The following is a 112937-nucleotide window of genomic DNA, read 5'->3' on the forward strand; positions in this document are numbered from 1 at the left end:
AGCAACAAATTGGGAAAATCTTTACCAATCATTTTTCTTCTTTATTTACCTCTTCTAAACCTTATGATATAGAAAGGTGCCTAGAAGATATACCCCAAAGGTCACCCCCATGATGAATGAGGTCCTGTTGCAACAGTTCTCTAAAGATGATGTCAAAGCTACTATTTTTCAGATGAAAGGAATGGGATCTCTAGGTCCTGATGGCTTCCCAACCACATTCTATCAATCCCATTGGGAAATCCTCAGCAAGGAAGTAAGCAGGTTTGCACTCAATGTAGTGAATGATGGGGGCTCTTTGGAGGGGGTTAATGAAACCTTCATTACTCTCATTCCTATGATCAAAGATCCTAAGCGAGTTCCTGACTTTAGACCCATTAGCTTATGTAATGTTATTTACAAAATTGTGGCAAAAATGCTCTCTAACAGGCTAAAACTTGTACTTCTTGACATTATATCCTCCAATCAAAGTGCCTTTGTTCCAATTAGAGCCATCACTGACAACATTCTCGTGGCATATGAAACACTTTACTCCATGTCCACTAGAATGAAGGGGAAGTCAGGTTTCATGGCCTTAAAGCTAGATATGAGTAAGGCCTATGATTGTGTTGAGTGGTCCTTCCTATCTTCTATGATGAGCAGGCTGGGTTTTCCCCAAAGCTGGATATCTCTTGTGCTAAAGTGTATTTCATCAGTAACCTTCTCAATTCTCGTCAATGGTGAACCTCAAGCCTTTTTCAAACCAACTAGAGGCCTAAGGCAAGGGGATCCCCTTTCCCCTTACCTCTTTATACTCTGTGCAGAGGCCTTATCCTACATGTTACAGAAGGCTGAAGCAATTGGCAGCCTCTCTAGTGTTCCATTGGAAAAGGTCCCCAAAAGGTAAGCCACCTTTTCTTTGCTGATGACAATATGATTTTTTTGCAAGGCCAACTCACTTGAATGGAGTAGATTGATGGGAGATCCTTGAAACCTAAGAGAGGGCTCTGGTCAGATGCTAAACAAGGAGAAGTCTTCTATTTTCTTCAGCAAAAATACTCCAATAGAAAACCATAATACTCTCTTGAGCATTGCTGGTGTTAAGTCAAAAGGTTCATTTGAACATTATTTAGGACTACCTACTATGATTGGGAGAGCAAAAACAACAGCTTTTCATGGCCTCATTGATAGGACCTGGGCAAAGATAACAAATTGAAAGACCAAATGCCTTTCAACAGTAGTCAAAGAGGTTTTGATCAAATCTGTACTTCAGGCTATCCCTACTTACACAATGGGCATCTTTTTACTCACTCAATCCATAACAAAGAGATTGGACCAGCTAATGAGGAAGTTCTGGTGGGACTTTAATGAGGATCACTCTAAATTTCAGTGGGTTAAATGGAGTAAACTGAGCAGTGGAAAAGATCAAAGTGGGCTGGGATTTCAAAACTTTAGTAGCTTTAATCTTTCCCTTTTGGCTAAGCAAGGATGGAATATCCTCACCAACCCAAATTCACTCTCACCTCAAGTGATGAAACATAAGTATTTTCCCTTCGGTAATCTAGTGGAGGCAAAACTGGGCTATAAGCCATCACTGGCATGGAGGGGCATGGTGGCAGGCTTGAAGCTACTCAAGGAGGGTCTGCTATGGAAGATTGGCAATGGACATATAGTTAAGGTATGGGAGGATTGATGGCTTCCTTGATCAGTTTCTTTAGAAATAGAAAACATAATCAATGGTACTAGTGGGGTAAAATGGGTGGCTGACCTGATAGACCCTGTGTCAAAGAGTTGGGATTATTCCACACTCAACAAGTGCTTCTCAGAGCAGGAAGTGGATCTTATCAAAGCCATTCCCATTAGCTTGGGCAATAGAGAAGACAGATTTACATGGGGTGGAACTAATAATGGAATTTTTTTCTGTGAAAAGTGCTTACCACCTTCACAGGGAGATTCTCTCTTTCCAAGAATGTGAGACCTCGATGGATCGTGCTCACTATGAAACTTGGCAATCCATGTGGAAATTGAAGGTCCCCAATATGGTTAGAAGCTTCATCTGGAGAGCCTATAATGAGGCTCTTCCTACCATGGACAATCTACAGAGGAGGAAGTTGAGTGACCACAACTTATGTCCTATATGCCACTTGAAAGAGAAACCTTAGAGCATGCTCTATGGGGCTGCAGTGCTGCAAAAGATGTGTGAGGCCAAGCTAGCATCAAAACTATGAAGATGTCCATGCATTGTAATCAGTTTAGAGACATTTGGGCACTACTAACAACAAAGCTTCCACAAGCTGAACTTGAAATGGCAGGGGTACTTGCAAGACTCATTTGGAACAGAAGAAACGAGTTAGTGCATGGCAAGGGCTTTAGACATCCTAATTCAATTATCCAAAAGGCCAAAGATGACCAAAGAGCCTATCACCTAGCCAAGTCCCAGGCTGGCATCCCACTAGCAACAAGTTGTCCAAAGATAGTGCATAAATGGAGGAAGCCTCTATTTGGGAGGTATAAGCTCAATTGGGATGCAGTCTTAAATGCCTCTTTGGGAGTGATAGGAATTGGTGCACTAGTCAGAGACTAGAATGGCATGGTTCTTGGGTTTGTGAGGGCATTCAAAATGCTCAGACTCTCCCCTCTATCAGCTGAGGCTTATGCCTTGATGGTGGCTATTCAATTTTTCAAGGATCATGGGTTTACCAATATCGTCCTTGAAGGGGACTCGTTGCAGTTGGTTCTCAAGATTAAAAGCTCTGTGAAGGATTGGAGCCAAGAAGGCCTTATCATTGAAGATGCAAAAACTATACTGGATTCCTTCCCATATTGCAATATTGAACACACTAAGAGGGATGCTAATATGACAGCTCATTTGCTAGCAAGGATGCCCTTAACAATGTAGTAGACGTGTTTGATTTGGCTTTTATCCCCAACTGTATTAAACAAGTGGTCTCTTATGACTCTATATAATTAGTTTGATTGAGGAATGTAATGTTTGACCTTGTTTAAAAAAAAAAAAAAAAGGAGTTTAATACACCAAAGCCTAGTTTCCCTTTCCCACCGTGCCACCTTACTCCCTTGTTGTTTTAAGAGTCAAACAAAATTTTACTTTTTGTGTCAGCTTCTCTTGAACAATTCAGTAATATAAATAAAATTACATAATAGAATACCTTCTAAAAAATTTAAAGTTTCACAATATGAATTATGAAAATAGGAAATCAAATTTGGAATACCTAAGGGTATGGGGCTGTTTAGCCTTATATAGAATTTCAACTCAAAAAGAACAAAATTAGGTCCAAGGGAAATTAAAAGTATTATTGTAGAATATGCTGAGAATTCAATAGTATATAGACTTTTAGATTTGGATTCTAACGTTATAGTATAATCAAATGATGTGGGATTTATTGAAGACAAATTCTATAATGATTCTAAAGTAGTATCAGATCCTACTCAAACACTAGAAATAGACTTGAGTCAGAAAATGAATTGTATAATTCCTCACACATTGATTGAGCCCAGGAGAAGTCAAAGAGTCAGAAAAGAGAAATACTTGGATCCATATTTGTATCATCTCATGCTATTGTTTTCCTTTTGGAAGGAAATAGAGATGATATTTTAAATAAGATATACATTCTATTAAATATAGAAGAAGATCCAAAAACATTTAAAGAAGCTATGACTTCTAGGGATGTTGCATTTTGGAAAGAGGCAATAAATGATTAAATGGACTCAATATTTTCAAACAATACATGGATTTTAGTAGATTTGCCTCCTAGATGGAAACCTATTAGTTGTAAATAGGTATTTAGGAGAAAATACAATACAGATGGGTCTCTTCAAACTTTTAAGGTCAGATTAGCAGCCAAAGGTTTTACACAAAAAGAAGGCATAGACTATTTTGATACGTATGCCTCAGTGACTAGATTTACATCCATTAGAGCGCTTATGGCACTGGCTTAAAAAAATAACTTATTTGTACACCAAATGGATGTTAAAACTGTTTTCCTAAATGGTGAACTGGATGAAGAGGTGTATATGGAAGAACCAGAAGGATTTGTTATGTAAGGGCAAGAAAATAGAGTCTCCAAATTAATTAAGTCATTATATGGATTAAAGTAAACACCAAAACAATGGTATGAGAAATTTGATTTGATAATACTATCTCATGGATTTAGGCATAATAATATTGATAAATGTATTTATTCTAAATTTATGGATTGTTATGGTGTTATAAGATGTCTTTATGTGGATGACTTGCTTATATTTGGAACAAATATGGAAGGAATATCTCAAACAAAGAAGCATTTATCTTCAAAGTTTTAAATGAAGGATCTTAATGAAGTGATAGCATATGGTAAAGTTTATAATGGAAAATCTAGACATGTTAGTTTGAGACATGAATATGTCTAACAATTAATTAGTAATGGTATTATCACTATTGTATATGTGCGGTCAAGTAAAAACTTGGCAGATTCTTTCACAAAGGGACTCTTCAGAGATTTGGTGAATAGTACATATAGTGGAATAGGTTTGAAAACTTTCTTTTAAAAAGTCACCTGTAATATGAATTCAACCTTACACTATTAATAAATTGTCTAAGGTTTAATAGGTAATAACATGTTATAGTTATGTGGCTGGAATAGTACTGAAATTTAATTTAATGTGAGAAACTCTTCCAACATGGTCAGTGCTGCCTGTTACGCTAAATGTAAGATGAGTATTATACTTTTAATAAAGTTCAATAGTTATATAAGTGTCTGAAGTAACATAAACACAAAAGAAACTTTACCTATGTGAACATAAGAGGTGGGGACAACTTCTAGCAAAAGTTTAAGATTTACTTTGGTAAATGTTCATGAATGCTAGGATGGAGCACGTGGATTAGTGCAAATAATTGGTGAGTTATCTCGTTAAAATTGGATGGAATCATGTGTGTGACATTTCTGTTCTTGAGCAATGCTACCCAACCTCCCCAACTTCCACACTACATTTTTTAAAATTTTTTAATATTTTTTTGAATTTATTATTCTTAAATTAATTAAATTATTTTAGTTATTATCTATATATTAAATATTTGATAAAAGAAAAAAGTAATAAAAATTAAAAAAAAAAGTGTGGTGTGCAGATGTTGTGTGAATAGTAGGAGGTTATATATCTTTTTTCTTCCGTTCTTAATGTATAGAGTCTTAGTTTAAGCCTTGTTAGGAATTTGAAATACTTACACTAATTAAAGGTTTAAGTTGGGAGATACATTCTTGCATGTATGAGGATATCAATATTTGATTGAAAATTTAATATCACAATCTAAGTGGGGGACTGTTATAATTAATTCTATAGATTGTGATATTAAATATGTGAATTTATTGAATGTGGGTTATTATTTATTTTCTTGAAGCATCGTCTCAAAGAGGTGCATTGGTTCAATGGTAAATGTGCGTTGTTTCAAATAAAGGCATGGGTTCAAACCACATTGCTACATTTTAAAGTTTTAATTTTAATAAGGTTAGGAATAGCCCAAGGGTTATGTGGGCCAAGCCCAAAGAGGCACAAGGCTTGGGTTGAATAGACATGATACTTGGGCCGAATAGTTATGATATTTGGGCAGAAAAGGCACTGTGTGAAAACCCATTTAAATGAGTGCAATGTTTCAAAAATGAATTTAATTTGAAAAGGCATTTCTGGACCTCCCTTGGGGAAAGTAGACGCCTAACCACTAGGCTAGGCTGTTTGGTCTCTAAGTGAAATATTATGAGCTTTAAACCAATAATTGCTAGTTGAGAAGTCACAAGTTAAAAATAGTAATCTTTTACATGATGTCACTTCATTCTCTATAAATAAAAGATGAGACCTATGAATTTTACGTTCTATTTCTTCCATTTTTTTAGTTACTTACACAATTTTGTAGAGAAATTTTGAAGGTAAAACTTCATAATTGCTATCTGCAGTTGGTGACTTTGTTGTATCCTGAAGGTGAATTGCTTGTAATCTGGTAGCAAACTCTTTTCGAGTGGGAGCAATTATCACTTTAAATATAATGTTCTACATATCTCAAAGTCGTATTTATTTTTCAGATTTTTGTATCCGAACAACTTTCTTCAATAATTGAGATAAGATAAATTGAGAAGAAAATTAAAAGTTAAATAAAATATTGTTAAAATTTTATTTTTAATATTATTTTAAGATTTGAAAAAGTTGAATTACTCATTATATTTTATGTGTGAATTTAAAAAAATTATAATGATAATTTAAGATGAGATGAAATAAAATACTTTTAACTTTCCAAACAATGCGTTAGAATAAAGATAACTTTTTAATTGCAAATGACTAACCTTTTGACTATAAAATATAAAAGGCAAAACTGTTCTACCCCAAGCTAAGCAAATAAGCAACTGAATAATTGAATCAAAAAATTAGGAAAAGCAATGCCATCTCCGATTGAGGCCCACAAAAAAATTATATAATATTATTAAGTAGCACTTTCTTCGTCACAAAGTACAAATATAACAAATGGAGCAGGACCGGACAACGGATGGGATCCCTATCTTTTTTCACATTAAAAAAATAAATAATAATAATAATAATTAAAAGAAAAAAAAGAAAAAAAAAAAAAAAAAAAAAAAAAAAAGAGATTGATCTGGTCCCTTGGCCCTCAAGTAATTGAATTTTTTATTCGGGTCCTCAGGAAAAAGAAAAAAATCGATTCGAGTCCATCGCTGTGTCTATTTATCTCCCTTCGCTTACGCGCGTTATACTCTATCCTCCTCCTGCAGTGTTGTAGTTTTCAAAGCTGAAATGGAAGCTAATTTCTTCGACTCCGACGTCCCTAGTCCCTGGGGCGACAACGACTTCGTCGTTGTCTATAGGGGCGGCGACGACATGCCCTGGTGCGACAACGACTTCGTCATTGTAAGCTCTATCTTTTGGTGCATCGTATGATAGTATTAAGAACTGCTCAACATTTTGATGCATAATTCAGCCCTTCCTTTGGATTGTATCATGTGCAGTGTTCAACTTTTAGCAGTCATATTGACTCACTTACATGATTGTATTTTGGTTGGGCCCTTTCCTATGTTTGTCTTCTGAACTCGTGAATCTGCAGAGCTGTGAGAGAGCGGTTGCTGAGGCTAAAGAAGGTTCCTCCGATGATTTTTTGCAAGAATGTATCCTGCGTTTATTATGGGCTCTTGTTCACTCTAGACGACTTAAAGATCTACACCGTGGGATAGCAATTCTTGAAGGTGGACATATACATAGAACCATGCTCCTCTATATCTGTCTCTTTGTGTGTGGGTTGATGTGTCCCTCTCCTTCTTTTGAGCCTCTTAGCCAAGAAATACAACTTGCCTGAATGGCCTTGAATATTTGATGTTAGAGTTTCTGCTGTGTGCTGAACTTAGTTTGTTTGATAACTTCTGCAAAACTTGTCTTGGCAGCTTCTTTGGCCCGTACCAACAGCTCTCTGCCAAAAAGAGACCGGCTTTATCTTCTCGCTGTTGGGTATTTCAGAACTGTTGACTTCATGATGAGTCGGTACTTCGTGGATGAATGTTTAATGGTCTGATCACTGCTCTCCTGATATGATCTTCCAACTGGCAAACCTATGCTAATGGCCATTTGCTTCGTTTACCTTGAGTTATTTCATCTTCAATGCATGACAACTTCAAATCTAAGATTGTCAAAATGTCTCCTGATTTACCAATAGAATAACTCCTGAACTTGGTTGTTGCATGTTTCTTTTGGTAGATTGCACCCGATTGGAGACAGGCGCAGGCCCTTAAGAAAGAAGTTGAAGATCGGATCAAATGTAACAATCAATCTTACTTTCCTCTTTTCCATTACTATTTTGACTTGGAGCATAACAAAATGCTAACTTGCTTGCCCCCGTGTATGGTGTGAAATTAGATCTTCAAAGTTACACTGGCATAGGCACTGTTGCAGCTGGCATTGCTGCAGCTGCATGGCATTGTTGTAGCTGGTGTCGCTGTTGTCGCAGTGGTTGCTGGTTGGATTGCTGCAGCACTGACCAGGAAGAAGTGATCAATTTTATTTGAGTTCACCTCGTTGCTATAAGTTTATATGAACATGTTTAATCCTCCAATCCTGCTACCTGGCTATCATGTTTTATTTATAAGTTGAAAAATTGAAAAGGTCTTTATTAAAAAATTTTACCAGAGAGATGTAGAAACTGCACAAGTCTTTACCTTACTTGGTTTGTTATACAATATGTTGATGTACATGGAAGATGTAATGTTATGGGTAAGCCGGTTTAATTTGTTCATGAATGAATATTTTTGAAAGAGCTTTCAATTGTACTGTGGATTTCCTCCCCCTTCATGCTCTCCTCCTATTCATAATCAAAGAATTCCATAAAACGGTATCAAAGAAAGCCAAGCCTTCTCACTCCTAGGACTTGAATTTAGAATTGTTTATTTTCATTTTGATAAGAGAAACTCTATTTGCAGTCTCCAATTATGGCTCTTCATTAAATTAGAAAATGTATTATTTTATGATGGATATTTTTATAATTTTAAAAAATTTTAAAGATAAAATTGTCTAGACGTACATTACAGTCTCTAAATAAGGACTATACGTAACATTACTCACTAACTCTATAAACATTAGGAAGCTAGTCTTCTTGAACAACTAAAATACAAAATGTCAACTTTATTAAGCACAATCTCGCTAGATATTTAGGATAATACGCTAAGAATGATGCCACTAGAAGTATTTTCACTCTAAATTATTTCCCTTTTCGAATATTGTTAGATATAGTTTCAGAATAATGCTACTTTGTCCCTCTATTTTATCCTCTCATTTTGATCGCTTATGCATTTACTTTTTTTTTTTTAATTTTTTCTTTTACTTATTAATTAAAGAAGTGATTATTAGTGTATTGATATTTTTTAAATATTTTTTTAAAAATATTTAAAAATGTTAAAAACTAATGAATAAGAAAAATGAAAAAAAAAAAAAAAAATTGGCCTAGAGCGCACACCTAGCGGTCACTACTAGGTAGCATCCTAGTATCATATAGTTTTAAAATATGTAAGTCTTGTACAATTATCTTGAAAAAAGTAAATTCCAAAATAAAATAAAAAATTGATTTTTCATATAGGCTCTAGATTTCTCATACTTAAAAAACAAAAAAAAAAAAAAGAGGATACGAAACTTATATATAGTCTATAATTATATAATTAAATCATTTTTCTTCTCTATTTCCTTTCTAATATACATATGACGTGTAACACTCAATGCCGAAAAAGTGGGATGAATACATTGTGCATCCTCAATTTACAACCAATGTTACTATTTGTATCCCAAATTCTTTTAAAATCACATATTACGCTCTTCAATTATAAAAAAAAATATTATAGAATGCATCTTCTGATCATATTCCAACTATTAAAAATTTTAAGTGGTACAATTTATGAGTTTTTAATTGCCAAATATAGAATTGAAAAATGATATTTATAGTCATGGAGTGTGCAAACATTGCGCAATCCTTGTAAAAGAGTGAGTAAATATAGAATTCACATGAAAAAAATTAATTTTTCAATAGTAAACTCTACCTTTTTTCAAAATGATTGTGCGATACTTATGTACTCCACGATTGCATTTAACGTTACTCTATAAAATATATCAATTTTAAAAATTTTGAATGCAAGACACTAATGTCCTAAAAATCTTAAGGTGAACAAAGGCCGCTTCGGAGTTGGTCTAGAGATTCTAGGATCGATCCCCGTGAAATCAGCCCTAGTACATACTATTTTGTATTTTCCATCATGTTTGAGTGTTCAGCTGTACCCTGGTACGGGCAATTCCAATGTAAGAGACAAGGAGTTTTATCCACCAAAGCCAAGTTTCCCATTCCCACCTTACTCCCCTAGCGTTGAAGCGTGAAGCAAAATTGTACTTGAGGGATATTCCCCACCAGGCCCATGCTAGTTAAGCTTGGGCAAAACAATGAGCCCATGTCAATCTAGGCCTTAACCTCTTGTGGCCCCCAAAACGCCAAAATGGTTCGGCCCTCTAGTTGCATCAGGTGAAGAAGAGTGTATTGCACGGGAAACCAGACAAATGGGATGCATCGATTTTGACTACCCCTATAACACCAAGCATTAAAGGGCCTATGCTGACAAGTGAATGAACAGAGGTGTGAACTACCCTCCATTCTCTGAGCCAGGACGCCCTCTGGGAGCCACGCTGCATTAAAAGCCTTACCTCAGACACAACGTCGTATTAAATATCCAGATTAAGACAACTATGGATAGGACATTCAAGCCCTGACATAGGGTACATATATCCCCCTTGTAATCTCATATAAAAGCATATTAAATATAAAGAACTCTCTTTGAATTTAATTATTAATAAACTATGACTCCCTAAATAAGAAACTGACTTAAACATCAAATGTTCCTCGAACCACTTGAGCCCACCTTCGTCATCGTATTTGCAGGTGAAGTACTTGAAAAATTGAAAAGGTCTATAATAAAAAAAAACTTAGTAGCGAGATGTAGAAACTGCACAAGTCTTTGCCTGACTTGGTTTGTTGTACAAATATATTAATGTACATGGAAGATGTAATGTTATGGGTAAGTCGGTTTAACTTGTTCATGAATGAATATTTTTGAAAGAGCTCTCAATTGTACTGTGGATTTCCTCCTTGTTCATGCTCTCCTCCTATTCATAATCAAAGAGTCCCAAGAAACGGTTTCACAGAAAGCCAAGCCTTCTCACTCCTATGGTTTTAATTTGGAATTGTTTATTTTCATTTTGGTAAACCTAGTTTCCTTCCATTCAAATATATCATGAACTTTTAACTCTAAGCAACTTACAATTATCGAAACAAACTCTATAAATATTTGGAAGCTCGTCTTGAACAACTTAAATAAAAAATGTCACATTTATTAATTAGCACAATCTCGCTAGATAGGTCGCATAATCCTCTTAGAAATATGCCACTATAATTATTCCACTTTAAATTATTTCCCTTCTTGAATACTGTTAGATATAATTTTAGAGTGTATAAATTTGGTGTAATCATATTGAAAAAAGTGAATTCCACAATTAAAAAAAAAAAAAGATTTTTATATATATAGTTTCTAAATTTCTCTTACTTTAAAAAAAAAATTACACGAAACTTACATAATCTATAATTAGATAAGTTATTTTTCTTTTTTATTTCCTTTCTAATCTATTTAAATCAAAAAGTGACGTGAAACTGTCCATGCCAAAAAAGTGGGATGAACACTACATCCTGATCAATTTACAATCGATGTTACTATTTGTATCTCAAATTTTTTTAAAACTACATATTACACTCTTCAATTATTAAAAAAAAAATATATAACATACATCTTCTGTTCATATTCCAACTATTAAAAATTTAAGTGGTACAATTTAACAATTTTTTAATTTTCAAATATACAATAGAGAAATGATATCTGCAATCATAAAATGTGCAATTGCCGCATATTCTTTTTGAAAAAGAGTAAGTAGAAAACTCACATGAAAAAATTAAATTTATTAATAACAAGTCTTACTCTTTTTTCAAAATGATTTTATAGCATTTGCGCACTTACACAAGCACAAATGTCTTAAAAATCAATCGAGTAATGTTATATATAATCGTAGAATGCATAAGTGCCATGCAGTCATTTTGAAAAAGAGTAGGGTCTATTATTAAAAAATTAATTTCTTTTCATGTGAATCCTATATTTATTTACATTTTTTTAAAAATAATTATATGGTACTTGTATACTCACGATTACAATTATTATTTCTCAAATCTTAAGATGAAAGAAGGCCCCTTTGGAGCTGGTCCAGAGATTCTGGGATCGATCCCCATGAATTCAGCCCTAGTACCTAATATTTTGTATTTTCCATCATCAGCTCTTCTAGGTACAGGCAATTCTGTGTACTAATTGCGCACTGAAGATGACATGGCAGGGGCATATATGTAGTCGTCATAGAATGGAAAATACAAACCGAATAAGAAATAGAAAGAAAGAAAGCTGCAGTTTTCATTTTCCCTCCATCTCCCCTCTCCCAAATTTCACCCTATTTTCGCCATTTTCATCTCTGCTAAAGATTGACCGATCTACTCTGCGACCCACCTCCTACGGAAGCTTGACTCAAGATTTTTCCTTTATTCAGTCTCCGTCAATAGAGTTAACATAAGAAAGTAGAAAGAAGAATCAGAGGATGACAGAATCCCCATTTCAACCCAGATCCATCTTCTTGTTCGTCGCCTCCGAAGTTTCATCACCCATTTTTGCACTCCATTTTGTAGATCTCTCACTGCTCTCAACCTCTCTCGCATTTCTTCACCGTCTCTGATTGGTAAGTTCTTGTAAATCTTAAACATTTCTATCACAAATCTAGATTACACCTGAACTTTGCACCGCACTGAATTTTTGGTCTAGATTATAAAGTTTTTTATTTTTTATTTTCTTGGGTTCATTTGTTGACATTGTTGGTTCTACATTTTGTACATTGAAGTTGGTTATGGGATTTATACGTCGAATTTGGTTATGGTTGCATATGTGTCATTGTTGACATTGTGAATATCTGACAGATCTGTGATTGTGAATGAACTAATATGCTTGTCTTGAATGAATGTGCTTATATAATCTCTTGCTTTTTCACAGTTTTATTCAATATACTTGTCTTGAATGAATTTTTAAAAGTAGGTGAATGAACAGATTGTGCTTGTCTTGAATGAATGTGCTTGTCTAATCTATCAAATATTCACAGTTTCCATTCAACATGATTGTTCTGAATGAATGCTTAAAAGCACTGTCCATTCAGTAATATAAACATCAAATGTTCCTCGATCAACCTGAGCCCACCTTCATCATCGTGTTTGTAGGTGAAGTTGAAAAATTGAAAAGGTCTTTAATCAAAAAACTTACCAGCGAGATGTAGAAACCGCACAAGTCTTTGCTTGACTTGGTTTGTTGTACAAATATATTGTTGTACATGAAAGATGTAATGTTATGGGTAATTCGGTTTAACTTGTTCATGAATGAATATTTTTGAAAGAGCTCTCAATTGTACTGTGGATTTCCTCCCCCTTCATGCTCTCCTCCTATTCATAATCAAAGAATCCCATAAAACGGCTTCACAGAAAGCCAAGCCTTCTCACTCCTATGGCTTTAATTTGGAATTGTTTATTTTCATTTTGGTAAACCTAGTTTCCTTCTATTCAAATATATGATGAACTTATAACTCTAATCAACTTACAGTTACCGAAACAAACTCTATAAACATCTGGAAGCTCGTCTTGAACAACTTAAATACAAAATATCACCTTTATTAATCAGCACAATCTTGCTAGATAGGTCGCATAATCCTCTTGGAAATATGCCACTATAATTATTCCACTCTAAATTATTTCCCTTTTTGAATACTGTTAGATATAATTTTAGAGTTTATAAATTTGGTGCAATCATATTGAAAAAAGTGAATTCAACAATTAAAAAAAATGATTTTTTATATATATAGTTTCTAAATTTCTCTTATTTTTTTTAAAAAATACACAAAAATTACATAATCTATAATTATATAAGTTATTTTTCTTTTCGATTTCCTTTCTAATATTTAGACCAAAAAGTGAGGTGAAACTGTCCATGCCGAAAAAGTGGGATGAACATTGCATCCTGATCAATCTACAACCGATGTTACTATTTGTATCCCAAATTCTTTAAAACTACATATCACACTCTTCAATTATTTAAAAAAAAAAAAAATTTATGCATGCATCTTCTGTTCATAATCCAACTATTAAAAATTTTAGAAAGTCTGGGCTTAAACTGGTCTTTTTGCATACTCCACACACCGTGACATGGCCAACCCAGTCTGACCGCCATGTCACGGTTCCTCACTTAAGCCGAAAACCCATTCCCCTCCCCCCAACACGATTTCGTGCTTGAAACCCATTCTCATTTCCTCTCTTCCGAAACCAAATCCATTCTCCTCCTCCATTCCCGTTTCCTCTCTTCTGAAACCAGACCCATTCTCCTCCCCCTCCCCCCAACACGATTTCGTGCCTGAGACCCATTTCTGTTTCCTCTATTCCGAAACTAGACCTATTCTCCTCCTCCATTCCCATTTCCTATCTTCCGAAACCAGACCCATTCTCTTCCTTCATTCCTGTTTCCTCTCTTCCGAAACCAGACCCATTTCCGTTTCCTCTCTTTCGAAACCAGACCCATAGATTTAATGGACGAAGCTTCCATAATTTCCTTGTGGAACTGGGAAAAGAAAAAAGAATGGAATCTTCTTACAAATTTATACCGTTGTGCAAATGTTTTAAACTGTGAAGTTTATAGAGTGATTGTAAATGGAATAAGGAAGTTAGCTTTGCTGCTGAACTGCAATTTGGTTTTTTCATTCAACTATCACCACATCCATAAATACAAAGCCATAGTTGCAGAACCCAAAATGGGTTACCTCGCAGACGCCTTTAAACAAACACTAGGCAGAGAGCATATTTCGACATGAAGAAATACATTCAGCAAGTACCTTCTCCGGGAGCCCTTCTTTGCATAATACCTATTTGCAGAACCTTTCTCCGTGGGGGTTAACTTGGAGGGATGGAGGCGTGAAAACTGAAACTGAAAGTGAAACCCACTCTTGAGACGCGACACGGACGAGACAGGGGAAAGAGAAACTGAATCTAAAAGGAGAAAAAATAAATTTACTATACACGGAAAAAAAAAATTAAAAGCCCCGTGGTTGGTGTGTGGTGTGGGCGGAAGTCTAGGCTTAAGTGTAGAATTACTCTAAAAATTTAAGTGATACAATTTAGCAAAATTTTTAATTTTTAAATACATAATAGAGAAATGATATTTGCAATCATAAAATGTGCAATTGCCTTTTTGAAAAAGAGTAAGTACAAAACTCACATAAAAAAATTTAACTTATTAATAACAAGTCTTAGTGCATGTTTGGGATTGCGATAGGAAATATATCTTATAATTGTAGAACTTATAGCTTATAATTTAAATAATAAGTTCTATTATTAAAAATTTATTTACTGTTTGGTAACTATATGTTTAAAGCACTTTCAAACATATTACATTTATTTGGAAACAAATTAAAAAAATGCTTTTTGAGGTGGAAATGACGATTATTTGGATTTTTAAAACTTATGATCATATCTTTGAAAGTTTAAAAGTTATAATTATCTTAAAGTTGTATGAATATTTTCATCCATTGACAGTCTTTTCAAATTCGAATTACTTTTCGCATTATCTGGAAAAGCACGTTTGAGGAAAAGATCAAACATATTTTTTAGCTTATTTAAAATAAAAATTATTTTAATATGTAACACCCAAATGATATAATTTTGTCATTAAAGAGCTTTTAAGACTATTTAAGCACTATTTAAGACTCCTACTGCAACTCCAAACAGACCCTTACTTTTTTTTCAAAATAATTACATAACACTTGCGCACTTACACAAGCACAAATGTCTTAAAAATCAATCGAATAATGTTACATATAGTCGTAGAGTGCATAAGTGTTATGTAGTCATTTTTATAAAGAGTATGATCTATTATTAAAAAATTAATTTTTTTCATGTGAATCCTCTATTTATTTATATTTTTTTAAATAATTATACGGTATTTGTACACTCACGATTACAATTATTATTTTTCAAATCTTAAGGTGAACAAAGGCCTCTTTGGAGCTGGTCCAAAGATTTTGAGATCGATTCCCATGAATTCGGCCCTAGTACATAATATTTTGTATTTTCCATCATCAGCTATTCTAGGTATAGGCAATTCCATGTACCAATTGCCCACTGAAGATGACATGGCAAGGGCATATATGTAATCGTCATAGAACGGAAAATACAAACCGAATAAGGAGAAGAAAGAAAGAAAGCTGCAGTTTTCATCTTCCCTCTGTCTCACCTTCCCCAAATTCCACCGTATTTTCGCCATTTTCATCTCTGCTAAATATTGACCGATCTACTCCGCAGCCCATCTCTTAAGAAAGCATGACTCAAGAATTTTACTTTATCCTATCTCTGTCAATAGAGTTAACACAAGAAAGCAGAAGGAAGAGTCAGAGGATGATAGAATCCCCATTTCAACCCAGATCCATCTTCCCATTTGTCGCCTCCGAAGCTTCATCATCCATTTTTGCATTCCATTTTGTGGATCTCTCACTGCTCTCAGCCTCTCTCACGTTTCTTCACATCTCTCTCTCATTTTGTAGATTGAGTACTGTCCTCCACCACCCAACTCAGCCTATCTCAAATCCCGCTGCTCTCTTCGACAAACCATGTGAACTCTTTCGTTGTCGTCTCTGATTGGTAAGTTCTTGTAAATCTTAAACATTTCTATCACAAATCTAGATTACACCTGAACTTTGCACCGCACTGAATTTTTGATCTAGATTATAAAGTTTTTTTATTTTCTTGGGTTCATTTGTTGACATAGTTGGTTTTGCATTTTGTACATTGAAGTTGGTTATGGGTTTTGTACGTCGAATTTGGTTATGGTTGCATATGTGTCATTTGTTGACATTGTGAATATCTAACATATATGTGATTGTGAATAAACTAATATGCTTGTCTTGAATGAATGTGCTTATATAATCTCTTGCTTTTTGACAGTTTTATTCATTATGCTTGTCTTGAATGAATGCTTAAAAGTAGGTGAATGAATAGATTGTGCTTGTCTTGAATGAATGTGCTTGTCTAATCTATCAAATATTCACAGTTTCCATTCAACATGCTTGTCCTCAATGAATGCTTAGAAGTATGTTTCTCTACTAGGTTGTTGCATTCATACTTGATTTATTGTCCATATTGCAAAATGGATTTTTTTTGTAAGACTAGATTTATGGTAGAATGGGTTGTTGCATTCATTGGACTAGATTTTTTGCAACACTGGATTTTTTACAAGACTAGATTTTTTGTGTATGAATTGATGCAAAATGGGTCTTTGGAAATTCAATTGCATACTAATAGGTTTGACCATTTGAAGATAGAAGTTTACAAATGTTTTTTAATTAAATAATGCTAATTTCTTTATTTTCCAAATTTAATTGATATGAATAGGACATTCTCTCGCATGGTTCGGCATTAACTTGGCATAGGTGGGTGATTGTTGTGTTTGCAACAAGGTGAGATTGTTTACTATAGTTTTTTTCTTTAATTTTTTAATAAATCATTGTATTAGGACTTCTATGTTAACATGTTAGAAAATATTGCAGTAAAGTGAGCTTGTTTACTATAGATTTTTTTTTTTTTTAATAAATTATAAATCCTTGTATTAGTACTTCTATGTTAACATGTTGGAAAATATTGACCAGATTACAACTCGGTAAAGGAAAGGAAAGAGGTGTCTCTTGAGCGTGGAAATGCTTTGTGTAAGGCTTTTGAGATTTATATTAGATAACATAGTTTAACATGGTAGGGGACCATAGCTGTGTCTCTCATGCCCCAAGTATCCCATCAATATTGTCTCATTTTCAACTTTTTAGTATTGACTCTGTTTTACTTCGCATGATATTATTTAATGTTTTAACTCTTATTTTATGTTCTACCATGGTCATGGATGCAACTTGACTTGCATGGGACACAAATGGAACGCTTATTGTAGTTCCAGACTTGGTGTTACAGTCTCGTTGTTGAAGTACTTTGAGAAGCTTTGTTGTAATGCTTGAACTTTGTTAGTAAAGTGGTCCGGATTTGATATTGGGGACTTTGTTAAATTGTGTTTATTACTATTGGTGTTGTTTGGTTATTGAAGTTCTAGATTTGGTGTTATTAGGTATTTTTGTTGTTATTTTCTGTAAGATTTGGTGTATTTTTGTTATTATTGAAGTTCTAGATTTGTTATTATAGACTTTGTTATTGACGTTTGAGAGGTTGTGGTGACAAATATTTTGGTTATTGAAGTTACAGTGTTTGTGTTATTAGTGACTTTGGCACTAATGGATTTGGTCCTACTCAATTAGTTCCAAATTTGGTCTGCTCGATTACAATATATTTTCGTCAGTGACGTCTTTTAAGATTTATTTCAAAAGACTGAATCTAATGGTATGCATCTCATGTGTCCCTCCCATGTGTGTCCCCTTGTTGTGTTTTTAGTTGTAGCTCGTAGATCAGGTAATATGGGAACAAACAAAGTAATGAGAAATGCACAATATTTGCTTAGATAATGTCGAATAATTTCAATTGACCAAAATAAGGTTTATCCTTATCCCCGAACCCTTCATCTGACATCTATACATGAGAGTGAAACCAACATCAAATACCAACTAAAAAATAAAACACCAAAAACCATCAGTAAGAGGTATTGACATAGTGTACAAACACAATAGTTACCACACAATTTACAACACAAATTACATGACCCAAAAGTCCATTAGATTCCCAACAACATACTTACATAACCTAACAATTACTTTAGGTAATCTAGCCCGTTCATTACATAACATGTCAAGTTAAAAGAGTTTTTATTTTATTTTAGTTTTTATATTTTACAAAAGCAAACTAATAAATAGGGACCCACTTAGATTCTATCTAATAAGGTGAGATAACTATTTGTTGCTTCAGAAGCTTGACTTGATTATTTTGGAGGACCAACTGATCCCTCTTCTCAATCTCATCATTCTCTTGTGAACCACCGTCTCCCTATTCTTGATCACATCAATTCTCTTGTGGACCTAGCAATCAAATGACCAAAAGTAATAACTTGAAACAAAGCACAATGCTAGAATCCTGAAACATAATTTTTTAAAGAAATGAACGAATACATATATCAATAAAATTCAGAGAATAATTCTGGCAAATCTAACAATGATATCAAAATTGATATGGACTAGGAATTAAACCAAATTAAGTACAAAAAACAGCACTAAAAAAAAAACCCACCCGCGTCGCATTTCGGGCAAAGCTAGATCAATAGACAAGTAAGTTGCAAAGACTAAAGTATGTCTGATTATATCGAAAACGAAGCAAGTTAGGAGACTTTAATATGAATTGCCTAACATAAATAATGGGCACCTGCAAAATGGACAGTCGACGAATCAATAAAAGGATAAATTTCAAGAAGCCATGATATGCAGCTCATAGATTGAACCTTTATCCACCTCGCTAAACGCCAAATTAATATACTTTGAATATTTGTTTAAAAAAAATAGAGAGTGAAAGTAAATGTAAAGGTGTTCGAGAAAATTAGTTGAATAAAAAAAATGTAGCAAATTTTATTGAAACGCTCCTCCTATGATTGGGAGCCAGAAAAATAAGAGAAAACTTACCCAAGTTATAGTTTAGAATGGATATTTGATCATTGAAGGTAACATATTTGGGGAGAAATCATGAGAGAAAATTAGAGCTTTTGAAATGTAAAGCAGAGGCGACGAATCCAAGGGCAGGGTGAGAGAAAGAGAATTCAAGGGCGGGTTGAGAGGGAACCATTGTATCAATAAGGAAGGGGAACCTAGTGACGACAACGGGGAAGGGGAAGGGGAAGGCTTGTTGCTACAGGGGGAATGGAGCAGGCTAGTTTCAGCTAGGGTTAGGATTCAAAAGACTTAGAGAAGAGAAGACGGGACTTGGAGAAGACTTTGAGAAAGAGAAGCTGATTTTGCTATTTTTGCTTCTTTTCATTCCTCTCGCTCGGCTCAGTAGCCTTTCATTTTTATCTTCAATAAAACGTTTCATTTCATTTTCCACATCAGGATTCGGTGTGCGATTTGGTACATGAGTAGCTTGTAAGAAGAGTTTTCCAAATACTATTTCCACATAGAGTTTGTAAATAAAAGTTTTTATCGAATTGTAGTATTGTATTTTATTTTTAATTTTTTTTTAACTTAACGATGAAGGAATTGTTTTTAAATAAATTTGTGATTTTTGTATTTGAAAAAATATTTAAATACTTTGAAAAAATGCTAGAAAAAAAAGGTAAAATAAACGAGTCTCATCGGTGAGGATTCTCATCCTTTGTAGACATAGCATTGTCCATTCAGTAATATAAACAAAATTGCATAATAGAATATCTTTTATGAAATTTAAAGTTTCACCATATGAATTATGAAAATGCAAGAAATCAAACCTGGAATACCTAAGGGTGTGGACTGTTTAGCCTTTTATAGAATTCCAAACTCAAAAAGAACAAAATTAGGCCTAAGGACAATTACAAGTGTTTTTGTAGGATATGCTAAGGATTCAAAAGCATATGGACTTTTAGATTTGGATTCTAACATTATAGTAAAACCAAAAGATGTGGGATTTATTGAAGATAAATTCTATAATGATTCTAAAGTTGTATCAGATTCTACTCAAATACTAGAAACAGACATGAGTCCGAAAAGGAATTGTATAATTCATTAATTCCTAATACATTGCATGAGCCCAAGAGAAGTCAAAGAGTCAAAAAATAGAAAAACTTGGATCCAGATTTTGTATCATCTCAGGCTATTGTTTTCATTTTGGAAGGAAATAAAGATGATGTTTTAAATAAGATACTCATTCTATTAAATATAGAAGAAGATCCAAAAATAGTTAAAGCTATGACTTTTAGGAATGTTGCATTTTGGAAAGAGATAATAAATGATGAAATGGACTTAATATTTTCAAACAATACATGGATTTTAGTAGATTTGCCTCCTAGATGGAAACCTATTACTTGTAAATAGGTATATAGGAGAAAATACAATACAGATAGGTCTCTTCAAAATTTTAAGGCCAGATTAGCCGCCAAAGGTTTTAAAGAAAAAGAAAGCATAGACTATTTTGATACGTATGCCCTAGTGACTAAATTTACATCCATTAGAGTGCTTATGGTGCTGACTTAAAAAAATAACTTATTTGTACACCATATGGATGTTAAAACTGCTTTCCTAAATGGTGAACTGGATGAAGAGGTGTATATGGAACAACCAGAAGGATTTGTTATGTAAGGGCAAGAAAATAGAGTCTCCAAATTAATTAAGTCATTGTATGGATTAAAGTAAACACCAAAACAATGGTATGAGAAATTTGATTTGGTAATACTATCTCATGGATTTAGGCATAATAATGCTGATAAATATATTTATTTTAAATTTACGGATTGTTATGGTGTTATAATATTTGTTTATGTGAATGACTTGCTTATATTTGGAACAAATATGTAAAGGATATCTGAAACAAAAAAGTATTTATCTTCAAAGTTTTAAATGAAGGATCTTAATGAAGTTAACATTATTTTGGGTGTCAAAGTAGGGCTTATAGTAAAGTCTATAATGGAAAATCTAGACATATTAGCTAGAGACATGAATATGTCAAACAATTAATTAGTGATAGTATTATCACTATTGTATATGTGCGGTCAAGTAAAAACTTGGTGGATCCTTTCACAAAGGGACTCTCGAGAGATTTGGTGAATAGTACATAGTGGAATAAGTTTGAAAACTTTCTTTTAAAAAGTCACTTGTAATAGGAATTTAACCTTACTCTATTAATAAATAGTCAAAGGTTTAATGGGTAAGTTACAGTTATGTGGTTAGAATAATACTGAAATTTAATTTAATGTGAGAAACGCTTCCAGGATGGTCAGTGCTGGTTGTTATGCTAAATGTAGGATGAGTATTATACTCTTAGTAAAGTTTAATAGTTATATAAGTGTCTAAAATAACAGAGACACAAAATGAACTTTACCTATGTGAACATAAGAGGTGGAGACAACTTCTAGCAAAAGTTTAAGGTTTACTTTGGTAAATATTCACGAATGTCATGATGGAGCACGTGGATTAGTGTAAATAATTGGTGAGTTATCTCGTTAAAATTGGATGAAATCATGTGTGTGGCATTTTCATTCTTGGGCAATGCTACTCAATCTCCCCAATCTCGACACACCATATTTTTAAAAAATTTTAATATTTTTTTGAATTTATTCTTTTTAAATTAATTAAATTTCTATTCATTGTCCATATATTAAATTTTGATAAAAGATAAAAAGATAAAAACTAAAAACAAATGTGGTGTATGGATGTTGTGTAGCATTTGTCTTCCATTCTTAACGTATGCGTTTGGATATTGAGTTGAGATGAAAGTTAAAAGTTGAATAAAATATTATTAGAATATTAGTTTTTGATATTATTATTATTTTGAGATCTAAAAAAATTGAATTATTTATTATATTTTGTGTTGAAATTTGAAAAACTTGTAATGATCAGATGAGATGAGTTTGGGATCCAAACTGGCTAGGCCGCCATTGACTTTATTAGGAATTTGAAATACTTACACTAATTAAAGGTTTGAGTCAGGAGATAACATTCTTGCATGTATGAAGATATCAGTATTTGATTGAAAATTTAATATCACAATCTAAGTGGGGAATTGTTATATTTAATTCTATAGATTGTGATATTAAATATGTGAATTTATTAAATGTGGGTTATTATTTATTTTCCTGAAGCACCATCTCAAATAGGTGCATTGGTTCAATGGTAAACCGTAAATGTGTTCTTGTTTCAAACAAGGGCATGGGTTTAAATCACATGATTACACTTTAAAGCATTAATTTTAATAAGGCTTGGAGTAGCCCAAGGTATGTGTGGACCAAGCCCGAAGGGGCACAATGCTTGAGTTGAATAAACATGATGATTGTGCCAAATAGTCATGATGTTTGGGCCAAAGAGGCACAATGTGCAAATCACTTGAACGAGTACAATGCTTCAAAAATCAATTTAATTTGAAAAGGTATTTATGGGGAAAGGAGATGCCTAACCACAAGGCTAGGCATACCTTTTGGTCTCTAATTGAAAAATCATGAGCTTTCAATTAGAGAACCACAAGGAAATGAGTACTTGCCAGTTGAGAAGTTACAAGTTAAAAATAGTGATATTTCATATGATGTCACTTTATTCTCTATAAATAGAAGATGAGACCCACGAATTTTACATTCTATTTCTTCTATTTTTTTGAGTCACTTAAACAATTTTGTAGAGAAATTCTAAAAAAAAACAAAAAAACTTCAAAATTGCTATCTATGGTTGGGGACTTTGTTGTATCCTAGAAGTAAATTGTTTGTAATCCGATAGCAAACTCTTTTCGAGTGGGAGCAATTATCACTTTAAAGATAGGACTCTACACGTCTCAAAGTCAAATTTATTTTCCAGATTCTTGTATTCACACAATTGTTTTCAAAAATTGAGATGAGATAAGTTGAAATAAAAGTTAAAAGTTAAATAAAATATTATTAAAATATTATTTTTAATATTATTTTAGGATTTGAAAAAAGTTGAATTGCTTATTATATTCTGTATGAGAATTTGAAAAAGTTATAATGATTATATGAGATGAGATAAAAAGAGACACTCACTATCTAAACAGTGTATTAAAATAGTGATAAACTTTTTAATTGCAAATGACTCTCCTTTGACTATAAAATATAAAAGGCAAAAGCTGTTCTACCCCAAGCTAAGCATACAAGCAACTAAATAATTGAATCACAAAATCAGGAAAAGCAATGGTATCTCCCATTAGAGCTCCCCCAACCCTTTTATGCCATCTTTATCATCGCGATCGATGGGTATTGGATGGATCCTATTGACATGCATGCGGCACACTGGCATTGGGTTAATTATACTTCTCCGTTTGATTAATACAATTTTGTTAGTTGCATCCCTAAATTCTAATTGCTTTTTATTTTGCCACTTGGCTTCATCATGATTAATATTGATTTTAATTTCCTTTTATTGATGGAATTTTTTTCTATAATTTATACGATTTTTAATTTTCACGTTATAGAAAATATTATAAATATAAAAAAAAAACTTTTATTTTTAATTTGATGTATGGAGCATATTTAATACAGTATTTATATAATATAATATAATTTAAAAAGTAAATTTTAAAATTTTAATTTAATAAATTAAACAGTACTATTTAAATAATATAAATAATGTAATTTACCCACTGATTTGACTACAAAATAACTAGGCCCTTAAGTAAAGCGAAGTTATAAAGAAAAAAAAAATGTTTAGAATGTCTTTTATATTTTTTTTCTATTTATTTTACTTCAAAATTAAGGAATGGACAATGTTAGGGGTTTTGCTGGGAGAAAATTTTTCTTGTCATCCTCACAATTCACACACTATACTTATTTTAATTTTGTTTTCATTTTTTCTATAATAAATATATAGTGTGTAGATAATAAATAGAATAATTCAATTAGTTAAATAAGAATAAAATGAAATAAAAAATAAAAAAAATAAAAAATAATATTTTAATATATAAAGTATGCGGTGTGGGATGATGTGTAGCATTCCTCTTTATATATTTTTTAAAAAAATTATAATAGAACTTTGCTAGATGCAATCAGTAAATGCAAGCGGGATGCAAACGGCTGTACGGAATGAATTAAAAAAAATCATGGTTGTACGGAATGAAAAAAAAAAATGTTATAAAAATAATTTTTTTTTCCATATTAATTCATTTTTTTCAAAGTGACTGCATACCACTTGTATTTACCGACTGCAAAAATCATTTCTCTTTTTTAAAAATAAAAAATTGATCAGGGTCCCTTCGCCCTTAAGTAATTGATTCGAGTCATTTCTCTTTTTCAAAAATAAAAAATTGATCAGGGTCCCTTCGCCTTAAGTAATTGATTCGAGTCCATCGCTCTCTCTCTATTTATCTCCCTTCGCTTACGTTATACTCTATCCTCCTCCCTGCAGTGTTTTACTTTTCAAAGCTGAAAACTACAAAATGCCCGTCGGCGACGACTCCGTACCTAATGGCGACGACATACCCTGGTGCGACCACGACTTCGTCATTGTAAGCTCTATCTTTTGGTGCATCGTATGATAGAGTTAAGAACTGCTCAACATTTTGATGCATAATTCAGCCCTTCCTTTGGAATGTATCATGTACAGCGTTCAACTTTTAGCAGTCATATTGACTCACTTACATGATTGCATTTTGGTTGGGCCCTTTCCTATGTTTGTCTTCTGAACTCGTGAATCTGCAGAGCTGTGAGAGAGCGTTTGCTGAGGCTAAAGAAGGTTCCTCTGATGAGTTTTTGCAAGAATGTATCCTGCGTTTATTATCGGCTCTTGTTCACTCTAGACGACTTAAAGATGTCAAACGTGGGATAGCAATTCTTGAAGGTGGACATATATATAGAACCATGCTCCTCTATCTGTCTCTTTGTGTGTGGGTGCGTGTGTACCTCTCCTTCCTTTGAGCCTCTTAGCCAAGAAATACAACTTGCCTGAATGGCCTTGAATATTTGATGTTAGAGTTTCTGCTGCGTACTGAGCTTAGTTTGTTTGATAACTTCTGCAAAACTTGTCTTGGCAGCTTCTTTGGCCCGTACCAACAGCTCTCTGCCAAAAGGAGACAAGCTTTATCTTCTCGCTGTTGGGTGTTACAGAAGTGGTGACTACTCGAGAAGTAGGGAGCTTGTGGATGAATGTTTAGGGGTCTGATCACTGCTCTCCTGATATGATCTTCTAACTGGCAAACCTATGCTAATGCCCATTTGCTTCATTTACCTTGAGTTATTTCATCTTCAATGCATGACAACTTCAAATCTAAGATTGTCAAAACTTCTCCTGATTTACCAATTGAATAACTCCTGAACTTGGTTGTTGCATGTTTCTTTTGGTAGATTGCACCCGATTGGAGATCGGCGCAGATCCTTAAGAAAAAAGTTGAAGATCGGATCAAAAAAGGTAACAATCAATCTTACTTTCCTCTTCTCCATTACTATTTTGACTTGGAGCATAACAAAATGCTAACTTGCTTGCCCTCGTGTTGGGTGTGAATTTAGATCTTCAAGGTGACGACACTGTCATAGGCATTGTTGTAGCTGGCATTGCTGCAGCTGGTGTCGCACTGGTTGGTGGGATTGTTGCAGCACTGGCCAGGAGGAATTAATCCTCCAATCCTGCTACCAGCTTGCTATCATGTTTTATTTTAAGTTGAAAAATTGAAAAGGTCTTTATTCAAAAAACTTACCAGAGAGATGTAGAAACTGCACACAAGTCTTTACCTGACTTGGTTTGTTATACAATATGTTGATGTGCATGGAAGATGTAATGTTATGGATAAGTCGGTTTAATTTGTTCATGAATGAATATTTTTGAAAGAGCTATCAATTATATTGTGGATTTCCTCCCTCTTCATGCTCTCATCCTATTCATAATCAAAGAATCTCATAAAATGGTTTCAAAGAAAGACAAGCCTTCTCACTCCTAGGGCTCGAATTTGGAATTGTTTATTTTCATTTTGGTAAGAGAAATTCTATTTGCAGTCTCCAGTATTTGACCTTTTATTAAATGAAAAAAAATATCATTTTAAGAGAGATATTTTTAAAATTTTAAAAAATTTTAAAGATAAAATTACTTAAATTTACATTGCAATATTCATTTAGAGATTATACGTAGCATTGCTCACTAACTCTATAAACATTAGAAAGCTAGTTTCATGAACAACTAAAATACAAAATGTCAACTTTATTAAGCACAATCTCACTAGATAGGTTGGATAATACGCTAAGAATGATGCCACTAGAAGTATTTCCGCCCAAAATTATTTCCCTTTTCAAATATTGTTAAATATAATTTTAGAATAATGCTATTTTATCCCTCTATTTTATCCTTTCATTTTGACCGCTTATACATTTAATTTCTTTTTTAAAATTTTTTTTCTTTTACTTATTTATTAAGGAATTGATTATTAGTGTATTGGTGTTTTTTAATATTTTTTAAAAATATTTAAAAATGTTAAAATACTTTTAAAAAATATTAAAAAAAATGAAAAAGAAAAATTAAAAAATTAAAAAACGAAATTTGGTTTAGGGGCATGCCCAGCGATCACTATTAAGCGGCACCATAGCATCACATAATTTTAAAGTAAGCAAATCTTGCACAATTATCTTGAAAAAAGCAAATTCCAAAATAAAATAAAAAACATATAGGCTCTAGATTTCTCATAAAAGAGTATACAAAACTTATATAGTCTATAATTATATAAATCATTCTTCTTTTCTATTCCTTTCGAATCTACTTATGACGGGAAACTGTCAATACCAAAACGGTGGGATGAACACATTGTGCATCTTCAATTTACAACCGACTATTTGTATCCCAAATTCTTTTAAAACTAAATATTACACTCTTCAATTATAAACAAATATTATAAAATGCATCTTCTGTTCATATTCCAACTATTAAAAATTTAAGTAGTACAATTTATGAGCTTTTAATTGTCAGATATAAAATAGAAAAATGATATTCACAATCATGCAAGGGGAAAGTACCACAATTATTTTGAAAAAGAGTAAATACAAAACAAATATGAAAAAAATTAACTTTTTAATAGTAAACTCTACTATTTTTCAAAAATGATTACACGACTCTTACACACTCTATGATTATATCTAGCATAATACTATAAAATATATCAATTTTAAAAAATTTGAATGCAAGGAACAAATGTCCTAAAAATCTTGGGGTGAACAAAGGCTCCTTTGGAGCTGGTCCACAGATTTTGGGATCGATCCCCGTGAAATCGGCCCTAGTACATAATATTTTGTATGGGCAGTTCCTGCGTAATGAGACAGGGAATTTTATCTTCCGAAGCCTTGTTTCCCATTCCCACCTTACTCCCCTAGTGTTTTAAGCGTTGAACAAAATTGTACCTTTTGTGTCAGCTTCTCTTGAACAATTCAGTAATATAAAGCACATGAAAAACCGGTGGAATCAGTAGCATGTAATGTGAGATTGAGTACAACTATTTGATTGAAATAGAAATAACATTCAAACATCAATTTCTGGCTTCAGAGTGAATTCAACCACCTCGGAATTCCATGCAACAGGGGAGGGTGGTGGAGAGTCCCATTGGATTGGAGAACTTGGAGGAGAAGTCAAATCTGTTGAAGATGCTAACCGATCAGAAAATTCGGATATGGGTAACTCTACTGGCTCAGAGTAGCAGCGCTGACTATCAAGATCAGTCTATATAAAAAAAAAGAATAGACATTTATATAAGATGATAATAAAGTAAGGAGAAGCTAGTTTGCAGAACGCAAATGACAAAACGACATCGTGGGAAACCAAGCTTTCTTGGTGACACATCTTCATAAAAAGGATGATTGTCATTTCTATGCAAAATCAGAAATGATTGTCTTACTGATATGGATTATGCAAAATGAGATTTTCAAAATTATTGGTGTGTCAAAGTAGACATGCCCTTCCATTTTACATTATCTCAAAGTAGAGAGGTAGAAAAGTGAAAAAGAAGCAGCACCTTTTCTTGTTTAAACTCTTGGCATTCAGCGTTACATACAGAATCTGCACGGGAGGAAAAAGGGGAAAAGAAAAAAGATGAGCTTAAAGAGCTGTGCATGCAGAATACTTTGTGACTATAACAGATTGAGAGTTAGACGAGGAAAATGGCATCAGATTTAAATTACAGAAAGGGGAAGAAAACACTTTAGTCTGATGTAAAACCATCCCAGACTTTTCAAGACAAGTGTTCCAGACTCCATTATTTCCGGCTTATGTCATCACTAAGTCATATTCCATTCATTTCCTAATGCAATTCCTGAGGAGGAGCGCCTTACTCTTGGGTGACTGCAATAAATATCCTTTAAGACAGTGCTTGTTTGATGAAAACACGGGAAACTGAAGTAAACCAGAACCTATTTTCTATCCACTTGAATTATAAACATCTAATGAATCTTGAAAAATGAGGTCATCTATAGTAGCAAGATTACAAAAAATGCACTTCAGATTTATTCTGGAATATACATACCAATAAGACCATACGGAGACTCCAGGAGTCATTGATGTGTATTAAGATAATGTAGAAAATCAGACGTCTTAAAGTAGCAGTGTATTCACTACCAAGTAAAAACATATATGAGAAAACAGAGGATCAAATTGCTAATGAAATAATATTGAAATGAAAATCGACTATAATCACCTTGTCCTGGAAGAACCAAGTCCAGGTAAAATGTATTCAGTGCACTTTTTTGTGCCTTGATGCACTTTCTGTGATCATGCAAAAACATTTCTTCGGCTATATTAAGTTCCTCTTTTGCTATATTAATTTTCTTCGAGGATGCTTCATGACGAAGGGACGATTTGTTTGTTATGTCATTGAGAGCTTTACGACTTCCATGCCCTAATCCTCCTTTCTTTTTAGCTGTTTTTGTATTCTTCATTTTTCCATCTAAAACGTCCTCTACCAAAGAAATAAATTCAATTAGAGAAAAATTATATGAAATCGTTCAGAATGCCTAATTAAAATTGGTCATGAATTAAGACTATCAGCATAGGATTAACTTCAGGCTAGATCGCCTGCCAGCCAGCAAAACTCTAGTTTCAACAACATTCGAATCTTCCTCTTTGACTTGAGAAAATAAGAAAAACATAGAGCATTACTTTTGTGGTGAAAGTCCAGATTTTCATTCGGAATGATTAGCTGCCCCCGAGTGCCATGGCTTGCCATTGTTTCTTTTTGCTACCCTTCGTATAAAAAATCCCCAAATATACGAACGCAGAGGATGAGCGACTGGCCATGGAAAATTCAAATATCAGACAAAATACTCATACAAATCCACAAAGCAAAAGATTACGCCTCATTCACAGCATGAAATCGAGTAATATAATATAAACCCATACATCCAATGCCTAACAAAAAATTAAGTTTAAGAGGAAAAAAAAAAACTGAAATAGAAGAAAAATGTAAGCGTCGGAAGGAGATTGAGACAGAAATCGTTACCACTAGAGAGTAAGAAGAAAATGGAAGGGAAACGAAGAATGCAGAGCGACTCGCTGTTCAAAAATTACTGGCTAAAAGCCTAAATCGAAGAGCGGGTTTATAAACGGCGAAGCGAATTCAAAAAAATATTGGCTGTTTGGAAACATGATCAGTGTGGCTGGTGTCGGGGGCGGTGTTCGGTCTCGATCCCGTTTAAGATATCCAGTGTACGGGAAGAATTGCTTGTAATTTAACCGGTAGATATTATTGAAAGACTGGATTAGGTTTAAATTAAAAAAAAACAAATCTATAATATATTGATGATTTTATTTCAAAATGTGTCGTTTAAGAGGATAAAGTGTAGTTTTTCTTACTATTTTTCTAACATCGTCTAAACGACTAGATATTTTAGTTGACTTTCTCTTAATTTTAGGTATTTTTATTACATTTTTAAAATTTTAGTTTAATGTGATGAATCAGTGTCATATTAATATTGTGTCGTATAATTAAACCAAACATATATATATACTATATAAAAAAATATATCCTCATTTGAAATTGAGTAAAAGTTAAAAATTACTACAGATACAAATAGATTATACAAAATAAACTCACAAACTGATATGATTTAATGAAATCCATTAGATCTACTTTGTAATAAAAATAATTTTATAATCTGACATACCACATTCAGTCACATTAATTTGTGGGTTTACTTTGTATAATCCCTTTGTAGCTAAAGCATTTTATTTTGTGAAATTCTTTGTTTAAGATCTTTGTGTGTTTATTATTTACCTTCCATCTCTATCTTACTCTTTTAAGTATTCATGTAATGTGACAAGTATGGCATACTTCCATAAAACACTAGGACATATCTATCTTGGGATATGGACAAGGTAAATGTAAACCAAGACCAATTCAACAATTTGAATTTATATTTACTTCAGAATTAATTTAGAATGTAAGTGGACTCTGATTTAGACATAGTTATCCTAATTTAAGGGGCTACATCTTCTGCCAGAACACAACTCAATTTGCTGTTCCCGTCTTAAAAAATTAACACCCTTGTGTACAAATCTTCAAGCAGGCACTGCATGATCTAATGGAATTGTGTGGAAAGATGGAAGAACGAAGATTTTATCAGTTTGATGGGCAAAGATTACTGTACTTAACAGGAGGGTCCAAATATTTTCAGGTATAGGAGAAAGTCCAACACATTATCCTTCATTCCACTCTAAAAACGTACGGCAGGACATCAGTAAATATTAAAAGTCTACAACTGATTGCAAAAACACTCTGCAAGCATTTCCTTCTTATTTAAAAAAGATTCCCAAAAAAGAAAAAGAAAAAAATAACAGAAATCACTCATCTTACACAGGCGATCATAAAATGAGCAAAGAATACTTGCCTTCCTTGCTGGAATTCAGGTTCGAGTCTTCAGAGGGATTCAATCTTGCTTACCTAAAGCCATTTCCCTTATTTGACAAGCGAACAAACCACACATGAAAAACCAGCAACCTTGGAAAACTGTACAGGAATGCTACTCAGAGACTTACTGTCATTTGTTAATCATTCCTCCAAACTATACAGCAAAACAATGAAATCCACATGATGCTCAAGAGCAACTAAACAACCACCTGAACAAGCTCTGGAAGTCTTCCTCATTGTATGGGAGGTTATGTCCAGAACTGAAAGTGGAGAGTCAACTGATGGACATCCTTTTCAAAATTCTTCAAATTTCAGTTCTGCCTTGTCGTTAATTTGAAGTAATGGGATTGCATTATCTGAAGCAGACCTATCTAATACAGTTATCTCCTTAAGCAAATTTCCTCAGGAGATGTTTCATCTTCCTCTTCATACTTCAGTAAATCCCCATTTCCACTGCAAAGTCGACTAGACAATGAAGGGGATACAGGTGTGTAGCCACCTGTGGTTATTATAACAATAAAACATGAACGACAAAAAGATAAATCAAGGTTTCCACATCTAAATCTGATACAAAGTGAATGGATTGGAATAAATGGGTACAATTGAATCTATCACACACCTCTAAAAGATGAGCTTCTCTCAAAGTCTTTGGTTGCATGCAATAAAATGGTTCCAGAAAGCACAACAATAAAGCCACATATTTCTGTTACTATGGTTCCTCCACTTTGGTCGTCCCAGTCCTGAAACCACAAATTTCAAAATACAATCTGCTTATCTAAAGGATTTATGATTAAAAATATGCTTGGTCTGGCAACAGGAAAATTCAAGTACACATATGGGTTCATCACAGAGATAGCATGAATTTATTCAGCAGGTCTCTGACACCAGGAATGCTAGGTCCAGAATATCTTTTAACCAAAATGAGGCTGGGAGCAGATTCTAAGTCAGCGGGTCTCTGCAGGTGTCATTTCTAGCTTTTTCCAGCCCAAATAAGCCAAAAACCTAAAATTTCTCCACTTCATCTAACAAACAGGGTTTGGCAGATGCTCACAGCAAGCCCGTGTATTATTAAGTGGAAGCCAGGATTCATCTTCAGCACCTAATAAAGAGGTATGTTGCATTTAAGACTGTCTTTGATTGATTCTTCAATCCATTTTGTGCATACCCAAATCCATGCCTCAAGAGAGGGCAGTGTTACTCACTGCTTAATAAAGCCAACTTGAAAGTGAAGCTAGGGATAGAATATCCAATACAAAAAATAATTACAGGACAATACCTTAAACATAATGACACTGGCTAGGATCGTAAGTGTTGTGAACATCACGTAATAGATAGGGGACACAATGGCAGTGTTAAATGTGTCAAGTGCCTGAAACATCAGACTAAAGTTGTTAGAGAATAAATTATAGACTCAAACTTGTGGGTATCAAGAAACATCCCAAAACTCCTGAATATACTTAAATATTAAAGCATCCATTAGAGAAGATACGACAAGAGATAAAATAGCGATGACTTGCATAGCAGATGAAAATTATTTCTGCGAAGGATCAAACTGCGAATGGATCTCTACTTTAGAGATGCTAGTTCTTCATGAGAAAAGATGATTAGTTGAAAGATGGTTTTAGCAGCACGGAATTTTAATGTCCTTTTGGCATGTAAACTCAAAGCATTTACCCAACTCATTGAATATATATTTTTGGAGATAGGCTATTTCAATTCTAAAGAATAATTGAAAATCTGCACTGATGAAAGAGTAGAGGCAATTAGACCAAAAAATAAGAGTGAAGCACTAAGATCAATGTGTTTCCTTTCTCATCCAAGGTTTACAGGAGCTCTGAAAAGTAAATAACTTTAAGTGTATATTGTAAGGATCTGCATATGGTTAGAAATAAAACCGAAAACTAACTCTCATGGTACAATGATTATCTTTTTTCCCAGTGAGAAATATTAGAACATGAAAGGTTGGATTCACTTGCTCGTTGTAGCTATTGAAAACTATGGTATATTTAGCAAAAATGCCATGGTCATTGCTTCAGATTGTGCCTTCAAATCTGGTACAAACACAATGAAAAAGATTTGAGGCAGCCACAAAGTTTGACTTAGATACATTAAGGGATTAGTCTTCTAGGAGGTAAAAGTCTATATAACTGGACAAATTGGTGATTTTGATTTATTAGAAAAAGGAAAAAAATTCAGTTTCATGCTACATGATAATAGTATTGCAATCCTTCCACATAAGTCTCTCTAGTAAAGTGATGAAAAGTTGAAACTTGAAATTGGTTTTGTAACATATGAAAGATACCCAAGGGAGTATGAACAGGCACATTGCATGTTTTTATCCATGGAGAAACTTGCAATATCTGACCATGACAAGGGATGAACAGAAGATCTTTGCGATTTGAAATTGGCATTACTTGATTGCTATGGGACAATAACTGCGACTATCAAGTACCATGCCTTATATACTTCAACATAGATACTATTTTAAGAATGCCCAGATTCTGTAGACAAAGTTGTTATCTATAGGTATACCCTGCATACTACACCAATGAATAACATCATGGGAAGGGGAATATTAGTAATGTCAAAGATCAGACTCTCACATACTTTTTAGTTCTCTTAAAGAACCCTAGGTCAACTAGAGTAAGCTCAAGTCATTCAATCGCTTTGGTAGATCCATGGCAGTCAATTACACCTGATGAATGTAGGAAGAAAAGAAAATACTCTGGACCATAAATTGCTTGTAAAACTTTGACAAGACCGCATCTCAAGAAGCATTTTGAAATCACAATAGATAAGCATGCATAAGTCCTTGAAGGCATTTCATTAGTTGAAACAAAGTAGTAAACATTGAGGGGAAAAGAACAAGGGAATGGAAAATTTGAAAAAATAATCAAAATAAGAAAAAAGAAGGGGTAACCTTTACCTGATATTTGAAGTATCAGGGATTGTAGAAATACAACTCTTAACGTTATGCTAGGCTAAATTAAACACACTGACACTTCCATCCCATACTGACCTTGTTGAGATAATTCATCTGAGTGATGACACATGTAGCCACAACCAACATGAAAAACCATGTTTCTGGATAGAATAACTGATTCTTTCCCTCAAAAGTTAACTTTAGTGAAGTTCCAAGGGCTTTAACACTCATAACCTGTACAATAATTGGCAATTTACACATTTAAAAGAAACAGAAAAAAAGCATGTATAAGTTTTGCAATTGAATTGCAGAAGAAGAAAAACCACTGAAGAAGATAGGAGGGTTCAAATGCAGATGAACATCTCTGTATATGTATAAATCCTGTATCAGTGAAGGTCTTCTACAGAAATGGGGAGAGAGAGAGTGTGTGTTTGTGTGCAGGCATGCACGTGTAAAATTAGGGTACTCGGCCAGGAAAAGAACTGAAAACCATTAACAGTTGAAATGATACCGAGAGCGAACCCATCAAAGAACAGATTCCGGTGAAAATTAACACATTCGTGTGCCCACATCGTGGTGCAAAATGGAAGACCAGAATGAAAACCAACACAGTTACAGAGGCCATGTAAAGCAGAAAAGCTGAAACAGAGAGGTAATGTTTTAAAGTCAGTAATGAAGAGTAATATACATGCTTAAACAAGACACAAGAAATAGGGTAAACTCTAACCTGGTTGAGTTGCCATACTCCATATTTGCTGAACAGATGTAATGGGATGCTCCTGTGGTGCATGGATAACAACTACGACAGAACCCACAATACACATCATGCAGCCCAAAATTCCAAGCTGGTGTAACCTCTCCTTCAAGATAAAATGAGCCAAAATAGCACTAGCCAATACAATTAGAGTCAATATCAGAACAAAGCAACCGCATTATATGACGCCAGAAGAACAAATGATCGACTGAGAAAGAAATGGAAAGCAATACCACAAACGTACCTGACAATAATACTTAATGCACCAAGAGGAGTAACAAGAACTGCAGGGGCAAATGCATATGCAACAAAGTTTGCAACCTCTCCAACAATCACTGTGTGAGAAATCATATAACAAGAAGATCACAAATTCAATACCAAATCCCAAAAGAAGATCACAAGTTGTATGATATAATCGTAGATTAAGAACAACAATTTCTACCCATCAAAAAAAAAAGAACACCAATTCCTATGATTAAACCAAAAACGAAAAAAAAAGAGAGATTCAAAGCAGCTCATCGACTCCTCATGCCACCAAAAAGAGGAAAGAGAACTAAAATTCCAATATATAAACCAGAGCACAATACGAGACACTGTAATTGATGATCAATATTAAAGCTATTTCCTATGGCACATTACATGAGCACACAAATAGATCGTATAATTAAAAACATGAAGATGGCCGTTTGTGTGGTCCAAAAAATGATGATTAAGCAATGAACACAACAATCCAAACCCATTTTGATTTAAACGATTAGAACATATGAACAATGAAAGGGAACAGAACATAAAAGCTTACTTGTGATCATGCCCAGCCACCACAGAGGCTCCAAGAGATAGGAATATCCACCAACACCTGAACATTCAAGAAAATACCCATCAAAGAAAAAGCAAAAATTGAGACAAAAACATGAGAAAAAGAAATTCACCAGCTCTGACACCAGAAACAGCAGCTGCTCTTCTTAGACCTTTCTTCTTGATGATGAAGCTTGCCCCAATGAACCCACTTGATAGCAAAGCCAAAACAAAGCCTATTAGATTGTTTCCAGAGAAGCCCATGTCCAATTTCTCTCTCTCTTTATTCTTTCGGGACACTCTTCTTCTTTTCTTCATCGAAAGCTCCCGGCCACAATCTCGTTCAGATCATCCTCGTTCACTAGCGTGAACTTCTCTGTTTTTCTGGGTGTCACTGGGGGACAGCCATGATGTCATATATGAGCACTACTACAGTCCTAGTTTTCTTTCAATTCAAGAAATTCAAAATATTAAAATTCAAAATTAAAAAAATAGAATTGCTCATCAATTAGAGGTTTGTAGCACGTGCGTATTATTTGTGGTCGTTTAAAGCATTAGAGTTATATTTTATTTTTAAATTTATGTGTAGAACAAATCATTTATATTATTTAAACCGTAATACATATTTTATAATATGTAAAATTTAAAATTAATCTTTTAAATCAGATTATACGATTTAGAATTTATACACTAATTTAAGAATATAAGTTTTCATAACATTATTATATCTCTATCTCTAGTAGTAATAATAAGAAAAATGATAAAATCGTGTATTTTAATCTCTTAAAATACATATTCTCTTTATAAAAAGATGAAAAGGACAAAAATTATGGATACATTAGAATTTTTAAAAAGTACTTAAATAATCTTAAAAGCTTTTTAATTAAAAAAATTAAGTTGTTTGTGTATTATATATAAAACTATTTTTTAATATTTTCAAATAAGTTTAAAAATACGTTTGTGGAAATCCAGAACGTGTTTTTTTGGATAATATGAAATGTACTTTAAATTTTAGAAAAATTGTAAATAGACGAAAATATCCATATAATTTTAAAATAATTATAATTTTTAAAATTTTAAGAATATAATCATAATCTTTAAAAACTCATACTTGAAAATATTTTAAACAGATATTTATTAAATAGTAAATATTTTTTTAATAATAGAATTTATTACTTAAACTGTAAGATGTAAATTCTAAAATTATAAATTATATTTTTCACGATAATCTCATATATGCAATTAATTATCTCAAATAACGTTAAAAAAGTAATATGTATACAGTATTTTTTTTAATATACAAACACTACATTAATGTAATGTAAATGGCGTGACGTAAATTTGGAAAGAAAGTCATAAATGTGTGATATTTGTTGACACGTGATAGTTAAGACGATACGAACAAAAACCTTATTCTTATGACAACTGGCAAGCTGTGTGGTTCTTCAATTAATTAAATATGTTAAATAGTTTGACCAATAGGAGCAAGAGTAGCAGATTCCAGTGGGCCCCTACCAATTATACATATTTTAATAAAAATAATATTAAGTATAGTATTTTTAGGTATTTTTTATATATTTCACTGATATAATTAATTATTTTTAATATGTAATTAATTATATTATTAAAATATATAAAAAATATATATATAAAAATGACTATATTTAAAATTTTTAAATTTTTTTTATAAGAAGTTTGGCTGTGGTGTAATTTTTAATATTGCACTAGATAGCATAAGCCGTGGGAATATTGTCACAGCTAAGACACAGCGTATTGAGAAGGGTTAGGTATGGCTAAAGTTACATTTAGATAATGGGATGATTTTAAATATTTTATAAATAATAATAATAAAATATTAAATAATAATAAAATATTATATAAAAAATAATAATAAAATAATAAATAATAGTAAAATATTTTTAGAATACTCTAATATCCAAACTAATTTAAAATTTTAAGAAAGTATACTTACAAACTAATGTTATTTTAAGTGATATATTATATTTATCTTATATAATATGATATTTTATATTAAATTACGTTAATTTATAAATTTAATTTTATAAAATTTTTAAATTTTTATTTAAAATAAGCATTTCTATGACATAATACTCCCCACAAACTAGATTAGTCTTGTCACCATTTATAGATCTACTCATGAAAAGCCCACGGCCTAAAGGATGAGAGAGGAAGGAAGGAAAAATTTAAAGAAAAAAATAAAAAAAGGAGGAAAAAATCGAAAGATATATGGCTCTAAAGAAAATTTTTATTTGCAAGCTACCATGTAGGAAATACATTTCACACTATTAATATGATATGGGTTGATTTAAAAAAAGAAAAAAAAAAAAAAACCTAAATATTTAAATTGAGATTACAAGATTGACCTTAAATAACTCTAGAGGTGGTGAATAGGTGCATGCCACAATTTTTTTTTTGTCCAATTTCAATCTATGCCAAAATTAACTCAATATAAATTTCAAAACAACCCATATGCATTAAGCCAACTATTTGGTTACGTAATTTAGATGAGATGAGATGAGATGTTTTGAATAGTAATAAATAAAATATTATTATAATATAATTTTTTAATATTAGTTTTGTATTGAGATTTGAAAAAAATTATTTGTTTATTATATTTTATATAAGAATTTAAAAAAATTATAATGATGAGATAATATAAAATGAGATGAAAGAATTTTTTATAACAAAAGAAAATTATTTAAAGAACTCTTTAAAAGTAAAACCTCTCCGGAGTAATAGTCTATGAAAAATAAATCAATTCCACCGTTTGAAGAGAACTTACACTTACATTACAAAACATTTGCAACCATCCCTTTGAACAAAACTTTTGTGAAGCAAGAATCCCTACTTGCCAAAGTTTTGTTGCAAAACTTTTGTAATATAAATCCATTACTTGACACATGTCGATACCTTAGTAGTAGACAAAATCTCTGACAATTTTCAAATTTGGTTTCTTCTATTGGAACTTCCACTGGCTGAAGTTGTCTCACATCACATGGATCTTTCATTGTTGTGTTTTGTGTGATTTGCTGAAAACTCCAAGAGAAATTTTCCTTGTAAAAGCTCTAAAAGCCTTTTGGTCTCTTGGCACAATCTAAATCTGATTGGGTTAACTTTAGAAGAGAGTTAACTTACAAGACCATGTAAAAGCAGTAAGCTGGTGCGTGGCAATTGGCATGCCTCTTTGCCAAACTCCTTTCAACTGACCATGTTTGCCCATTGTATGTATGTTTTGCCGACTTGAAGATTCCATAACAAAAGAGATACCCACCATATCTCTTCCTTGTCATAATCCTTTCATTTTTCCTTGATTTGTAGACAGTTGTAGTTCCATTATACTCTTTTTATACACTCTTTTAGTTTTGATGTCATTTTGTATTCTGGTATTACTAAGTTTTCTTGATTTGTAGATATCTTTATTGTCATTTTGTTTGTTTGTTTTTTTTTTTTTTTCTCTAGCATTGTATTTACTACTTTTGGATGCTTGTGATCTTGCAGTCCCTTGTTACAATTTTTTTTTTTTTTTATTTATAAAATAAACGCAAACAATTAGAAATGATCAATAAATGTTACGTGACTTATCTCATGTATCTATCTCTCTTCCATTCAGCTGGGACTCACTGAATGCTACTGAAAAATGCGAAGGAAATTCATTTTCTTATTGGATTGGTTACGCAAAATTAAAAATCTCATCTCATCTCAACTCATAATTACAACCTTTTCAAATTTCTATATAAAATATAATAAATAATTTAATTTTTTCAAATCTTAACACAAAATTAATATTAAAAAATTATATTATAACAATATTTTATTTATTACTATTTAAAACATTTCATTTCATTTCATCTTATCTGTTTAACCAAAGGGCTTTTTGGGACAAGTAGTTGGTAGTAATTTTTGTTCCCTAAAACTTACATGCATTGGTCTTCACTCTAATCCCAACAATCAAAGCAAACAGTTAAAAACTTCTATTCACCATATCTACAAAAACAAAGAAATATGCAACTTGAATACTCAGAAGGAGCTCATTTCCATCACAAACGTTGGCTTCCTCTTCACCATCTCTCTCACAGCTTCTCCAAAAACTGCCTTCTCTTCATCCTCTCCATCCAAACCACCCACCAACAAATCCCCATCACTTTTTCCCTTTGTCACCTTACCAGAAGGCTTGATGAGCATAACTGTAACTCCTTTCATGGCAAACCCGGATGCCGGCAACTCCATTACCTGCTTGTACCACAGCTTCATGCGCAATTTTGGTATTGGAATTCTCTCCAAGGACGACTCTAGTAATGTTCCCTTCAGAGTATTCCTCAGCTCAACTATCTGGTCTTCCACCATGCAAAGCTTCCCTTGCTTTCTTGTATCTGTGATAACTACTCTTTGAAGTGCAGGACACTCTGCAACGATCTGTTTCAGGAAGCAATGCCTCACGGACGCAGATACTAAGCAAGATATCGTCCACATGATTCGGGATTTCAGCTCTTCTCCAGCTAAATATGGATGCAGAAATTCTTCTTCTCCTTCTTCTTCACGTTCTTTTCCATTGGTACTTGATGAAAAAGTTCCCTTTTGGAAGGAGGTTGCGCCTAGGATTATGCAACTCTTGAGCTCTTCACCAAATTCAGCTTTCCACTTGAGCAACGAATCACCACTGTTGAATCCCATCTCACAGTCAATATAAGGTAGCTTTAAATGCAGAGTTTTTACTCCATTGAAGTTTTTCAGAACTTCATTAGGGGAATAGTACAAGAAATGGTCAGACTTGAAGTTTGAGGCGTGCCCGGCAGAAATGATTTGATGAAGGAATTGAATGGGTTTTATGATCAACTTGTGTACAAAGATCTTGAGAACTTTTATGGGTAAGACTTGCCTTAGTTTTGGATTAGGCACATGGAGAGGGAGGGGAAGAAAAATGGCATCAACTTGAGGAATAAGATAAGCAAAACGCTTAGAGACTGAGAGGCATCTTATTAAAGTCTCAGCTTCAAGGAGTTTATTGAAGATGAGGAGGAGAATTGAATCTGGAAGACGATCAAAATGATCTTCTTGATTGGAACTCATTGAATTTTGGGTTATAGAAGAGAGGTGGAAGATAATTGGAAGGTTATAAAGGAGTGCGTATAGTTTTAAAACAGAGGGACTGCACGCGGTTTGTTAGACCAAAGTCCAGGTATTTGGGGACGGTTTTAGTAGGACACGAGTTTCTGACTAATATAGGATGTTCCGGCAAGCATAAAACCTTATCCAAACTATTTTTTTAAGGAAAAGAAACCAAAAATAAAAAATAAATAAAATGAGGCAACATGCTGCAAAAGCAAAAGTTAAATTAATCAATATTGGATATGTTTTGTGAATATTGATATGATAAGATTGAGATGATGCTCATCTTAGGATGCCAAACTAGAACGTGGGATATTAGAGACATGCCCAAAGATTCGGTGGTCGACTGATTATTAGACCAAAAAAATTTCCATCAGTGTTAACCAAAACACTTAAATGATTAAGAGGAATTTTTTCTTTCTTTCTTCTGCTGAAAATAATTGGAGTTTCCTTGAAATGAATGTGCAAGAATACAGCCATTTTGCCTTTCCGTTTTTCTTGTTGAATCCAGAGAAAGTTGTAATTTTAACGAAAAATTGAACTGGTCCTGCTTAAGAGCACAACCAGCACTGTTGTGTGTTTCTTTTTTTTCCCTTTTATTTTTATTTTTTTTGTCTTTTTTCTTCTCTCTTGTTAAATGTGCTATATATGAAAAGGTGGGTGATGATGAAATGGGTGGAGGAAATGAAATTGAATTTACAAAATATATGGTGACAGAAAAAATAGAGGTCCCAAGTGATAAGAACTAAATGACAGAAACAGCAATGTGATGTGAGATGCGAATGTAGCAGAAGGGATGAAAATATTGAGATATAGACACATGGAAAGATACAGACATGCTGAGTGATTCGAGGATGCTGGAGACGAAATATTAAAGCAGAAAAACTACCTAAAGATTAAAAAAAAAAAAAATACAAGTAAAAGAAACTGATGGTGATGTTAAAGGAAACAGAAGTGCTGAAAGATATGGGTCAAATTGAAGGATCAGGTGAAACAAGCATGCTAAAATATGCAAGGATGCTAGGTAGGAAACACAGGAAGAACAAGGTTGGTGAGAAAAAACAAAAACAGAGGTACTAATATAGGATTAAGATCCCCTAGAGTTCCTACCCAAACTCTAGTGCCCAGAATGGGAGAGAGAGAGAGAGAGAGAGTTCGGGTCTCTAGAGGATCCAAATCCACTAACACATGGTGATGATTAGATTTTCTGCATGGAGATCATAGTACTGGCATTGAGTGATTTCTTACTAACGATCATCCAACTTTTGAAGCCATATGAGTTAGTGAACAGAAGAGCTAGTTTAAGCACCCAAAAAAAAAAAATCTTAATATTATTCATACTTAATAGACTTGGCTTAAGGTATTTAGTTTGTCTTAATATCCTAGAAAGACATGTTTATTAATCTTTTAGCAGGTTTTATACAGGCATCATTCTTTTATCCAAGTGAGGTCAAACTGAACATAATGTTCTCAACATAGTAATAGTGCCAATAGAACAGGCAATTGGACTTAAAAGATGTGTCCAAATACAGAAACAATGCCAGAAGCATTGTATATTAAGTAGGGAATTTGGTGAGCCTCGAGAATGCAAGTAGAAGACATTATACATTTTTTTACGAGGAAGCCACGTAAGAAAACGTAATTACATAAAGGTGACTCAGATCCTGGAAGGGATGAGTGGGATGTTGTTCTGCAAGTATGCACAAGCAGCAGCAACTCCACTTCCTAGCTTAACCGGATAGCCCACATCCTTGAGTATCATCTCCACTCCAGCAAGACAACCCAATAATTGTAACTGAAAATAATGAAAAAAGATTACCAGATAAAGAAGGACCAGGGCCATTCATGAGCAGAAAATGTCTTACGAACTGTAATTTTTAACTATTTAGGATGGAATTTTACCAAGAAAGAAATATTTGAAGGCAGAAAGAAACTACGATTAGGGACATGCCAGACTAATATGCGATCCAGTTATAAAAGACATTAAGGATATTTGAAAATTAACACACCTCATTCAAATTTCCAAGGTGCCCTATTCTGAAAACCTTCCCAGCTACTTTATTCAGACCCAGACCTAAGCTTAAATTGTATCTTTTCCATGCCCTTCTAACGATTTCAGAACTATCAATATAGGGAGGAACTACAACTGCAGTTACTGTGTCACTGACCCACTCCTCCTTTTGGGTGCAGTTCTTCAAGCCCCAGGCCTCCACAGCAAGCCTGCAATTTAAGTTAAGAACCACCAATAAAACCAATAATTCATATTTAAAGAAAGAATATACGGAGCATGAACATCACAATGTTGTTCTCGGAATTCATCAATTCATCCTTTACATAGGCAGCTAGACTCTCAAAAGGATCAGTAGTGATAGACCTAATTAAAAAATGCAAAATATGCCTCACCTTGTTGCTTTGCCCAGACGGCTATGCCTTGCAATCACATTGTCAAGCCCTTCCTCAAATAAGAGATCCAGAGCTACTCTGAGACCATACAGCAGCTGGATGGAAGGGGTGTACGGCCAAAATGTTCCCAAATTATAGAACTTCAAGTAGTCCTTCCAGTCAAAGAAAACTCTGACTGATTTGGCAGTTTTAGATGCCTCCAGAGCTTTAGGGCTTGCACATACAATACCAATCCCAGTGGGAAGAGACAGAGCTTTCTGAGATCCAGTTAAAGCAACATCTATGCCCCATTCATCCATACGGAAATCAAGAGCGGCTATGGAAGACACTCCATCAACAAGGAAAAGAGCTGGATGCCTATATTCATCTGAGAGTTCAAGAGAAAACGTAAGAGCCAGAAGGAGAAAATTGAAATTTTTTTTTTTGGGGGGGGGGGGGGGGGGAGCAGAATTTTCAACTGAAAGGGAGAAGTATATACAGATTAATAAATCAAAGTTGTAAAAACTAAAACCAAGAATTTTATGAAATATCACAATACAAACATATAAAAGAAAACATGATGCATTCCAATTAAGTCTTCAAAACTGTATATATATTCTGGGAAGAGATCAAGATATACAAGCAATTTTATAGACAAGAATTTGGACAACATATAATGAACCAAATTAAAAACCAACCTAATTTTGTTTTATTGATAGGTTGAACAGAGAGAAGAACAATTTGAAGTATAAAGGCAGCTGCCTTCATGGTTAGATTATGATGAGGAAAGGGCTCTGGTTAATGTAATCCTATCATCCATGCAACATGTGGCCAGCCACATAGATGGAGAAACATGACACTATCAAAGAGAGGTTTGAGTATCAGCTGATTGAATGATCTTAAAAAGATTAATTCATCTAAGTACGTTCACTCTGTTCTCGAGCAGTGCCGCAAGTGCTATCCGCTAAAAGAGTTGCAGAAAACACTTAATCGTCACCAAATGTGTTCCAAGAAAATATAACTTACAAGTCAACCTTTTACTTGCGCTTTTTGGTTTTTCTATTAACAATGATGCCATACCAAGCTAAAATATCAGACTGACGTTTTTAGTTTTTACCAAAGCAAGATGTTTTTCATGGTTTGGCCATTGTAACAGGTTTAAGTGGTTCATAACTTCAAATGTGAAGGCATCATATCATTCCGAATAACCTCTACCATGAAAAACTCATTAGATAATACACTTACCAAGTATTTTCCTCACTTTAGCCAAGTTATTAGTAACTCCCGTTGCTGTCTCATTGTGAACAATGCAAATTGCCTTTATGGTGTGTGCAGTATCTGCCGCAAGTTTTGACGCCAGAATGTCAAGGTTGGCACCTTGGCCCCATTCACTTTCTACGACATCAACATTGAAGTTAAGGCGCTGCTGCTGATCAATCCAGAGAAGACTGAATTGACCAATGAGGAAAGATACAATGCGATCTCCTGGAGATAATGTGTTTGTAAGTGCACTCTCCCATGCACCAGTACCTGAACCAATGAAAAAAATTCATTATTTAAATTGTAGCATATAAATGAGACATACAGTGTAATCAAATAGATGAAATTGAATACTAATGCACCCATGGAATCAATCGTGTAAGGATGAAAGTACCACCAACACAATTTTACTACAAAATTACAAGTTTGCATTTGGCATTTTAGAAAAGCACCTAGAAACTGATTCCAGAAGTTCCATCCTAAAAACTGGAATTACTAGGATGCGAGGGAGCCAAACAAATTTATTATAAAAGTTAGGTATCACCTCTAGGAATGATAAAAATAATGATGACGACGACGATTTTTGTAATCTCAAACATGATATCACTCAAAATACCAACTACAATCAGTCGAAATGATACATGTTTTATTCTTTTGACATATGGACACGTCTCTATGCACTAAAAAAAAAAAAAAAAAGAGCCAATCTGAAAACAGAAACTCAGACCTTCCTGCTAATTAAGAACCAATGGAATTCAAACTTTGCATGAAAACCCTGTGCATCAAAAAATACATTCTATAACTACATTAATGAACACATCACCTGTGGTGGGGATCATAAATGGTGTTCCTGTAGTAGTCTTGAAAATCTTCTTCACATCCTCAAGCAGTGTTTTTGTCAATGCAGGGACAGCTGGAGAGCGGTAATCTTCATTGTTTCTGTTCATGGCCCTAATGACAGGTTCCGGGATATTGACTGGCCCTGGAACAAAAAGATGGTTCCTCCCTGGTCCATAAAAATGGTCCATCTTTTTCCCCTTGGAATTTCAATGAGGAATTGAGTACGAACAAATTCTCGAGGCTCCCAGCACTAAAACACTTCAAGTGCAAAAACCCATCAAATAAATTAATCTTAAGATTCTTATAAAGCATTCCATTATGTATTTTCATACAGTCCCAAAACATACAATTTATTACATGCATAGGACCTTTTTATGCCCAAATACCTCAGCTATGTAAAACCCAATTGAAATGAAACTTGTCTATTCCATCATTGAGTTAATTGTTATTAAGTAATGTTCAGAAATGCAATGGTCTATGTTATTCAAAGTTATGAAATTAGAATTGGTTTCAGGAAGTAATATATGGATTTAAGAAGAAGAAAAGGGACTATAAGAACCGTAAAAGGGAGGGATTAACCTCCCAACATCAGGATACAAGCAGGTTTATGAATGGGAAAATTAATACTAGATTTAGGACCAGAGTCTTCTTTGTAACTTGATGCAAAAAGAATTACTTTTCTGTTTGCAGAAAAGATTGTGGAAGTATTAAGTAGAAGCGAAGTTGCTTACTCTTCCATAAGCATCAGGAGAACTTACTTTTAGTGCCCCATATAGTCAAAGAAATGGACAGCTCCCTGCCATTTTGCTTATTGCTTTTTAATATAACATTGGGTAAAAGATTACAAATTTCAAAGTCTTGAAGTTTAGCTTTCTTTGTAAGAACTTTGGAGAACTAGACATCTGATTGTTGATAATCGATAAAACTCCAAAAATACAGTATTTCCATAAAAATATGTAGTTCTACGCTCTGGACTTAAAATATGATGAAAGATAATGAAAATTATTTTCTGGCTTCTTCTGTAGACCCTCTATTTCTTTTAAGTGAAACGAGACCATGAGTGGTACCAAAAAGAACACAAGTATACATATACAGACACAAAAGTTTTTGTAATATTACCTTATGGGAAATATTGTAGGTATTACAATTTTCTTTAAAAAATCCTTACAAAACTGATCTAGTAGAGCCTATTAGGTGGTGGCAAAAGGCAAAATTATTTAGTAAAATCCCTAGCACACATTGTGTTATATCAAAGCAACAAGAGGTTCAGTAATATTATCTGGGCCTCATAATTACCTGATCTTACTAATTAAAGTAGTTGAATTTAAACCCTTATTGGGAGAATTAAAAAGAGACTACTTCCAAATATTATAGAATTACTCAGGAGTCATCACCGGTATTTACAAGCCAAATTTCCTTCCCCCTTGAAAAAGTTTTTATCCAATTCAAGGGAAGAGGGGCCACTTTGTCATAATATTACAAATTTAATATAAGATTTACCTTAGATCAAGTAGAAGATCTCCTGGAATTTTTATCCAAACCTATGACCTAGAGTGAGAAAAAGATAGACACATGTAATGTGTCCTCTAATATGTTTTGAACATTTAATATTGCTCTCAGGCGACTCACGTACATGAATAACAATATTATATGACTCACTTCATATTTCTATCTCTTTTTCGTTGTGGGTCATAAAATTTAGGCAGTACATCTAAAAATATTAATCTGACTACCTCTACCTCCAACATCCAAATCTTAATGATGCAAGGGAAAAATAAAAAGTGGAAAATCAGAATTTTAATGAAAGATAAGTTTATAGATTTTGGATAAGACATGACCTTTGTTGTAAAATAATGCTATTATAAGAACAAGCAATTAAACAAAGGCATGTCCCATTGAAAGCTCTTTGTTTACTTCCACAGCCTTTGAACTGAAATCCACAATAAATTCCCCTTCAAGATTATCACTAATGATAAATAAATAGATAAAGCTGTAACTCCAGGATCAGTACAGTTTCGAAATTTCACAAGCCATTAGTCAGCTCTTACCTTCTCAAAATAGTAAAAACTGTTTTATTTTTCGAGCAAAATACTGATGAAATTACAAAAGTCCAATTTCCCCAAAAACTTTTTTTTTTTTTTGGCAATATATCATATGCATATTCCCCCCTTTTATCATCTTTGTTATCCTTCCATTTAGACATATACTTTCTTGTCAGAAGAATCATACCAAATCAGACGGACAGAGTGACAGACACACACAAATAAAGAGAATCCCAGGTACTAAGCTGAGCACAAAAACACTCTGAAACTGAAACCATAGTACATATACACACGAAAACACTAGACGGGAAACATACGCATAAGCATAACGTATGGGATGTGTACTATGGCCAGATTCCAGAAGTCAGAAGAGTAAATTTTGCAGAAGAACTGGTCGTATTACCTGGAAGTGGAACTTGCTGGACTTTTACAAAAATTCTAATGCCTGCTCTCTCTCTCTCTCTCTCTCTCTCTCTCTCTCTCTCTCTCTCAACTTCGGCAGAGAAGCTGAAAGGGTGGAAAGGAATACACTTAGCCTTACAATTTTGTTTTTACAAAGAGCAAGGGAGAGGCAATCAACATTTTCATGCTTATATGATACATGCGTGGCAGATAAGAGCCCTTCAGTGGGCATCTTGCGGCTGTATATGATCCCACGAGTGAAGACCGTCTGAGTCTGCATGGTATTTCCATTTTCCATCCAATTATTTATACAAAAATCCTATATCTAATATCTAAGTCACTTTTACGTATTTTTTTATACACTCTACTAATATAATTGGTTATTAATATATTTATTTATATTTATTATAATTTAAAAAGAAAGAAAAATACTTTTTTTATAAAGAAATTTTATAAAAGTAAATCTAGAAACTGACTTAATCAACTTGATGCATTATGTCAAATTATAAAATTATTTTTATTGTAAAATAAATTTAACATATTATATAAAACTATATCAATTTATGAATTTATTAATTTTATAAAATATTTTTATGGTGGTAACATTCTCCAAAGGAAATGCAGAAATTAGCAACACTACAAATTAGAGGGGCAATCATGTGATAAGCACAGAAAGTAGCAGGAGAACTATCAAAAACATGTTAACGTTGTTACCAAGTAGTACTCTGGGAATTGTCGATTTGAGGTTGAGAAAGCAATGTGAAAGATAAAGTGATAAAAGGGTTGACAACCACACCTCTCCTGTGGGAACCAAGGCCACACAGCAGTTTTTGGATGGATGCAGGCTGGCTAGCTCTTTAATTTCCTCATACCCCTAATCTCAAGGCAGTTCATGTTGAAAGATAAATATTTTAGACATAAAATGATTTATTATATAAAAATAAATTTATAAATTGACGTAGTTTGATGCGATACGTTAAATTATAAAGTTATTTTTATTGTAGAGTAAATCTAACACTAGATTACATGAGGCTACGTCAGTTTATGAGTTTACTTTTATACTTTTATGTCTGTAACACTTTTCTTGTTAAAATTATTGAAACTTTTTAGGATCATGAGTCAAAAGGGTGTGGGGGTATGAATAAGGTTGGGCTAATCAATTTTGAAAACGTTTAAGGTCGGTTTGTTAAGTACTTTAATTTGTTTTTCCATTACACATTTAATTTTTGAACAGAAGTTAACTTTTGCAACTTGGACAACAAACTTGCTGTAGTAAAAGCTTTTTATGGCTAGTTATTGTGACGAGTCTATCTGGGACAACTAATTTTCACGGAAAAATATATATTTACAGCGGAAAAATATATATTTACAGCAAAATATAAGATTTTTGCGGCGACAATATGTCTTCGGAGGATAAAATTATACTATTATTGTAGTGTGTTCATTTGAACTCGATTAACTATCACAATAGTAAATTCATTTTTATATTTAACAAGAATTACTACTTCTTTAACTTATGATCATTCCTATAAATATATGCTAATAATTGTTATTATATATTAGGGATTTAATATTTCGTCCGAATTTGTTAAATAGATAAATTCCTATTAAGAAACCACTAATATATAGTTGCATTCAACTATCTTTTACAGTTTTGTTTGTCATAAATCATATATAATTATTTTGTCAAGAAATGATCAATTACTTATATAATATCTTATCTTTCATATAAATTATAAGATCCAACCCCAATTCTATTATATATATGCAAGTATAATTTCTTATATATGTGTGTATATAAAAAGCCACATGTATAGTATATTAAAACTAGAAAACAGGATTGAAACTAGTAAAACTAGAAGAACCAATTTAGGAGGATAACAGATATGGAATCGGTTTTTAAAAAAGTAAAACTGGTTCATACTGATTCGATCTCAAATTTTATCAAAAACCAAATCAAACCGGACGGTTACACACCTAGCTTTAGTCCTCTTCTCCTTAGAATTCCTTTAACCCGTATAAAAACCCTAGCTACTTCTCTCGTTTGTATAAATCCATGCATGCCAAACTTTATGAAACCAGCAAGAGCCAACCGCACATCATCTGTCCCACGTTGCCTGTAAGTTCTTCCCTCACCCTTTGTTTTTTTTTTAATCTTCTTTCATGCCACACTGCCCAGCCAACATCGTGAGCAAACCCGGCATATATATATATATATAGCAAGCAAGCGAATAAACAAACTAGCATGGCGTCTTATATCCCTTTAGATCTTCTCTATGAAATCTTTTCACGACTACCCATCAAGTCACTTTTCCGATTCAGGTGCGTCTCTTCTCTAATATGGCGTAGCATCATAGACGATCCATACCTCGCTTATATGCACCAAACCCAAACATGTGCTGAAGAACGAAACGTTTTAATTTTCCACCATCCCGGCGACACAACGAACGTAATGTTTAGCCCGGAAGGGAGATTCTCAGCGGCTTGTTTCTGTAGTTTAGGTTGTTTCCTTAGTTTTTCAAAGTTTGAAACTTTGAAAGGCTATTATCTACAGTGCATCTGTAATGGGCTGTCTTGCTTCACAAAAAGTAATCATGGTAACGATATAAGAATAAAGAGATAGGCAAATATGAGAATACAACTTGATGATACTGCTGTTGTATTGATCAATATATATATAGAGTTACATAATAACAAATTACGGTTACATGAAAACAGAAATGATTACAAAATCTTATCTATACAATTCAAACACAGATAATAACAAGATGACCAAACTAGGAGCTGTTGTAACAACTTGCTCTAATTAATCTGACTTATCCTCTTCATCACATGTTTGAATTTGAATGGCATTGTTATCCTTAACATCCCCCTTCAAGCTGATAGGAAGTGGACGAACTGAAAGCTTGTCTCGAAGGAAATTGAAACGTGAAGAGGTAAGACCCTTGGTGAATATGTCAGCCAACTGAACATAGGTGGACAGATATCGAAGAATTAAATCTTTTTGAGCAACCTTCTCACGTACGAAATGGTAATCAACTTCAATATGTTTGGTTCGGGTATGAAATACTGGGTTAGTAGCAAGTGATAAAGCTCCAATGTTATCACACCAAAGAGTAGGAGGAGCAGGGAGTGACACTTGTAAATCAGCAAGGAGCATTCAAAGCCAAGATAATTCTGCAGTGGCAAAGGCCATGGCTCTATATTTGGATTCAGTACTAGACCGAGAGACAACTGGTTGCTTTTTGGTACTCCAGGAAATCAAATAGGGACCAAGGAACAAGACATAGCCAGTTGTAGATCGACGATCCATTACATCACCTGCCCAGTCGGAGTCACTAAATACTTGAAGTTGTAAAGGACCTTTGGTGAAGTAAAGGCTGTGATGAAGTGTCCCTTTTAGATATCTTAGTACACGCTTGGCTGCAGACCAATGTAGGGAAGTTGGGGCATGCATAAACTGACAAAGCTGGTTGACCACAAATGCAAGTTCAGGTCTGGTGAGAGTGCAATATTGGAGAGCACCAACCACTTGTCTGTAAGTGGTAACATCTTGAATTGGATCACCATCATTTTTGGACAGCTTGGTACCTGCAGCTAAGGGTGTGGACCAAGGTTTGGCTCTTGCCATGTGTGCTTTGTGGAGCGCATCTGTAATATATTTTGATTGAGAGAGATAGAGTCCAGACTGATCTCTAAGCACTTGAATGCCAAGAAAGTAATTTAGGGGACCTAAATCCTTCATGGCAAAACTTTTCTTCAAGTTGGTAATGAGATTCATGATAAGTGACAGATGAGTGCTTGTAACAATGAGATCATCGACATATACAAGGATAAAAATATGAACTCCAGATTTGTGATAAGTAAATAGAGAGTAATCAACATGTGATTCACAAAATCCAAGTTGAAGTAAAGTTTGAGAGAGTCGATGGAACGAGGCTCTAGGTGCCTGTTTTAGGCCATAAAGTGACTTATATAATCTACATACATGATTGGGAAAGGATGAATCAATGAAGCCAGGAGGCTGCTCCATAAAGACTTCCTCCTCAAGTTGACCATGTAAGAAAGCATTGGAGACATCCAATTGTCTTAGAGGCCAATTGAAGTGAACTGCTAGTGTCAAAATAATTCTGATTGTAGATGGTTTAATGACAGGACTAAAAGTTTCAACGTAGTCCAAACCATCCAACTGTTGAAATCCTTTTGCTACCAATCAAGCTTTAAATCTGTCAATTGAACCACCAGCCTTTTGTTTGACCTTATAAACCCATTTATTTCGAATAACATTACCATGAGTTGGTCTGGGACATAAGGACCAGGTGCCATTAACCTGTAATGCTCGAAATTTTTCCTTCATTGCTGCACACCAGGCAGGATCCTTAGCAGCTTGGTGAAATGTGGAAAGAGCAGTAGGAATGGCCTGTGAGGTAAGTGCACATAACGGGTATTTGGTGGAGTAATAGAGGTGGAAGTCAGGGAGGGTTTTGGGTTGAGAGGAACCTGTTTTGGATCGAGTAAGCATGGGATGAGTGTTTAATGGTTTTGCTATGGGTGGTGGAGAGGGACTGTGACCAGAAATAGCAGATTCTGGATTGTGAGGTTCAGAAATGGGTGAGATATCAGCTTCTAAATGTTGAGAGTTATGGGTTGATGATGCAGGAGGTGTATAGGGAAGTAAAGGTGAAGAAGAAAAGGAAGGAAAAGTAGTTACCTAAACAACTGATGATGACTTGTGTGAAGAAGGTTCCTGCATCGAGCCATGATTCTTTTCTTGAGGCTGAGTAGAAGATGATTCTAAGGAGTGTGCTGGAAATTGTGTCTCATCAAAAACAACATGTCGATTGAGATAAACTCGATTGGTGGAAGGATCAAGACACCTGTATCCCTTGTGATTGGAACTATATCCTAGGAAAATGCATTTTTTGGATCGATAGAGGAGTTTGTGAGAATTGTATGGTCTGAGTAGTGGGTAACAGGTGCAGCCAAAGATTTTGATGAAGGAGTAGTCTAGAGTTTTATTTAGTAAGATTTGAAATGGAGTCATGTGATTTAGGATAGTAGTTGGGAGTCTATTAATGAGAAAAATGGCTATATTGAAAGCTTCTACCCAATAGTTGAGAGGAAGGTGAGCATGGGCCAGCATGGCTAATCCAGTTTCAGTCACATGTCTATGTTTCCTCTCATCAACCCCATTTTGTTGGGGAGTGTGAGGGCATGACATGTGATGAAGAATACCATTGGATTGAAGAAAATCCTTACACTAATGTGAGGTGAATTCACCACCTGCATCAGATTGTAAGCATTTGATTTTTGTGTTGAGGAGATTTTCAGCAAATCCTTTAAATCTAAGGAAACAATTGAAGGCCTCTGATTTAGTATGTAATGGATATAGCCAAGAGAAGCGAGACAAATAATCAATGAATATTATATAATATCAGTAGCCACTTATTGAAGGAATAGGAGAACACCACAAATCAGTGTGTATTATTTCAAGAGGACACTTGGACACTCGACTAGAAACAGGGAAACTAATTTTTTGCTTTTAGCCAGTTGACAAGGTTTACAAAGGGAACTATTGTGTGCATGGCCTTTTACAAAGATATGACTTCTAGACTCTAAGACTTTGACTACTTGAGAAACTGGATGCCCCAAACACAGATGCCAAGTTGATAGGTCTGTTGCAACTCCAAGTTGGGCAGTAAAGGCAGAGACTTTATTGTGAATGGATTTATTAAAAGAGGTGGTAAGGGAAATGGGATAGAGTCCATTTCTACTTGGCTCTTGTAAAAGAATTTGGCTCGTGAGGTTGTCCTTCACAACAAATGAATCAGCAGTTAGTTTAAACCAGCAGTTGTTATCTTGGCAAAATTTTTGAATGGAAAGTAAATTAGTGACAATAGTGGGGCAATGTAAAATATTCTTTAAACAAAGAGGCATGGAAGAGGTTTGAAGTTTGGTGAAACCAGTATGAGCAATGTGCAAACCTGAGCCATTACCTACTGCTACTTCAGTTTCACCTTGATAAGGTTCACTGATGTGCAGGTTATTCAGATCAAAAGTTATGTGACTGTTGACACCACTATCAGCTAGCCAAGTTTGATGTTCAGGGCTGAGATTGTTGGTTGATGCAGCCATGGTAGCAAGTTGAGCTGGAGGATGATGACCCTTATATGCAAAGTCCATTCTATGGTAGCAATCAATAGCTAAGTGGCCAAGTTTGCCACAAATTTGACACTGAGGTCGATTAGAATTTGGTGCAGAAGAAGCATTAGATCGAGAGTCCTTTGGTGTCTCAGGTTTCTTGGAATGAAAATTCTGGTTGGGCTTAAAGGGACCTTTATAGAACTGCTTCTTGTGAGAGTTGGGATTGTATCTCTTCTGTTGAGAGAACAAAGCCAACCCTCCTGATTCTGTAGTGGAATTATGACTCTGTACCATGAGTTCATAGTTGAGCAGTTCTGTCTGAAATTCATCAAATGAAAGTGATGTTTGTCGTGTTGCAAACGAATAGGAAGTAACAAATGCATGAAATGAGGGGTTTAAACCACTGATCAAATAGGATATGAGATCACCATCATCAATAGGCTTTCCAACAATAGCCAATTGATCAGATAATGTTTTAGCAGTCTGAAGAAAATCACTACAGGTTTTGGAACCTTGGCGCAGGGATTGTAGTTGCCTTTTGAGATGAGCTACTCGTGATTTTGATTGAGAAGCAAAACGTGAGGCAAGCTGACTCCGGACCTGTTTAGAAGTAGAGAAACAATAGACAGAGGACAAGATTGTCTCGGATAAGGTTGCATTTAACCAACTGAGAAGATATTGGTCCTTCCTTTGCCAGAGAGCAAAAGCTGGATCAATATTAGTGGTTTCCTTGCCCTCAGAGTCGATTAAATACTTGGAAGGACAGGATTCCGAGCCATCAATAATACCAAACAAGTCAAGGCTGCGGAGAATAGGTGTTAATTGAGATACCTAGAGGAGATAATTGGTGTGATCCAGTTTGATGGAAAGAAGAGGGGCTAAATTCTATGCAGTGAATGGAGTGGTAGCAGAAATATTATTTGCGGAAGACATGGTTGAATCGAGAAAGGTGTGTACCCAAGAAAGGCTCTTGATACCATATAAGAATAAAGAGATAGGCAAATATGAGAATACAACTTGATGATACTGCTGTTGTATTGATCAATATATATAGAGTTACATAATAACAAATTACGGTTACATGAAAACAGAAATGATTACAAAATCTTATCTATACAATTCAAAAACAGATAATAACAAGAGGACCAGACTAGGAGATGTTGTAACAACTTGCTCTAATTAATCTAACTTATCCTCTTCATCACACGTTTGAATTTGAATGACATTGTTATCCTTAACAAACGAAAGCATCGTGGTTTTGTCCTACACAAAATGGGATGACATACTACGGGTTAGGCTTTGATTGTTCAACAAACACATTCAAGATCGTTCGAGTGTTTGATAATGAATCCAACAATACTGCTTTTCCTGGTGAAGTATTCACACTTGGCACGAACTCATGGAGAGCCATTCCCAAAGACCCTCATTGTCGTTTATTTGGATTTCCTATATTTGAATTTGGGAATCTTCATTGGCTTGCTAACCCTAGTGATGAAGATGAACAGGATCATCATCTTCGAGTAGTCTCTAAGATTGTTTCGTTTGATATTTCCAAGGAAGAATTTGGTTTGATTTATCCACCTAAATTTAGGGGGCCGAGTTGTTTGCTTGTTCTAAATGGAAATTTGGCTATTGTTGTCGTTGATAGCTCGAAGTCCTGGCCGCAAATCAATATTTAGGTATTGAAGGAATATGAAAGGAAAGATCAATGGGTCAAAGAGTACGATATTGATCATGTACAATCACATAGAAGCTGTTTTTTCAGTAGACTTGCAGGCATTTTGGAGCTAGTGGAATTTGGCCGAGTGCTCCTATTGAACTGTCGTGGAATTAGGTTAATGTATTGTGATCTACAGACTGGTAGGGCAAGGTATTTTTTTTTTTCCAAGGCTCTGTCTTGGGACAGAGAGGCCCTATGTCACATGGCAGCATATTATCTATTTATGGGTTTCAGGCAAATTAGTAATGTCTGGTATAACAAAAATTTTATTTACAGTCATTTTTGTATACTCTTTTGTGCATTATAGTGATGTCATTGGCTGTATATTAAAAAATAATTAATGCAATCAATTATATCAGTAAAGTGCGTAAGGAATATGTAAAAGTGACTGTACATATAATTAATTAAGGGTATGAACTTTACTCTTTTATTGTTCTCGTTTTAGGGTACTAGTACTAAAGACTTTGGAACTTATTTCAGTAGATATTGTTAATCATATCATTCATCTTATGATCTTCTCCCAGCTAGTTCTCTCACTATTTCTTTCATTATCATTTGTTGATGCAGTCGATCTGCTATGCTTTCGTTTATACTATTTCATTATTTATTTGTAGACACCTCATGATGATCATGCAAGACCTTTAATTGCCCAAGCCATGACCCCAAAACAAGTAGAGCATGGGTACTGTCGCTAGTTTGACATGCAATGACTAATTAGAAATAAGATTAAAGTCCCGTTAGGTTTCACTGATGCATTGTTTGAATCCATCTCATCTCAAAGTCTAAACAACATTCAAATACAAACACTTTACAATTTTAAATTTTTAACATTTTCATCTCATCATTACTTAATCATTACAACTTTTCCAAATTACCTAATCAGTGGCCTAGCTAGTTGATGAATCTCCTCCATTTTTAATAGTGATGGACAGTAGTGCTTCGTCTTTCTCAACTACTTAATTAATTAGGGATGGGGAAAGTCTAAAAACCGAATCTTTTCAGGATCAAATTATTAACACGCGCACACATATATCATTCACAAATTAGGGAAAAACCTTTTAACCATTTTGCGACAAAATTTGAGACTATTTGTAGAGAAATACATCACCGCAAATATCATGATCACTTGCATACAAAATTGAAATAAAAGAGCATTTTGAGACTTCTTATTATTGTACCCTTGTGGCGAAAACAAATGGACGGAAAAATTTTTTTCTGGTGATTTTCAGAGCTGCAAAAATTGATATTTCTAGAAACAAACCTTAATTTATGGCTATCTACACTTTGTTTGATATCGAATAGAATTATAATTATTTTAATGGCCAGTTAATTAATTGAGATTGAGAAAAGATGCAAAATAAAGAAAAAACTGAGAATTAAATTTATTGTTCAAATTCAAATTCAAGTTCTAAAGATCACAAGCCAGACTCAAATAATTATAAAAATATAAAATTACAAAAATTAGCAAAATTCTAATTATTACATAAAAATTAAAACGATACGTGGGATAATGGGATAAAGTAGAACATAATAAATAGCTTCCAATCATCTAATGTCACATCATGAGATGATGAGAGAATGGCTAATAAGTAGTATTACTCAATTAATTTTATTACTTTAACAGAATATTCCAGTATAATGTAACCAATGGTTTTTTAAACATTTATTCTAAACTCTTAACCAATGTTTTGAATCCCATTTCAATCGGAATGGTCGGAATTTTTTGTACTGGAATAGTGACTGGCATGAGATAAGTTATTATTCTATACTGAATCACATTCTGGCCGGTTTCGATTCATTCCAGCTAGAACGAAGATTTAGTCCAAAATTAAAAAGAATGGATAAATAAAGTTAAATAAATGATTTTTGTGTAAATCAACTCAACAATAGGAAGAAATTATTTGTATAGTCCAACTACTCCTATTTTCTCCACTCTTACATGATTACAATGCAAAATCTTTCAAAATACCCCTAAAAGGCTAAAAGCCTATTAGCCTATAAGAAGCAATCATGCCTCTGCTTTTTTTTTTTTTTTTCATTTTTTCTTTTCCGCAAACATTTGACATTCTATTACATTATTTACATGCAAAATTTTGGCATTTTGTTGTATATAACATTAACATAATATTAAAATATCTCTTATTAAATATGTCTATTAAATGTGCACACTCTACATTTTATTTAATTCTATTTAATTTTGTATTTTGTATTTTTGAGTTTCTAACCATGTATATTTGTAAGATGTTATTTTGAAATATAGTTTATATATATATATATATATATATATATATAATTTATTTATTTAATGTCTATCTCAAAACGATACACCAAAATATATTAGTACTGAAATATTTTGTTATAGTGCCTCAATCGAAACACTAACCGGAACGGATTCTAAAACTTTACTCTTAACCCTTTTTACTTAAAAAAATTTACGTTTTTCTGTTCTTACATATTTAGTTTTTTTCTTTTTCCTCTAAAAAAATGTTTTTGTGGTGAGTTATACTCATTGCAAATTTGCAATTACTTTTTGTTTCACAAATGACTATTTGCCGCTAGTTATTTGCCACAAATAGTTATGTGCAATCAATAATTTCTTAGAAAATACTTAATTCCGGCCTTAATTTTTCAAATTGACACGAAAGGAAATTACTAGTTACAAAAAATAAAAAATAGGCTTTTGCAATGGAACTAATCCGCCGCAAAGAATTAAGAATTTTTGCGGCGACTTGGAGGCACCGCAAAAAACTCATCTCTTGTAGACTTCAAACTTCCTCGCACAACAATATGAATGGAAAATCTATGGTCAACAATTTGAAATGAAACAAACGGGCTCCTCAGCTCATTATCGATCTTGTCTCACGACAAATAGTATCCATTAATAGGCCTGCAACATAGCCAATCTGCGCCAGTTTTCAACCTGTTCCGTCTGCATGCCTGGAATGACAAACCTGATACATACACTTTGGGTCGGGAAGGGTCACTGTAGCGTATCAACTATCATCTTTCAAGAAGTAGGACTTTCCACCATTTCAATTTCTTCAATCAAGACCTTTCATTGTTGAGAAATGAGGAAAGCAAAATAAATTACTTTCTTCTATCTAGACCTTTCATTTTAGCAAAGAAAACAAAATATATTAATTATAGTTCAAAACAAATTCAAATCCTGGAATTTAACAAATTAAAAAAAAAAAATTTCTCACCCACTGCCATGTATTATCTGTCAAACAATAAAAAGGGAAAATTAGTTCTATTTAAAGCTTTTTATTCTTTTTAAATAAAGAAAAATGGTTTAGTGAAATTATTTTTGTGGGCCACGAAATCATCTCAAATTTTGGAAGATTGAGGAGGGTTTTCAAGATTTTTGGGGAAAAACAGGGGAAGGTATCATTCAATAAAAAAAATGTTGGATCCTTCTAATTGGCATCCTTTTGAAATGAAATATGGGCATGCCCTTTGTGATACTCGAAATGGGTACCTATCACTTGGGTCTTGAGATCGAAGCTTAGAATTCGACTACTTCTTCTTTGGTGCTGACAGAGAAGAGATTAATGCACGCAAGGCAATTCCAAACTCTTCACCTTTGATCCCTTCCTCACAAAAATGAGAAGATGAGCTGAACATCAGTACTTCTTCCTTATCATGTTCATCATCAGTCTTCTCTGACTCTCTGAGAAGGAATTCAACGGTGACAAATAAAGGGAAGGAATAATGAGGGAGAGAATGGAGTCGAGCTTTTGGCGTCTAGGGTTTGATTTGGGATTTTATGCTTAAAACATGGCTTTAGACGGGTTACTTGGGTTGGAACTAGCATTTCATGAGTTCGACCCAAACATTAGTTTAAACCGTATTTAGCGGTCCGGTCCGGTCGGGTCGAGCCATTCGGATGAACCGGATCTGTTGTTTTTGCGAATAGGCCTACCAATAATTATATAACACTTTTGAAAGTATGGAATAAATAAATAAACTAGTATTACGACTTACCATATGTGTTTTCCATCGTGGCATTGAGCATTCTTCGCTGACTTAAAAGTACCCAAAAATTTTGTAGCCTTCTGAAACTCTTGCTTCATCCTTGACTTGTCCCACTTGTGCTCAGTAGCCAATATCTCAATTATGCGCGGCAATGCCCTACCTACTGCATCGGTGTCAAGGAAAGCAAACTAGGATCTCCTAGCAATGAAATCGACAGCAAATTCACAATATTCATTCCGAGCACAATATGCAACCTCAGCCTCAAGAAAAGGATATCCATGGGCAAGCCTCTTCCCCAGGTTTTCATTCTAAAGACCAAAAGGAGAAAACACGCCACAAAAGGTTAGCCAACAAATCGAAGATGAATCAAGTTCAAAGAAATGTCTGTCACACTAAAATCATGAAATGCTTTTTTTGAGAGAAGTAATAGAGTATATTAATAAAAGAATAAGCAAAACGCCACATTCAGTACAAAGAATGTCCTAAACTACGTAGGAACATTAGAGATAAGGAAGTCATGTAAATTTTGGCCATTAAAACTAACAGCAATAACCCAGGTACGAAGAGTTCTAAACAAGAAATCTTTCAGCTCCTTCATTGATCTTTCTTTATCCTCAAATGTCCATTCATTGCGCTCCTGCCACACGCACCACATAATGCATATCGGAATCGTCTTTCAAATTGCCTTAATCTGGTTGTTGCCTCTTAGACCTGTCCAACTAGCAAGTACCGCAACTACTATTTTCGACATAACTCAACCCAAGTCTAATCGACAGAAAACCTCATTCCATAACCCTCGAGCAACCTCACAATGTAATAATAGATGGTCTACGGATTCACCCCCCTTCCTGCACATACAACACCAATCCATAATGATTACCCTTCGTTTTCTCAAATTATCCGTTGTGAGGATCTTACCCAAGGAAGCGGTCCACACAAAGAAAGCCGCTTTGAGAGGTGCCTTGTGTTTCCAAAGCCTTTTACAAGGAAATTGAGATGGTTGCTCTTGTGCTAGAGCCTTATAAAAAGTGCAGAGCGAAAATAGGCCTTTTATTGATGGTACCCACCACAGCGAGTCTAGGAGCTCGTAGCTTGGTTTGGTTGAATAAAGGAGACTGAAAAATACTTCAAAACTGTCCATTTCCCAATCATGTGCCGCCCTATTGAAGCTGATGTTCCACTTAATTTGCTCTCTCATTACCACCATAACTTCCGCGACTGATGCTTCTTTATCACTTGCAACCGAGAATAATGTTGGAAATAAATCCTTTAAAGCACAATTACCACACCAGGTGTCATACCAGAATTTGATCCTGTTCCCCTCTCCTAAACAAAGCCTCGTATATTGAGAGAAAAACTCACATCCATGTCTGATGTGTTTCCACAATCCCACACCATGCGCCCCTCGCACTTCCTTAGTACACCACCCACCCCATAATCCCTCATACTTACTTTCAATCACCAACTTCTATAGGACTTCTGGTTCTCTATGATATCTCCATAACCACTTTCCAAGTAACGCCCGATTAAAGATTCTCAGCTTTCTAATGCCCAATTCCCCATTCGAGATAGGCCTACACACCTATTCCCATCTGACTAGATGAAACTTGAACTTCTCTCCTATTCCACCCCACAAGAAGTCCCGTTGTAATTTCTCAATGTGAAGTGCCACCCTTGCTGGAATAGGAAATAGGGACAAAAAATATGTTGGTAGGTTAAAAAGAGTACTCTTAATTAGCGTAATCCATAGCAAGTTTGTTTGTCCATAGCAAGGGCTCAAAGTGTTGCTTAAACAATTCCTTCAATAAAAATACTTAAAAAAACTACACAGTTTTCAGAATGCAATTGCTTTATCAGAATACGAGCATCCCTATGGGATGAGATACAAAATTTTTATCTCATCTCATCTCATCATTACAACTTTTTCAAATTCTTACACAAAATATAATATATAATTCAAAATTTTCAAATCTTAATTCAACTTTTTTAAAATTCCAAAACAATAATAATATTAAAAAATAATATTTTAAACTTTAATTTAAAACAAAAAATTCTCATCTCACTATCCAAACCTACCAGAGAATGGCAAAGTAGCTCTTGCATGTTTTGAAGAGCAATACTAGAATCCATTTCACACTCTATTCTTTAATTCTTTTTTTTAAGCATAAATAGTATACTTCAGTAAGTGCCAATAGCCAAACTGCACGACAACTAATACACATTTAAATTTACAGGAAAAAAATTATAATATGAAGATAGAAAGAATCATCCCAATTCTTAAAGCTATAAAATGAAGACTAGAGCAAGACAAACCAACCTGAGCTATGGCAGCCACATGTTCAGCCAAAGTTCCATATGCATGAGACAAATGCTTTGCTGCTGCAGTGTCCATTACACTGGGAACGACTTTTCCACCCTGAGTCTTCTTCATGCGTACATACTGTTGTGCAAGAACGGTAAATGATGCAGGATCCCATCCATCTCCACCGCTGCAGGTTGTGAGTTAAACAATTACTGGTTGGGCTCAGCTTTCCAGACTTTATGGCTGCATTAACTGCATCTTCTGCCATGCTGAGTATTTCTAGTAAGCACATTATGCAAAACAGATGGAAGATGAAACACGGCCACGGGCACTGACTCAAATGGCCTAGATCACTTTCATTTACAACAAAATTAAGTCTATTGGTATTATTTCAGGTAGCTTAAACATCTTGCATGGACATTTACACACATCAAACTTATTATTGTTAATCAATAGAAAGTTGAAAGAACATGATAGAGTAACTCTTGCCAGTATGCCACTCTCCAAAAAGTTATTAGTAAGGATTCCAGCTCAACCTTAGCAATCTTACCTATGGCACGTAGTTCACTTCCCACCTGTAATTGTGACCAAACCAGGATGATCTTCACAGACAACGCGATCCCTGGAGATACTCTCTGTGTTTTTGGCAGATGGGTCATTGCCAATGGGCATATACCACTCCATGCTGAAAGAACATCCGTTCACCTTACCTGCTCTTCCACAGCATTAATCTTGTCACCGCAAGCAATAGGAAAGAGAGACTCCAAAAAAGAGTCACTAGCACTAATGCATTCGACTGCTGTAGATTTATCGAAGCATGGACATGGATGAAACTTCACTAGAAGGAGAAATCCTTACAAAAAAGGAGTAAATAAAGAACTATTATTACTGCTCTAACCGCTGAACTTTCAGATGCCTATTAACAAGTAAAAGAGTAAATTAACACAGCTAGCTTGTTTGTACAATAAAGGTAGCAATGTATCCAAACCACCATGATTCTTTCATCTTAAAGAATCCCATTGGGAGCACAACTTAACAGAACAAAGTCCAAGAATGAAAGAAAAGGATCAAATTTTTATTCTGTGTAAGAGAAGTGTAGAACACAGACACAAAAAGAGGACGATCATGTTGACAATAAAACATACCTTAACATTAAGATAATCACTGATTGCGTCCAATATAAATTGAATTTCATCTTCATGTGGTTCTGGAAGCAAAGTGATGTGAGTGTTGGAATCTGTAGTTCCAGCTATTGTTCGTCCCAACCACGGCAGCATGAAGACAACTCGTCCATCCTTAGCTTTAGGAACAATCAAACCCATTCCTTCAGGTGAATAATAATCAGGAAGAACAATATGCACACCACTGCTAGGACTGATCATAGATCGTGCATCTTTATTGGCCATTTTCCTCGCAGAATCACAAAGTGGCCCAGTCGCATCGACAATTACTTTTGCATACGAATTGAACTCTTTGCCTGGTTCACTTTGAAATACAGTAAGGATCATGAAAATTAACCAAATTTAGTTTCCCTAGCTTCAAGAAAATTCAGTACAGATTGAGTGCGATGTGTGCGCATGGTTCAGAGCACTTATGCACTAGCATTTGTCACAGAGAGAGAGAGAGAGAGAGAGAGAGAGAGAGAGATGTACTCCCACATCCAAATTCATCTTGGCTATATCTTGCATGTACCTCGGATAACCAAGAACTTGATTTCGGTTCATAAATTTATTATTGATTGTCATTGCATCATGGAAATTTGCCCCACTTTCTTTGCCATGAAGGATCAGGCTTTTGCACAGTTAGTCGTGTCCTCCCTACGTTTAAACTTCCTTTTGTGCAAATAAAAATGGGACTCTTTGTTCTGCTAGCCAACCGTCAAAGAGTCACCAACTGCCTTTAAGGATTCTATTACCAAGTCTATTTCTCCTAAAGTCTAACACTTGGGGAACACCTTTTTTTATTATTATTAAATTTTAACTTATGGGAAACAAATTGATATTGACATGGTAAACATCTCCAGCTGATTCCAAAGTGTGCAAGGAATTACTTCCTGTACCTGATAAATTGTCTCGAATCCGTGCACCAATTATGCGCTCACCAACTTCATCTTTCAAAAATGATACTACTTCTGCATGGTTAAGCACCACTGCACCAGCTAATGTCGCAGTGCATGCCAATCCAACATTAAGTCGTGAGTCATTCATCTGGCCATCATAATAAACCACCATTCCCTTTAGGTTTCTATCTTTACCCTTCCTGGCAAGTGTGGGGAAGAGCTCACTGGACTCTTGTGCAGAATAATACCTGCACAAATGCAATAGGCGTGGTCCTGCGATCAAATCCTACCTTTTGAAGCCCATCCAGTGGTATACTACCTCAAACCAGGCAAAACACGGTCATGCCATGCATGGTAAAGCATGGCATAGGTGTGGTGCATTCTCAATAACCTGTTCACGTTCCTTAAGCTCATGGAATACCAGCTCAATTGCCAATAGTCAAGATTAAAGACATCTTTCTCCAAGTAACGAACTCCTGAAAGCAGTATAAAGGCATACAAATAACAATTAGCTCATCTGCTAAAAGACAACTACATGTAACGAAAATATAAGCCAAGAGCTCAATGACACGACCGACATCCTGCAACTCTTTACAATAAAATATTGTTGCCTTGGTTTCGATGGAAATCAAAGTCACCGACAAACTTAGTACGATTATTTCCCTCCCAATACCAACTTGTGAAAGCAAACATACCCTCCACAGTCAACCAATCAGATTTTTTACTACGGCACACGGTGGCTGATAGATGAATCCATAATGATCAAATCACTCAGAGAAGTAATTGCCGGAGCCAAGACTGTTCATCCGGGTTTCAGACCGGAAATCTGGGTATACTCGGCCCGGAACCCGGGTTTCAAATCCGGACCGGATTAGTGCGAGTTATGATCCGGGCCGGAACCCGAATGAACCCGGGTTTTTACAATTCAGAAATCCGGGTTCAGTGCTATACCCGTTTTTTTTTTTTTTTTTTTTTTTTACACAAAAGCTTATTACATGTTAATATGTTTTTTTCTTCTAGAAAAAGATAATGTTGAAAAGCATAATTTAAAAAAAAAAAAAAAACTAAAATCCTATATTCTATTCCAACTTCTTCAAGAAAAAATGTTGAAAAGCATCTTTTTTTATATATAACACAAAAAAATTTCTGGTTAATGTTATAAGTGTTGTCTCCTTTCAAAAATAAAATAAAATAAAACTAATTACCTTTTTAACTAATTACATTATTTGATATTTATATATTACATTACAAAACACAACTACAATATATGAAAATTACATATCTAATTGTCCTATTTTACTGCAGGAGCCTGTTTCATTTATATGGAACACTAAGGACAAAGCACTGCCCATGAAGTCGATCACTGCATTATCTTGGAACTGTATCTTCAATGCTTTCCAAAAACTTTATGATTTGGAAATTTGTAACATATGGAAGAACTCTGTCTAAATGAGCGCCTATCAAATGTGTCTACAACAATCTCCAAGAGCTGCAATAACAGAATGAACTTCAGAGAAGAAACTTTAAACGAGAAAATGGCACTAGAAATAGATAAATATAGAATGTATCTACTGCATATATATGGATAAATTAATAGAAAGGATAATAGTCAAACAACTACTTCAAACCCTTTAAAAACTTATCTTTCAAGAAGTCCAATAAAAACTCCAACACACATGCCCACATACAAATTACAGACCAGCCTACTTCACACACAAGTACTAGTACATGATATTATCTATATATTTATAATTGAACAGCAAACTACAAAGAATTCAGCAACCTTCCATTACTATTTCTCTCTTATCTTTAACAGCATATATAACCAATATAGTCCTGATAACGATCACAGCACACATATAACCAACTTTTTTTTCTTTCTTTCTTTTTCTGTTTTTCTTTTTTTGCCTTTTCAATAGGCAAACAGAACTCAAGCACCCTGATGGATTTAAACTGGACCCTGTCAGCCCATCCATCCTCCACGGCTCCACCTCCTATTTATTAGGGAAAAAGACTATGGATCCAAGTGATAACTTAAATTCGCAGGTCTTAGGGGATATTCGAATGTAAGATTTCCTATGATAAAACTTTTTAAAGATGGGTTTTTATGGAGTTTTGTGAAAAGTGGTGGGACCGATTAAAAACATGTTTGGATTGAGAAATGATTTAGAGAGATGTTTACATTTGATTTTGAAAAAGTGGTGGTGAAGAAAAAACTTGTGTTAGAGATTTTTTCAGTTTTGCTAAACTTTTTTCTGGTTTTTATGAAAGTTTAGGTAAGATGCTTTGAAGTTGATTTCTTTGATTTCTCTGGCCCATGATTAGTTGTAGGTCAAGCAGGGGAGTAAGATAACACATTTAAATTTGAGATTCATATCTTCATAACCATCCGCATACACCAAACATTGAGAATAGCCACAAATCCTTGGCAGGCAGGCAAAATAAATTCACCGTTTATCATCACTTAATCCTACCAGAAATCATACTGTAAAATTTCACCCAAATCTCTAGTTTGGATCCAGACCCCTCACTGCATTTTTATTGACTGACACAGGTTTACTAGATTGTCGTATATATTCCCAAATATATACCCAAATACTCCTCAAATCAACAAAGTAATAAAAGAAAAAAAAAAAACCCTAAAAAAATGCTTCAAAGCCGAAAGACCCAGTTCTATCCAAGCATAGAGAGACCCAGTTCACCAAATCACTAGATCTACCATATTTACATTGATTGTTCACAGATCGGGAGAGAGACTTACCGAAAGGTCACTGGCGAGATGAGGGATTGAGGACAAAAGGAGATGATCGCGCGTCAGGTTCCGGACAAAAAGAAAGTGCTTGAAGGGATGAGAGAGAGAGAGAGAGAGAGAGAGAGAGAGAGAGAGGAAACTGGGGGAGGGAGGCGAATCGCAGAGCAGAGAAGAGAGAGAGAGAGAGATCTGAAATGGGTCGGGGGCGGCGGCTAGAATTAGGTTTCTTTGTTTTCAGTTTATAAAATCCGGGTACCGGGTTTTAAACCCGGGTCCCGGATTTAAAATCCGGTACCCGCACCGGATTAATCCGGTTTTTCAAATCCGGATTTCGGCCCTGATCAAATCCGGGCTGAAAATCGGAATCCGGTTCCGGTATAACCGGATTCCGGTCCAGGCTGAATAAAATCCGGCCCGGATGAACAGCCCTAGGAGCCATTGCGAATGCAACATATGAGAAGAGATTCACTTCTTTCTCAACTAGTAATGCGTATGCCAAACCCACGAACATTAGCATTATTCAAAATCACTAAGAAAATGAAACACAAGAAAAATTGTTCTAAAGTATATATAATAAACCTGATTCAGATAATTTTCCATCAATTACAAAAACTATTAACATCCACAGTCGATTTCAAAGGGAAAAGTTTCCAATCACGAAAATAACTTCATACAAGGAAGGATTTGGCTTCCCTCCTATAGCTCAAGAACAGGACATCTCCAGTTATTAAAATTACAGCCTTCCACGTCATCAACAGAAAAAATAAACAGCATGGATCAAGTTTAACCTTTTGTGCATATCCAACAAAAATGTTATTCCAAAATTTGAAAACTAAAAGAGCATAACATGTTTAATATATACTTTTTATAGATAAAAGAGATTAAATAAGTTAGACAAGAACATAATTAAACTAAGTTATCTATAAATTAAACTACATTAACCTTCGACAACATTATACTTATTAAGTGGGAGTCCCATTTCATCCGTACTTAAAATTTTACACATATAACTATACATACTCACTTGTGCTATTGAAATTGTGAAAATTTTAAAATTTGGGATTTCAAATAAAAAATAAAAAGACTCATGAAATGAGATTTTTGGTCAATACCTATAATGTTGTGCATAAAGTTTTACATACATATAGGATTACTCATGTTTAATATATGCTAATTTTGGTTTTCAATATTCGTATAATTAAACTAAGTTTCTTCATACACAAGTTATGCAAATATTGAAAACCGATCTAGCTATTTGAGAAATGGCAAAAATTAAACATATAGGATCTCATTTCGGCAGGGTGCTCACTGACAAAACATTATTTTGTTATAATTGATCCCATCCGTTTATTTTTTTTGTTGATGACATGTAAGGCTGTAATTTTGATAACTGGAGATCTTCTGTTCTTGAGCTACAAGAGGGAAGCTGAATCCCTGCAGGGAATTCGATGGTTATCGCATAAAAAATCAACTACTCCAATCAGTGCAGGAACCGAGATCCTAAACAGCGAACAAAACCAAACACTCATAATTCACTAAAATAGACTGAAACGAACCCTCGCTCCCTCTCTCTCTGATATCCCTCTATCTGTTAAGTGGTTTTTTTTTTTTTTTTTCCATTTTTTTGGTTTTTCAGGCCAATAAGGGAGGATTACCGCTCCGGGCTATCCAGCTGCCGACCGTCAACACGCCCCCTCCAGGATCTTGTTTAGCTGCCGATCTACAAGTCCACCTAACGTGGTGCCAAATGGAGTGGGGCATTGCCTGCACGCGCGGGACGAAGCATCGGCTCTCTGCGGCGTGTGGCTGTCACGCGCCACCAAGGGGCCACCTGCAGACGATGATCTAGGTCTGTTTTGGATCCTCAGGCTTCGGTTTACAACTTCCGAGCGGCGATTTTCCTCCCAGAGTTAGTCTTGAGTCTGGCACGACCTCTGATCGCTGGTTGGTTTTTTTCTGTATTTCTTTTTTTTCGGCGTCCAGCTATTCTGTTGTTGCACGGGCTTCGCCACTGTTGGTTTGTGTCGCCGATGGGTGGGCTCTGTATCTCCATTTATGGAGTCATTTTTTTTTGTGTCTTGCCCGTTTACATTTTGTAGCAGATGTTTGTGCTTTGCACGGCCTCTGCTGCCGTGTTTTTTGGTTATTTTGTTGTTTTGTCCATTTCAGGTGAAGTCCACGGTGAGGTGATGAGTTGTTGAGCGGCCTCAATCTAAGGCAAAGAGCTGAAAGCGGCGGTCTTTGCTACGGTAGGTGGTCATACGACCGGCCTTCGCTGTGGAGGTTGTTGTGGTCCATACGCAAGCTGGGTGTTCGTGCCGTTGGGGCTCGTGATGTCGATTGCCTGTGGAGGGTGTGCCGCCGAGGTTCATGCCGTGCTCGTGGTTGTTTGTTTCTGTTGGTTTTTTGGTTTTGTGGGTTGTTTGTTTATTTAGTTTTTAGTATAGGTATATGCTATTGAACTGCTTGTTCATAGTAATTGTCTCCGTATTCCGCCTCCCTGGATGTTGGAGGAGCCATCCAGTCTCTGGTCATTCAGAGCGTTTACTCTATCTTTTAAGAGTTTTAGAAGTTTAAGACAATGTCCATCACTTTGTGTGCGGGAAAGCTCCTGGACAGTTGCGTTAGTTGATCTTATACTCTGGTTCTCCTGATTTATAAGTCACAGTTGTAATTTCATTTACTAAATAAATACAATGAAGTATATTTCCATAAAAATAATAATAATAATAATAATAATAATAATAAACTAAAATAAATATATATAGACAAGGTACATGCACCAAGTGACAAACTTTTGTTGATAATGAATGTACACGCACATACCTCCATGAATTAGCTTTGTGGACCTCGAGGACGTGCCAGAAGAGAAATCCTCTCGCTCGACAAGCCCGACTCGGAGGCCCCTGGTGGCCGCGTCGAGGGCGACGCCGCATCCTGTGGCCCCGCCGCCGATCACAAGAACGTCGAGTGGGTTAGTCGATTTGGCCCTGATTAGAGCCGACTCCTGGATCGTTCTGGACGAAACGACGGCGTTTGGGTCACTGATCTTCTGTCTAATAGCCGCGAGTTGGGTGCCACGACCCCGGCCACTGGTGGCTAATGTGCGCTGGTAGAGGATTGCCCCTCCGGCTGCGGCGGCAACTGCCGCGGCACCAAGGCGGTGGCTCAGGCAAATGGCAGTGGCCATCCGGTGCGTTCTGTGAAAGAGAGAATGTCAAATGATGATGCTGGCGAGGGAATCGGAGAGGATTGATTCAGTTACGATGAGGTTGCCTTGGGAAGCGGTCAGTTGAATTTTTGGGAATGAGTAATGGACGTTGCTACATCCAAATCTTCTACCGATCAGTTCTTTTTTTTTCCCTCAATTTTTCTTTTAACATTTTTTAAAACTATTTAAATATTTTAAAAAAAAAATCACATATTCATTTAAAAACACTTATTTAATCACTAAGTAAAAAATAATTTAAAAAAATTAAAACAATTTTTGGTAAAAAATTTTGGTACACAATTTCTATAGACTAGTGTTTTCCATAAGTAATAAGATGAAATATTCTCACTATCTAATAGGGCCGATTCTTTTTATTCCAAATTTACAAACTTGTTAATTGAGACAGCCAGAATTTCACAATTTCGAAGAGATTATAAATTATTGAAGATAAAATAATATGAATAAATTTAAAATATACAGAAATGCTGTGATTATAAGTACATTTTTTTTTAGTGATGTGAATTTTTTTAAAATATTTAAGAATATAGAAAAATGAATGAAAAAAATAAAAAATAAAAAAAAAAAAGTTTTATTCGGTGAGTGTTCGGGCTATATCCTTCGATGGATCATGTAGCACCGCTCTAAACTATATGCACACATATATGCCAATTTTTTAAATCTCTTTCTGATAATAAATTAACCGAAAGTATTTAAGATTGGAAAGATTGAAATAATGTTATTTGAAATTAGGAGTAAATCTTGGCAAGAATATGAACCTCGACATAGAAACCCTGTGACCCTTCTCTCCATTGGACCATCACCCCTCAACGTCGCAAGGCTATAGAAATCCACCCATCACTGCCTCATTGCCGCTCGACACCATCAACTACAACAGGTAATTTTATGACAATACGCATATAGAACCATGAAAAGTCTGAAATTTGTCTCTCATAGATGATTATCATGTGCTCATCTGGTGTCTTGTACTCGAACAATAGATGTAGATTTCCTTAAACCACAACTAGGATGTTAAAGGGACCCCACGTACTAAGCAATATTGGACTGTGGAGAAGAAAAAAAATATTAGTTCTAATTGGTGATTCAATTCCTTATCGGTGATTTCTGTAAAAGTTCATGTTGATGGCATAAAAGTTCAAAATGGGCCATAAAATACACAGATTGGTTGCGTTGAACTGGCAACGATGGTCTAGTAATTATGGTAACGATTGGAGGAAGCAACAAGCATAACTCGTCTAGTAGTAAAGGGAAGGGAAAAACAATTCATTCGTAGTATTTTTAATTCTACATAGAAATCCCATGTGATGATTCTCCTGACTATAACCTATGCAATGCTGAGATGACATCTTATTATTGGTTGGAGGCTGTTAAAAAAGGTTGAAAATAGCCTGACTGTTACAAAGTGTTCCTCTTAGATTAAATAGCCAAGGCTATATTCCTAATATTTCAATATGAACTTCCCTTCAAAAGCAATATGGTTTTTTAATCGTTTTGAAAGAAAGTAGGGGGCTATCATAAAAAAAATATTTTTTTATATAAGTTTCAGATTTATTATTTTCTTAAAATGAGTGCGTGAAGACTGCATATTACATAACTGTAAATATCATTTTTCAAAATAAAATATATAAAATTTAACAAATTTTCCCCATTTTGGTGTATCATATCAATAAAAATTTTGGTCTTTTTTTCAGTATAATTTTGAAAGCATATTTTGTCGATTTTTTTTAAATTTTTATAAAAAGGCTTCATGAAAAGGAGAGGGAGCCGAACAGTTCTTCGGCCGGAGTATTGGGTTGGTGGAGTCGAGTCTAAGCCCACCTATCAACACTACGCTTGATAAGAAAAACAGGCCCGGGCCCATTCAAAGCCAATGACAAAGAGGGATGCCGGGCCTATATGTTGAAGACGCAATTTCTCCTGGCCCATTCAAAGCCTTCAAGTAGGCTACCACGTCCCTCTTCCAGTCTCCACCCTCCAGTCTAGGAGAGAGAGATTATCGGTTCATACAGTTGGGGAAATTTAGCTCCAATGGCTCAGATTCCAAGCGTTCACATCCCTGAGGTTCTAACAAACTAATTTAACTATTTTATTTTGCTCAGCAGTTGTTTTTTGTTTTCAAAAAGATCGATTATCGTCTGCTATAATTTTCTTTGGATCATCTACAGGGAGCAGTCCCAGAAGGAGCTCATAAACATCCTCAAGAATGTGAGTCTACTTACTCAATGATTTCCCTGTTTGGTTCTCGAGAAAAAACGTAGAAAAGAAAATAGCCAGGAGAAGCCGTGGCCGTTTTCTTCTCGTGGCTATTTTCAGCCTACTTCTATGAATAAAAGTTCTTGATTACCTATGGAAAAAAAAAAAGAAAAAAAAGGCAATAGCCGAAGTATACGGATGGACATATACAAGAGTAGCAAGTGTATCTTGTCGGCTACATTGAACTGATGATATCTTTCCTAGCTTAATGAGATTAACATTTACTGCTTTTCCCTTCATCTTTTCTTTCCATGACTTTGCGAAGTGCGAGGAATTGAATGGCATTCCTCTCTTCTTTAATTTGAATTGAAAAAGAAAAAAAGAGTATTTCTAGTCTTTGTGGAAATTTTCCTGTGGCCAAAGAATTAGCATTTCCTCTTAACTCATGACCGTGTGCCTATGCATCTAGTGCTATTACCATAAAAAGGAAAATGGACTATTTATACTCTGGGAAAGTCTCGTCGAATGGTGACTTGAACTTAAATTAAAATCTAAAAATCCATTTAATTCATGGAAGTGTCTTTGCCGTCACCCTAATTGATCCTTGCAAAAATATTCACCTTTATAGATTTTACCACTATAACAAGCATTATATGAAGCCAAGATACTGTAACATTTACTATAGTTCAAATATGCACATGAAAGTGAAGCTTGATACTTTCTTGCTTTACCATATACAAATAAGTCGTAAAATGGATAAAGCAAGAAAGATAGAGTTAGCGATGTATGCTAGCTCTATCTTTCCAAATGTTGTTGTATGCTACCCCGTGTTATGGCTGAAAATGCTAGTCTGATTAAAAGTGGGACAGTTGATAAGGTTTCTACCTTTTCATGGGTGAGAGCTATTTGATAAACTTCAACCCATCTTATCCTTCACAATCTTCTGAAACATATGTAGGAACCATACTCTCTTCAGGTCAACAATGGCATCAAAAGACTCCTAAAACATGGTTGGAATTTTATGTTTCAGCATCCACTTCAATTCATTGAAGGAGCTCTAAAACATTTCCAGCTTTTCTCTTGGCCCTGTCAGTGCCATTCTCCAACAGTTCTTTCAATGCCTTTTCTGCAACAAACTCTCTCACTAATTTCAACTTCTCCAAACCACCTGTGCTTAGTGACCACAATACTGCAGCGACATTCTCCCGATTGCGTGGGGTAACCAGTTCTTGTAATCTCCACCAAAATAGGAATTGGCTCAACTTGACAAATTGCTGCCTTTCCTTCAAGATGGCTTGTGAGAATCACTAGAATTGCTAGTGCTTCATCCACCATCCCATTTCCAGCATCCTTTAAGCAATCTCATCAGTGGGCACACGATACCAGCCTTCACAGCCATTGCCTTGTTACGCTGATAGATTGAAAGATTGAAAATAGCGGTGGCAGCATCCTTCTTACTTCTTGGAGTCCCATCACAAAGAAAAGTTATAAGAGCTGGGATGGCTCCTGCTGCTTCTGTTTTCATCTTATATTCATCTATTACAGACAAACTGAAAAGAGTTGCAGCTGCATTTTCTCTTGCTTCCATGCTTCCATTTTTCAATACATCTACTATATCAGGAATGACGCTCATATTTACAATAGTTCCCTTGTTACTCTCATTGATGGAAAGGTTGAGAAGTGTTGTATCAGCGTGTTCCTGTGTTCAGGAAACCAGAGAGGACAATAGTTCTGCAAGAAGTGGTATGGCTCCTGCTTCAGCAATACATACTATTATCTGCATTCCTCTTTGCAAGCAACCTTAGCTCAACAGCAGCTACTCTTTGTTGTTCCAGAATCCCACTTGCTAATTTTTCCAATAACGCATTAACAGCAACATGATCACAGTCTAAAACTTTGCATCCTAATTTCTTGCTTCTCCAATTTGCTTGCTGTTTTGGCAGCTCAACACCATTATTCTCACACCATAAAGCAATCAGACTCTTCAAAACATAATTAGGTGTTAGGGCCGTGTGCAATAGTGTCTACTGTGTCTTGGGACAGGTTTTATGTCTTGCATCAAGCCATTTTTGAATGTAGGACCTTTCATATGTCTGTAAAAAGAAAGGAAAAGGTAAAGTAGGTCACCATTAATGGCTATAGTTACAGTACACAGTTGCAAGCTTAAACTGGGAAGGCTGCTGCCAGGTTATTTACCTGTCCAGTAGAGACAATCACAGGATCTCTCATCAATTCAAGAGATATTGGACATATGAAATCATTTGGGATAACAGGAGATCTATGCTTAATCAAGCCCCTTTCACCCTCGAAGGTTTCAAATTGTGGATTTGCCATAGTACCTAGTCTTTAATCTTCTTAAGCAAAGATGACATTACTTCAAGGCTGTCCCTTGGAGCTCCACCACTCGAGATAACCAATTCATGGAATGCATATGATTCTTTCTTTACATCATTGATAGTCTTTAGATGCAGCTTTTCTGAAAGTCTTTTAAGTACTGTAGGCTCAGGGTCTTTTTCTTTCTGTGCTATGGTTGAAACAAGGTCCATTTGAAAATCAAAGGAGTCCAATCTTCCTTGGGCTCTTTGGAATTGAGCATGTACTAGTTCAATCTGAAAGAAATCAAACATGTCCCACCTACTGTTAAACTCTCAAATCTGCTATTCCATGACCTAACAATATTACTTTTTGTGAAAAGTCATCAATGATCAATATTTTGGATAACACTCATGGCTAGTTCTCTCTCTCTCTCTCTCTCTCTCTCTCTCTAAAATGGAACTAAAAGATTAGGATGATGCTGAACGACATGTTGTACGTTAGCATAAAACTTTAACAAAGTTCACTCTCTTCAAAATAAGCTGGGTAGTAATTAAGTAAAAGCACCTATTTGCGGACCTCCTCAAATATATCAAGATTATCATAATGAATCTCACTCAGCACAGCTTCAATTTGTTCTGTCACCTGTTGGAACTTCTGTGCAGTCTTGCCCTTTGCAAAGCCTGTGACAAGTAAGACGTTGCTTAACTCAAAACCATTGATTTAAAAGAGAATAATTCTGCATGTGCATAACCTCGAATAAGATTCCCGTTTGGTTATTGACAAAATGTATGAAAGATGAAACACACTCGAAAAAGTTAAAACTTTCCCGTTCTTGGCAAGCCGAACGGAAAGCAATTCAGTTAGAATGGTACCTGATAGAGTTTGCTCCCTCCGTTGATCGACTGGAGAACATCTTTAGCAGAATCTAGAGCCACTGACAACGATTCTAGGGCCTTTAGATCATCTTCACTAAGCTCTTCATCGCTGTCTCTCAATTCCTCGAAGAGAGGGCTAAGGAGCTTGACTCTCTGAGCCAGGTTCCCATAAATCTTCTTGTAGACATTTCGGCACTCGAGAAACTTAGAGATCACCTTCAAGGACTCGACAAGGTGGCTCAGCACCGAGTCCTTCAGATCGTCAGTTGGACCCATGTGCTCAAAATGGCAGAATCGGGTAGAAGGAAACAAGCCAAAAAACAAAACCAAAAAACACCTAGAATCGGATTGAAATCCCACGTGGGATTGGGAGGGTAAAATCGAAAAGCCAAAAAAGCATAATAGATTTGCAGAGGAAGATGGGTTTCTATAAGAGGTAGAGGATGACTGATGAGGTTTAGGAGAACAACTGACAGAAAGAATTATAGAATTGATGTAGTTTAAATAAAATAATATTGTATATAATAATGAGGAAGAGAATTGGTCGCTAAGTCTTGAATTGATTTTAGTGTTTGGTAGTTGAATGTTTGGGGTCGGGTTGTTGTTGGAACAGCAACAGGGAAGAAGACGAGATTTATCTCATTTGTGACAAATATTAAATCCTTTGTCACAAAAATGTCCTTAGTTTCCATTGACCCGTAGAAAAGAAAATTTTGATCCGACATTGCGAGGTATGTGACTCGCAATGTGGACCGACCACCTGTGGATTGTCATCATCAACATCAACGCTGTTGTTTTTCCTTCCTGCGAAGAATTGTGTCAAAACCCCAAGACAGGAGGCTATGGGCCATGTTTTGACTAGCACCCGCCCGTGCTAGGACAGCACGCATGCATGGCCTGTGCATAGGCACAAGGCCCATGCATGGCCTAGGTGCCGATGCAGCGCATGCATGCACGCCCACATTGGAATTGACGGTGCGGCTGCCTAGTAGGCCCACACATGCTGACATGCCGCTCAACGCTCTGGCCATGGCCAAGGCCTTGCTGCTCAACGTCCTGGCTTTGGCCAGGGCCTTGCTGACTAACGCCCAGGCACCACGGCCTGGGCCATGCTAATCAACGCCCAGGCCACATTGGCTTGGGCCATGCAGCAGCCTGTCATGCTGAAGTCCACCATGGTCTAACCCAGCGACTCACTAATGGCGCCTAGCCCACATAACTTGGGCCACACATGCAAGGACCATGGACTAGCCAAGGCTAACTCTGCAGGCCAACCTGAAGACCCACGCACACAAGCAAGCAACCCATGCTGTGAGTTCATCCAGGCCACCCATGGGCCACTGACAACATGAGGCCTTAACCAGGAGGCGTGGACCCAGAAACTATTTTTCTTTGTAATCTTTTTAATTGCTTTCTAGTATAAGTTAAGCACTAGTCCATCAGTTATTTTTTATCTTTGAACATTTGGACGAATTTGGCTTGTAAGTTCCTATAGACACATTGGTGCTTTGTCACTTAGGCTCCATTGAGTTCAATTCGTGAATCAGGATAACCTTTTCTTTCATTGTTTTCCTTTTATTAATGCATTATTGAGGTATTTCGGCATTGTGAATTGTATCTATTGCATTGCATTCGCATTTGCTTGCTGATCATTTTGAACTGTTTAAGTAGGGCATCGCATAAGGCAGCCATGAGTTTCCATTAAAGGACATCTGGTCAGCACTAGGCCACCTTGGTCGAATCTGGAGTAAGGTCAGGGACAAGCTGACAGTTACCACCCATCTAGCCATAACCGCTCCCCTACTTTATAAGGAGTGACCAACAATCCCTTAAACTGCTCAGCCATTACCCACTTGGCCAACCCACTAAAACCACCATTAGCCATGTGTGCTTCATCATCAAAACACACATGTGCATGACTTGGTCACCCCCAAGCACGCGATACCTGTGCTTGACTTGGTCAGCCCACCATCAGGAGATATCTGTGTGCCTGACTTGGTCAGCCCACCAGCAGGAGACACGTGTGCCTGACTTGGTCAGCCAGCTACTTAACCGTCTTATCTCACTCAACCGTTTTAGCCCACTCAGCCACTGCACATGCATGCATGCACGCTCAGTCACTAGAATCTCGCCCACCATCAGCCATTGATCACTCATACAAACTCAGCCAACACCACCCGTAACCATCACAGTCAAGCAAGTGATAGTTCACATCGGTCATCAAGGGGCAAGAAGGGAGGTGGCTCCTTGGTGTCTAGGATTTTGATTGAGGACCCTATCAAATTGTCAATTGGGCAGTTGGGGATCTTTCTGAGAAACCACCAACTTGAAAGTCTAGGCCTGGCCCCACTCGAACTCGATCAACTTGCATTTAAGCCAAGCCTAACTTTGAGGTCTATTTTTTAAAAAAAACAAAATACTAGTAGAAACCTTTAAATTTTACTGTACAATTGTACCTATTTTAATTTTTTTAATTTATTTTTTTACTTAATGATTAGAGAAATAATTTTTAATAAAATTATATATTTTTTAATTTTTTTAATGATTAATAATTTTAAAAAATATTTATAAAAAATAATAGAAAAACAATCTCCACTAGGGCTGTAATTGGTCCGATTTAGTCTGATGTTGGATAAAATTTGGGACCAAACTGATATATTCCGATTTTTTAATTTTGAAAACCTATTACGCACAGGTTACCCTCCTAAACCAGTACTTCTGGTTTTACCGATTTCAGTCTAGTTTTAATAGTATTAGTATATATATTAGTATTAGTTATGGTGATTAGAATAACTATACATTAGTATTTGTTATCGTGATTTTAATTTATTATAACTATATCATTGATAGTGATATTATTATTATTAATATTACTATATCATTATTTCATATATAATTATTTAGTATAGTGATTTATATAGTAATTTTTATATATACTTAAAATATATTACTAATAGTAATATATTATTAGACTATTAGTATTAGGCCATAAAATGTTATTAATATATATATTTTATTATTAAAACATATGATTAAATAAATTTTTATGTTTAAAATTAAAATTTTATGTTATAATAACATTGTCTTATATATAATTTATAATTTATATTATTATATATATAAGCATAGCAATCAAGACCAATCGATATAATTAGTACAAAATAAAAGTAGAACTACATGTTCAACGTCTATATTGACTCTACGCTTTCCCTCTTATTCCCCGCGGATATTGGGGTATTAGCGTCAAGTACTAGAAAGTAAGTTGAAAAGGCTGGTTCAAGATGATCCCAGTCGTACGTATTGCATTTATGGAGAGAGTACACGTGTTTGAATTTGAACTACAGATAAGTATAACAACTATAGACAAGTACATATATGTAGACAGTATATCGGTTGGTCCTGGGAATTTGTATAATCTTCGACAGAGTTATCTTCTTTCGAATTCAATTCATTTTGTTTAAGACTGTTCATCCAGGTTTTAATCTGAAAATTCGGGTACATTTAAATCGAAACTCAGATTTTAAATCCGGGCCAGAATCCGGACCAGGTTAATCCGGGTCAGACCTGATCCAAAACTCGGATGTACCCAGATTTTGAAAAATCCAGATTCCGGTTTTCAGGTTGAATCCTCTTTTTTTTGTTTTTTTTTTGGTTAACAAAAAGCTATATTTACCTATATTATTAAATTTCTTTTAAAAGCATCTTATTTTTATCTTAAATCCTATTATTACAAATTTTTCAAGAAAAAATGGTTGAAAAGCATATTCCTTTATATATAAAACTAATTATTATTTTTAACTAAATGCATCTGAAAAAAATAAATTTATTACAAATCATGTAAATGCATGCAAAAAAAAAAAAAAATGCAATCACTACATATTATATTATTTAGTATTTATACATTACATTACAAAACACAATTACAATATATGAAATTACATATAAAAAATAGATTACATTGAGTTACCAATACATATTACAAAATATATCTGCTTCATACAATCAATGCATTCTTCTAGCCATTGTTAGTCCAAGCTTATCTGCAAGAAGTATTCAACAATATTCTTGGGCTGCTATATCATAGTTTCCTGTAAAAGATGCAATCATAAAAAGCAAAAAATAGATTAAAATAAACTGCACCTTTATAATCTAAATTGGGAGCTCAACCATAGGCTATACATAAGAAAATTATAATCTAGTGGGTGCTAAATACCATATCGATTGTGTTCAAGGATTCCAAACAGCTGCAAGTTTCAATTTGACAAGTACTATCTCTCATGAGATAGGGTATATACTCTCTCTCTCTCTCTCTCTCTCTCTCTCTCTCTCTCTCTCTCTCTCTCTCACACACTTGAGTTGGGTTGTAGGAAATTGGGGATTCATCACTCATGAATAAACGTGAAGATTCAAGGAAAGAGGGGTATATAATTACTCTTTTAAGTGTTTATTTCCCAACTGGGCAAGTAAACATCATTTCTACTCACAAATATGTTTTTTAGGCAACCTGTTGAGATATAAGGAACCTGTTCTGCAAAGTGCAACAATACTTTTAGCTATTAATAACTTGAAGAGGAGAATGAAAGGTCTAACTAAACAGCTTAGACCAATGATCTTAAGGGATCATTTTGTTTATCTGATCATGAGTATGTTGGGTCAGCAGTAATCTCGGAGTTAGTTTGAACTTGATCACTATCTGATCTAAACACCGGAGGCGCCCAGTGTTCGTATTAGAACCAAACTCCTTGAAATTAGCCTGGCATGCACGCAACCCGCAGTGCAGCTCGATCTCTCCCAATAGGACAACACTTTTACACTACTACTCTTCTTCTTCACCAATTAAAAATCCTTTAACCGACAGCATACAAAAACCCTACTTCTCCTTCGTAGAAGTACTCCAACCCAAACTTTTGAAACCAGCAAGAGCATGCACCACATCAGTACCATCTGATCTCCCACGTTGCCTGTAAGTTCTAATTCCTTCCCCCTTTGTTTTTTTATTTCTTCTTCTTTCACGCCACACTGCCCAGCAACCACCGTGTTGGACACCATATATCCTTGTACCACCAGAAGCCGAGCATCGTCACCTTAAGCCACACAGATCAAGCAGCACACCAAAACTCTAGAAGTGTTGTGTGTGTATATATATATATATACACTCATCCAAAGCCCTTTAGCAAGCATGGCGTCCGAAATCCTTCCTTCAGATCTTCTCTATGAAATCTTTTCCCGACTACCGGTCAAGTCCCTTTTCCGATTCAGATGCGTCTCTTCTGTATGCCGCAGCATCATTGACGATCCATACCTCGCTTACATGCACCAAACCCGATGTGCTGAAGAACCTAACGTTTTAGTTTTCCACCATCCCTGGTACAGAACAGACGTAATGTTTAGACGAGAAGGAAAATTCTCTAAGGCTAAATTGCTTTCAGTTCAAAATTTACAGCTTTGAAATCATATAATCTAGAGTGCGGTTGTAACGGGCTGTCTTGTTTCACCAAAGTCAGTGACAAAAGCTCTGTGGTTTTGTTTAACCCTCTTAGGGAACAAGTACTATCCCTGCCACCAACACCAGCAGCATTCCCATCTCAGAGGCCTTCTCCTCCACTAGAAGAAGGCAAGATAAAATATGGGTTAGGCTTTGATTGTTCAAAAAATACGTACAAGATCGTTCGAGTCTTTGATGATGAAAGCAGCAGTACTAATTTTTATGTTGAAGTATTAACACTTGGTACAAGCTCATGGAAAGCCATTTCAAAAGGCCCTCCTTGTCTTTTATTTAAATCACCTGTATTTGTACATGGGAATATTCATTGGCTTTCTTATCCTGAAGAAGATGCATATGAGGGTCATCCTGGATTCACTAAGATCGTTTCTTTTGACGTTTCTAAAGAAGAATTTGGTTTGATTTATCCACCTAAATTTAGGGAATGCCATCTTCTCGATCTAAAAGGAAACTTGGCTATTGTTGATAGCTCGTCGATATACAGGCCACACATCGATATTTGGGTACTGAAAGAGTATGAAAGGAAAGATTATTGGGTCAAAGAATACGAGATTGATCTAAATCCAACAAGAAGACAGTTTATGGTTTTTAACAATCTGCTTATTGAAGTTGTAGGGCTGCTGGAATTTGGCCGAGTGTTGATACTGAGGAACCGTGGACAATTCATTTCCTGTGATCCAAAGACTGGTAGGCTAAGGGACATCTATATTCCAAGGTTCGGTTGTTACACAGATGTCCTATCATGTCACAAGGGCAACCTATTGTCAATTTCTAAGTTTGAGGCAAATTAGTAATGCGTAGTTTATGGTTCTGTACTTGCCCTTTTATTGTTGTCAATTGCTACCAGTTTATATTTTCTTGCTACACTTGAAAGTATTGACTACAGAGATTAAGATGTTTCACTATTTCACATATTTTTTGTTCACAGATGATTGAGGTTTGCTTCTTAATTTGTTATGGTAACCATAATTCCTTTTGTACAGATCAGTTTGGATCCTCGTTAGAAATTAGTAGACTCATGCAAGACCTTTGCTTAAGCCACTAAAACCCAGTGAAATATATATTGGTTCTGTATGTTGAGCACGAACGATATTATCGAAGTCTTGATGTGCTAAACGATTGATCTATTATTGTATCATAGACAATAATTACAATAACTGGTTATTTGCATTCTGTAGACAATAATTTATGGCCTATGCATATCTTCATTTCCAACAGTATCTCTCATTCTACACAGATGAACAAACTGAACATGTGAATTCAATCATTGGCCTTCCGCAGCATCGAATAGCTCTTGCCACTTTTGTGGATCACTTCCTGGCCCTTCCCCCTGCATACAAATTTCAGTCCGGCAAAATGAGCAATGTCTCAAGTATGACAGAATATGGTAAAGTTAACTGGAAGTAATCACAAGCAGTTGCCATGAATAAAATCCAATTAAATACACAATTTCAGCTCCAGAAAAATATATTAACAAATGAGTGAGACAGCAGACTCTGATTCAAGGCCTATTAAATTTGTATTACTCAACAATGGTCTATAGCTTTAGGATAAATATTCATAAAAAGGAAAATACAGGATGTGATCCAATACGTCTCTTTCTGCTTTAATTTATAGATTCTCACGAAGGTAATATCCAATGTGGAAGAAGGAAAAGAAGCATTTTCATCAATAAAATGAGATATTGGTTACTGTTGCAATCAAATTCAAAAATTTTAGGAGACAATTGAAGACATTTTGTTTGTCATATCCTGAACATGGTGTTTAAAGCAAACTCCATAATACAGTAAGTTCAGATTCAGCCTTTTGACAAAGAGTCAAAAATCAATATAATGTCTTTCAATTTAAAACGTACGCCACATAAGCTCAGAACTATGGTTGCTCCAAACATCACACATACTCATTGAAGCCACAAACTTGTTACTTATTTAATGTAATGGAGTAGAAAACACTTTGATAATATTAACACTTTAAATTTAGCCACGATGAAGGAACTCAAGTTGACAAACTGAACAAAGAACTCTAGAAAGAGAAAATTCCCGTTCTCTCTAGAACAAAGAACAGGATCTTTTCTTACTTGGGATAAGTAAGAGTAAATTAAGAGGAAACATTATAGAAAGGCACAGCGTTAGACCCCAGCAAAGACAACACACAGAAACTCTCAAGTTGAGGAAGAAACCAAATGACTGAGACAATCCCCCATTACCAGTAATGAAACCAACAATGGGTCGACAATAGCACTGAACAGGGAATCAATGCAAATATCGAGAAAATGAAGTGAGTCTGAACTGTTTTGTCATAATTTAATCATAATCCTTATAACCGTATGTTAGGGTCTATTATTTATCTTAAACAATTCTTAGTATTGGCTAATTTTTATTATGTTAAAACTCTTCATACAGCAATGCATAAATCAACATCATTGACAAGGAATATCACATCAGCTCAAGCTACTTATTGAATGTAGTTTTTCAGAGTATAGAGAAAAATGTACATGAGTGCCTAGTAGCAGAGAGTGGCGGATGTGCTTTTCAAACAGATATTTAGACAAAATAACCACATACATGGCAAGATAGTCAAAGAGAACTTTGGAGTAACTATTGCATCAACGTCCACAATGAACTTGTCTACTCACTCAAACGTTTTACATATTTTTTTTCCTGTTGTCCAATTCCTTTTATTTTTTCCCAGTTATACCCTATTTCATATTTTTCCTTTCGAGCAAACTATGCAGATTTAACATTTAATTCATCTAGTTCAAATGATGAATCCATGCATGACTCGTGATTACAAATGGTTGCAATATTTCCAACTGGCCACTATACATATAAGATACTCCAACCTGTTTCACTTGCAACAATAGTTAACAAGACTGTTACAATAACTCCCATTGTTGTCAGACTCATTCAGCATGGCTGGGTGATTAAGAGAAGATTACTGTGGAAAGCACTTAGGGTAGTAGAGTGGGTAGGTTCTTGGTAGTGGCGTCTAGTTCTGTTTAGAGATAGGTTTAGAAGGAAGAGTGACATTTCTTCTCCAGGAAGCCTTTGTCGATTATTCTTCCCTGTTGGATATTAATAAGGCAATTCTCAAATCTTTTTTTATAATTACTGACTCTTGCGGCAATGCTAGAATTCTATTTGGCTCTCTAAAGTTAGTTAACCAAACAACAGGATATATTGTGATTTGTTATAACCAATTTAAGTGGCCAGAATAGCATCTAATTCATTAATAATAGGAACTTCAAAACCTCGTCAGTTATATCATTATTCCTGTTACTAATATCATTGTTATTCAGAAGTAAGCAAAACGTCAGCAATTATATTAACTTAAATATAATTTGGAGAGGAAGTGTAGAACATAGTAGGTGGTTGAAGTAAACCACCCCATTGTGTTCAATGATATCATCTCACCATGAAATTAACTCGAGGAATATTTGGTCAGTAATCCCCTATGCTTTAGCCAAGCTAAGCTTCGCCCTTTGTGCAGTTTTTTTTAGCAACAAGATCATGCACTACCACAAGTTTTGAATCAGGTCCCTCCATTAGAATTTCCCATTTCACCCAAGATGATGAAAAGCGTGTGGAAAATATTATTTTTTTATTAAAAATATATAGTTATTTTTCTAATTAAAAAAAAAACCAAGGTGGGAGGGGAGGTTTCCCCTCACAACTTGGTATTTTTTTTCTGTATTTATTAATAAATTATAATTTCTTTCCTTTTAATTTCTTTTTTTAAAATAAGAAAAAGTAATTTTCTTCGTAGCAACTTGTGGGGCTGCCACATGTTTTCCATTGATTAAGGCGGACAGAATTTCTTATGGTGAGTCCTGATTCAAAACTTGTGATGGCACAGTGTCATTCCTAAAAAAATGCACGAGGTGCAAACCTCAGCATAGCTAAAAAAAGAGGGACTTACCGACCAAATTCTCAAATTGTAATTGTCACAATATTTCGAATGAGTCCATTTTCTGTGCTGCACAGAAATGTTGTTGTGAGTTCAAGAAATAGCAGCCCTTACATTGTCTCTCATGAATTTCTTTTTCTGTTTTAGTCTGCAAAAAAGCTATGGGTTTCTGATCCAAATTCTCCACCAATCAATCATTAACAAGAGATTACCTCAACTGAATTAATTTCGTAAGTTTTCCCTTCAGTAGATTCTATGTCCAGTGCCTGCACGCATGCTTCTGCAACTACAAGTCTGCTGGCCTCTCCAATAAGTTTATCTCCTGTAACATATATAAAAATGCCAGACAAGAGACATAAAAAAATTTGAAAAGGAAGAATGTTTAAAAAAATTATAGATACAGATGATCATGGTATTCAGATCACATGATAAAGAAACATGTTGGAAGTTGTTCCAGAAACAAATTGTTTACAGTATACCTTGACCTATAAGGACTGCACGTCTTTGCCCAGAAGTAGCTTTGAGCAAAGTATTTAGATCATATGACGTGTAAGGTCCATCTGTCAATCTACCAGGTCTGGTTCACAAGAGAAGTATAAACATATATAAATTATAAGACATCATTTTGCTAGGCTGAAGTCCCTCTCTAATCATTATGAATTCATTTTCTCACCACCAAATAAACAATATGTATTTGCTACATACCTTAATATGGTAAATGGAAGGCCAGATTCGCGAAGAAAATCCTCTCCCATCTTTTTAAATTTCAGAACACCAAAGAGATTCATAATGCTATAAAAATAATAAAATAAGTCCATGGTACTAGAAAGTATGCAAAATTTTATGTCAACTGTATACAGGAATATAATGGGAACACCATGCAGTTAAAACTTCATAACAAGCATTTTGAAAAAACTATAGCCTTAACTACAAGAGAAAAGTAGAAATTCTCACTCCCAAACATATGGTGTATGTTATATATGTACTGCTCTTATTTGTAATAGAAATCCTCAAAGAACCACCAAAGAAAGTGTATGGAATACGTGAATTCCTAAAGAAACTTTGAAATTGGAAATCATGTGAATATGAGCATTCGGCAAATATATATTTGTAAGGTAATAAAATTTATATTCAAATGCTTTCCTTATTAGTGCTTACCTTGTAATTTATAACAAAAAAAATTACATCACATATATTACTTGTACCAACGTTAGAGACTGATAAAAAAGTGCTTATTTTGTAATTTATAAAAAATCAATTATATCACATATATTACTTGTACCAACATTAGAGACCGATCAAAAAGTGCTTATTTTGTAATTTCCCATCCAATTAAAAAGTATTCTTACCTCCAAGGTAGTTCACTGGACTTTGTTACGCCTACTGATGAAACAAGAACAATTCTCTTCAGTGAAGAGGGCAGTGCAGATACAAGATTTCTCACACCCTCCCAATCTTCAATTAAAAACTTATAGTCAAAAGCGCTGAAAGCATACACTGATGTGTAAGTGTGTGGGTATTCGAGCATGCAAACATGCATTCATGTGTATGCATATAACTGCAATTTAAAGGAACAAGAATGATGTACTCTAACTACTACCCAGGACCATTCTTCAGTGCACAGGCACTAATACATTAGAGAATTGCAGATTGTGTTATCAATGCTGTTACTTGCAGATTCTGGTTTCCTGGATGCTAAAATTAATAACAAATAAAGAATATAAGCCTGACCTACTCTTTCTGGTGTATTATCCCTATCCCACCGTCTTGAAGGAAAGGCTGTTGTTCCTGTACAGCAAATTACATGTGTGACTCCCTGAAAGACAAGGTTTTAACAACAAAATTCATGCATTAGAAAATTACATAATTTTTTATTAAGACAAGAACACCTTCGTCTCCTTTTCAGAAAATAAATAAAACAAAATAAAGGAAAGCAGAATTGGGTAAAGAAAAAGATTACCTCAAATATAGATGGATCTAGATCCTCCGGGTTTCGAGTATCCCCTTTAAACACCTATCAAGTTGAAGAGCTCTATGATTACAAAATCCAACATCCCGAGGGAAAATAACAATTTTATGGTAGAAAACTTTGTTTCGCAACATAACATTATGCACAAAAATTAAAGATAATATTTGCATTATTCAGAGCTTCATAATAAGTCAGAAGAATGCTACCTCCAATGTCTCCTCATCTTGTTCACCAAACAAGGTGATTGCTTTCTCAGGTTCTCGTAGTAATAACCGAGATTTGATATTCCGGCTGAGCAATGATGCCACTACCAACTGCCCTGGAAGTATAGAAAAGCACTAAACTTGGAAACCTCCTCAAAGAAATAAAAAAAGTCGGTGTTGCACAGAAAAATCTTGGAGGAAGCTATAAGAATGATAACAAGAATTCTCTCAATGAAAATTCGCATATGCTATTCCTGCGCCCCCCTCCCCCTTCTCTTCCTCTTTATTTTCACCGTCATATTGGAAATATTATCTTATTAGAAATGTGGATTATATTCAATATAAAATAAAAACAAAAGCAGAAACTGAAAAACCTAACACCTTCAGACCAAAAGTTGGCCATAAATTTCGTATAACACAAACCACGCACACAAACATATAAATGGGTAGATAAGTACGTAGACATCATGTTATTTCATAAACAGCAGAGGAAAAGAGCAAGACTAAAGATTACCAACGCCGCCGGAGCCGCCCACGACGAGAACGAGCTTAGAAGACGAAGAAGGAGTGGTTCTGGAATCATGGGTAGGTACTGAACTTGGGGATTGGATGAGTTCCTCCTTGACAGCGTTAAGTGCCGGTGATCCTCTTCTAGAGCTCGAAATGCTCTCAGAAGAAGCAACTAGGGAGTAAGAACTTGACGGTGGAAGGGTAAGACAAGGAATCCGTTGAGGGGGTCTCGAGAATACCTCAACTGGGAATGGGGAAACGGGAATTGGAATGAATCCAGGGAGTCGGGAAGCCATGAACATGAAGCAGAGAGACCAACGAAAAGAGAGAGCGAGAACGGTTGTGTGGTACTGGTTAAATTTAAATGGGTTGCCAAAATAATTCATTTTTAAAATATCATAGTTTTAATACCAACAATAATTCTACTATTCTAGCAACAATCAGATGCCTAAATTCTTATTTATTTATTTCTTTTATAACAAACACCACATTTATTCATCATAGATTACGTATGTTTGTCAATCTAAATAACTGACAATAAGAAATCTGGGACAGAATCCCACCAAGCTAAAACATTATTTACATGTAAAGCACGTTGAGCAAGTCTACAAGCAACTACATTTCCCAACCTCGCTATATATTGAATAGTACAGTTCTAAAAACACTTCATCAAACCAACTGCCTCCTAAAATAGATTTCCCAGCAAGGTTGAGGAACTTTTACCAGACTAGATTGCTTGCACCGTAAAAAATGAATCATCTTTTAAGATGAGATCAATGATTCCCATATGCATGCATTATTGTAATCCTGGGAATAGTGCAAGTAATTCAATCTCAATGGGATCATTTTCCCCATGTTCTTTCCTACTAGCAGCTAATATAACATCCCCCTTTCATCTTGAAGGACCATCCCAACCCTTGCACTATGCTGATCTTCAAAAATGGCACCATCTACATTAAGCTTCATGCACCCACTTGAGGAGGAGACCAATAACAATGTAACTGATTTAGTTTCTTAGGTTGATTCCTGATCTCTTTAAACTCCTTTTGCATAAACAAAGCATGTACAACAATCTATTCAAACTGTAGTTCCTTCCCTTCATATATCTTATAATTCCCTTAATAACACATCCCCTAAACAATAAGGAGAAGCTTTATGCTCTTCTTGATGGTTTCAAGTTTGGGATATGTTGACTCCAACAATCAGCAATGAAGGGATAGTAGAAGAGGGCATGAACCAGATTCTCCACATCAATTCCACAAAATATGCACATCTCATCATTTATAACATGTCTTTTCAAATTTTGCAGAGTTGGTAATCCATTTCGACATGCTCTCCAAACAAATACTGAAACTTTATTAGAGACTTTTAACTTCCAAATTTTCTTTCGAATCCATTTCTGACTTGCTGCTATTGAACTTTCCCCCTCTTGATTGCCTTTCTTCATATCACAAAGTAACTTGTAGGCACTTTTTCACTGTATTTCCCATCTTTCTCCTTCTCCCAAATTAGTCTATCTTTATTATTACCAAGTGTGAGTAGATACTTCAACACCTCTGTTGCAGCTCTAGGTTGGAGAACAACCTTTACTTTCTCAAGATCCCACCAATTAGTGTCGCAATCTATAAGACTATCCACTGTTGTATCACTAGTTTGGATTGCACCCTTAGCCATACTTTGATTCATAGTTTTATGCCTAGGTATCCAGTAGTCTTTCTAGAGTCTAACAGTTTTCCCATTCCTCACCCTCCATCTAAAACCTTCTTTCAATAATTGCCTAGATTCTCATATGCCGCGCCAAACATATGAAGAAGATTTGCCAAGCTTAGCATCAAAGAAATCTGTTTGAGGAAAGTACCTTGCTTTAAAAACTTTGTGCAGCAAAGTAGAATCACCAGTCATAATTCTCCAACCCTACTTAGCTAGTAATGACCTATTACAAGTCTTGAGATCTTTGAAATTCCATCTTCAGTTTTGGGTTCACACATTATCTTTCAGCTAACCAAGTGTATTTTGTTCTCCTTCTCTTTCTGCCCCCACCAAAATTTAGCTATCATTTTTTCCAACTCATCACATAAAGTCTTAGGAAGTTTGAAACAACTCATAGTATATGTAGGGATAGACATTGCTACAACCTTTATCAGAATTTTCCTTCCCCCTTAAGACAACAAACGCTCCTTCCATCCTTGAAGTTTCTACCACGCCTTATGTCTAAGTTCAAAGAAAGCTTTATGTTTAGCACGACCAATCATAGGAGGTAAGTCAAGATACTTGTCATACTATTGAAAGCCACTAACCCCCATAGAGACATGAGCTCATCTTGAAGACCGGGACATAGATTCCTGCTAAAAACCATTGAAGTTTTCCCTCTATTAACTTGTTGACTTGAGGCTTCCTCATATTTCTCCAGCAGTTTCTATAATTGCACATTATCATATTCATCAGCTCTACAGAAAGCAACACTATCATTTGCAAACAACAGATGATTAATTCATGGGACTTCGAATTCTTTATTATTCTAAGTGATGTAACGGGAAACCAAACCTTCATTGCACAATAAGAAAATGTAAGGTGACAAAGGATCACCCTGCCTCAACCCACTTGAAGGTATAATAGGACCATAGGGCTTTCCATTGATTAATACAGAAAAGAGACAGATTTAACACACAGCATAATCAAACCTACCCACTTGGCATGACATCCTAATTTCAACATGATATTTTCTAGAAACCTCCACTCAACTCTATCATATGCTTTACTCATATATAATTTAATAGACCTATACCCCACTTTCCCCTTCCTTTTCTGACTTAGAAAATGAACAAGTTCATAAGCGATCAAAATATTATCAATAATAAAATGGCCAGTTACAAAAGCACTCTGTGAACTAGAAATCACATGAGGGAGAATAGCCTTTAGCCTATTTGCTAGCACTTTTGAGATCAATTTATAGCTCACATTACAACGACTAATGAGTCTATAATTGGCAACAATCTCAAGCTTCTTCTTCTTAGAAATGAGAGTAATGAAAGTGTGGTTAAGATCAACAGGAAACTTACCGAAGTTTAAAGCATGTAACACTGCAGAAAGGACATCCTTACCAACTATGTGCCAATATTTTTGATAGAATATTGGTGCCATGCCATTAGGACTTGGAGCTTTTGTTGGGTTCATTTGATGTAAAGCAGTCGCCATCTCCTTTTCAATAAAAATTTGTATGAGTTCTTCATTCATCTCAGGTGTCATTTTGCCAAGTCCAACAAGAAAATCTATGTTTCCTCTACCTCTTAATGTAGTAAATAGGTCATTAAAATAGTCCAAGAATACTGTGTTTTTTCTTTCCTCAATCTGCCATATCCCTTCACTATCTTTCACTTCATTTATGATATTCTTCTTTCTTCTTTGAGAAGCCTTGTTATGAAAAAAGTTAGAATTTTGGTCACCTTCTTCTTTGTCTCCACATGATCTCTTCCCTTTTCAACCAAGTATGTACCTTAGCTCTAGCTTCATTGTACTCTTGGATCCTTATACATCTCGGGTCACTCTGTTGTAATTGTTGAAGTTTAGTTCTAACAAGCTTGATCTTTCTATGTACCAACCCAAAAGTCTTCCTATTCCATTCCTACAACTACTCACTGCATTTTAAAATGTTCTTCATCATAGAATCCATCTCATTGTTATTGACTTCACTCTTCCATGCCTTAACAATAACTTGTTCACAATCAACAACCTCAACCCACATTGCCTCAAATCTAAAAAGTTTTTGATCCCCTCCTTGACATCTTTCAACATCAACTTGTAACATGATAGAAGAGTGATCCGAATAAGCCATTGTCCCATGCATAACCTGCATTGAGTTAAATGGATTCTTCCACCCAAGATTAGCTAAGAACCTGTCTGAACTCTCACTGATGTTGCAATTACTCCTTCTTCTATTGCACCAAGTATATATAGATCCTGAGCACCCCATATCCTTCAACTCATAATCATCAAGAACTGATCTGAAAGCTCTCATCTACTGTTCAGGCCTTGCCTATCCTCCCATTTTTTCCTGATTACTCTGAATTTTATTGAAATCTCCAAAAACTAACCAAGCCTACTCTCCAATACTTTTCAAAGATCTAATCAAACTCCAAGTCTCATATCTTTTATTAGGGTATAGATAACCATAGATACGTATGAGTAACCATTCTTTATTCTCAACAGAACTACCTTTAACACTTGCATGAATTTGGTATCTAGAAAAATTCAAAATATAGAGCAAGATATCCTTCTTCCACAGTAGTGCGATGCCACCACTCATTCCTTCATAATCCACTGCCAAACAATACTAAAAACCCAACCTAAATTTTAAACCTTTCATCCTTTTTGCAAGTAACTTTGTTTAAAAAAAAAAGCATAACATTAGGATCTTCCTCCTTGACAAGATCATGAAGGGCACGAATTCCCAATGGATTTCCAAGCCCATGGGAATTCCAACTTGAGAGTTTCATGGACACCAACCTCTGATAAAATTTGTTTAGTATCATTCTCACAGAGTCCTATAGTTTGAACATGAGATACTGTAGAAGGGCTCTCACACTCCCATTTTCTACTCTTCTTCCTAACCATACCATAACAAACAACATCATCCTCATTAGTAAGGGTTTTTTTCTTTCCAATTTGATACAAAGGTAGGTTAGTAATCGTACCTGATGTACGTGCTCTCTTCTTCCACACACCACTAGACCTTATGTGTTTTCAGCTATTTCTTGATCTTTGGTAGTTTTCAGAGTTTTCCCTTTCATACAACGCCTCACTGAAACATCATCAGACTGTTGGATCAAGTCTGTGCCATTATTGAATGGAAACCCACCATCAAGATGGGCAATATTGGTCTCAGGCCCAAGGCCTAACACAAACTTAGAAGATTGGAAAATCTCATGCGACCCTTTGGTTTGAAATTCCGTTACTTCTGTCATCTCTTTTATTTTCTCCCCCAATTCCCCCTGATTTTCCTCCTTCTGCAGATCACTATCATTTTCTTGCCTTGAACTTTTGAACTCCTCCTCCATTGGTGCACCTTCCTTATCTAAACTTCTAGTTACCAAATTTTTGCCTTTTTCAGCATGCTTAACAAAATTGTGAGGTGTTTCCAAAATCGGATCCTCTATTGAAGGTTGGTCAGCAGGTCTCCCACCACCATTGTCACTGGTATTCCGATGACTCTCCTTCAGCCCAGTTTTTTCTACAACCTTGTTTCCACGAAAGTCCCATCCATTGAAACACTCACTAAGACACTTGCCACTAGTCTCTACTCGTGACTATGTGCCAAATTGTGACGACAGTGCTACTTGTTTATCCTTTTGGTTGCACCCCAAAGGGCCATGAATCATACATCCACAATTGAAACATACCTAGGGTAGCTTCTCATACTTGATAGGTATCCATATCATCGAGCCATTGATCGTTACAGTTCTTCCACGAGCAATCGGTTTTGTGAGGTTTAAGCAAACATTAACCCATAAAAAATTGTCCCATCCCACACCATCATCCTCCACATCCACTTCCCATCGAGTTAACAATTTTTTCACCATAGAGTTAATCCATTCTCGCTAATGGTAGATTGTGAAGGTGAATCCACAACAACTCCTGATCAAAATTCATATGTCGTGGTTGAGTAAACTCATCAAATGGTTTTATAATAAAGAAACTGTTGTAAAAAACCATGGTCTCTCCTCTTGCACTCTTTGCTTATCCGTATGACTAGCAAAGGTCAGAATAAAAAAATCTCATCCTACTTCCTGGAACTTTGCCTGCTTGCTCAATCTCCACACCTTAGTCATAATGGCTTCCAAAATTGACCTCTTTATTGCTCTGTCAACACAAAATTTCCTAATCAAACAAAGTTCTCCATTCCTCTAACCAACTTCCACTTCCTCACTTTCAAGGTCAATCGCAACATCCTCCTCTTCTATAAGATGTAATTATCCCCACATCTCCTCTAGTTTTTCCATGATGGCCCACTGTAATAATAAACCTTTCCCCTTTTGACAACACCACCACAACGGTAGCGACTCTACCCCACCACATTTACCTCTCCGAGAGAGAGCCTAGAGAGGAGACTCTATATAAAAGAGAATCTATTCCAGATGTTTAAATTCTTTGCATAACTGTATTCCCTTAAAAAATACTAAAAAATAGTAATATCTACCATTAAAAATAAGGTTTTTTTTTTTATAAAAATTTTAAATTTTTTTATTTTTTTCAAAAGGAGCATGGACTTCAATATTTTAGAACTATACAAATCATTTCCTTAACAACAATAGAAGTGTTACACACAAAGGGTATCCATAAAATTAAACTTACAATAAAAATGAGAAGTTCCCTTGTATGGTCATTAAATCTATTATTCAATTTTTACAACCAAAAGTCTATTGTAGCAGTAAATATATCAGCAAGCAATGTCTAGTCAACTTGACTATGAGATTTATCTTAAGCTTTAGTATAATGACCAATGACCATTCATATTAGGAATATCAGTTCGATGTTGTTCGCAAAATGTTTAATATCAGCAAGGAAAGATTCCCACCCATCATCTCTCAGATTTTGAATTAGTATTGTTGTAGTTGAAACTAGACTCATGGCATTCACAATGTCTTGGAAATATTTTTGCAAAGATTGGCAAAATACATTAGTGACTCCCACGATTTTTTTCATCATCTGTAATATCAGAATAAATCCAAATGATGTTAATACCATGTAAACTGCTTCAGCATCACCATATTGAGAATAATTTGATCTCTAATTTGATATAATATTGATAATTGAGCAAGTAGCACCAAACATCCTCATTAAGGTTCAAACAGATTAAAAATGAGGTCTCCATCTATTATCTCCAGCTCATTATAGCGTACCAATTTGATTTACCCATTTTCCAGTCTCAATTTTATTGGAAGCTATCAAACTCCAACAGCTAGAACATATTGCAAATCATCATTATTTTTAGAAGAACCAACAACAATATTGATAATGGCTATCAAATGGACAAAGAACTAATAAACATGTTTGGCTTCTCTAGAGGTTGCAATTAAGGCTAATTGTAGTTTATAAGCCCAACAATGCACATAATATGCACGAGGACAATCTTTAAGAAATAAAGCTTGTAATCCATTCCATTCATTATGCATATTACTTCATCCATCATATCTCTAACCTCAAATATTATCAATTTGGAGACCGTAGCAAGAAAGAACAAGACATATCTCATTTTTTAGAGTTAGTGTCATAGTATATTTGACATGCACAATATGAAAAAATCACTCTTTAATAACGTTATCTTTAACATTAAACCTAAAAAAGATAGACATTTGTTCTTTTTTGGACTCATCCTAAGCTTAGTCAACAAGAATAAAAATTTTGGCATCCTCGATTTCTTTGTGAATTACATTTCGCACTTTATTTGCATATCTATCCAAATTTCCTCTTGAATTTTGGGTGATTTATATTTGGCATTTTGTAGAGCATTTTCCATGATAACTCCATCAACTTAATCATTATAACTTGCTAGAAGTTTTATCATTGCAATGAAGTTACCTTGATTTTTGGAATTAGAGTTTTTATCATGACTTCTAAAGGCACAAGCTTGGAATGTATGCCATCGAACACTATCTATCGAAGTTTTGAACCATAATCGATTATTCCCCATCTCTTGTAATACTTATTTTTCAACTACTTGTCAATATATCTTGAATGATTTATTAGATCTTCACAACATTTCAAAACATTTTTATGTGGTGAATTTGGATCTCTCCTCACATGTCCTATTAAAGGACAATTCATTCTATGATTTATTTTTTTTTTCAATTGTCAAAACCATTTATCGGTAAATGCATATGATCCTGGACGGCCAGTTGATTTCTTAGCAAAAATATAGCATGGAATACAATATACAATATTCTTCAATAGTGAGTACTTCAACCAATTTGAATATCTTTAAAATCAAGAGAATTGAAATTGGCGACATGGATTACTTGTTCTTGAAAATGGATATTTTGTTTAGGTTGATATAGACCGGCTTTAAGATAGGCACGTTGGATGTCATCTTGTAGGTTAGTAGAAAATTCGTACATTTGTGGATGTAATCCTGGATCAAGTTCTAAAGCAGTAGCATCTGTCTCTTCAAGATGCATTCTTGAACTTTTTAGAGGGACACTCATCAGTGGCAAAAGCATCATGTTTCATTGTTATCGAGCTCTTTAAACGTATATTAATTTTTGAATTATCCACATCTTTCTTTTTAAAAAAAGAATCAATTGTTCTCAGCTTACTCATATTTTTTTGTACTTTAAGAAAAATTTATAGATCAAGAATAAACCTTAAAAGTACCTAATGATATAAAAATTGTTAGAATTTTTTTTTTTTTTTTTTTTTGGTATAGTTTGTATTACTATTAATAAGTAAGTGAAGCAAAAAAAAAAAAAAAAACATGTGAATAACAAATAAATTCTTCACAAAATAATCATTTGATGTTAATACATATTTTTTTCTTTTCTTTTATTCAACTTCAATTAAATACTACAAATTTGATATAATTCTCAAGATCTCATCCCATTTGTGAGCAAACAAGCTGGCCTAGTGGCCTATCAAAAAGTGTACAGGCAAGATCAAGGACCTTTCACAAAATAATTGTCAAGAAATTTCTAGTTCTTTCAACATAGTTACATAATACTCCACGTTGTCATCACCTCAATTTTTTTCATCATGTAAATAGTCTAGGCTTAACTAACTTCAAAAAATTTATATATGTCAAAATATATAGAATTAAAAGAGGGATTAAAAAATCTTATTATGAAAATTGGAAGTCTAAGCTTCTCAACAAGGTGCAAGATCCTACAACAGCAACCAACAAGCCAACAATTATACAATTTTCAAACTCTAGCCTCTATGTCGCGAAGAGCAAACAAAAGAAAGAAGAAAAAAAGTATAACACAATTATAAGAGGAGAAGAAAAACAAGTGGAAGACAATGATAAGAGCTTCTTTTGTTATAAAAATCGGGAAAGATAAACTGCTAGAGCAAAAGGTAGGAACTCCTATGCAGCAAGAGTAGATCTCCAAGTTACTTGGTTCAGATCTAGTGGTTGAGTTTAAAAGGGGTTAGAAAAATAAGGTTGCGGATGCTCTATCTAGAAGGGATGATGGTGCTAAGTAGGAAATGGAAGTTAGTATCTCAGACTTGTCTATTCCAACTACATAATGGTGGGAAGAAGTTAAGGCATGCTATGCTAAAGACGCTTATACAATGAGGGCTTGATCTCTCAACATGAGATATGAACTTTACCCCTAGAAAATCTCGAGGCTGAAGCTCCTATAGTTACTTCATAGTAGTCCCTTAGGTGGGCATTCAAGGTATGATAAGACCCTACATTGAATCAAAATTGAGTTCTTCTAGTTGGGCTAAAGGCAGATACAAAAAGGTTCATTAGGGAATGTGAGATTTTTTAGGGTGTTAAGGTAGACCAGTCCAAACCCAATGGCCAATTGCAACCCCTCCTCATTCCGTCTCAGCCATGGACTCACATCACTATGGATTTTTTGGAAGGTTTTCCATTTTCTTAAGGGTACAATAGTCTTTGAGTTGTAGTGGACAGACTTAGTAAATTCGCCCATTTCACTCCCTTAACCCACCCTTTTTCAGCTAAAACAATGGCTCAAATTTTCATCAAATGCATCCTCAAACTATATAGAATGCCCCATTTTATCATTTCAAATAGAGAGAGTAATTTCATTAGTCTCTTTTAGCAAGAGCTATTTAGATCTCATGGTATACAATTAGCCTTAAGCACGTCTTATCAACCCTAAACTAATGGTTAGACCGAGAATGTCAATAAATGTTTGGAAAATTACCTAAGAAGTTTTGTGGGAGACCAACCTAAGGGGTGGGCTAAGTGGGTACCCTTAGCTAAGTGGTCGTATAACACCTCTCAACACTCATCTACCAGTATGACACCCTTTGAAGCCCTCTACGACTATGCACACCCACGTCTACTCCCCTATGTTCTTGGGACTACGACGGTTGAAGCATTGGACGAGAACATTCAGTCCAAGGACGAGAACATATACTCCAGCTACTGTGACACAATCTACAAAAGGCACAAGAGCGGATGAAAAAAATATGCAGATATGAAACAAAAGGAACAAACTTTCGAGATTGGGGAGTGGGTTTACCTCAGATCAGTCTTACCGTCAACTATATGTGGCTTACCAACAAAACCTTAAGCTCACACCTCACTTTTTTGGTCCCCTCAAAATCACCTATTGAAATTTTCTTTCTATCAATTAAGGGAAATTAGGCACGTGCATTGCACATGCACGCCACACTAGTTTATTATAACGTAGTAGCTCATTGTTGGGAAAATAAAGGGCCATGAGAACTTAACACTCGCTGACACCTAAAAATTTGATGAGGTAAGTGCATGTGCTATCTTGCCTTAGATATAATAATAATATATGTTCCTGTGAATTAACTAAGCTCATGGTAGTGAGAAGTACAAGAACACATGAGTAATGTTACGTATAGTTACTTTTGTGTACTCTCTCTATACTCTATTGATGTAATTGACTTTATCAATTTTTTTTAATACACAATCAATCATATCAGTAGAATGCACAAAAGAGTACACAAAAGTGATTGTATATAAAATTTTTGATCAAATAATGGATATTCAATTATATAGATCAATTTAAATACGGGTAACTAAGCTAAATGGATTATACTATCAAATCTTAACACAACTATTTTAAATAATGGATGATATGACATGATCTATTTAATAATTATTTATAAATGGATTAACACGACATGATTTATTTCAATCCCTTTTATATAAATGGTTTGAATTAACCCGTTTAACCTATTTAAGCCGATTAACATAATCTCACAAAAAAAAAATCAAAATCTATAATTATTAATAGTTACAATATCTCAAAAAAAGAAAAGACTACCTATTGACAAAAGTTATCAATATTTTTTAGATTTTAATCTATAATTAATAATAAAATCAATATTACAAACAAAACTAATATTGCAAATCAACAATAACAAATATGAGCATATATTCAAAATCACAATTCCAATAACAAAAATATAAGTATAATAAAAATATTAATATTACAACTTAATAATAAAAAATTTATAATTTTAAAATAAAATTTAAACGAATTATTATAAATTAATTTCAGATTAAATGAAATGACCTCCTTATTAATCATATTTTAATAAATCAATCCGTTTTGATACTGATTTATATAAAATCAAACCCAATAATTTTATTTCATATTAAATTTATGGTAATGTGTAACAAGAAGGCGAAAAACATTTAATACAAAAGGTCATGACACATCATATTTTATAAGACAAGACACATATATGACCCCACGTGCACAAAGATCCAATGGTGAAGTGAGAGCATTTAATGCAACTATCAAAGACATAATTATGCATCTCAAATAACGACTAAATTAAAACAAAATATAATTACGTGAATTGAAACGCTCGGAACCTTTACCATCTAAAAGCTCATAAAGTTTCTTCTCAAGAACGTAATTTAAGCATCCAAGTATTTCCACACCAGACACTCCCTGGCCCCTGCAACTCCCTGGTCCCTGCAAGCTTTGTTTGCTTGGCAAGAACCTTCAATGAGGAGGCAGAGGATCAAGTTCTTGGTATCGACAACCATACCAACTAACAGAGATAACTGACCCCTCCATCCTGAACAAAAGTCTCTACCTATAGAGAATATGCGAGTGCATTAGAATGAAGGGCTGGTGGGTGCAATGCAACTAGTTGGTGCAAGGCCCTATTTTTTTTAATGGGTTTCTCCCTTTATGTAGTTTGGGTCTTAATGCAACAATGGGCAACACAATTGGGGCAAGTCCCATCTCTCATTTCTGGATGGCCCACTCCCACAAAGTGGAACTCATTCGAAGGCATCATAATGCCACATTGCCACTTTTAGGCAAAAAAAATTAAAAAAAAAAATACTCCTGCGATTCCATTAGGATGTCATCTTCCACTTCAAAGGAGACCGAAAAGGAAATCCACTTTGTATGTGTTGAGCTTGCTGCTCCTTTCATCTTTCTTTTATGGTTCAGCATTTCATTCTCTGTCTGAGACTGCTATATATGCAGGGGGCATTCTCAAATCTCCCTTGAGTAGACAGATGGGTTGAGTTTAGAGCGCGGATTTAGGACTTCACAATCAAAGCCATGAGTTCACGCATGGCACACCACTATATCACTACGTTTGTCCCCCGACATGAATGGTTTTAGACTTTCTTTTCAGCACTCAAATCCCTTTTGGTTAAGGCTCTCTCTCTCTCTCTCTCTCTCTCTCTCTCTCTCTTAACACGAAAAAAAGAGTTAGATTATGACTCTCAAATTCATTAATAATTTTTCTAATTTTTTGCATTATTTTCTTTCCTTCCAAACAATAATTCAATATTTGTTTTTCTTTAAAAAAAAAAAAGTGACTTCATTTAATTTAAAATATCATGGGGTCAAGCCTCGAACACGTCCTCTTACTGCTGGTGGCCACGTGAATCCATGGAGTACTTGAGGAAACATAGTATCTACCTACTCAACTTTGTCACATTTATGACAATGATGTCACTATGTATTTTATGGATTAAATGCTTTCTACACTCATCACATCCATCTTAGTTTTGAAACTTTTTTTTCAACAATTTACCATAGAGATTATGTTCTTAGATTTCCATCTAATGTATTATATTATCGCATAAAAAAATATTAATTTTTTGATTTTTTATTTATTAATTGTTACAAAATTCATTACAAGCGTCGAGTTTATTCGCGAATTTAGAATTAGTAAAATTCTAAAAATTAATGCATATCTTTAGTTCACATCTATCTCTTATTTATAGAATAAATCTCATAAACTATGATTTTTATTTTTTTTGGGAGAGAATATAAAAGAATCGCAACTATTTTTGAATGGACAGGAGTTGAACAAAGGAAGAAGAAATAACACACAGTTGCATTCAACTGTAACCATGACCCAAAGTCTGAAGACAATGAATGACGTTCTGGAACATGTCGTAGATAATGCATGTACAGTTGGCCCGCCGAGAAAATGAAAGCCACACCTAAAGTACCACATGCTGGCCACGACGTAACAGAGCCCAAACACGTAACGACAGTTACCTAGAGAGTTGGTTGTATGAAAGCTTTTGATGGAAATTTCGTAATAGAAGTTAAGGTGAAATGTATGTACATACGTTGCTCTTTTCTTTAAAAAAAATTATTTTTAAGATATTATTATCATTCTTAAATTATACCAGTTTAGCCCGATTAATAACTATGTTACTACTATTCTTTTCAACCAAATTACATGCTTATTACTTATAAATTGATGTGATAGGTTTTCACTTTAGCAAGATATCTATCTTGTTTGAATATTGAGTTGAGTTGAGATCTTTATAAGTAGTAGTGAATTAAAATTTATAAAGTAGGTTTTATAGAGTCTATCTAAGATGAATTTAAATGTGTTTAGATGTTAATAGATTTAGATGTATTTATTGAAAGTTAAAAAAGATTGTTGGTTCGCGTGTAAAGATGTGTTAAGTTGAAAAAAATTATAGATCTTATATATAAAATTAGACTATTTAATAATTTGAATATTGACTATTTATATATTAAAATTAATTTAAAATTAGATTGCAGTTCAAGTTTCAAACGAGAGCTTAATATTTAAAAATAGATAAAATTTGCAAATAAAATCATTCGAGATAGATATATTGATGTTTAATGGTGTCGGCAAAATAACGAATTTCTTTGAAATATTATGGAGAAAATTGGGATGGAAATTGATTTTCAAAATTGACAGCCAAGACTCCACGAGGAGAGATAAATGTGCGATCTAGTTTTGGCTGTTTTTCTTAACCTTCTTGGCCAGCAGCCTCTTTGTCCTTTTAACCGAAGAAGATAAGACCAATTGTATGGTCATTGCCTTTGAAAGAAAACAAAATGAGGGTTTTGGAAGTATGTTGGGAGCTTTCTTGTAATTCCCACACTGAACCCCACTAGGAAACAAAACTGAGGGCAATTTGTTTTATCCTTGTAATGGCATGTTTGGATCGGAGCCACCTTTGGGTATATTAAGAAGTCACCAGACAGCCCTGATTCCCTGCTCACCTAATGTAATGACAAAAAACCTAAGAAAATAAAAGTGGAAGTTTCAGAGGGTGTGAAAAGAAAGACGATTTCTAGAGAGAGCTTTGGAGAGAGAGAGAGAGCGCAAACGAAAAGGCTCACCTTCTCACAAATTCCATGTTCCACTTGGGGGAAGGGGAGGGACAACAAAACAGTAACGACAAAAAGACTCCTCCACGCATTGTCGACAACGTAGCCATGAACAAGTCCTTCCAAACAAGAGAGTAGCTTTAATTAAGCCAAGTTGAATTTTTTTCTGCGATACAGAGAAAACCCCAGCCCCCCTCCCCAAAAAACCCATAAGATCAGCTCGGTGTTCTTAGAGAGAGATTAGAGAAGCAATCTTCGGAATTCTCAAGGGGCTCTATGTGGGTTCTTGATCAATTACAAAACCCAGTAAGGATTTGGCTGTTCCTGTTTTAGTAGGCTAGTTCTGGTTCTGGTATGGTTAAGCTGGTTCTGTTTGTCTTCTTTCTTCAGTTTGTGACTGTTTAGGTGCTTTTCTTTGTCATTTTGAACTAAATTGTTGAAATTTTGAATACCTTTTGAGCTTGTTTTGGGAATATTTCATTTCTGATCATTCTCTCCAATTTAGGTCCGTTTGTTGTTTAATCTTAGCCTTCTGCTTGTTTTACCTGTTCTTTCTTCCTTGCATGGTGATCTGGTTTATTTGTTAGATTCTTCACCTCTTAGACTCACAACCAAGCCCTCAAAGCACTCTGATCCTGCATTCGTTTACTTTGTTATTGTGAATTAGTGAAAGGCCTCTAAAACATTTTTATGCAAATTTGGCGCTTGCATGAACAATCTGCTGTGTCGTTAGAAGACTTGGGCTTTCTCATAGTTTAGATTCTTTTTTGAGGTGAGTGTCGTTCTCCTCCTGTTGACAATTATTGTCTGTCTTTGTTCCCCGATTCCCCCAGTTGTTGTGATCGTTATAAAGCACCAATGTTTCAAGAAGAAGGGTCTTCGTCTGTTACTTCATCACCTCTCCAATTATTTTCCATGATGTCACCTCCACCAAGCTTAGGATCACCGTACCCGTGGCTTAAAGAACTTAAATCCGAAGAGCGGGGTTTGTACTTGATCCACTTATTGCTCACTTGTGCAAATCATGTTGCTGCTGGTAGTCTTGAAAATGCAAATATTGCCCTTGAGCAGATCTCCCTACTTGCTTCTCCTGATGGTGATACCATGCAGCGCATGGCTGCATACTTCACTGAAGCACTTGCTGATAGAATCCTAAAAGCTTGGCCTGGTCTTCACAAAGCCCTTAATTCCACTAGAATATCTTTGGTGTCGGAAGAAATTCTTGTTCAGAAACTGTTTTTTGAGATGTTTCCCTTCTTGAAGGTGGCCTTTGTGCTCACAAACCAGGCCATTATTGAAGCTATGGAAGGGGAAAAGGTGGTTCATATCGTTGACCTGAATGCTGCTGAACCTGCCCAATGGGTTGCTCTTATTCAAGTTTTGAGTACACGACCTGAAGGCCCACCCCATTTGAGAATTACCGGGGTCCATCAACAGAAAGAGGTACTGGATCAAATGGCGTATAGACTGACCGAAGAAGCTGAAAAATTGGATATACCATTTCAGTTCAATGCCGTGGTTAGCAAATTAGATAATCTGGATTTTGAAAAGCTCCGTGTGAAAACTGGGGAGGCTCTAGCAATCTGCTCAGTTCTCCAATTGCATTCCTTGTTGGCCTTCGATGATGAACTCTTGAGAAAGAAATCCCCAGTAGCATCAAAGAATCTGAATGGAATTCACTTACCTAGAGTCCTGCAGATTAACCAAAGCACACTTGGTGAGCTGCTCGAGAAAGATTTAGTTAACGGGCATAGCCAGAGTCCTGATTCAGCCTCTTCATCACCCATATCCTCTAATCCTTCGGCAAAGATGGATAACCTTCTTAATGCCTTGTGGGGTTTCACACCAAAGCTCATGATAATAACAGAACAAGATTCTAACCACAATGGATCAACTCTAATGGAGAGGCTTTTGGAAGCTCTTCACTCCTATGCAGCATTGTTTGACTGTTTGGAGTCTACTGCACCGAGAACATCATTGGAGAGATTGAAGTTAGAGAAGATGCTGTTTGGGGAGGAAATTAAGAACATTATAGCATGTGAAGGATCTGAGAGGAAAGAAAGGCATGAAAAGCTTGGGAAGTGGATTCAAAGGTTTGATTTGGCTGGGTTTGGGAATGTGCCTTTAAGCTATTACGGTATGTTGCAGGCAACAAGATTGTTGCAAGGTTTTGGTTGTGATGGGTATAAGGTCAAGGAAGAGAACGGTTGTGTGGTAATATGCTGGCAAGACCGAGCTTTGTTTTCAGTATCGGCTTGGAGGTGTAAAAGATGAGATTTTCAGAAATTCTGATCTCCCAGGTTTTAGTACTTGTTCTTTCCTTTTTTGTGTGAAAGAATTTTGTTAGCCTGCAATTGAATACTGTTAAAGAGTGTTCTAAATGGTCTTTCACTTAGCCAGCCTAAAAAATAGGCTGTCTTCTTTTATTACCTACATACAGAATTTGTTTAATTCTTCTCATTTTATATCTAATGGAACCTTTAACTAATGTTTGGTTTGTATCTGTATAAAGTCTTGTATTTATCAAAATTGTTGTCCGAGCACATTCTTGTGCTGTTGTGCACATGAATTTCTAGTGTTTCAGTCGAATTGCATGGCTTTAAACTTTGTTCTGCAGCAATGCTCGCATCTGGTTTGATCATTTCTGCATTGAAAATTAAACCATCATGTTTCTGTTTTTATTTAGAAATTTATTGCAGACAAAAGAAACGTACGTCAGAATAGTTCACACCATTGTCTAAATTAGCAATGATAATGCTTAATGAACTGCAGTATAGACTTTGCAGCATATTTTCTCTCATTCTGTCATTGTTTCACCAATGTGCAAAGTTTCAAGTCTCGTCAGTTTGTGAGATAACTTTTCTGATCAAATATTTCCCGATCTCGAATCGCAGTAAAATACTACAAATAATTAGGAAGACTCTTTAGAGTCCGTAGCAATAACAAATATGATTGAAAAACTCTATTTATTATCCTTTTTATTATTATTTTCATATCATTTCTTGACATGGCATTAAATGATTGGCTCACAAGTAGAATATAATAAATGGTTTTTAATTATTTAATATCATATTATGAAATAGTGAGAAGATGATGATAAAATGAATGATGAGAAACATTAGTTAAAAAGATTATTAGAATTGAGCAACCATGACAATGATAAACAATTGTTGTAAAAATAATTACAAGATGGTAATATTCAATAATATCTATGAGATAGATAATTATGACAAAATGACATCTCACCAGACAAAATGACAGAATTCTTTAACAAGTCAAAATATCCATTGGCTAAAGAGTTCTAAAGGAGATTGAAAAGAATAAAGAAAGAGTCCACTTCATGAAAGATTGATGTTCTATCTTTTACCAAATATCTCTTGCTGTACCAAAAAAAAAAAAAACAACCGTCTTAGGCCACCAATTTAAAGCAAATTGAGAAGCTGACCAATAAATTAGATAAGAAAAAATTAGAATAATTTGCATCAATAATAATAAATTATTTATTTAATAATATTGACAGGACAGCACCTCAGGAGAGTTTAGCCACTGATAATTATAACAATAAGGTTGAACACCTCTTGGTGCAAATAATTTTGAGGTCACACCTTTGATGAAAAGTGAGAGATTTAATCAGTTTAGTATAAGAAAATTTTTAAAAGTGCGGTGCACGGGACTGAAAATTACCCTGCAGGACCTTGGAGAGATTTCCTGACATAAAAAAAATAAATAAGTAACAATAACATTAATAATAGATGGTTCATGAAGTGACGAATGGGTTGATGATAAGGGCAAATTGCCACCGGCCAGCTAGAGCTCATCATGTATCCAATTGCAGCAAAATAGCATCACCAAAAGTGTTTCTTCATAGTCAAAAGCCCATAACAAAACAATGAAATGCATTATTTTTAGAGTTTTGTTATTCATTATTTTCACATAACACACTTATCTTTATTTTTAAATTTTTTTAATTTTATTCTTTTTAAACTAATTAAATTCTTTTACTTATCATCTATACACTATACCTTTGGTAAGAGAAAAAATAAAAAATAAAAATATTAAATTATATATAATGTATAGTGTGAAGATGATGAATAGAATTTTTTTTATATTTATTAAATGGGCCTTGGAGCAACCGTATTGGAAGACCCGACAGTCATTGGATTTGGGAGAGTTCCTCAGCCAAGTTTTGATATTTATAAGTTAAATAAAAATAATATTAAATACAGTTTTAGAGTGTAATTTATGTATATTTTTTTAAAAAATAGTTTATTAATAAAATAATAATTTTTTTCACGTGAATTTTCGATTTATCTATTTTTTTAAAAAAAAATATGCGAGATTTATACATTCAATATAAATACCATTTTTCTAAAAAAAAAAAAAATTTAAATCATGCATATGGAGTTTGGACCATCATTCATATATATTATATTAATTATTTAAGAGAGAATTCATATGATTATTTGCTTTGATTTCAATCACAATAGATGAAAATCAAAATATTTTTCATAACAAAAGAAAGATCAAACATATATTTTAGTGGGCTCCACTACCTCTGCATAATAAAAATATATTTCGCAAAAGACTAGATCGAGGGCCATTAATTTTGGCTTTATTTTTACGGTATAATGATATTGATATTGTTGAGTTTAAGATGACATGCAGTTTATGTAATCATGCCTTGGGAACTGTATAGCCTGAAAGAATGATATCAAAATACTAATTTACTTGGGCGCTTTGAGAAAAAAAAATTGAGTAATGCTATTATGTATACTTGTTGGTTATGTAAGCGTTGAGTAATATTTTTTTTTTTTTAAATTGAGTTTATTATTAAAAATTAATGTTTTTTTTTCATGTGAATCATGTACTTAATCTATTTTTTCGAAGAAATTGTGCGGCGGTGCTTACAAACTTTACGATTGCAAATATCATTTCTTAAAAGAATCATACGTGCCATTAGGATTATAGCCATTAGGATGATAGAAAGATTTAATAAAAATAAATTGACAAACTAACTAGATATCATATATTCAATTTACTTTATATTAAAAAGAAATTTACAATCTGATATACTATAACACTAGAACAAGTTGCATTTTTATAAAATCTATTTGTCAACTAGGTCAATTACTGATTCCTAGAGGACGAGAGCAGCTAGCCACCCCACCCCTCATACTTGCATTGACCAAGGGCCGCATATGGACCCTAGCACCCGACACCCAACCCACATAGACCGATAACCGTAACGGCCAAGCAGGTGAATGGCGTTGTAGCCCATCTGAAATTTGCCAAACAACCAAAATTCGCCGTTGTAGAGACCCACGACTCGTCGTGGCCGTGGCTCTCTGAGCAAACACACAACCACATCATGGCTAGTGGGTCGAGGCAAAGAACCATGACCAGTCATGATCGTGAGTCGTCAAAGAAGAAGAAAAAGAAGTGCTACGAGTCTAGGTCAACAATTAAGTAAGAGATGAAGAAGATAGGGATGGCGGGAGGGATTGAGAGAGAAAAGAGAAGGGGAGAATTGAAAAAGTTAAGGATTTTATTTTTCTTATATACCCTATGCAGGTGGGCTACCCACTAGGGGTGTACATAAAACTACCAAACCGCAAGATGCTGGAACCAGCTGACACCGGTCAAAAACCGGTTGGAGGTCAAGTGAAATATATAGGAACCAACGTCAGTTGGTTCGGTTTCGGTTCTTTTGTGTGAAAAACCTCTGAACCTACTGAACGTTTCATATATATATATATATATTTTTTTCTTTTTATACATATATAGAAACGATACCATTTCATTTAAATGAGTGAAATAGCATCATTTTAGGACTTGGAAGTCAAAAAAAAAAAAAAAAATACAATAGAAAAAAAATACAATAGAACGGCACCGACGCAGTTTCAAAATGAATTAATAAACCCCCCCCTTCTTCTTCCCCACATCGTCTTCTTCCTCAATTGCTCATTGCAGCTATCTTCTTCTTCCATGGCAGACAACGGCAAGACCCGAATGCCTTCTTCCTCAGTTCCTCCTCCTTCACAGAAGATGCCGACGGTAAACCGAAGACCACACCGACGCACATCGAGACCGATATGATTGATTTTTTCTCCCCAAACCCACGGTTTCAGTTTATGGTGTTGCCTCATGGTAGACGTCGGTGGTGTCTCGATTTGGCACTGAAACCGACACCGAACCCATCGGTGTACAGCCCTACTACCCACCCACTTCTAACCTTTTAATAAAATCTTGCCTATCCGTTTGCTTGGGTGGGGTGGATTGCCCGTTCAAGCTCATGCAGGGCAAGCCAAATGCGTGGCCTGCCTTGTAGGCCTATTGTCAGCCAAGCATTTGTTTTTGCAATAATAATCAACAATAGTTAAGCTAAACTTCACCTTCACATTCACCGTATTATGTGATCTACCTAATATTGAAATAACTGATTTCAATAAGTGATATACTAATATTGAAATAATCCTTGATGTCATGTGAGCTACCTAAGTTCTTTTCCATTGATCTTGGTAATTGGTACTCGCTAGCTTGCAAGGGTGGAAGTGGTAATTGTCTTGGAAACCATGGTTTACTAACTTCTAAGTCATGTGTAGTTGTTTGCAATATACTACTTTGAGATATCTCCATAGCAGTGCATCTTGGAGAAAAAAACACAGAAAAAACTTAGAAAGTGTGACACCAAGACTTTGGAAGGAAAAATACCGGAAGAACAATTGGATAAAGAGATCAACCCCGTGAAGGAAGGCCAAGTGGTAGCTCTAGTGCTCGAATTGGGGAATCATTGAATAATTTGAAGTTGAAGCATGCTGCCACGAGGAGGAGAGGACAGAAGAAGAAAATACTTATAAATGCAAAGTTTTTGAAATGAAGATAGCTAGAGGGAAATCTAGCTCCTTGAGTAAACCCCACTAGAGGGCATAGTCTTTTTCATTTTATTAGGGTTTGGTACCGTTTGATTGTAGTGAATTTGAACTATGGTTAGTATATACTCTCAAGTTTGAGGAAACTATGATCATGTGCTTAGGTTTTAAAGAACCATTTTGCTTGTTTTTGCACTTTATTGTGAATCTTTTGAGACTAACACAACTACTTACTAAAAACTATATACCTTGACCTTAGTGTGGACTTACTTCCACAATGCTGAATTGTTAATCCACAAGTCTTGAGTAGCATAGATCACATATATCTATGAAAACAAGACCTTTGATAATCTTGGTAACATGCTTACATATACATGGAACGTCAACATCTTTCACCACCGCGCAACAGTCCGGTGATGGTAGAACTGGTGGCATCGATCACCTAAGACTTGATAGTAATTCCCACATATCATTAGGATTGTTGTTGAAATTATAAGCATTTTCAAAGGCCTAGCAATTGCCATCTACTCAAAACTTTCATGCAACTATGAGTTTCTTCTCTCTGTCACATAATTTGGTTCTAATCTATATTGGAGAAGTACTAATCCTATTGTTGCTGTTTGTGGTATAAATACTAATTAGGGAAAGGACCAAATGATCAAGATAGACCAACATTGTGGGTCTGTTCTACGTATGTGGTTTCCTTGCTGTGATTAAATTAAAAAGGCAATGGTAATAAAATTCTTCGTTGTAAATTAACTTTGTTACATCCTGTTACTCTTGCATCTGGCACATTTTTAGTAGTTGTTATTTTGCCATCCAAAACCACCAAAGTCTCTTCCTTCTACTGTCAAGGGCTGATTTCGTTATACAAAACCAAATTATCTTATCTCATATCGTCTCATAGAATCATTACAACTTTATTAAATTCTCACATAAAATATAATAAACAATTCAACTTTTTTAAATTCTAAAACAAAACTAGTATTAAAAAATTATATTATAACAATATTTTTTTCAACTTTTAACAAAACATCTCATCTCATATGAATTGTATAACCAAACGAGGCCTAACTCTTTTGAAGTTAGATGTAATATCAAATTGTTATCAAGTAAATAAAAGATAACAAATAGTTTTTATAATAATCTAATGTTAGATTAAAAGAGGATAAAAAAGAATCGATAAAAGAAAAAAATAACACTTCATAAAAAATATGGTAATTATTTTTTTATAAATTGGTTAATTTATATATTCTAATTTATTTTATTCTTCTATAGTATAAAGTTTGGAGAAATACTTTAACTACAAAGTGATTACACAAAAATAATTTTACAAATTGATGTGACTTGATGTGGCTTATTAGATTGTAAAATAGATCTGACGAATAATATCAAATCACATCAATTTGTAAAATTATTTTTGTATAATCCTTTGTGGTTAGTAGCAACCCAAAGACATAAGGTTGGAGATAGATGTGTTGCGAATGAAATGCTGCATGCATCATGCTTTCCTATTTGCAGTAAGGGCCATGCCTTTTCTTCCAGAGTTTTGCTTTGCACCAATCCATCTATTGTTGAGGCTTTAACAGCCTTCAATAGAATTGCACCACCACATCAGCAATTTCGCAAAAATCAGAAGATGAGCATCAAATTGGATAAAATAGAAATATTTTTGCAAAACTCAACCTCGCCTTCGCCTTAAGCTAGTCGAACCTTGGCCTCAACTTCGACATCACATAAATCAGCTCTTGTTGCCATCGCCCACTGCCGCACGTCACCACTTCAGTCACCCTCCAGTAATTTCGCCTTCAAACACCATCTATGTCGCCTACCATCTCCCCTGTAAATGGATTATCATGCTAACTATTTTTTTTCCCACTCGATCATGTTGTTTGCTTCTCTGGAAAAATTTAAAAAAAAAAAAAAATCTTCTATAGAAATGATCAGATCAACTAATTTAGTCAATAAAGCTACAAAGTTTCTATTCATTTCTCTATTATTTGTATATTCGCGGTGGGAAAATAAACATGGTACTTTTTTTTGCTCTACTCCAACCTAATAGATCCAAATTTTCCTCATAATCCCATGTTCCTAACCCTCTCATGCTTAGAATAGTTTGAAAAACCAACTTCCAAACAACAATGGAAGACCACTCAATCAGAATCATATGTATTTTAAAACTCAATCAATGCAGATGGAAAATCATGTGCAACAAGGCATGGGTGGCAAAACAAATTTTGAAATTTTGAAAGGAAAAAAAAAAAAAAAAAAAAGAAGAAGAGAGAAAGAAGATATCTTATGTTAATGGAAGACCATTATCTTGTCCGTAACCCATTGACTGGTTTGTGTTATTTCCGAGCAAGAGGGGGAGAGAGAATGAGGGGTTGGAGAGGACCGAGCAAGAGGGGGGGGTGGGGGCGAAGAAGACACAGTTCCTCTTTGGGTCAGTTGCCCAATCCTTAAATATCTGAAAGCATACACCTCGATTTCTCTCAAAAATCTTGAAATTGGCACAATTCAGCCAATATCCACATGATAAAACCATACGAAGTCCAATCTGGGAGCTGAAGCAACCAAAATTTTGCTCCAAATGGTGAAAAAATGAATACCCATTCTGAGACCTAGTTAGATTTGCGAAACTGGAATGGTTTAGAAGAGATTCCGACAGGTTTGTAGAGATACAAGAAGTGGATTGAGGGGAAGAAGTTGGCCTCGTTGAATTGCATGGGAGGGAGGGACATTTACAGGGTTTTTTTTTTGAAGAGAAAACCTGATCTCATTAAAACCAGTTACCAAATACACCCAAACAACCTGAAAACAATTCAAGCTAGAGAGTATACAACATTTCCTTGGTAACAATAGCAAGAATACATGATGGACAAACTTCAATGTCATAAAGATCTTCAGAACAAAGAAGTGCATCTTTTGCTAGGTGATGAGCTGCTAAGTTTGCCTCAGGATAAACATGTGATACTGACCAATGACTATAATCATCCAGCAACTGTCTTGCATCTCCAATGAGACATCCACCTAGGCTCCAGTTCAGGTTGTGATTTTTTAGCAGGTCCACCACTTGTTTTGCATCCCCCTCTAAGTAGATCCGTTGCAAGCCAAGCTCTCTACAAAAAACTGCTGCTATGAATAAACCATAGGCTTTAGCATAAAAAAAAATTCTTTTTAGAGGCCTGTTTGCATGAAGGGCTCCAATGACCAGACCTTGATGATCTCTGATAAGAACTCCTATGCCTATTTTCCCCTCCCTCGAGTTAATAGCTGCATCCCAGTTGACTTCGAAATAGTCAGCATCAGGTTTTGACCAAGTGGGTGCCTTTGCTGGGTCCTTTCCATAAGTAGTTGTTGGTTCTTTGAGGGCCTCACTATAATCTAACATTTCTATTTTGGCCTGTTGATAAACACAAGTGGGGTGTTTGAAACCATTTCCATGGATGACCTCATTCCTCCTAGTCCAGATTCTCCGTGCAGTAATAGCCACCTCAGTAAGTTCTGTTGGGTCAAGGGAGGCTACCATTACAAACCAGATGTCAAAAAATAAGTCACTTTGGTGAGACATCTTTTGCACCTTTTTTCCCCCTTGATTCCACACGTCTTTGGCTGCATTGCATCCCCATAGAGCATGGCCCGAGGTTTCTGCCTCTTGCAAACAAATCAAACATGAATTGTCTTCCATTATTCTCCTTTTTTTCAGATTGACCTGGGTGGCAAGAGCCTCACTACAGGCTCGCCATATAAACATCTTAGTCTGGGGGGTTGCAACCAATTTCCAGATTGTCTTCCAAATCAACTTATCCTTGTTTCTGACTTATGTCTCCCCTTCTAGTTCTCTGTCTAGCTCTTTACTGAGGTGATATCCACTCTTAACAGTGTATAGACCATTAGTGGTAAACTGCCACACTAACCTGTCTTCCCTTCCTCCCAGACTAATTGGAATAGCTTTAATGTTCTCAATTTCCTGTTGGTTGAATAGTTCATAAAGAAGGGAGTCTTTCCATTCCATCCTTTTAGGGTCTATGAGGTCATTGACTTTTTCACACCAGCAGTCATCATCTCGGGTGGATTCTACCTTGTAATCATGAAGGTGTGATATCCATCTATCAGTCCATATGTTCACTTTGGCTCTATTCCCGATCCTCCACATGAGGCCCTTCTTTAACAGTTTTGCTCTTGCATTGATACTTCTCCATACAAAAGAAGGCCTTGATCCCACCTGTGCTTCTAGAAAACCCAACTTGCTGAAATACTTCTGCTTGAGGACCCTTGCCATTAAGGAGGATGGGTTTTGTAAAATCCTCCACCCTTGTTTGGAAAGTAGTGCTAAATTAAACAATCTCAGGTCTCTGAACCCAAGTCCCCCTGAGTCCTTTCTAGTACTGAGCTTGTTCCAATTAACCCATTGAATTTTGGAAGTATCTTCATTAAAACCCCACCAAAATTTTCTGAGTA

General features: G+C 35.1%; 9 protein-coding genes, 1 long non-coding RNA gene and 3 pseudogenes across 19 annotated transcripts in view; 5 read left to right on the forward strand and 8 right to left on the reverse strand.

Annotated features, from left to right (window-relative positions):
- The window catches only part of LOC122293787, an 810-nt gene extending 697 nt beyond the window's left edge, over positions 1–113 (forward strand). The window contains exon 1 of the mRNA XM_043102260.1: positions 1–113. This exon is cut by the window's left edge and continues 697 nt beyond it. Within this exon, the coding sequence (XP_042958194.1) occupies positions 1–113 (113 nt within the window).
- A 6570-nt stretch (positions 114–6683) lies between these two features.
- On the forward strand, positions 6684–26109 carry LOC122295159 (mitochondrial fission 1 protein A-like). 4 transcript variants are annotated; one of them, XM_043104230.1, is made up of 5 exons: positions 6684–6879; positions 7073–7211; positions 7407–7528; positions 7717–7777; positions 7876–8251. In XM_043104230.1, the coding sequence occupies exons 1-5, from the start codon at positions 6766–6768 to the stop codon at positions 8022–8024; spliced, it is 585 nt and encodes a 194-aa protein (XP_042960164.1). In that variant the 5' UTR covers positions 6684–6765; the 3' UTR covers positions 8025–8251. The 4 variants fall into 4 exon arrangements, with proteins under 4 accessions (XP_042960164.1, XP_042960165.1, XP_042960166.1 ...); XM_043104231.1 differs by lacking the exons at positions 7073–7211; positions 7407–7528; positions 7717–7777; positions 7876–8251 and adding exons at positions 24957–25095; positions 25289–25410; positions 25599–25662; positions 25761–26109 and having other exon boundaries at positions 6743–6879; XM_043104232.1 differs by lacking the exons at positions 6684–6879; positions 7073–7211; positions 7407–7528; positions 7717–7777; positions 7876–8251 and adding exons at positions 24603–24763; positions 24957–25095; positions 25289–25410; positions 25599–25662; positions 25761–26109.
- Positions 26110–27645: 1536 nt separating this feature from the next.
- On the reverse strand, positions 27646–31240 carry LOC122294967 (protein PATRONUS 2-like). Of its 3 annotated transcripts, none has more exons than XM_043103956.1 (5): positions 31107–31240; positions 29380–29509; positions 28919–29179; positions 28241–28284; positions 27646–27948 (listed from the first exon to the last, which is right to left on the reverse strand). In XM_043103956.1, the coding sequence occupies exons 2-5, from the start codon at positions 29444–29446 to the stop codon at positions 27751–27753; spliced, it is 570 nt and encodes a 189-aa protein (XP_042959890.1). In that variant the 5' UTR covers positions 29447–29509; positions 31107–31240; the 3' UTR covers positions 27646–27750. The 3 variants fall into 3 exon arrangements, with proteins under 3 accessions (XP_042959890.1, XP_042959891.1, XP_042959889.1); XM_043103957.1 differs by lacking the exon at positions 31107–31240 and adding an exon at positions 29720–29935 and having other exon boundaries at positions 28919–29167; XM_043103955.1 differs by lacking the exon at positions 31107–31240 and adding an exon at positions 29720–29928.
- LOC122294966 (probable magnesium transporter NIPA4) lies at positions 30858–36019 on the reverse strand. Its single transcript, XM_043103954.1, has 9 exons — positions 35733–36019; positions 35603–35659; positions 35048–35138; positions 34777–34937; positions 34561–34688; positions 34146–34283; positions 32403–32495; positions 31746–31866; positions 30858–31625 (listed from the first exon to the last, which is right to left on the reverse strand). Exons 1-9 carry the CDS (start codon positions 35914–35916, stop codon positions 31507–31509), a joined length of 1092 nt encoding a protein of 363 aa, XP_042959888.1. The 5' UTR covers positions 35917–36019; the 3' UTR covers positions 30858–31506.
- Positions 36020–39506: 3487 nt separating this feature from the next.
- Positions 39507–40786, reverse strand: LOC122294709 (F-box protein At4g18380-like). The gene has a single exon (XM_043103632.1). The coding sequence runs from the start codon at positions 40684–40686 to the stop codon at positions 39637–39639; it is 1050 nt and encodes a 349-aa protein (XP_042959566.1). The 5' UTR covers positions 40687–40786; the 3' UTR covers positions 39507–39636.
- Positions 40787–42181: 1395 nt separating this feature from the next.
- On the reverse strand, positions 42182–47829 carry LOC122294708 (serine--glyoxylate aminotransferase). Of its 3 annotated transcripts, XM_043103631.1 has the most exons (7): positions 47741–47826; positions 47653–47708; positions 45191–45457; positions 44353–44637; positions 43129–43495; positions 42735–42945; positions 42182–42520 (listed from the first exon to the last, which is right to left on the reverse strand). In XM_043103631.1, exons 3-7 carry the CDS (start codon positions 45393–45395, stop codon positions 42383–42385), a joined length of 1206 nt encoding a protein of 401 aa, XP_042959565.1. In that variant the 5' UTR covers positions 45396–45457; positions 47653–47708; positions 47741–47826; the 3' UTR covers positions 42182–42382. The 3 variants fall into 3 exon arrangements, with proteins under 3 accessions (XP_042959565.1, XP_042959564.1, XP_042959563.1); XM_043103630.1 differs by having other exon boundaries at positions 47653–47829; XM_043103629.1 differs by having other exon boundaries at positions 45191–45465; positions 47653–47828.
- Positions 47830–58108: 10279 nt separating this feature from the next.
- On the reverse strand, positions 58109–69956 carry LOC122293401 (annotated as a pseudogene).
- A 1610-nt stretch (positions 69957–71566) lies between these two features.
- Positions 71567–72431, forward strand: LOC122294290. The gene is made up of 2 exons (XR_006237578.1): positions 71567–71893; positions 71998–72431. It is a non-coding gene; the product is annotated as an uncharacterized LOC122294290 (long non-coding RNA).
- A 613-nt stretch (positions 72432–73044) lies between these two features.
- On the reverse strand, positions 73045–75957 carry LOC122293788 (annotated as a pseudogene).
- A 3156-nt stretch (positions 75958–79113) lies between these two features.
- Positions 79114–81510, forward strand: LOC122293789 (annotated as a pseudogene).
- Positions 81511–81828: 318 nt separating this feature from the next.
- LOC122294289 (sanguinarine reductase) lies at positions 81829–87687 on the reverse strand. 2 transcript variants are annotated; one of them, XM_043102900.1, is made up of 10 exons: positions 87312–87687; positions 86801–86913; positions 86586–86639; positions 86357–86441; positions 85975–86080; positions 85331–85417; positions 85105–85202; positions 84838–84947; positions 84638–84694; positions 81829–82049 (listed from the first exon to the last, which is right to left on the reverse strand). In XM_043102900.1, the coding sequence occupies exons 1-10, from the start codon at positions 87607–87609 to the stop codon at positions 81984–81986; spliced, it is 1074 nt and encodes a 357-aa protein (XP_042958834.1). In that variant the 5' UTR covers positions 87610–87687; the 3' UTR covers positions 81829–81983. The 2 variants fall into 2 exon arrangements, with proteins under 2 accessions (XP_042958834.1, XP_042958835.1); XM_043102901.1 differs by lacking the exon at positions 84638–84694 and having other exon boundaries at positions 87312–87684.
- Positions 87688–88750: 1063 nt separating this feature from the next.
- On the reverse strand, positions 88751–90553 carry LOC122293790. Its single transcript, XM_043102261.1, has 3 exons — positions 90179–90553; positions 89605–89723; positions 88751–89003 (listed from the first exon to the last, which is right to left on the reverse strand). Exons 1-3 carry the CDS (start codon positions 90551–90553, stop codon positions 88751–88753), a joined length of 747 nt encoding a protein of 248 aa, XP_042958195.1.
- A 10956-nt stretch (positions 90554–101509) lies between these two features.
- LOC122294471 (scarecrow-like protein 3) lies at positions 101510–104176 on the forward strand. Of its 2 annotated transcripts, none has more exons than XM_043103236.1 (2): positions 101510–101959; positions 102441–104176. In XM_043103236.1, the coding sequence occupies exon 2, from the start codon at positions 102466–102468 to the stop codon at positions 103879–103881; it is 1416 nt and encodes a 471-aa protein (XP_042959170.1). In that variant the 5' UTR covers positions 101510–101959; positions 102441–102465; the 3' UTR covers positions 103882–104176. The 2 variants fall into 2 exon arrangements, with proteins under 2 accessions (XP_042959170.1, XP_042959169.1); XM_043103235.1 differs by having other exon boundaries at positions 101511–101913.
- Positions 104177–112937: the final 8761 nt, after the last annotated feature.

The sequence above is a fragment of the Carya illinoinensis genome, chromosome 14, assembly GCF_018687715.1.
Source record: "Carya illinoinensis cultivar Pawnee chromosome 14, C.illinoinensisPawnee_v1, whole genome shotgun sequence".
Classification (NCBI taxonomy): Eukaryota; Viridiplantae; Streptophyta; class Magnoliopsida; order Fagales; family Juglandaceae; genus Carya; species Carya illinoinensis.

Coding starts and splice junctions, on each gene's coding strand:
- LOC122295159 (XM_043104230.1), top strand. CDS start 6,766: ATGGAAGCTAATTTCTTCGACTCCGACGTCCCTAGTCCCTGGGGCGAC. Junction 6,880..7,072: donor GCGACAACGACTTCGTCATT/GTAAGCTCTATC, acceptor GTGAATCTGCAG/AGCTGTGAGAGAGCGGTTGC. Junction 7,778..7,875: donor AGTTGAAGATCGGATCAAAT/GTAACAATCAAT, acceptor GTGTGAAATTAG/ATCTTCAAAGTTACACTGGC.
- LOC122294967 (XM_043103956.1), bottom strand. CDS start 29,446: ATGGCAAGCCATGGCACTCGGGGGCAGCTAATCATTCCGAATGAAAAT. Junction 29,180..29,379: donor TCTGGACTTTCACCACAAAA/GTAATGCTCTAT, acceptor TTTCTTTGGTAG/AGGACGTTTTAGATGGAAAA. Junction 28,285..28,918: donor CTTGGTTCTTCCAGGACAAG/GTGATTATAGTC, acceptor CCTCCCGTGCAG/ATTCTGTATGTAACGCTGAA.
- LOC122294966 (XM_043103954.1), bottom strand. CDS start 35,916: ATGAAGAAAAGAAGAAGAGTGTCCCGAAAGAATAAAGAGAGAGAGAAA. Junction 35,139..35,602: donor GTGGCTGGGCATGATCACAA/GTAAGCTTTTAT, acceptor TTTCTCACACAG/TGATTGTTGGAGAGGTTGCA. Junction 34,689..34,776: donor GAGTATGGCAACTCAACCAG/GTTAGAGTTTAC, acceptor TCTCTGTTTCAG/CTTTTCTGCTTTACATGGCC.
- LOC122294709 (XM_043103632.1), bottom strand. CDS start 40,686: ATGAGTTCCAATCAAGAAGATCATTTTGATCGTCTTCCAGATTCAATT.
- LOC122294708 (XM_043103630.1), bottom strand. CDS start 45,395: ATGGACCATTTTTATGGACCAGGGAGGAACCATCTTTTTGTTCCAGGG. Junction 43,496..44,352: donor TAAAGTGAGGAAAATACTTG/GTAAGTGTATTA, acceptor TTGAACTCTCAG/ATGAATATAGGCATCCAGCT. Junction 42,521..42,734: donor ACCTTGGAAATTTGAATGAG/GTGTGTTAATTT, acceptor CATTATTTTCAG/TTACAATTATTGGGTTGTCT.
- LOC122294289 (XM_043102900.1), bottom strand. CDS start 87,609: ATGTTCATGGCTTCCCGACTCCCTGGATTCATTCCAATTCCCGTTTCC. Junction 86,914..87,311: donor GGGCGGCTCCGGCGGCGTTG/GTAATCTTTAGT, acceptor CTATACTTCCAG/GGCAGTTGGTAGTGGCATCA. Junction 85,418..85,974: donor TCCAGTGAACTACCTTGGAG/GTAAGAATACTT, acceptor TTATTTTTATAG/CATTATGAATCTCTTTGGTG.
- LOC122293790 (XM_043102261.1), bottom strand. CDS start 90,553: ATGACACCTGAGATGAATGAAGAACTCATACAAATTTTTATTGAAAAG. Junction 89,724..90,178: donor CTAGTTCACAGAGTGCTTTT/GTAACTGGCCAT, acceptor GTGCAATTATAG/AAACTGCTGGAGAAATATGA. Junction 89,004..89,604: donor GAGCTCATGTCTCTATGGGG/GTTAGTGGCTTT, acceptor CTGGATACCTAG/GCATAAAACTATGAATCAAA.
- LOC122294471 (XM_043103236.1), top strand. CDS start 102,466: ATGTTTCAAGAAGAAGGGTCTTCGTCTGTTACTTCATCACCTCTCCAA.